This window comes from Mesoplodon mirus, assembly GCF_964341445.2.
Source record: "Mesoplodon mirus genome assembly, chromosome: 7".
Classification (NCBI taxonomy): domain Eukaryota; kingdom Metazoa; phylum Chordata; class Mammalia; order Artiodactyla; family Ziphiidae; genus Mesoplodon; species Mesoplodon mirus.
The window spans coordinates 70,807,733-70,946,880 of NC_138983.1; the positions used below are offsets into that span (position 1 = coordinate 70,807,733).

The 139,148-nt window shown below is 39.2% G+C and overlaps 4 protein-coding genes and 2 pseudogenes across 10 annotated transcripts in view; 2 read left to right on the plus strand and 4 right to left on the minus strand.

Moving 5' to 3' along the window:
* The first annotated feature begins 2,311 nt into the window (after positions 1 to 2,311).
* On the plus strand, positions 2,312 to 11,217 carry LDHA (lactate dehydrogenase A). The gene is made up of 7 exons (XM_082628941.1): positions 2,312 to 2,461; positions 4,183 to 4,300; positions 5,267 to 5,440; positions 6,472 to 6,645; positions 7,305 to 7,422; positions 9,659 to 9,782; positions 10,486 to 11,217. Exons 1-7 carry the CDS (start codon positions 2,336 to 2,338, stop codon positions 10,648 to 10,650), a joined length of 999 nt encoding a protein of 332 aa, XP_082485067.1. The 5' UTR covers positions 2,312 to 2,335; the 3' UTR covers positions 10,651 to 11,217.
* A 3,430-nt stretch (positions 11,218 to 14,647) lies between these two features.
* On the plus strand, positions 14,648 to 62,834 carry LOC309808555 (L-lactate dehydrogenase C chain; the record flags this gene model as incomplete). The annotated part of the gene is made up of 7 exons (XM_082628934.1): positions 14,648 to 14,773; positions 19,172 to 19,289; positions 25,945 to 26,118; positions 42,165 to 42,338; positions 44,184 to 44,301; positions 56,765 to 56,888; positions 62,676 to 62,834. 7 exons carry the CDS (start codon positions 14,648 to 14,650, stop codon positions 62,832 to 62,834), a joined length of 993 nt encoding a protein of 330 aa, XP_082485060.1.
* LOC309808554 (heterogeneous nuclear ribonucleoprotein A/B-like) lies at positions 48,619 to 49,808 on the minus strand (annotated as a pseudogene). Its single transcript has 2 exons — positions 49,506 to 49,808; positions 48,619 to 49,285 (listed from the first exon to the last, which is right to left on the minus strand). The product of its transcript is annotated as a heterogeneous nuclear ribonucleoprotein A/B-like (transcript).
* Positions 61,172 to 62,584, minus strand: LOC309807967 (WW domain-binding protein 2-like; annotated as a pseudogene). The gene is made up of 2 exons: positions 61,869 to 62,584; positions 61,172 to 61,273 (listed from the first exon to the last, which is right to left on the minus strand). The product of its transcript is annotated as a WW domain-binding protein 2-like (transcript).
* Positions 62,835 to 81,201: 18,367 nt separating the features above from the next.
* Positions 81,202 to 131,545, minus strand: TSG101 (tumor susceptibility 101). The gene is made up of 10 exons (XM_082626568.1): positions 131,386 to 131,545; positions 125,369 to 125,453; positions 123,037 to 123,102; positions 119,226 to 119,389; positions 109,805 to 109,931; positions 105,789 to 105,855; positions 100,186 to 100,277; positions 84,342 to 84,544; positions 82,827 to 83,066; positions 81,202 to 81,534 (listed from the first exon to the last, which is right to left on the minus strand). The coding sequence occupies exons 1-10, from the start codon at positions 131,425 to 131,427 to the stop codon at positions 81,445 to 81,447; spliced, it is 1,176 nt and encodes a 391-aa protein (XP_082482694.1). The 5' UTR covers positions 131,428 to 131,545; the 3' UTR covers positions 81,202 to 81,444.
* A 1,581-nt stretch (positions 131,546 to 133,126) lies between these two features.
* The window catches only part of UEVLD (UEV and lactate/malate dehyrogenase domains), a 49,166-nt gene continuing 43,144 nt past the window's right edge, over positions 133,127 to 139,148 (minus strand). For 2 of the 5 annotated variants that reach the window (XM_082628926.1, XM_082628925.1), the window contains 3 exons: positions 138,784 to 138,847; positions 136,547 to 136,670; positions 133,127 to 135,721 (listed from right to left, as the gene is read on the minus strand). In XM_082628926.1, the coding sequence (XP_082485052.1) occupies positions 135,554 to 135,721; positions 136,547 to 136,670; positions 138,784 to 138,847 (356 nt within the window). In that variant the 3' untranslated portion in view covers positions 133,127 to 135,553. Of the gene's footprint in view, positions 135,722 to 136,546; positions 136,671 to 137,268; positions 137,603 to 138,782; positions 138,848 to 139,148 lie in introns of those variants that run through there. The other 3 variants (XM_082628927.1, XM_082628928.1, XM_082628930.1) reach the window with 3 other exon arrangements.

Sequence of the window (139,148 nt, forward strand, 5' to 3'; positions counted from 1 at the left end):
TTCCCGCACGTCCGCCCGGCTCCCCCCCTGACGTCAGCCTCGCGGTACTATTTAAGGCCCCTCCCGCTCTCCAATCGGAGTACCCGAGCAGCTGCCGCCAACTCCGGGTCCAGCGCCGCTTGCCGCCAACGCCCGCCCGCCCGCCCGACGTGTACTCCCGGTATGATCGGGCCCGGCGCGCACTGCGCCCGAGGGGGAGAGCGACTGCTTCGGGCTAAGCTGGCCCTGCGCTGCCTGCTCACGGGAGGGGTGGGCGCTGCTTCCCAGAGGCAAAGTCCTGAGACTTGGGCGGTGGCTCATGCCACAAATGGGCCCGGCCGCACCCTGCTTTGGCTCTAAGTGGGCACAGTGGCTTCTGGCCGGGCTGGGGAACCAAGGAGGTGGCCGCACCTAACCTGAAGTCGAAGGCCTGGGTGGATGCAGAAGGGCCCGGAGACTACAGGTCTGAAGGGTGGGGTTGAGGGCATACTTTCGGGCTCGAAACGAGCAAACTGCACAGAACTCGAAGTCGGGTTCCGGGAGTCCATGGAACTGAAAAAGCCTCAGCAGTCTGGGGAGGCTTCCTGGAAGCCGGAAAGGCGCTGGGTGCCGCTCGGGTTGCATTTTAACCCTCGGACTCTCGAGAGGTGGGCTCCTTGGGGGCAGCCGCTGCTTGCAGATTAAAGGGCGCTTTTTGCGCAGGTTACATGTGTTAAGCAGCTAACGATGTTATAGGGCGCTATGCTAGACATGATGCATGCAAATTTGCAGCCGAAAGGGTACCAGCTCTCCCGCCTCTCAGACGATGTAATGAGAGGAGGATCATCCGGTACCTTCTCCTCCTTTTGACAAATGGGGGAACGTAAGACTGGTTGGGGCATCTCTAAGGTCACAGTGAGTGGGTGGCAGAGTTGGGGCGTAGACCCTCTTTCTTCAGGGCTTCACCCGCACCCGTATCCCCACATTGAAGGGAGCGCTGCAGCCCAGAGCTTAGGTTTTGGTGAAACCAGACGTCCGCTGAAAGAACTCCCTTCCCCCGTCGGGCTGCCAGAAACCTTACAAGGCCGTCTAGAAATAGCAGTGATTTGTAAGGAGAGACTCGATTCCAGCTTGGTGACTCTGGGCTGCCTGCCTGGAATTCCTCTCGGATATTTTTGCCCTTTGGGGCAGTGTCAAGATTAGACGTGGTGCTTTGGGGATGCAATCTACGACAATCTCTCCAGTGAATGCAGTGCAGGTTTGGATTAGCAGAGTCGAAGCCCCCGTCCCCGGCTCTGGAAATCGAGGGTTCCACCAAGTATCTATTAACTTTAGGGCTCCAGGCTTCAGGCCTCTGCAGCTTCCTGTAGTAACAAAATTTCCTCATACCGGGCCTAACGCCCTTGCAACGAGGATCACGGCAGAAGCCACACGAGGTGCCTCCCTGTGGGTTGGTTAACAGTCCCGGGTTCCTAATATCACGATTTAAAATCTGGCTCTGGCAGCGCGCCAGGCCGGGGAGGCTGCCAGCCGGGCTTCACGTTGTTCGTGTGTGCTTAGGAGAGCTAGTTTAGTCTAAAGTCTGATTCTGAGTTCACTCTGACCCAGAGAGCAGGCTAGTTTCTGGTCACGTCAGCTCACGGGCGGGGCCTCGCAAGCATCCGCTGTGCTGTCTGGTTTAGGGCCCACGTCTCAGTAGCCGGCGGCCACTAGCACTCTGAAATGCGCTTGCGCTCAGGGTTACTGAATGGGTAGGTGGGTGGGGGAGGGGTAGCTGCTAATCTTCCGGGTCTGGGCGGGGCGTAAAATCCGCGGGCTCCGCCGCTTCTTCGGGGGCGGGGGTTGGGGTGAGGAAGAAGAAAACGAGGGATTGCGCATGAGCAGAGCTCACCTTGGCGCTGGGCAACGCGGTGAGGCCGTCAAAGGCCCTTTACTCACGTACCTGTGGTCCCGAAGGGGCTTGGCAGGAGTTCTGGTGACGGGAGTAGAGTTGGGCGGGCGGCTCACAGTGATCTTGTTTGAGGAAAGGCCAGCTCCACTTGGAGTTAACAAGTCAAGATGAGTGAGCCCTCAGGAGGCTATACGTACACCCAAACGTCACTATTTTTTTTCCACGCCAAGGTGAGGACGTTTACACCAAGATCCTAGTCAGACCAGATCCTGGCATTAGGCCTTTCAATTCTCCTTTGTCTGTCTTTAAGTTTTTTTCCCTCCCCCTTTTTAGTCATCTCTTGTGATTTTTAGTGGCAGCTACCCCAAAAGGAAGCAAAAGAAGCTTTTTCAGAACACCTTTTGGTTAATAAGCGTTAGTTTAAAGAGGATGCAGTGACAGTGCATGTTTTTCCCCTTATAGATTCCTTTCGGTTCGAAGTCCAATATGGCAACTCTCAAGGATCAGCTGATTCAGAATCTTCTTAAGGAAGAACATGTCCCCCACAATAAGATTACAGTGGTTGGTGTTGGTGCTGTGGGCATGGCCTGTGCCATCAGTATCTTAATGAAGGTAAGTGAGAGCCTATCACTCTGGAAGCCAAGGATACCTTGACTCCATCCATCCTCCACTCACTCTCCAAGAATTGCATTATCACATTGTATATACAGATATTTAGGTTCATGCACTCATTCAAAGAACTTTATGTGAAACAAACTTGTAAAACATGATGCTATACCAAAAGAGTATCTAAACTACAAAAATTAAAGGTTTTTAGGCTGGAGACCCAGTTTCTTAAATTCACTGTGCTTTATTAACCTGCATTAGTTGCCTACAAATGAAAAAGTAGAGTCCATGCCTTTAAACAAGCTAAAATTATTTAAAAGTAATTTTGGAATTGAAATTGATATATATATACGTGGTAAAAATTAAACTGAATGTGGGAAGTCTTCCACCCATGTTAATCCCCTCTGCCCCCCTCCTTGGATAGCAGTTTTGGTACCAATTATGGAGCTAAAATTTAATTAGAAAAAGAGAACTTGTGAATGAATAAAAAGTACTTTGGGGGACTTCCCTGGTGGCACAGTGGTTAAGAATCCACCTGCCAATGCAGGGGACACGGGTTTGAGCCCTGGTCCGGGAAGTTCCCACATGCCACGGAGCAACTAAGCCCGTGCGCCACAAGTGTTGAGCCTGCTCTCTAGAGCCCGTGCTCCACAACAAGGGAAGACACCACAGTGAGAAGCACGCACACCACAATGAAGAGTAGCCCCCCTTCGCTGCAACTAAAGGAAGTGCGTACACAGCAACGAAAACCCAACACAGCCAAAAATACATAAATTAATTCATTTTAAGTTCAGGTTTGGAGTTCCTAATAAGAGAGTGAAATGATGAATTCTGGATTCTGAACAGAAAAGGATTGAAATGAGAAGGGACTGAAGGCAGAAATGAGCTATGCAAAGGTCTTGTAACTACACAGGTTGCTCTATATGTTCTTAGACCACATAGTATACCAACTCTTTTTCTTTCCCCATTGGTTCAGAAATTGATGTCATTTATTTTTCCCAAGCCTATGAAACACCTGTGATGCCCCCAACTCAGATGTGGCTAAGAGTAACTGCCAGACCACTCATTATACTGTAGATGATTAAGGGTAGATCTGCAGCTCAGCTAGTATACCTCTGTGGTTATAGTCCTCATTCCATTTGTATTAAAGCTGTTGCTGGTGCTCCTTGTCTGAGATGCACCTATGAACTTTTAAAGGTTCATCTGGAAGGCTATTTTTCACCAACATTTTGTAATGCACTAATCTGTCTTTATGTAATAAAACTGTTGGTGTTGGTTAATATATGGAAAACATGTAACCAGAGAATGATCCAGAATATCACTTTTTAAAGTCTTAATCCTAATCAGTATCATCTATTTAATGGCTAACAACCTAAAATCAATGTGTAAAACTGAATTTGAGAGACTAAATAGAGCAGTTTTACATAATTGGTTGTTAGTCACTGCCAATCCAGTGTTCTGCTTCTGTACAGTAGTGGTGGACCTCCTGCAGAGGTTGCTCCAATGAGGAGAGACGATTGGAGAGAGGGTCAGTGCTTTTTCCTATGTATGGGTCATCTGGGAGTCAGCTCTTAAATGGAGGCCTGCCTCTACTTTGAGGTATGTCCTGATAATACTTAATAAAGTAGCTGAACTCTCCTATTCCAGAAATATAGAAATTTTGCATGCCCTTCTAAAAGTTTGGAAATAGGAATTTTCCATTGAACTGAAAATTTTTTGTCTTTTAGGACTTGGCAGATGAACTTGCTCTTGTTGATGTCATAGAAGACAAACTGAAGGGAGAGATGATGGATCTCCAACATGGCAGCCTTTTCCTTAGAACACCAAAAATCGTCTCTGGCAAAGGTTGATTTCAACATGTTTGTATTACACTCTATGCTAGACTTAATTCTTTATCAGGCTTGAGAATCCTAGCTCTTCAAAGATTTCTTTTTTATACAGGATAAGAGAGCCTTTGAACAATTTTGCATTGGTACCTATGGATATCAATGTTTGAATTTCCAGCAAATGGTTTTAAATGGAAATCCAGTTCGTCCATGATGTGGAAAGCATCTGAATTAGAATGTAATTAGCAAAGCTTTGTAGGTCCATATTTTACCACATTGCTGCAAATATTTAAATATACTTACTTCCACTGCTTCCTTTCATACAGTAACACAAGGTTGAGACTAGGGTAAATGAGTCTGTTCAGCAGATATTCTTGGCTTAACCCTATCACACTTTAAAATTACCAGCCAGGAAACAGACATAGGCCCTAATAGAGTCTGTTTTGACACATGAAAATCATTGACCATCTATCTGATAGGTGACTCCCTTCATTATCTTCAACCCAGGGTTAACCATCCTGTGCCATAGGGTATCTAGAAGCAAGACATGCTTGATAAGTGTACAGTTGCCCCTGCTTAAAAAAAAAAAAAAAAGCCTATCCCTGAGCTGGTATGACCACAATTAAGTAGTTAAGTAGAAATAGGAGTGTGGAAGAGTGTGAGCATTGACCTCAGGTGACACATTGGGGGATGTGTCTCATTTGATATGACTATGAAATAAATTTTATTTCTTTCAGCTCCCCCCAGTCATAGTTATATAAAGCCAACCACATAACTAAAACCAGAATACAAGGAAGGTGTTGATGTATTCTTCCTCCATGTAAGTGGCCACAGTGATAGAACTCCAAAAAGGAGGAGTCTGGGCATTTATATGCCATATATGCAAAACACTGATAAAACTGTCCGTTAAAAAAGTTAATGGAACAAACTTTTGCTGGAGTTTTCTTGAAGGCCTTAATCTGGTTATTGTTTCTCTTTTGTCTAGACTATAGTGTGACAGCAAACTCCAGGCTGGTTATTATCACAGCTGGGGCACGTCAGCAGGAGGGAGAAAGCCGTCTTAATTTGGTCCAGCGTAATGTGAACATCTTTAAATTCATCATTCCTAATGTTGTAAAATACAGCCCAAACTGCAAGTTGCTTGTTGTTTCCAATCCAGGTGAGACTTTTAATGGCATAAAAATAGATGAGCTAGGGCTTCCCTGGTGGCGCAGTGGTTGGGAGTCCGCCTGCCAATGCAGGGGACGCGGGTTCGTGCCCCGGTCCGGGAGGATCCCACATGCCGCGGAGCGGCTAGGCCCATGAGCCGTGGCTGCTAAGCTTGCGCGTCCGGAGCCTGTGCTCCGCAACGGGAGAGGCCACCACAGTGAGAGGCCCGCATACTGCAAAAAAAAAAAAAAAAAGATAGAGTAAAACTGATAGTATCAATATATATCATAATCTGTATATATATTTATTTCTCATATTTTTCATTTTCCTCCTGAGAGTGAGTTTGTGTTTTTGTAAAATAGTTAAGTTTAAAACATTAAAAGGGATACAATGCCATTAATGTAGTCTGCACTTTAAAATTTGTTACTTGCCTAAGAAGATCTTGGATAAGGGATAAGTTTATGAATAATGTGTTGTTTATTTTTTAAAATTATTTTTGGCTGCATTGGGTCTTCGTTGCTGTGCACGGGCTTTCTCTAGTTGAGGCGAGCGGGGGCGACTCTTCGTTGCGGTGCACAGGCTTCTCATTGCGGTGGCTTCTTTTGTTGCGGAGCATGGGCTCTAGGTGCACGGGCTTCAGTAGTTGTGGCTTGCAGGCTCAGTAGTTGTGGCTCGTGGGCTCTAGAGCGCTGGCTTAGTAGTTGTGGCACACGGGCTTCGTTGTTCTGCCACCTGTGGGATCTTCCGGGACCAGGGCTTGAACCCGTTTCCCCTGCACTGGCAGGGAGATTCTCAACCACTGCGCCACCAGGGAAGTCCCAATAATGTGTTATTGATGCACAACTTATTTTCATTAAACTACACTTCTTGAATACTTAATGTATTTGCTATATTATACACAGTATAGAGGCTTAAAAATATTAACAAAAATATTGATTGGTCATGATCAATATCAAGATCTATACAGAGCCATGTATCCTGAGTACTCAGTCCTTATCTAATGATTTACGTAGTATCTGTGCCTAAATATTTTCTTCACAGTGGATATCTTGACCTATGTGGCTTGGAAGATAAGCGGCTTTCCCAAAAACCGTGTTATTGGAAGCGGTTGCAATTTGGATTCAGCCCGGTTCCGTTACCTCATGGGGGAAAGGCTGGGAGTTCACTCATTAAGCTGTCATGGATGGATCCTTGGGGAGCATGGAGACTCTAGTGGTAAGCATAACTTATTTTCTCTTATTGTTTTCAAGAAATTGTGTAAAAAAAATTGACAGGAGTATCGTTACTAAATCAGAGCCTAAATCAAATATCCATTCATTAGGGTAGATGGTTTCCAGAAATCTTACCTTTTGGTATAATTGTATGCTAAGAATTGCTAAGATTTTAGCCATTTTGTATGACATTTTTTGGTATAAGGGATGGGGAATGAAATTTATTTATTATAATGGACATATTAAATAAGATGATAGTGTTTAGGACACTTCATTTAATATCACAGCTATTTGGACTCAAATTGCTTGTCCCTGAAAAGGTAAGCCAATCCAAGTGGAGTGTATGAGAAAGAAATCTATTACCACAGTTGAGAGATGTTATAATTTGTGCAGAGTTCTCAGTTCCTTATGCCAAGAAAATTCCTCTTATGATCTCATAATATCTCAAGTTAGGAAAACAGATTCGAATATAGTGAAAATCCTTAGCTTTACATAATCTAATCAATGAAAATCTAAAAGTTAGAGTATTGGTAGTCTTGACCACCTACCAAAAGGAGATAATCCTCCTTAGATAAGAAAAGACAATTTTAGAAGAATGGGTCAGAATTACTAGTCTGCTGGCTGGTGCATGGGAATAAATAAATTCTGTACTATTTCTTTTAGTGCCTGTATGGAGTGGAATGAATGTTGCTGGTGTCTCCCTGAAGAATCTGCACCCCGAATTAGGCACTGATGCAGATAAGGAACACTGGAAAGCAGTTCACAAACAGGTGGTTGACAGGTAATAGATCTCATAATTTGTAACACAGAAGGTTGAAACTTATTATTTTTATTTAAACGATTAAAAGTTTGGGGAATTCCCTGGAGGTCCAGTGGTTAGGACTCTGCACTTTCACTGTTGCATACGTGGGTTCAATCCCTGGTCGGGGAACTAAGATCCTACAAGCCATATGGTGTGGCCAAAAAAAAAAAAAAGATTAAAAGTTTAATAGCATTTGCATTTGGTTGTCAGAAAACTTGTTTTCTAAAGCTTTGTTAAAGCTTATAATATAAAACAGGTAAAGGGATTAAAAATCGCAGACATTATAACGTGGTCAAATATTAAAATGGCAATTAAGGCCACGAAGAGATATTCAAGGCAGTAGTGCATGCTGACTTGCCAATCAACAGTTAGAGGAGAGAAAGACCACGTACAGCTGGGACAGTCAAGGAAGCCTTGGTGTAAATGCAGAGATTGACGCAACTATTGAAGGGCTGTGAAGACAGATGCTGAATCTCTGTATGGCTTTATACATCTATGAATCTTTCCCTCATCTTTACAGTTGTTCATTTCTAGTTGTTAATGAGCGTTCGTAAAAATAAATAGAAAAGTAACAAAAATCGCAGACATTAGTGCTACAGTCTATCTTTATTTGCCATAATTATCAATTTATAGTATGATAAATCTTTTCTGTATTTGTAATGTAAACTAAGATAAATCAAGTTAGATTAAGTCTACCCTATTTGAGATTCAGTCTTTACTTCAAACGCATATGATTCACTTAGTTAGGAATAAGAATTTAAAAATCTTACATAGGGACTTCCCTGGTGGTACAGTGGTTAAGAATCCACCTGCCAACGCAGGGGACACAGGGTTTGAGCCCTGGTACGGGAAGATCCCACATTCTGCAGAGCAACTAAGCCTGTGCACCAGAACTACTGAGCCTGCGCTCTAGAGCCCGTGAGGGACCCTGCATGCCACAACTACTGAAGCCTGCGGGCCTAGAGCCCACGCTCCGTAACAAGAGAAGCCACTGCAATGAGAAGCCCGAGCACTGCAATGAAGGGTAGCCCCTGCTCGCCTCAACTAGAGAAAGCCCGTGCGCAGCAACGAAGACCCAACGCAGCAATAAATAAATTAATTAATTAATTTAAAAAAACTTATAATAGTCTCTGAATAGAAACACAGCTAGCTTCTTATTTATTCAGATGATTAGAAAGTTTTAAGCAAGATATATATATTCATAATGGTACAGAAAATGAAAATAATCGTTAACTGTCAGAAATGGTTCAAATAGGGAAACTTTCAACTTAGTGGCATTATCTACTTTAAGTAAGGTAGCCATGTATGGATCTCAAGTTTATGGAATTGGAGAATGAATCATGATGGGTGTAGGCAAGGCCCTCTTATTTGTATTTGTTTAGTTAAAACCTGTTAACCCATCATCCAACCCAAGAAGCATTGACAGTCGCTGTCAACTAACTAGCGTTTGTTGAGTTGGAGTTAGTAGTCTGCTGTTGCTTGGAAACGAGTGAATTCTGTGCTCCTCCCACTGATCCCTGTGTACGCCTCCCCCAACATACACACTCTTGAGATAATCCCAAGTCAAGCATGCTATATGTAATCTTCTCGGATTTGCATTTTTAAATTCAGTATTGCATTTATAAGAATCATCCAGGGCCTCCCTGGTGGCGCAGTGGTTGAGAGTCCGCCTGCCGATGCAGGGGATACGGGTTCGTGCCCCGGTCTGGGAGGATCCCATATGCCGCGGAGCGGCTGGGCCCGTGGGCCATGGCCGCTGGGCCTGCGCATCCGGAGCCTGTGCTCCGCAGCGGGAGAGGCCACAACAGTGAGAGGCCCGCGTACCGCAAAAAGAAAAAAAAAAAAAAAAAAAAAAAAAAGAATCATCCATTTTGTTGCATGTGGCTGTAGTTATTTGTTTTCACAGCTATGTGATATTCCATTGTATGAGTATACCACAGTTTATCCATTCTCCTTTTGGAGAGCATTGGGCATGTTGCCAGGTTTTTGCTATTACCATAATACTGTTGTGAACATACCCATACATAATATCCTGGCATACATGTGCAAAGGTTACACTTAGGTATATAATGCAACTTTACTATTTATATAGTATTATTTACTATAAAAATGGTTTATTATAAAGCATATGTTCAGTGAAAGCTTTTTCTTTGTTCCTCCCACCCTACTTTTCCCTACCCTTCCCTGTCCTTCCCTACACTTCCCTACCCTACAGTGCTTATGAGGTGATCAAACTGAAAGGCTACACATCCTGGGCCATTGGACTATCTGTGGCAGATTTGGCAGAAAGTATAATGAAGAATCTTAGGCGGGTGCATCCGATTTCCACCATGATTAAGGTAGGTCTATGTAGTAATAGGTTTTACTTGAATGCCATTATTTCCTGTTCTTTAAAGGAAAAAAAAACTTCTGAGAAAGCAATTAGATTAATGTTAAGTCCTCAATCATTGATTTAAGTGAAATAAATTAATGCACCTGCAACTTTCTTTTCTGAAAAGACATGGTTGAGCTTTAGGATTAATGTCCACCAATACTGTGTTCAGCACATAGATACTTGATAACTTGTTGACTGAAAAACTACTGCATTTTGTTGAGATGGGTGGAAGACTATAAAACAAATTTTTTCCTTTGGGAAAAACAGAAATCACAGTCAAGTTAGAGTTACCAAAGTGTTATACAATAAAAACAGGGAATTCCCTGGCAGTCCAGTGGTTGGGACCCTGTGCTCTCACTGCTGAGGGCCCAGGTTTGATCCCTGGTTGGGGAACTAACATCCCACGAGTCTCGCAGGGCAGCCAAAAATAAATTGCAAAGTACGATGGATAATGGCAATCAGTTAGATTTTCTTTTAGAATGGAAATCTTGCTGCTATGTTAATGACTTTCTTTTACACTGTTCATTACATCCTAACTGAAAATCCGGAAAGCAATTTCTACTTATCAAGTTGTATTAAGTAAGCTTCATAATTGTAAAGAATGAAATTCTTGGGAGATCCCAGAATGCATAGAAAAAACGTAAAATATTTTTCATTTTTGTCCTCAGGGTTTGTATGGAATAAAAGAGGATGTCTTCCTTAGTGTTCCTTGCATCTTGGGACAGAATGGAATCTCAGATGTTGTGAAAGTGACTCTGACTCCTGAGGAACAGGCCTGTTTGAAGAAGAGTGCAGATACACTTTGGGGGATCCAGAAGGAGCTGCAGTTTTAAAGTCTAATATCATACCACTTCACTGTCTAGGCTACAACAGGATTTTAGTTGGAGGTTGTGCATATTGTCCTTTATATCTGATCTGTGACTAAAGCAGTAATGTTAAGACAGCCTAGGAAAAACATCAGTTTCCTACCATTAGCAATAGGAATGGTTCATAAAACCCTGCAGCTGTATCCTGATGCTGCATGGCACTTATCTTGTGTGGTCCTAAACTGGTTCGTGTAAAATAGTTCTATTTCGTCAAGAGGTACCACTGACAATGTTGCAGATGCTGCAGTTGCCCTTCAAACCAGATGCGTATTTAACTCTGTTATATAACTTCTGGTTCCTTTAGCCAAGATGCCTAGTCCAACTGTTTTTTCTCCAATTAATCACATTCTGGGATTGATTATAAATCCAGTATTGCATGTCTTGTGCATAACTGTTCTAAAGAATCTTATTTTATGTACTATATGTATCAGAATAGTATACATTGCCATGTAATGTAAAAAAGAAAAATCAACATAAATGATGCAGCCAACTCTGTTATACCAACTAAAACAATAAATAAACCTTGAACAGTGACTACTCTGCTAATTTATTAAGATACAAAGTGATAAAGATGTTATTTGTTAATTACATTAATGGGAGCCATTAGGTTATTCTTGGGCAACACTATGATGATTTTTTAAGGGGTACTGTTTCTAATGACCAGACTTTAATAAGAACTAATGTATTAAGGGTGTGACTAGATTGACTAGCTGCTTTGTTACCATTTCCATTGTAATCGTTTTAATATACTAAGGCCCAAAGTATTATGAGATAACTTGATTGTAGTGCTAATCATAACTTGTACCCTACAGTTCACACAGGTAACATTCTGTACATGAATGTAAAAAACATTATTTGCCAACTGAACATAAGCAGTGGTACTTTGCCACTACAGGGGGGCAGAAATTTTTAAGAACCTTTACTCTCTGGAGGCAGTAACATAATGGTACTTAACAATTTTAAACCAAATAGTCCTGGTGGTTGTCTACTCAAAAATTTTCTTTAGATTTCCCTTAAAATATTTCTATAACTGTGACCTTCTCCAGGCCTAAAAACCATACTTATAGAGGTTAACTAGAACAACTTTATGGTCATCACTCCTCCAGGATTTTTTTTCCGAAGTTTCCTTCTTGAGAGCTAGATAAGGGAAAGAATTATGTTTTGTTTTGTTTTTTAATGTGTCTCAAATGTAGAAGGACAGGACTAACCTACATAGGCTTGACAATTAGCTGTTATAATAGGATTTGCTTTCCTGTAGGCTTTGAAAAAAATAACAGCCTTAAGATATAATTTACATCGCACAAAAATTCACCCTTTTAAAGTGTACAATTCTGTGGATTCACATAGTTGTGCAGCTATTACCACTAAGAACTTTTTAATTACCCCCCAAAGAAATGTGTAATTATTCCTATAGCCTTCTGTAGACTTTGACGCATCTTCAGTCTTTAAAAAAAAAAAAGTATTTACCCTTACTTCTTATTATTTCATACAATAAATTAGCCAGTATCAACGTGACAAAAAATGCTTAACAGATTTATTAAACTAATCTTTCATGAATTTTCAGATTTAATCTTACAAAGCTTCCTTACTTTCTGGTACATTATGTGTTCCATGTTCACCTTGCACCTTCCTGCGCCAGGCAAGGGTAGGCCAACTCTGCTAGGAGCCCTGATTTTACTGTTATATGATCTAATTTTAGTCTTAATAACCTTGGGAAGTGGATTAGGCAGGACTTAGACTTATTTCACACAAGTTGCCAGTTAGTGGAGGAAGCAAAGGGGACGTTCAGAACATGTGCCTTGGGCAGGTATGAATGAAGAGCCTCTTCACCTAGAGCTGGAGTTTGGTCACTACTAAAATGACCCCTCTTTTGGCCTGAGGCAGGTGTAGAGCTTGAATCTGGAGGTCATCCAGAGCAGCTGTCTCTCGCTCACAGCCCTGTGGTAAATGAGGTACAAGGGCCAGGAGCTGCTGTGGAAGGAAGCACACAAGCAAGTGGTAGTACAGGACCAACAGTCACTGCCACTCCTGTGAACCCCTTGCTTGGGGCTGGTAGTAGGTTGTGAAAAGCGCCATAAGAGAAACAGGAGAGATGCAGGGAGCTGATGGTAGTTGAGACATTAGTCAAGGAAAGCTAGAGGAAGTGCCATTTATGTTCGAAACTGAAAATGAGGAATCAACTTTGAGAGGGGCTGGGGAAGAACTTTCCAGATATATGGAACAGGAAAAAACTGTCCAAAAGCTGGAGGGAAGTGTGGTGAGTGTCTTGAGATGAAGTTGGAGGGACAGAAGGTGGCCAAGTCTCGAATGTCTCTTAAGTTGTGGTAAAAACTGGTTAAGTGTAATGGAAAGCCATTGAAGGGTTTTAAGCAGCCTCACTGCATGATCTAATCCACATTAAAAACAAACTACTGGGCTTCCCTGGTGGCGCAGTGGTTGAGAGTCCGCCTGCCGATGCAGGGGACACAGGTTCGTGCCCCGGTCTGGGAAAATCCCACATGCCGCCGAGCGGCTGGGCCCATGAGCCATGGCCGCTGAGCCTGCGCGTCCGGAGCCTGTGCTCCGCAACGGGAGAGGCCACAACAGTGAGAGGCCCGCATACCACAAAAAAAAAAAAAAAAAAAAAAAAACCACAAACTACTGGCTTTGATACAGAAAATAGATTATCCTTTAGATTCTGAAAAGGATTCAAATGCAAGTGATGACAAAAGTTGACAAAGGAGGTTGTGTCCCCTTCTGTGAGTTATAAATCCTTGGCATAAATTAAAATCACCCTTAGAAAACTAGACATGGCCTTTCCTTTTCATTACTACCCTCTGTTCTCAAGAGAAATTCAAACTTTATTTCACCACTCAGTCCTGAAGTTACAGAACTTAATCATAATTTTTTAAATTCCTGCAAATAAATGCTCGGACAAGGGCATGTAAGTGCATTGAAAAGTTTGTTTCTGAAACTCAGGCTGATCATTTCCAAGTCTGCTCTTTCCTTAAATTCCTTTTCGTCCTCGGGGCCCAGGTCCCTTCAGCATGCCCTCTCATAGAGAGGTAAGTTAGGTCCGTTCAGGCCTTGAGCTCTGCCATATATGTCCCAAGATAGCTGCCCATCTTCAATCTCGCCTCCACTAGCTACTATCAATTCAGATTTGGAAGGACTGGCCTCAGGATGCTGGTTTTAGCTGGTCCACTGGAGATTATGGGGCGCTCCCAGGAGAGTTCTTTCCCACGACGACTTCGAGCCTGGCCCCTTGCCCACCACGTGGTAGTCTGGCCTCCAAAAAGCTTCACCCTAAAATCAGACCGAAGCCTAGGCCCGCTGAAGGAAATGAAACAACACGCCAATATCCCTCTCTTGCACACTCTTCAAGACCGTCTAGGATTCCACCTACCGATATTAAGAGGACATAACCACAGGTGGCGCGGAACCCCCTCGGGCCAGAGGACAAGCCTGAGCCAATGCGCCTGCGCCCGGGCTGGCCGGGGGCGGAGCTTGCGTGCTGACGGAGGAGAGTCATGCGTGGGAGCGTGCTTGCGTAACGGTTCAGGGAGTAACTGTCGCTGGGCTTCACGCCTCAACGGACTTTGCCGTCTTTTTTTCCTGGTGTAACTTTAAAAAGCAGCCTAACGGCCGTGAGTTGCGCATTCGGGCTGTCTGTACTGTTGCGCCACGCTAAGCGTTTGTGAGTGAGTGGGACTGGAGCGAAAATGGTGGCTGGGGGCAGGGAGAACCTTTAAAAACCTGTTGGTTCCCCAGTCCCTAATACGGATAGATAGACTGGTCCGTGTTGCACTCCTCGACCAGGAATTTTTTTCTTTGGCTTCCCCCTGCTCCTGGCTCCAAAATTCTGCAAACTCAAGAGGTAGTTCCTTAGATGTTCAGTGTGGTTAGTACATCGGTAGGTATGAGTGTGATTAATTCAGGGACTTTGATTTCACTGAAATTGCATTATCTCTATCAGGTTCTCAAAATGTCAACTGTCAAGGAGCAGCTTATTGAGAATCTAATTGAAGAAGATAAAGTCTCCCAGAGTAAGATCACCATTGTTGGAACTGGTGCTGTAGGCATGGCTTGTGCTATTTGTATCTTATTGAAGGTAAGTGATAAGCCTATACTGTGGCTGAAAGTAAGCACTTTTAGGTCTTGTAGATGATCATGAGTGCAGGGTTGCAGGGTTAATCCCTTGGAGCAAATAAGTATCATCTGATTTTTACACAATTTAAGAAACATTTATTTGGAGTTTACCATCTGTTAGGCATTGCCAGACTATTTAAATTTATTCCTAGGAGACACACTGATTATATTATTTTGTTAATAGTATAACATTTTCTGTTAAAGTGATTCAGCACTTTGTCTTCCTTGAAGAGTAATGGGTGAAAATCATATTTCCCAATGGCTTACACTTAAAATTTTTTTTAAAAAATTATATAAGTATTACATTCTCATTATAAAATAAAAAGTACCAAATTTGATAAAATAACAATGGAAGTCCTTGAATTTTCCTTCCTATTTTCAGAATATCTTTTCATGTGCTTGTTGGCCATTTGTATAGCTTTGGAGAAATGTCTGTTTCAAATCTTTTGTGCCCGTTTTTATTTTTCTTTTTTATTATTTATTTATTTATTTATTTATTGGCTGCACTGGGTCTTCGTTGCTGCGTGCGGGCTTTCTCTAGTTGTGGCGAGTGGGGGCTGCTCTTCATTGTTGTGTGTGGGCTTCTTATTGCGGTGCATGGGCTTCCCATTGCGGTGGCTTCTCTTGTTGCAGAGCACGTGCCCTAGGCGTGTGGGCTTCAATAATTGCAGCACACGGGCTCAGTAGTTGTGGCTTGCAGGCTCTAGAGCACTGGCTCAGTAGTTATGGCACACGGGCTTGGTTGCTCCGCAGCATGTGGGATCTTCTCGGACCAGGGATCGAACCCGTGTCCCCTGCATTGGCAGGCAGATTCTGAACCACTGCACCACCAGGGAAGTCCTTTTGCCCATTTTTAAATTGTTTTTTTTTTTCGTTTTTGAGTTGTAGGAGTACTTTTTATATTCTAAATAATAACTGCTTATCAGGTAAATGATTTTCAAATATTTTCACCCATTCCTTGGGTTTTCTTTTCCCTCTGTTGGTTGTGTCCTTTGATGCACAGAAGTTTTAAATTTTAATGTAGTTCAATTTATCTGTTTTTACTTTTGTTGCCTGTGCTTTTGGTGTCATATCCAAAAATCATTGCCAAATCCAATGTCATGTAGCTTTCCCTCTATCTTTTCTTGTAAGAGTTTTATAGTTTTGGGTCTTACATTTAGGTCTTTGATCCATTTTTAGTTAATTTTGTCTATGGTATAATGTAAATAGTCCAACCTTATTCTTTTGCATGTAAATATCCAGTTATCCCATTTGTTGAAAATGTTGTCCTTTCCCTATTGAATGATCTTGGCACTCTTGTCAAAAAATATCTGACCATATATGTGAGAGGTTTTTTTCCCCATGGGCTCTCTGTTCTATTCCATTGGTCTGCATGTCTCTTTATATTAGTACCACACTGTTTTGATTACTGTAGCTTTGTAATAAGTATTGAAATCAGGAAGCTTGAGACCTCCAGCTTTGTTCCTTTTCAAGATTGTTTTAGCTATGCAGAGTCTCTTGAGATTCCATATGAATTTTAGAATGGATTTTTCTATTTCTTTTTTTTTTCTTTGCGGTACGCGGGCCTCTCACTGTTGTGGCCTCTCCCGTTGCGGAGCACAGGCTCCGGACGCGCAGGCCCAGCGGCCATGGCTCACGGGCCCAGCCGCTCCGTGGCATGTGGGATCCTCCCGGACCGGGGCACGAACCCGTGTCCCGTGCATCGGCAGGCGGACTCGCAACCACTGTGCCACCAGGGAAGCCCGCAGTAGTGATATCTTAATACTAAATCTTCCAGTCCATGAACATGGGATATCTATTTATTTGTGTCTTCTTTAATTTGTTTCAGCAGTTTTGTAGTTTCCAATGTTAAGCTTTTCACCTCACTAAATCTTTTAAAGGTATTATTTAATCTTTATAACAACCTTAGGAGGTAGATACTGTTATCATCTCCATTTATAAATGAAAATACTGAAGCACAGATGTTGAATAGCTTTCTCATGGTCAAATGGCTAGTAGGTGAAAAGGCCAGAATTCAAAACTTGGCAATCTGGACACATATCCTGTACTCTTAAAAGCTTTACTACATTATTTAGACAATTTTTAGAAACCTGCATAGGGAGATGATGAGAAGAAGCAAAGCCAGTTAAGTTCCAGAACCCCAGAAAGGCTCAGGAGTTGGAAGTATCAGTTACCTCACAAGACGGAGCTAAAGGATGGGACTAAAAACAGGAGGATTGGGCTTCCTTGGTGGCACAGTGGTTCAGAATCCGCCTGCCAATGTTCAAGCCCTGGTCAGGGAAGATCCCACATGCTGCGGAGCAACTAATCCCGTGAGCCACAACTACTGAGCCTGTGCTCTAGGTCCCGTGAGCCACAACTACTGAGCCAGTGAGCCACAACTACTGAAGCCTGCGCCTAGAGCCTGTGCTCTGCAACAAGAGAGCCACCACAGTAAGAAGCCCGGGCACCACAACGAAGAGTAGCCCCTGCTGTCTGCAACTAGAGAAAGCCCGCGCCCAGCAACAAAGACACAATGCAGCCAAAAATAAATAAATTTATTAAAAATAAAAAAAAGAGGGGGCTTCCCTGGTGGAGCAGTGGTTGAGAGTCCACCTGCCGATGCAGGGGACACGGGTTCGTGCCCCAGTCCGGGAGGATCCCACATGCCGCGGAGCGGCTGGGCCTGTGAGCCATGGCCGCTGAGCCTGTGCATCTGGAGCCTGTGCTCCGCAACGGGAGAGGCCGCGACAGTGAGAGGCCTGCGCACCACGATGAAGAGTAGCCCCCACTTGCCACAACTAGAGAAAGCCCTCGCACAGAAACGAAGACGCAACACAGCAAAAATAAATAAATTAATTAATAAAAACTCCTACCCCCAACATCTTCTTAAAAAAAAAAATTCCTTCTGTTGAAATGCTTAGAGTGGTTTCTGTTTTTCTGTCCAGACCAGACAGATACACAGTTGTAAAAATGGATCTGTAAGCATGATCTGGTTTTTTAATCAGTTAGCTGAAAAGTGATATATGATTCTTTTGGATGAAACTCCTTATCCTTATCCTATTCCTGATGTATGACACGTAATTTAGTAAATTTTAGAATTTACAGTTTTACAGAAAGGTCAGATGGTGCCCGATGTGGAGGGTGGGGTGGAGAACAGTAGTAAATAGGGACTTTGATTCCTTTCCCTTACTGTTCACCTTTGGAATCTGGCCACTGGAATCTGAGGGAATACATTCCTTCTTCTTCTTCTTCTTTTTTTTGGCCACATGGCATCTTAGTTAAACCCATGCCCCCTGCAGTGAAAGCACAGAGTCTTAACCACTGGACTGCCAGGGAAGTCCCCTACATTCCTTCTATATATATATTCTGTTGCATGTGATGAAAGCCCAATAAATTAGAGTATAGTATAATATATAGAGACTGTATATTGTTCATGTAACTGGAAAAATCTCAGTAGAGCTAGCTTCAGATATTTCTAAATTCTGGAATTCAGACATTTCAAGACACAGTCTCTGCATATCTTAGTCTATACTTCCTCTGTTGGCTTAATTCTTGGGCAGGGTCTTTGTATATGGTGGTGAAGATGGCTATACAGTTTGTTCTTAGAGTCTTATATCATTAGAGCTTATGATTGCAAAGAAAAACGGGACTTCATTTCTCATCCTCCATTTTCTAACCTCATAGACATTGTGCTCATTTGTTATGCCTGGGCCATATACCCATTTGTGAACTAATTGCTGCATCCAGAAGGAAGGATGGAACAATTGGTTGGGTCTGGTATCTGCATATCTATCCCTAGGTTGGAGGGTGGATGTTAATTGTAATATACTGAGCCACATGAAATGGTTTCCCACATATAAAGGTGGCTACCTTTATATTTTGGCCATAAGCATTCATACTAAAAACAACTTCAGCCAATTCAGAAATTAAGCATAAGGGTTAAATATAATAAAAACCTTTGAAAGGATTTCATAACTTTTCATTCATTTTATACTGTTACCTGAAGTGGAAGAAAACCAATCCTAAAAAGCTTAACAATTACAGGAAGGCAAAGCAATTAATAATTTTTGCCACATTCTTTTGTTTACCTTAACTTCTGGTCTCTCTAGACACATTAAAAGACTTTTCTTGGCCATGCCTTGCAGCTTGCAGTTCCCCGACCAGCGACTGAGGAATTGAACTGGAGCCACAGCAGTGAAAGCTCAGAATCCTGACCACTAGGGCACCAGGAAACTCCCATAAAGACCATTATTTTTATACCACTTTTTCTATTAAAAATGTAACACTCCTTTGATTATAAAATAACCACACAAAATTTTTTCTCTTTCTCCTAAAATTGAAATGGGAACATTTTATTCAGGACTTTCATGTGTTTTAGGATTTGGCTGATGAGCTTGCCCTTGTTGATGTTGCAGTGGACAAACTGAAGGGAGAAACAATGGATCTTCAGCATGGCAGTCTTTTCTTTAATACTTCAAAGATTGTCTCTGGAAAAGGTTAGTTTTATAAAGTTATTTTCAGAGCTTTAAAAACAAGTAATGAAGTTTATCAAACTGTTGTCAATAAATATAAAATTAAAAAATAGCACTATTGTAATTAACACATATAGTTTAGAAGCTTAATTTTTTGAAAAAAAGAGAACATTCCAGGGGCTTCCCTGGTGGCGCAGTGATTGAGAGTCCGCCTGCCGATTCAGGGGACATGGGTTCGTGCCCCGGTCTGGGAAGATCCCACATGCCACAGAGCGGCTAGGTCCGTGAGCCATAGCTGCTGAGCCTGTGTGTCCGGAGCCTGCGCTCCACAACGGGAGAGGCCACAACAGTGAGAGGCCCGCATACCAAAAAAAAAAAAAAATTCCACTCTAATTGGAGAAAATTTGGTAAATACAAAAAAAGTATAAAGAAAATTTTAAATCTCGTCTGTTAATGGTTTTGTTTCTTTCCTTTTTTCATTTGTTTTTTATACAACTGACATATAAATGCTTTTTAAACTTGTCATTCAGTCTTATATATTTTCTCAAGGATATGCAGTCTTGAATAGTTTTGTAATATTACTGATACATTTATCTATATTTAACCTGCTTTATTTATTTATTTATTTATTTATTTTTGGCTCTGTGGGGTTTGTTGCAGTACACGGGCTTCTCATTGCAGTGGCTTCTTTTGTTGTGGAGCACGGGCTCTAGGCTCGCGGGCTTCAGTAGTTATGGCACGCGGGCTCTAGAGTGCAGGCTCAGTAGTTGTGGTGCGTGGGCTTAGTTGCTCCGTGGCATATCTTCCCGGACCAGGGCTCGAACCTGTGTCCCCTGCATTGGCAGGCTGATTCTTAACCACTGCGCCACCAGGGAAGTCCCTAACCTGATTTTTGGTTTTTTTTTTTTTGCGGTACGCGGGCCTCTCACTGTTGGGGCCCCTCCCGTTGCGGAGCACAGGCCCCGGACACGCAGGCTCAGCAACCATGGCTCACGGGCCCAGCCGCTCCATGGCATATGGGATCTTCCTGGGCCAGGGTACGAACCCGCGTCCCCTGCATCAGCAGGCGGACTCTCAACCACTGCACCACCAGGGAAGCCCCTTAACCTGTTTTTTTGATGTGTGTTTTTAGAGGATCAGGTTTCAGGGTATAGTTTGAGGCTATAGAAAAGGAAATGGAGAGCTTAGCCCCATTAGCATTAGCGTCATGTGTTGGCCAACTAAGATGCCTTAGAGTATTAGGAAAAATAACTTTTATCATACACTGATGTATGTAGTGTGCTTTTTGGTAATGTGATTCAACAGATGTACTTTCTACTAGAATCCCTCTTATCTAACATGATTGGAACTGAAAGTGGTTACTTAATTTTAAAATGCCTGTTAGAAAGAACCATCATAAAATTTTATATTGACCTAAACATGTTAATGTACTTAGAACTTCATTTGCTGATTTTCTGATTGTAGGTCAAGGACTTTGATTATGGCTCAGCTGACTGGAGTTTTGCAGTGTGTTTTTTATAGCACACCAGTAGTAATCATTTCTATTTCTTTAAAATACTGTAATTAATTTAAAGATACTCATGAAGCAGTCTAATCACAAAATTCTATTAAATTTTTATGGTTTTTCTCCATTTTTATTTCTCTCATACCTAAAAGGAAGATTTTTAAACAACTTTCTTTTAATATGTCTTTCTAAGGCATTCAACTTAATTTTCATAGTAACAATCATTAAAAAAATTAATTATGAAATACTTCAGATATAAAAAGTTTTGAGTATAACAAACATCAGTGTATCCAACACCCAGCAAAAGAAATAAAACATTACCAATTCACTTGATACATTCTGTGTGTTACATCTATTCATATCTCAGTCCTGAATGTAGTGTTTACCTTTACCATGTATTTCTTTCACCCTCATATTTTAGTGATTTACATCGTATTATATAATTAATAGATATATCTGGCATAAATATATTTGGGTATAAGCGTGACAGATTCTTGATATGCAGCAACTCATGAGCAGAAGTATACAGATGTACTAGACAGAAGTCTGCTAGTTGAGAGTGTTCAGTGTGCCTTGGGTATCAGTATGTTTTACATCAGTTTATCTGTTGAGTTTATTGAGTGGAGTCAAGTTAAAAGAGCTACTCCTGTATTAAAATACTTTAAAAAATCATTCAGCCTTTAATTTCTAGTCATATGGCAGGATAAGTACCTGAATCAATCCTTTTAGTAAAGGGGAAGAAGTAAAATTATAAAAATGTACTTTTTGATTTTACAAAAAAATCAAAAAGAAGATAAATATAAGAAGAGGGACAACATATGGAACTAAATAAGAGTTTAGCAAGGATGCCAGACACAAAATTATTAACTATTAATAATTATTAACTATTAATAATATTAACTTAATACTATTAACTATTATTAATTATTAAAAATCTATTCAAAAAGAAGCAAAACATTTTAAAGGTATTATTTATGTTATCAAATATAGGAAGTACCTAGGAATAAATCTAACAAGACATGTATAATAGCGTTTATGCAGAAAATAATACAGCCTCATTGAAAGATGTTAAATATCTAAATAAATGAAGAGATCTGCCTTGTTCATAAAAGTCTCAATATTGTAAGATGTCTGTTCTTCCTATATTGATTATAGATTATATGCAATCACAGTCAAAACCCAACAAGTTTTATTGTTGTTGTTATTGTCGTACATAATAAACTAATTCTAAACTTCATTCAGAAATTCAAAGGTCCAAGAATAGACAAGACACTTTTTTAAAACATTGTTAAAAACACTTATTTTGATATAGTCTATCATAAGTAAGTCAGTAGAGGTTCCACTCTGCCACAGATGCAGCTGTGCAGTGAGAACCCTGTGCCATCCAACTGGTAAATGTCTGAAAGATGTTCCATCTCACCTCCCAGGCAGAGTGCACACCTTCCATGTTCTTCCTGTCCATTGATCGCTTCCAAATCCAGATGACCAAATAGTCCTTTATCCCCAAAGCAGGTTCAAAACAGTAGGTTCAAGCATTCTTCTCAAATCCCAGGTAAATCTTAAAAGGAACAGAGCTCCAGTGGATGGCAAAGTGCCCACCCTTGAAGAGCTGCTGCAGCCTCTTTGCTCAGCTCTTCACCATGGCAACAGCCTGGGCTGCGCAGTCAAGAATACTCTTGAAAAAGAACAAGGTGGTGAGAACTTGCTTTACCAGATATCAAGACTTATTACAAAGCTACACTAATTAAGTGCAGAGACAAACAAAAAAGATTGTTATATAACACTGATCATATTGTAGATCAATGGGAAACTTGCAGACTTATAAATTCTTTTTCTTATGGCAATAGTTGTTTTTATGGAAATAAATAAAATTGAGCCCTTTCCTTTTTTTAAAAAAAAATATTTATTTATTTATTTGGCTGCAACGGATCTTCGTTGCGGCATGCAGGATCTATAGTTGCGGCATGTGGGATCTAGTGCCCTGACCAGAGCTCGAACCTGGGCCCCCTGCATTGGGAGCACAGAGTCTTAGCCACTGGACCACCAGGGAAGTCCCCTGAACCGTTTCTTGATAACACACACAATTCCAAATTGGTTAAAGACCAAAAATATGAAAGGCAAAACTTCAAAGCTTCTGTTTAGAAGATAACATAGAATATCTTTATGACCTCAGGATAGGGAAAAATTTATTAAACACAAGGACACAAAAAGCATGAACAGTAAAGGAAAGAGTATAAAGTTTAATGTTTATGTTCTTAAAAAGTCACTGTAAAAGAGTGAAGAGACAAATCGTAAAGTGAGAGAAAATATTTGCAACATAAACAACTGGCAAAGGAATAGTGTTCAGACTAAAAGTACTTGTGTAATAAATAAGATAAATATAGGTAGCCCAATAGAAAAATAGGAAAAGACTTGAACATTTCACAAAAGAAGAAACTCGAATTGCCTATAAATATAGGAAATGACAATCTTAATCATTAGTAACCAAGAAAATAAAAAGTATATCAATATACCATTACACACCTATTAGATTGGCAAAAGTGTGATAATATTAAGTGTTTGTCAGGATGTGGAACAATAGGTTTTCTCATGCATGACGTGTAGAATTGTATTATAGTAAAACTACTTTTTTTTTTAAGTTTGTCATTACCTGGTGAAGTTGAACATGAACATATCCCAAACCTAGAAATTGCACTCCTAGGTATATTCCCAAGAGAAATTTGTGTACATGTGCACTAAGATACATGTACAAGGATGTATAGTATTGTCATTTGTAATAGCCCCAAACTGGAAATAATTCATTGTATAACAATACTAAGTTGATCAATTACACACTGTAATATTACACAGCAATGAAAGTGAATGAACTACAGGGACACACATTAACATGGATAAATGTCAGATAATATTTATCTAAAGTAATACATACCTTATGATTCAAAACAGATAAAACTTAATATGTTATTTAAATATGAATAGGTTGTAAACCTTTTTTAAGGTTTTAAGGTAATATGAGACCAGAATCTGTTATTATGGATCTAATGATCAAGTTAGGGGTATAAATACAACATAACCACAGGAAGGTAACATAAGGCACTATAAATAAGAACTATTTGAGAATTATAGGCAGTAAGTGCTATAAAAATTCAGTGAAGTCAGAGTAGTATTTATGAATGATATAATTAAGGGATGCCTGGCAGAGGAATTGGTATTTGAAAAAGCCTTTGTTCCAGACCACTATGGTTTGCGGTCTCTGGGAGGACTGAGTTATATTTAGAAAGGAAAATAAATAACAGGTAAGGAGATGATGGCATTAACAGAATCAGGGTACCTGGAAAATCTGAAATAAAAATAAGACACAAAGCTAGTAAGTTAACTTGCTGGCAGATTGTGAAAAGACTTGATATTTTACTCTGGTATACACTTTAACTGAATTTGTTGGACATAATATTTCAAATAGTTGATCTGAGCTATGGCGAGATGATTCTGGAGAAGTTGCAAGGTTTTTTGCCAGTTTATTCTCTAAAAGTCGAGGGGGGAGGAGGGAGAAAACGAGGGGCTGGGATAGAGAGTTACAGAGAGAGACAGAGGTTGAGAGATTACTTTGGATTTCTGTGGTTAGATAAGACTTTATGGAAGATGATGTCAAGCAAGGTCTTTGAGCAAGAGTGAGTAGACTATGTACGCAGAGAGAAGAGAACTTCCTCCTGTAGATCTTTTTTTTTTTTGCGGTACGCGGGCCTCTCACTGTTATGGCCTCTCCCGTTGCGGAGCACAGGCTCCAGACGCGCAGGCTCAGCAGCCATGGCTCATGGGCCCAGCTGCTCTGCGGCATGTGGGATCTTCCCGGACCAGGGCACGAACCCGTGTCCCCTGCATCGGCAGGCGGACTCTCAACCACTGGGCCACCAGGGAAGCCCTGTGTAGATCTTTTATTTGATACAAGGGAAAGATAATCTCTCAGATTAATGTGAAACTTGCCAGCCTAATAAATGAAATTCTCTGTTTGTCTTTCTAATTAAAATCTTTACTGGGGCAGGAAAACCTTTCAAATGTTTATGGTTTATAAATTGGATTAGAAAGATATAAGAATGACCATAGAGATGCAATAGTATGTTTAAAATCAAGCAAATTTCCTTTCAAAAGAGCATAAAAATAAATTTTTTTAAAATGGAGATGGCATATAGAGATTTTAGCTAATTTAGTTTTTGACATCCAAATAGAAAATAACTTCTAAGTATATGATAGTTTTTAAAAAGTCCAGTATGGGATAGTGAGCACTGTAACATATTGTCGTTGTTGTTTTTTTTTTTTAATTTAATTTATTTTAAAAAATTTTTGGCTGCGTTGGGTCTTCGTTGCTGTGCACGGGCTTTCTCTAGTTGCAGTGAGTGGGGGCTACTCTTCGTTGTGGTGTGTGGGCTTCTCATTGCCGTGGCTTCTCTTGTTGCAGAGCACGGGCTCTAGGTGCACAGGCCTCAGTAGTTGTGGCTCGCGGGTTCTAGAGCGCAGGCTCAGTAGTTGTGGCGCACAAGCTTAGTTGTTCCGCGGCATGTGGGAACTTCCCGGACCAGGGCTCGAACTCGTGTCCCCTGCATTGGCAGGCAGATTCTCAACCACTGCACCACCAGGAAAGCCCCTGTCATTGGGTTTAATAGGTGAAACATTTTACAACTGGTCATCAGATTTAGAAGGTAATTAATTTTCTTGTGTGAATCAAGAACTTGTTTATGATCTCAAATACATAAACACGTTACAATAATAATTTTAAGTAAATAATGTAAGTAAATACATTCTCACTCTTTGAATCATGAAACACACATAAATTCTCAGAGTTCTAAGCTTCTGATTCATATGGTATTTCTGAAAATCCAGAAAGCTGACTTGCAGTGCCTCAGGCCTTAATAACAAATGAGAATGTGGGCTAAAAGCCATGGTAGGTTCTGTTATTATTTTTTTTTTAAAAAGCCATGTGAACATTGGTAAATCATAGTGACAAAATTTCCTTCAGATTATACAAGATAACATTACTATGTGGAAAATCTGTTCATCTGCAAATGCCAGACCTGAAGGTAGTACTTTAATACCATCATCATACAATAGACTTTTAAAGAATTAAAGCACAGTGATTATGGCAGTCTTGATCCAAATAGTTTCTTTCGTTTCCTTCTTTAGATTACAGTGTATCTGCAAACTCCAAATTAGTTATTGTCACAGCAGGTGCACGTCAGCAGGAAGGAGAAAGTCGCCTTGACCTGGTCCAACGTAATGTGAATATCATGAAATCAATCATTCCTGCCATAGTCCAAAATAGTCCTGACTGTAAGATGCTTATTGTTTCAAATCCAGGTGAGTCTCTTCTACTCCGTTTAACTGCATAAGGATGATATTTCCATACCATTCCTCTTTTTTTCTGTTTAAAACAATGTCATTTAGGTAAATTTATGACAATAAACCACACCCATCCAAATACACAATACTTTGTTTTTTTCCAGCTTTACTGATATATAATTGACATATAACATGTAAGTTTTTTTATATAAATTTATTTATTTATTCATTCATTTAATTTTTGGCTGCATTGGACCTTTGCTGCTGCACACGGGCTTTCTCTAGTTGCAGTGAGCGGGGGCTACTCTTTGTTGCGGGACGCAGGCTTCTCATTGTGGTGGCTTCTCTTGTTGCAGAGCACAGGCTCTAGGCACGCGGGCTTCAGTAGTTGTGGCACACGGGCTTCAGTAGTTGTGGCTCGTGGGCTCTAGAGCACAGGCTCAGTAGTTGTGGCGCACAGCTTAGTTGCTCCGCAGCATGTGGGATCTTCCCAGACCAGGGCTCGAACCCATGTCCCCTGCATTGGCAGGCGGATTCTTAACCACTGCGCCACCAGGGAAGCCCAACATGTAAGTTTAATGCATATAATGTGGTTATTTGTGGTGGGAACACCACAAAAGAAAGGAGGGAGAAGATTCACTAAGAGAAGATTTACTCTCTTAGCAACTTTCAAATATATATATAAAATATAGTAGTGTTAACTATAGCCAACATTAGATCCTCAGAACTTATTCATCTTACATCTGGAAGTTTATATCCTTTGACCAACATCTCCCCATTTTTCCTTTCCTCTAGCCTCTGGCAACCACCATGCTATTCTCTCTTTCTATGAGTCTGGCTTTTTTAGTTTCCATATATGTGACATCATACAGTATTTTTTTTCTCTGTCAGACCTATTTCACTTAGCATAAGGCCTTCAAGGTCCATCTATGTCACAAATGGCAAAATTTCCTTCTTTTTTGTAGCTGAATATTCCACTGTATATCTATATACCACATCTTCTTTAGACATTCATCTGTGGATGGACATTGAGGTTGTTTTCCTATCTTGGCTATTGTGAATAATGCTGAAGTGAATATGGGAGAGCTGGTATCTCTTGGAGATACTGATTTCATTTCCTGTGGATATAGGCCCAAAAATGGGATTGCTAGGTCATATGGTAGTTCTCTTTTTAATTTTTTTGAGGAACCTCCATACTGTTTTCCATAGTGGCTGTACCAATTTACATTCCCATAGGCAGTGCACGAGCGTTCCCTTTTCGTCACATCCTCGCCAACATGTATCCTCTTGGTGATAGCCATTCTAACAGGTGTCAGGTGATATCTCACTGTGGTTTTCATTTGTATTTCCCAGATGATGAGTGAAGTTGAGCATCTTTTCATGCACCTGTTAACCATTTGTATGTTTTCTTTGGAAAAATGTCTGTTTGGTTCCTCTGCCCATTTTTATTTATTTATTTATTTATTTTGCGGTACGCAGGCCTCTCACTGTTGTGGCCTCTCCCATTGTGGAGCACAGGCTCTGGACGCGCAGGCTCAGCGGCCATGGCTCATGGGCCCAGCTGCTCCGCGGCATGTGGGATCTTCCCAGACCGGGGCACGAACCCGTGTCCCCTGCATCAGTAGGCGGACTCTCAACCACTGCGCCACCAGGGAAGCCCATCTCTGCCCATTTTTAAATCGGAATTTTTGGTATTGAGTTGTATGAGTTCCTTAGATGTTTTGAATATCAACCCCTTATAAGATACATGGTTTGCAAATATTTCCTCCCATCCTATAGGTTGCCTTTTCATTTTCTTGACCGTTTCTTTTTCTGTGCAGAAGCTTTTTTGTTTGATGTAGTCCCAGTTATTCATTTTGCTTTTGTTGCTTGTGCTTTTGGTGTCATATCCAAAAAAATCATTGCCAAGACCAATGTCAAGGAGTTTTTCCCCTACATTTTCTTCTAGGAGTTTTACACGTTCAGGCTTCTGTTTAAAGCTTTAATCCATTTTGAGTTAATTTTTGTGAGCAGCATAAGATATGGGTCCAATTTCATTCCTCTGCATGTGATTATTCAGTTTCCCAACACCATTCATTGTAAAGACTGTATTTTTCCACTGAGTATTCTTGGCTCCCTTGTCAAATATCCCTTGACAGTATCTGCAAGGGCTTATTTCTAGGCTCTCGATTCTGTTGCATTGGTCTATATGTCTGTTTTTATGCCAGTACTATACTGCTTTGATTACTATAGCTTTGTAATATAGTTTGAAATCAGGCAGTGTGATGACTCTACCTTTTTTCTTCTTTCTCAGGATTGCTTTGGCTATTTGGGGTCTTTTGTGGTCCCATATGAATTTTAGGATTGTTTTTTCTATTTCTGTGAAAAATGCCATTGGTATTTTAGATTGCATTGAATCTATGGAATGCTTTGGATATTTGGACACTTTAACAGTATTGCTACTTCTAATCCATGAACATGGGTTGTTTTTCCATTTATTTGTGTCTGCTTCATTTTTTTGCATCAAAGTCTTATAGTTTTGAGTGTGCAGATGTTTAATCTCTTTGATTAAATTTATTCCTAAGTATCTATTGTTTTTGATATTATTGTGAATGGGATTGTTTTCTTAATTTATTTTTCAGGTAATTTGTTGTTAGTGTATAGAAACACAACTGATTTCTGTATTTTGCATCCTGAAACTTCATTAAATGTACTGATTAGTTCTATTAGTTTTTGGTGGGGTCTTTAGGATTTTCTATAAATAAGGTCATATCATCTGTTATCAGAGACAGTTTTACTTCTTTTATTCTAATTTGGATTCCTTTTCATTTTGGTTCCTGCCTTATTGCTCTGGCTAGGACTTTTCAGTACTGTGTTGAATAGGAGTGGTGGGAGTGGGAACACTTGTCTTGTTGCTGATCTCAGATGAACAGCTTTCAGGTTTTCACCTTTGAGTATGATGTTAGTTGTGGGCTTGTTATATATGGCTTTTATTATGTTTAGGTGCATTCCTTCTCTACCCACTTTGTTGATATGATATTGACATGAACAGATATTGAATTTTGGTAATTGCTTTTTCTGCATCTATTGCGGTGGTAATATAATTTTTATTTTTATTCTGTTAATGTGGTATATCACATTTATTGATTTGCATATGTTAAACCATCCTTACATCCCAGGGATAAATCCCACTTGATCATGATTTATGATCCTTTCAATATATTGTTGAATTTGGTTTGCTAATATTTTGTTGAGAATTTTTGCATCTGTATTCATCAGGGAAATTGGCCTGTAGTTTTCCTGTAGCAGCCTTATCTGGTTTTGGTATTAGAGTAATGCTGGTCTCATAAAATGAGTGTGGGAGTTTTCCCTACTCTTCAATTTTGGGGAAGAGTTTGAGAAGGATTGGCATTAATTCTTTAAATGTTTGGTAGATTCACCAGGGAAGCCATCTGGTCCTGAACTTCTCTTTGTTGGGAGATTTTTGATTACTGATTCAATCTCTTTACTCATTATTGGTCTGTTCATTTATTCTATTTCTTCATTATGTAGTGTTGGTAGGTTTATGTTTCTAGGGATTTATCCATTTCCTCTAGGGTATCCAATTTGTTGGCATATAGTCGTTCATAGTAGTGTCATGATCCTTTGTATTTGTGTGGTATCAGTCGTAAGGTCTCTTTTTTCATTTCTGATTTTATTTGTTTGAGTCTTCTCTCTTTTTTCCTTAGTCTAGTTGTCAATTTTAACTTTTCAAAAAACCAGGTGTTCGTTTCATTGATCTTTTCTATTGTCCTTTTAGTCTCTGTTTAATTTATCTCCACTCTGATCTTTGTTATTTCCTTCCTTCTGCTAACTTTGGACTTGGTTTGTTCTTCTATTACTGGCTCCTTGAGGTTGTTTATTTGAGGTCTTTCTTTTTTCTTAATGTAGGCATTTAATGCTGTATAGACTTCCCTCTCTAAGAACTGCTCTTGCTTCATCCCATAAGTTTTCGTATGTTGTGTTTCCATTTTCATTTGTTTCAAGATATTTTTAAATTTCCCTTTTGATTTCTTCTTTGACTCTTTGGTTGTTCAGGCGTGTGTTGTTTAATTTCCATATATTTTTGAATTTTCCAGTTTCCCTCCTGTTAATTTCTAGTTTTATAACATTGTGTTTGGAAAAGATACTTGGTATGATTTTAATCTTTTAAAATTTGCTAAATTATTTTGGACCTGTCATATTATCTATCCTGGAGAATGTTCCACATGCATTTGAGAAGAATGTATATTCTGCTGCTGTTGGACAGAATGTTCTGTACGTCTGTTAGGTCCATTTGGGCTAAAGTATAGTTCAAGTCCAACATTTCCTTATTGGTTTTCTGTCTGGATGATCTATCCGCTGTTGAAAGTGGTGGTATTGAAGTCCCCTGCTATTATTTTATTGTCTATTTCTCCCTGCAGGTCCATTAGTATTTGCTTAATATATTTAACTGCTCTGACGTTGGGTGCATGTCCTGATAATGATACAAAGATCTTATTTGTTTCTTTAACAGTTGTTGGCTTAAAGTCTATTTTGTCTGATACAAGTATAGCTACCCCTGCTCTCTTTTGGTTTCCACCTGCAGGGGATATCCTTATTTTCATCCCTTCACTTTGAGCCTATGTATGTCATTAAAGCTAAAGTGGGTCTCTTGTAAGCAGCATATAGTTGGGTAGTGTTTTCTTCATCCATGCAGCCACTCTGCCTTTTGACTGGAGAATTCAATCCACTTACATTAAGAGTAATTATTGGTAGTTACTTACTATAGGTAAAGACTTACTAATGACATTTTATTAACTGTTTTATGGCTATTTTGTTGTTCCCTTGTTCTTTTCTTCCTCTCTTGCTGCCTTCCTGTGTGAATTGATGACTTTCTTTAGTGGTATGCTTTGATTACCTTCTTTTTATCTTTTGTGTATATGCTTTTCACTTTGTAGTTACCATAAGGCATACATAAAACATCTAATAGACATAACCATCTATTTTATGCTGATAACAACATCTTTGATTGCATAAAAAAACCTTTATCCTTTTACTCCCCCCTTTTATGTTTTTGATGTCACAGTTTACCTCCTTTTATATTGTATATTCATTAACAAATTATTTTATTACTTTTGTCCTTTGACTTTTTTATTACAGTTAAGTGGCTAATATACTACGATATTACAGTAGTAGAGTATTCTGAATTTGACTATACGTTTACCTTTACCCAGTGTGTTGTGTATTTTCTTGTTACTAATTAGCATCCTTCATTAACTATAATAATTTTATAATTATAATTTATAATTATAATAATTAGCTTGAGGAATTCCTTTCATTATTCTTTGTAAGGCAGATCTAGGGGTGATAAACCCCCTCAGTTTTTGTTTGTCTGGGAAAGATGTTATCTTTTCTAACCTTTCTGAACAACGATTTTGCTGAGTAGAGTTTTCTTGGTTGGCAGTTTTTTGTTTAAGCACTTTGAATATATCATCCCGCTCTCTCCTGGCCCGAAAGATTTCTCTGAGAAATCCACTGAAGTTTTATGGGGGTTCTCTTGTAAGTTATAAGCTTCTTTTCTCTTGCTGATTTTAAGATTCTCTCTTTGTCTTTGATTTTCAACAGTTTTATTGTAATGTCTCTTTTTAAAAATTAATTAAATTAATTTTTTTTGGCTGTGTTGGGTCTTCGTTGCTGCACACGGGGTTTCTCTAGTTGCGGCGAGCAGGGGCTACTCTTTGTTGTGGTGCATGGGCTTCTCATTGTGGTGGCTTCTCTAGTTGCAGAGCATGGGCTGTAGGTGGGCGGGCTTCAGTAGTTGTGGCACGCAGGCTCAGTAGTTGTGGCTCATGGTCTTTAGAGCGCAGGCTCAGTAGTTGTGGCACACGGGCTTAGTTGCTCCATGGCATGTGGGATCTTCCTGGACCAGGGCTCGAACCCATGTCCCCTGCATTGGCAGGCGGATTCTTAGCCACTGTGCCACCAGGGAAGTCCTGTAATGTCTCTTGAAGATGTCTTTCAGTTGAATTTGTTTGCTGACCTATGAGCTTCATGAACTTGGATACCCACATTTCTCCCCAGATTTCAGAAGTTCTCAACCATTATTTATTTAAATAAACTTTCTATTCCTTCTTCCTCTCTTCTCCTGGGTCTCCAATAATTTGCAGATTTTTTTCTTTTGGTGGAATTTCATAAATCACATAAGCTGTCCTCACTCTTTTGTTTTCCTCTGACTAGATAATTTCAAATGCCCTGTCTTCTAAGTCACAGATTCTTTCTTCCAGTGATCCATTCTGCTGTTGATGCTCTCTATTGCAGTTTTCATTTCTTCAGCTCTAGAATTTAATTCTTTTTTATGATTTCTCTTTGTTAAGTTTCTCATTTTGTTCATGAATTGTGTTCCTGATTTCATTGTATTGTCTTTCTCGGTTTTCCTGTAGCTCATTCAGCTCCCTTAAAACAGCTATTTTGAATTCTTGAATATATTGTAGATCTCCATGTCTTTGGGGTTGATTACTAGAAGATTATTTTGATTTTTTGGTAGTGTTATGTTTCCTTGATTTCTCACATTCCTTGAAGTTTTGTGTTGCCGTCTTTGCATTTGAAATAGCTGTCATCTCTATTTTTTACCCACTGATTTCAGGAGAGAATTCCTTCTGTCAGCTCTACTAGGGATTCTGAGGCTTTCTCAGACCTTTTATGTTTATGCCTACTCCATGCTTCTTACTCCCTGTGTGGCAGAATTCTTAAGCCTGTATGCCTTCTCTTGACCCTCAGTTCAGTAGGCCAGATGCTGACAGCCTCCCAAGGAGGCTTTCCCAAGGACACTGCTTTCCCAAGGACATAGATAAAGGTGAAGTTTGTGGTCTGTTCCTGACCCACAGATTTGGGCTGTGCTCACTAGCCATGTGCCAAAGCTTGCTCTTGCTACCATTGGGAGCACACACAGGAAGCCAGCCACAGGTTGGGGATATGTGTGGGTGAGGTGCGTGGAGAGCTAGGAGTGCCTGTGGGTTACCTGGGGAGAATCCATAGACAAGGCATCCCCAGTGGTTTATGAGCGGGTCTTCTTGATGGAGTCCACAATGCAGTTAGTAAGATCCATGTCACATTAACGGTCTGTGAGGGTCCTACTTGCCACTGTCCCAGCCTCTTCCAGTCTTCCAGTCATGCAACTCAAGATGCAGTACTCAAGATGGGGTGAGAGAGAAATGGGTCTCTTTGCCAGTGATCCACACATCTAGGGAAGCTGGATGCTCACTAACATGCTCTCACTTCCCCCTGTGGAAGAAATCATGGGCTAAGAAGATCTCTCTTGGCCCTGAGCTTTGCCATCTGGGGGAAGGAGTGTTGCAGGTTAAGGTAAACTGTTCCTTTTACTATGCATCCAAATTCATATATTTTTTTTTGCTCCAGTGGTGTCCTAGAACTACTCTGTTGGGAACCTGGGCTTCCACAAAGGCTATCTTGTCTGTGGTTGATTATCTAAGACATTGTTCTCCAGGGGCTACTGGAGTGCAGCTGAAAGGGGCTGGGGACATATGGGCCATTTGTAGGATCCACAGCGAGGACTGAGGTCTGCATACCTATTACATGACTCACGGTTAGGCCAGTCTCCTCTGGGGTCCCTTGGTGTATGGTGCTAGATTCCACAGCTTCCATAAAGGTACTTTTGTTCATAGGTGAATATGCCAAATTGTTGTTGTTGAGGAGGGTTATGATTGAGGTAGGTCTTATTGGGCCATTTTGCTGCCATCACTCCACAATGAGTTTTGATAGATGTAATCACCCATGAAACCACTACCATAATCAAGATAAGAACATCTCCATTATCTCTTAAAGTTTTCTTGTGCTCCTTTGCACTCCATCCCTTGTTCCACCTCTGGCCCCCTTTTCTGGAATTTCAAATGAATGGAATCATACTGAATCTTTTCTGTCTGGCTTCTCTTACACAGCATGATTTTTTCAGAATTCATCCATATTGTTGGGAGTATCAATGATTTGTTCCTTTTTATGGATGAAGAGTGATTGATTATTCTTTTGTTTATGCATTTTAAATACTTTTTTGCTTATCCATTCACCAATTGCAGATATTTAGGTTATTTCTAGCTTTTGAGTATTATGAATAAAGCTGCTGTAAACATTTGTGAACAAGTGTTTTCATGGATATATATCATTATTTCTTTGAGTAAATACCTGAGAGCAAAATAGATGGGTTATATGGTAGATATATATTTAACTCTATTAGAAGCTGCCAAACAGATTTTCAAAGTGGTTGTTCCATTTTACATTCCTATTAGCACTGCAAGAGAGTTCTAGTTGCTCCACATTCTTGTCAACATTTGGTATTGTTAGTCTTTTCAATTTTAGCCATTCCAATATCATTATGGTTTTAATTTGTATTGCCTTGATAATTAAAGATGTTGAGAATCTTTTCATGTGTTCATTGAATATTAGTATGTTTTCTTTTGTGAAGGGTCTCTTCAAATATTTTGCCCATGTTTAAAATTAGATCTTTTTTTTTTTTTTTTTTTTTTTTGCGGTACGCAGGCCTCTCACTGCTGTGGCCTCTCCCGTTGCGGAACACAGGCTTCGGACGCGCAGGCTCAGTGGCCATGGCTCATGGGCCCAGCTGCTCCGCGGCATGTGGGATCTTCCTGGACCGGGGCATGAACCCGTGTCCCCTGCATCAGCAGGCGGACTCTCAACCACTGCGCCACCAGGGAAGCCCCTAAAACTTAGATCTTTTGTCTTTTAATTATTAAATTATAGGAGTTCTTTATATATACTGAATACAGGTCTCTGCCAGATATTAAGTATCGCATATAGGTTCTCTCCATCTGTGGCTTGCCTTTTTGTGTTCTTAATGTTAATGATATCTTTCAATGAGTAAAGTTTTTAATTTTGGTGAAGTCTAGTTTATCAATTTCTTATTTGCGTTTTATGCTCTTTTGACTCCTAGTTAAGAAACCTTTGCCTACCCTAAGTCTGAAGATTTTCTCCTATATAAGTTTGATAGTTTTATCTTTTATATTTAGGATGGTGATTCATTTTCATATAAATTTTAGTGTTTAATGTAAAGTAATGTTGATATTCATTTTTTTCAATGGTGATATCCAGGTTTTACAACATTTGTTGAAAATACTTTTTTTGCATCTGAATTGCTGTGACAACTTTGTTGAAAATTATCATATATGTGGGTCTACTTCTGGATTCCTTATTTTCTACATTGATTTCCATATATATTCTTTTGTTATTACACATCATCTTGATTACACTAACTCTTTAAATTAGTATAAATTCTCTTTGTTCTTCTTTTCTAAACTTACTTTGGATATTATGTGTTGTTTGCATTTTAACATAAATTTTAGAATTAGCATATCAATTTCTATACAAACACATGCTGGCTGTATATAAATTTGAAGAGATTGGTATCTTAACACTACTGAGTCTTCCAATCCATGAATGTGGCATATCTCTTCATTTATTTAAGTCTTCTTTATTTTCTTTTAGCAATGTTTTGTAGTGTTCAGGTTTAGGTCTTACACAATTTTTTTTTTTTTTTTTTTTTTTTGTGGTACGCGGGCCTCTCACTATTGTGGCCTCTCCCGTTGCGGAGCACAGGCTCAGCGGCCATGGCTCACGGGCCCAGCTGCTCCACGGCATGTGGGATCTTCCTGGACCGGGGCACGAACCCGTGTCTCTTGCATCAGCAGGCGGACTCTCAGCCACTGCACCACCAGGGAAGCCCGGTCTTACACAAATTTTGTTGAATTATCCTTAAATATTTCACATTTTCGATGCTATTATAAAAGGAGTTGTCTTAACATTTCATTCTCTAATTGTTTAATTGCTAGCACATAGAAATACTATTGTTTTTTTATATATTGACCTTGTATCTTGAAACATTGCTAAATTCACTTATTAATTCTAGTAATTCTCTTTATATTCTTAGGATATCCTCTGTACGTTATCATGTCATCTTCAAACCATTTACTGGTTTTAATTCTTTTAATTCTTCCTTTCCAATTTGAAGATCTTTTTATTTTCTTGCCTCATTTCACTGGTTAGGACTTCCAGTAGAGTGATGAATATTGGTAACGAGGAGAGGCAAATCTGTATGACCCTGGAAACTCATTTCCTCCTTCCTTTTGGTAGCTTAACAGCTGAATCAGCTGAACTGAGCCAGCCTGTGGAGGGACAGCAAGGCCTTAAGCTGTTGTCAGCATTCCTGGCATGCATGGTTCTTTTTTTTTTTAAAGATTAAAAAAAAATTATTTATTGGGCTTCCCTGGTGGTGCAGTGGTTGAGAGTCCGCCTGCTGATGCAGGGGACGCGGGTTCGTGCCCCGGTCCGGGAAGATCCCACATGCCACGGCGGGGCCCATGAGCCATGGCCACTGAGGCTGTGAGTCTGGAGCCTGTGCTCTGCAATGGGAGAGGCTACAACAGTGAGAGGCCCGCATACCGCAAAAAAAAAAAAAAAAAAAATGTATTTATTTTGGCTGCATTGGGTCTTCGTTGCTGCGCGTTGGCTCTCTCTAGTTGCGGTGAGTGGGGACTACTCTTCGTTGCAGTGCACGGGCTTCTGACTGCAGTGGCTTCTCTTGTTGCGGAGCACAGGCTCTAGGCTGCGTGGGCTTCAGTAGTTGTGGCTTGCGGGCTCTAGAATGCAGGGTCAGTAGTTGTGGCCCACGGGCTTAGGTGCTCCGCGGCCTGTGGGATCTTCCCGGACCAGGGCTCGAACCCATGTCCCCTGCATTGGCAGGCGAATTCTTAACCACTGTGCCACCAGGGAAGTCCCGGCATGCATGGTTCTTTTCAGGGACTTTGGTATGTAGACCTTGGCCCTGGAAATGCATACTTCTTACCGTTGTTCCTGAATCCAACTATCCCTTGATAAATTTTTTGTTACTTAAGGAAACTAGGGGTTTCCATTCCCTCCAAAGCTAACGTATAAATGTGTAACATAGTGAGGTGGTGGGGCTCACTCTTGCTCTTGTAGGAGTTTCAAGAGAACGTCCTGCTTGCCAGCCAAAGGAGGCTTCTCTTCCCTTGGCAATTTTGTATAGAGAAGATCTGTGCCTAACCTATACTGTGGAATAAAGAGAATTCAGTGTACAGATTGTGGTTCCCTACTTCTCTCCTTCTAAGATTTTCTTCAGTAAACATTGCTTATATCTATAGCCTCTGGTGTTAGTGGTATTTGTGCATGTCACCTTTGCACAACAAGTGTTGACAGTGGACATGCTTGCCTAGTTCCTTATCTTATAGGGACTCTATTCAGTCTTTTATCATTGAGTTTGATGTTTAACGTGGGGTTTTCATTAAATTTTCTTCTCTTCATAGTTTCAGAAAGTTCTTGTAAAATCATGAATGGGTGTTGAATTTTGTCAAATGCTTTTTTCCCCAGCATCTATTGACCTTTTTACCATTATATAATGTCTTTCTTTGCCTCTAGTAAAAATTTTTGAGTGAAAGTCTATTTTTTTATTGTGGGAAAATATACATAAGTTTACCATTTTAACCATTTTAAAGTATATTATTTAGTGGCATTAAGTACATTTTATTTTGTGCAACTGCTACAACTGTCTAGTGCCCAGATTTTACATCACTTAAAATGGAAACCCTGTACCCATTAAGCAGTCACTTCCCATTTCCCCTCTCTCCATACCCAGGAAACCACTAATTTGCTTTCTGTGTCTATGGATTTGCCTAGTCTGGATATTTAATATAGATGGGATCATACAACATGTGTCCTTTTGTCTTTGTCTTCTTTCACTTAGTAATGTTTTTAGAGTTCATCCATGTTTCAGCATGCATCAGTACTTCATTCCTTTTTATGACTGAATAATATTCTACTGTATAGCTATACCACAATGTATTTATCTATTCATCACTTGATGGACATTTGAGTTGTTTCTACCTTCTAGCTATTGTGAATAGTGCTACTATTCATGTACAAACTTTTATTTGAACACTTGTTTTCGGCTCTTTTGGGTATATACCTACGAGTAGAAATATTGGGTCATACGGTAATTCTATGTTTACTTAGTGAGTAACTGCCAAACTGTTTTCCATAGTGGCTGTACTTACATTCCCACCAGCAATTTATAAATGTTCCAGTTCTCCATATCCCCATCAACACTTGTAAACTTTCTCTATTTTTTAATTTTAGCTCTCCTAGTGGATGTGAAGTGGTATCTCATTGTGGTTTTGATTTACATTTCCCTAGTGCCTAATGACATCGAGCATCTTTTCAATGCTTGTTAGCCATTTGTACATCTTCTTTGGGGAAATATCTATTTTAGTTCTTTGCTCATTTTAAAATTGCATTGTTTGTCTTTTGGTTGTTGAGTAATAAGAATTCTTTATATAATTTGGATACAAGACTCTTAGCAGATATATGATTTACAAATATATTCCCCTATTCTGTGGGCTGCCTTTTCAACCTCTTGATAGTATACTTTGATGCACAAAAATGTTTAATTTTGATGAAGTCCAGTTTAATTATTTTTCCTTTTAGTGTCATACCCAAGAAATCATTACCAAATCCAAAGTTATGAAGATTTACTCTATATTTCCAGCTCTTATTTAGGTCTTTGATCATTTTGAATTAACTTTGTATGTGGTGTGAGGTAAGGACCAAGCTTCATTCTTTTGTGTGTGGATCCAGTTGTCCCAAAATTTGTTGGAGAGATTATTTTTTTCCCCATGGAATTGTCTTAGCACCCTTGCTAAAATCAGTTGACCATAGGTAAATGGGTTAATTTCTGGACTCTGAGTTCTGTTCCATTGATTGATATGTCCATCCTTATGCCAGTAGCATACTGTTTTGATTACTGTAGCTCTGTAGTAAGTTTTGAAATCAGGAAGTGTGAGTCCTTTAGCTTTGCTTTTCCTTTTCAAGATTGTTTTCACTCTTTAGGGACCTTTGTGAATTCATATGCATTTTAGGATTGGCTTTTTCATTTCTTCATAAAAGGCCATTGGAATTTTAATAGGGATTGAGCTGAAACTGTAAATTGATTTGGGGAGTATTGCTACCTTAACAGTAGTAATTTTTCCAATCCATGAACATGGGATGTTTTTCCATTGATTTATTTCCTCTTTAATTTTTTTCAGCAATGTTTTGTAGTTTTCAGTGTACAAGTCTTATACTTCCTTCATTAAATTTATTCCTAAGTACTTTATCATTTTTGAGTCTATACTGAAAATTGTTTTCTTATTTTCCTTCTTTGATCGTTCATTGCTGCTGTATAGAAATACAACTGATTTTTGAGTGTTGATCTTGTATCCTGCAACTTTACTGAATTTATTTATTAACTCTAATAGGTTGTTTTGGTGTATGTGTGTTTGTGGATTCTTTAGGATTTCCATATATAGGATTATGTCACCTGCAGATAAAGATAGTTTTACTTCTTCATTTCCAATATGATGCCTTTTATTTCTTTTTTTTTTCTTTTTCTTGCCTAATTATAAGTGGCTCACTTTAGATTTAAAGACACAAAATCTACAGACAATAAATGCTGGAGAGGGTGTGGAGAAAAGGGAACCTCCTACACTGTTGGTGGGAATGTAAATTGGTACAGCTACTATGGAGAACAGTAGGGAGGTTCCTTAAAATACTAAAAATAGAAATACCATATGACCTAGCAATCCACTCTTGTGCATATACCCAGAGAAAACCATAATTCGAAAAGATACATGCACCCCAGTGTTCACTGCAGCACTATTTACAATAGCCAGGACATGGAAGCAACCTAAATGTCCACCAACAGAGGAATGGATAAAGAAGATGTGGTACGTATACACAATGGAATATTACTCAGCCATAAAAAGAACAAAATAATGCCATTTGCAGAACATGGGTGGACCTAGAGATTGTCATACTGAATGAAGTAAGTCAGACACAGAAAAACAAATATCATATGATATCGCTTATATGTGGAATCTAAAAAAAAAGAGTACAAATGAACTTATTTACAAAACAGAAGTAAAGTCATGGATGTAGAAAACAAACATGGTTACCAGGTTATAAGGAGAGGGGAGGGATAAATTGGGAGACTGGGATTAACATATACACACTGCTATATATTAGATAGATAACTAATAAGAACCTGCTGTATAGCACAAGGAACTCTACTCAGTACTCTGTAATGGACTATATGGGAAAAGAATCTAAAAAAAAAAAAAGAGTGTATATATGTATATGTATAACTGATTCACTTTGCTGTATGCCTGAAACTAACACAACATTGTAAATCAACTGTACTCGAATAAAAATTGAAAAAAAAAGAGAAAAAAAATACACAAATAAGCTGAAAGTAAAAGGATAGAAAAAGATATTTCATACAAACAGGAACTAAAAGAGAGCTGGAGTGGCTATACTGATATCACAGAAATTAGACTTTAACACAAAAATTATTGCTGGAGACAAAGAAGAATATTATACAATGATAAAAGGGCTAATAATGCAGAAAAAAATTAAAGAAAATTCTATACTGTATTATGATTTTGAAAAATAATCTCAGTAAACTTATGAATAAAAGGAAATTTCTTCAACCTCATAAAAGATATTTATGAAAAACCCACAGCTTGGCTTATACTCAGTGTTGTGAAAGACTAAATGATTTTCCTCCTAAGACCAGGAACGAGGCAGTGAGGCTTCCTTTCACCACTTCTGTTCATCATCATGCTAGAAATTCTAGCCAGAGTAATTGAATAAAGATTTATCAAATACTTTACATCAGCTGTTTTAACTATGTTTAAAGAACTAAAGCAAACAATGTCTAAAGAACAAAAGGAAATATAAGACTGATGTCTCACCAAATAGTGAATATTAATAGATAAAAATTATTTTTTAAAAACTGAATAGAAATTCTGAGGTTAAAAACTTAACTGAAGTGAAAATTAACTGGAGGGGCAAAACAGCAGATTGAGAAGGCAGAAGAAAGAATCAGTGGACTTGAATGTAGGATAGTTGTTCAATATCTGGGCTTACTCAGGGACAGTTTCTATTGATTGCTTTTTTTCCTTTGTATGAGCCATATTTCCTTATTTTGTTTAATGCCTCATAATTATTTTGTTGAAAACTGGACATTAAAAATGTATAGCAAGAAAACTCTGTAAGTCAAATTCTTCCCTCTCAGGGTTTGCTTTGCTGATGCTTGTAGTTTGTTTGTTTCATGACTTTTATGAATTAATTCTGTCGTCTGTATTCTTTTTTTTTTTTTTTTCTTTTTTGGCGGTACGCGGGCCTCTCACTGTTGTGGCCTCTCCCATTGTGGAGCACAAGCTCCGGACATGCAGGCTCAGCAGCCATGGCTTACGGGCCCAGCCGCTCTGTGGCATGTGGGATCTTCCTGGACCGGGGCACGAACCCGTGTCCCCTGCATCGGCAGGCGGACTCTCAACCACTGCACCACCAGGGAAGCCCTCCTGTATTCTTTATTATACATGAACACAGAAGCCTTTGTTCTATTTGTTTAGTTGTCAGCCAGTGATTGGACAGAACTTTCCTTAAATATTTGGAACCAAGAGATATCTCCGTCTTTGCTGGAAGGCTCTGTGTGCAAGTTGGGGCATGCCTTCAACACTTAGCCAGGCAGTTTATAACCGTGCCTTAGCCTTCGCTTCCTGCTTTCACAGAGCCTCATGGTTAGACAGAGCTAAAGTTTAGGATCTTCTCATGTTTTTCCTGAGCATGCACTCACCTGCATATAGCCCTGAGCCTGCATGTGGCCTTATTCTAGGTGGGAGATTCTGATAGTTTAGATGAGGCTGTGGTGATGGAGAGGAAAAATCTAGGTGATCTTAAAGAGGTATAATTCACCGATTATTAAGTATACAGATAGGCACATAAGTTATTTCAAAAAAGAATCTTTTGTTTTAAAATTCTGATGGTGAATAATTTAATCTTTTAAAAACCCATCTGAGAGATTATCTTTTTTTCTTTGTTGATTTGCTTCATTTTGAACGCTGTAATCTGTATTTGATTCTAAGACAATTGGTCTATCTATTCAAAAAATCAAGTTGTAAAAGGAAGTTACTATGAATCTTTTTCTAACAAATTTTTCTTGCTAGTGGATATTTTGACATACGTTGTCTGGAAGATAAGTGGCTTACCTGCAACTCGTGTAATTGGAAGTGGTTGTAATCTAGACTCTGCCCGTTTTCGTTACCTAATTGGAGAGAAGTTGGGTGTACATCCCACAAGCTGCCATGGTTGGATTATTGGAGAACATGGCGATTCAAGTGGTAAGTGTAAACTCATTATCATTATATAATCACACTTCTTATCTTTAATAATGCATTTTTTCCTTGAATATAGCTGTACAGCACTTATTTTTTTGGCATATTACTAACTTTTTCTATTCCTTTACTTTCAGTCTTTTGTGTCATTGATTTAGCTACCTCTCATAAAATAGTGCATAGAACATATAGCTATTTTAAAAGTCAATGAGTGTTTATTTTGTCTGGAGCAGTTTCATTGTCATTTTAAAAACAGTTACTAAGATATAAAACAATCCCATAAACTTTACCCATTTAAAGTTTATAATTCACAGGCTTTTTATTCAGAGTTGTGCAACTATCACCACAATCTAATTGTAGAAAATTTTCATCACCCCAAAAAACTCCCACTTCTGCGCTCACCCCCACTCTAGCCCCAGGCAACCATTAATCTACTTTCTGACTCCATAGATTTGTTTTTCCCTGACTTTTCATAGAAATAAAATTGCTTAATATGTGATTTAAGCTGTTACTTAGGTCACACGAACCATTTTCTTTTCTTAACTTAAACATTTAATCTCTTCTACACAATTAGAACTTTATACTTACAGTGTTCTCTAATTATGTCATATGTGTAAGTCTTCTTTCCATAATGCCAATAGACCTGTTGAGAATAGGCACCATTTGTTCATTTATTCAATCATCCATTTGTTTATTCAAAACATTTAATGAGGGCCTCCCTGGTGGCGCAGTGGTTGAGAGTCCGCCTGCCGATGCAGGGGATACGGGTTCGTGCCCCGGTCTGGGAGGATCCCATATGCCGCGGAGCGGCTGGGCCCGTGAGCCATGGCCGCTGGGCCTGCGCATCCGGAGCCTGTGCTCCGCAACGGGAGAGGCCACAATAGTGAGAGGCCCGCATACCGCAAAAAGAAAGAAAAAAAAAAAAAAAAAACATTTAATGAGCCCTTCTCTTTTCTTTATACTTCAAGGGTCATAGTATAATAAATACTTTTGATTTGACTTAAACAAATATTTCTTTGACTAGTGACTTAATTTGACCCTGTTGGCATGTGTTATTGTCTTAGCTCTTCCTCCTGAAAATTATTAAAAGTAACTTTGCAGGCTTCCTTGGTGGCGCAGTGGTTAAGAATCCGCCTGCCAATGCAGGGGACACGGGTTCGAGCCCTGGTCCGGGAAGATCCCACATGCTGCGGAGCAACTAAGCCCTTGCGCCACAACTGGTGAGCCTGTGCTCTAGAGCTCGTGAGCCACAACTACTGAGCCCACGTGCCACAACTACTGAAGCCTGTGCGCCTAGAGCCCGTGCTTCACAGCAAGAGAAGCCACCACAGTGAGAAGCCTGCACACTGCAAAGAAGAGTAGCCCCTGCTCACTGCAACTAGAGAAAGCCCGTGTGCAGCAACGAAGACCCAACACGGCCAAAAATAAATAAATAAATAAATTTATATTAAAAAAAAGTTATTTTGCCAGATATGCTTTAATTTCTCCCATTTAGTATTCCATGATTTTATTTTTAAAAAACCATGTATGGTTTAATAGTATGGTATTAATTTATTGCTTTTTTTCCCTCTTATAATATTTTATCATTTCTTATAGATTATTTTCTTTGTGGATTCTATATTTGTATCTTGCTTAAAATACCTCCTTGTTACACAATTACAAGTAAATTCTACATATTTTATAATACTTTATAATTTTATTTTTTACATTTACCTCTTTTGTCTATTTGAAACTTATTTTTATGTATGGCGTAAGGTAGTAACCTAACTTTATTCTTAAAAAACCCACTGAACTTAAACAACTGATGCAGTACTGGGAAGAAGAGCTCCTTCTGAGATTTATTTCTTTCAGTGCCCTTATGGAGTGGAGTAAACGTTGCTGGTGTTGCTCTGAAGACTCTAGACCCTAAGTTAGGAACTGATTCAGACAAGGACCAGTGGAAAAATATCCATAAACAAGTTGTTGGAAGGTAACATTAGTCATTCTCTTTCTTAGTGCCTTAATAATCAATTGTAAGAACAAATTTTGTAGACGAAAAGTATAAAAGTTGATCTTTGCTTTTTGTGAGATAAATAACATTCTGAAAATCCCCAAATTCAGATTTACATAATGCATAGCTTTCTTCTGGGGGGCCTTTTTCAAATAGAAAAATATACTTCTCACTTCATAAGAACTCATATGTGTTTGAGAACAATATAGCATAGTGATTAGGAGCATGGACTTTGGAACCATGTTGCCCAGGTTTTTTCAAACCTGGCTTCACCGTTTATTAGTGGTGTGATATTGGGAGGTTATTTAAAATATTGAAAGCTCAGTTTCCTCATGTTTAAAATGAGGATAGTAATAGAGCCAACCTTAGAGGGCTATTATGAAGAGTAAATGACTTAGTACATGTAGAATGCTTAGAATGGTACCTAGAACTGATTAATTAACTGATTAAGTTCAAAAGACTTGATGAAAAGAAACATGAAACTAATGCAGATGATCAGAAGTTAACTAACTAGGTTTACTTATAAATGAAGTGTCTGACTTCTGTACACATCCCCTGAATAGCATACGTGATTCTCTTTCATGCTCTAACCAAGATACATATTAGTAAAATTATAGAACTTAGAAATCACTTTTGGATGTTCAAAACTGGAATATTAAATCTATAAAAGCCACATGTCTATTGAATGTATATTTATGATAGCAACCCTACAAAAATGTATAAGAATTAGGGCAGAGACTAAAAAAGGCACATAGTATAACAAAAAAGTGATTATGGGTTAGTTTTATTCTCTACATGACTTTTAGTTAAAAAAAATAAATTATATTATTTTCTGATCTTAAAGCACATGACCACTTTAGTGGGTATAGCGTTTCAGTTTGGGAAGATGAAAAAGTTCTGGAGAGGATGGTGGTAATGGTGGTAAAACATTGTTTAAGTACTTAATGCCATTGAACTGTATGCTTAAAATGGTTTAAATGGCAAATTTTACTACAATTATAAAAAATAAAATGAGTATTGTACATGGCTACCAATAGTGGTCTAGAGTTCAGACTGTCAAAGTAACAGTACATAATAGACTTTAATCTAGCATTAAGTTTGTCTAGCTTCGTGAAAGGATACTGGACAGAAGACACAGTATGGAATATTAGCATTTACTTCAGGAGGTGTTGCAAACGCTCAGGTGTAGCTTCCAGGCCCCATCACTACTGGGGGCACACTCAGTTGCAAAGGATGAGAGCAGACTACCCCAGCACAGGAAAGCCACTGCCTTTGTTTCCCAGCAGTTTTTAATACAGTTCTTGTCACATAGCCCTCAGGATTTGCATGCTTGTTCCCAGTCTTCTAGTCCTGGTGCAATGCACACATCAAGAGTTACATAATATGCAATGCTGATAACCTTGTTCCATTATGATTACTATTCCACATTTATCTTAAATAATTTATACATAAATAATTTATGTATTTACTTTCTTTTTTCCTATTTCTTTAATTGTGATAAAATACACATAACATAAAATTTACCATCTTAATCATTTTAAGTTTATAGTTCAATGGTATAAAAACCATTCATAATCCTCTGTAACCATACCACCATCCATCTCATAACTCTTCATAATTTAAGACTGAAACTCTGTATCCATGAAACAATCCCTCCCCATTAATCCCTCACCCCAGGCACTGGCTACCACCTTTCTGCTTACTGTTTCTATGATTTTGACTACTCTAAGTATATCATGTAAGTGGAATCATACAGTATCTGTCTTTTCGTGGCTAGTTTATTTCACTTAGCATAATGTCCTTAAGGTTCATCCGTGTTGTAGCATATGTCAGAGTTTCCTTTTTAAGCTGAATAATATTCTGTTGTATGTAAATATACCACATATTGCTTATCCATTCGTCTCTTGATGGACTCTTGGGTTGCTTCCATGCTTTAGCTATTGTGAATAATGCTGCTATGAATGTGGGTGTACAGATATCTCTTCAAGATCCTGCTTTCAGTTATTTTGGGTATATACCCATAAATGGAATTGCTGTATCATGTGGTAATTCTATTTTTAGTTTTTTTGAGGCATCACCATACTGTTTTCCACAGTGGCTATATACCATTTTACATTCCTACCAGTAGTGTACAGGAATTCCATTTTCTCCAAATCCTCACCAACACTTGTTATTTTCTGTTTGATAGTAGTCATCCTAATGGATGTGAGGTGGTATCTCATTGTAGTTTTGATTTGCATTTCCCTAATTAGTGATGCTGAGCATTTTGTCATGTGCTAATAGGCCATATGTATATCTTCTTTGGAGAAATGTCTGTTCAAGTCTTTTGCCCACTTTTGAATTGGGTTGTTTGTTTTGTTGTTATTGTTGTTGAGTTTTAAGAGTCCTGTCTATATTCTGGATATTAATCTCTCATCAGATAATTTACAAATATTTTCTTCCATTCCACAGGTTCTTTTTTTACTCTTTTTATAGTGTCTTTGATGTGCAAAACTTAAAAATTTTCATGAAGTCCATTTGTCTGTTTTTTCTCTTGTTACCTTTTGTGTTCTATCCAAGAAATCATTGCCAAATGCAATGTCGTGAAGCTTTTGCCCTATGTTTTCATGTAAGAGTATCATAGTTTTAGGTCTTACATTCAGATCTTTGATTCATTTTGAATTCATTTTTGTAAATGGTTTTAGGTCAGGGTTCAGTTTTAATTTTTTGCACATGCATATCCAGTTTCCCCAGCACCATTTGTTGAAAAGACTGCCCTTTTCCCATTCAATGGTCTTGGCACACTTTTTGAAAATCAGTTGAATGTCAGATATGTAGGTTTATTTCTGGGCTTTCTGTTCTATCCCACTGGGTCTGTATGTTTGTCTTGATACCAGTACTATACAGTTTTGATTGCTGTAGCTTTGTAGTAAGTTTGGAAATCAGGAAGTGTGAGTCCTTCAGCTTTCAAGACTGTTTTAGCTCTTTAGAGTCTCTTAAGATTCCATATGAATTTTAGAGTGGGTTTTTCTACTTCTGCAAAAAAATATCTTTGGGAATTTTATGGGAATTTCACTGAATCTATAGATGGTTTGGGGTAGTATTAACCTCTTAATAATATTAAGTCTCCAATCCAAGAACATAAGATGTTTCCATTTATTTATGTCTTCTTTAATTTCTTTCAGCAAAGTTTTGTGGTTTTCATTGTACAAGTCTTTCACCTCCTTGGTTAAGTTAATTCCTAAGTATTTTATTCTTTTTGATGCTATTGTAAATGGAATTGCTTTCTTAATTTTCTTTTCAGATTGTTCATTGTCATTATATAGAAATGCAATTTTTTAATGTTGACTTTGTATCCTGCTACTTTACCGAATTCATTTATTAGTTCAGCAGTTTTTTTATGTGTGTGTATAGAATCTTTATGATTTTCTGCATGTAAGATCATGTTATCTATAAGTAGAGATACTTTTATTTCTTCCTTTCCAATTTGAATGCCTTTTATTTCTCTTTCTTACCTAATTGCTCTGGATGGAACTTCCAGTACTGTGTTGAATGGAAGTGGCAAAAGTGAGCATCCTTGCCTTATTCCTGACCTTAAAGGAAAAGCTTTTAGTTTTCACCATTGAGTATGACCTTCACTGTGAGTTTTTCATATATGGCTTTTATTATGTTGAGGTAGTTTCCTTCTATTCCTAGTTTCGTGAGTGTTTTTATCATGAAAAGGTGTTGAATTTTGTCAACTGATTTTATGCATCAGTTGAGACAATAATGTGGTTTCCCTCCTTTATTCTCTTAATGTGGTGTATTACATCGGTGGATTTTGGTATGTTGAACCATCCTTGCATTCCAGGAATAAATCATGGTGTATAATCCACTACATACTGTTGAATTTGGTTTGCTAGTGTTTTGTTGAGGATTTTTGCCTCATTGTTCATAAGGGATAATGGTCTCTAGTTTTTTTCTTTTCTTTTCTTTTCTTTTTTCCTAAGATACAATTTACTCTTTACAACCAGGGTCCACACGTCCAGGCTGCAGAGTGGCAGCAGGAAGCAGACACTCCAGTCTGGTTCTGGGTAACCTGGTAATAAAAATGAGCCTATAATGCCCCTCTGGTCTCTTGAGACACCACAGGCTCTTTGCCTAAAATAACTAGAGCTCTGGAAATACTAAATAGAAGAGTGATTTCCAGGGGGGAATTTTTAAATAAGATGCACATGGGAAAGGCCATAGAAAGTTTGCCAAGTTAAATTTGGTACATAACTGTGTTCATTTGATATCCAAAGTATGTGTGGTCAGTTGGGCACTTCTGCCAAAGCCTTAGTATGGCTTGTAGTTATTCTGATGGCCACCGCATCGCTGGGTCTTCCCATAATTTGTACCACCCTGACTATAGTCGTAGCTGGGGCCTAATAGCCATAAGGTGAGTAGTCATAGCCGCCATAGCTAGGTCTGTAGCCCTGGTTCCAGTAACTGCCATAGCCCTGATTCCAACTCTGACTCTGACCTCCTCCACTTCCACCACCACCACCGCTGCCTCGGTTCCCTTGGTTGTCACCCCCATGGCCCCCAGAGCCATACTGCTGCTGTTGATAAACCTCTTTGGGCTGAGCCACCTTGATTTCACACTTACTTCCACTGATGGTGTGGAACTTTTTCTCCAGAACTTTCTTCACAGGTTTCTCTTCTTTAAAGGTGATGAAAACAAGCCCTGTTTTTTGTTCGACTTTGGATCCATTGGAAGCTCAGTGGCTTCAGTCTCCTCAAACGTGCCAATGTACTCCCTGATCTTCTCCTCAGTGGCTTCAAGATTCAGACCCCCCACAAAAATTTTCTTTACTGGGTCTTTCTTCATGGCCATGGCTTTTTTGGGGTCAATGACACAGCCATCCAGCTTGTGCTCCTTCTGGTCTAGAACCTTCTCCACACTGGCTGCATCTTTGAAGAGGATAAACCCAAACCCTCTTAACCAGCCAGTGTTGGGATCCTTTTTTTTTTTTTTTTTTTTGCGGTACGCGGGCCTCTCACTGTTGTGGCCTCTCCCGTTGCGGAGCACAGGCTCTGGACGCGCAGGCTCAGCGGCCATGGCTCATGGGCCTAGCCGCTCCACAGCATGTGGGATCTTCCCGGACCAGGGCACAAACCCATGTCCCTTGCATCGGCAGGTGGACTCTCAACAACTGTGCCACCAGGGAAGCCCTGGGATCCATTTTTATTGTACAGTCAACGACCTCTCCAAATTTGGTAAAATAGTCCTTTAGGTCCTTTTTGCTGGTATCCCAGCTCAGGCCACCAATGAACAGTTTTTCTGCATCCTCCTCATTCTTGCTGACGTTTATCTAGTAGCCCTCCATGCCATTCTGGTTGCCAGCCTGGGGCGCCGCACTCCCGCCTTCAGCACCTGCCGTGACCCCGGTGCCAGCTGGCAACTTGCCTTCAGTGGTGGCCTCGTGTCCATTGTCGGAGGCGCCCATTGTCTCCATGGGCTGCTCCTCACCCGCTTCCGACATGCTAGGCCGTGGCGTATGGCTCCAACCCAGAAGTTGCCTGGGACCATGTGGTGCCTCTGCCTCTAGTTTTTTTCTTATAGTGACTTTGTCTGGCCTTGGTAAATGGGTAATGCTTAGAATCAGTAATAATGGCTCCACTTTCACTTCTGATTTTAGTAATTTGAGTCTTCTCTCTTTTTTCTTAATTCATCTAGCTAAAAGTTGTCAGTCTTTTCAAAGAACCATTGATTTTTTTCTATTGTTTTTCCATTCTCTATTTTGTTATTTCTTTTTTTTTTTTTTTTTTTTTTTTTTGCGGTATGCGGGCCTCTCACTGTTGTGGCCTCCCCCATTGCGGAGCACAGGCTCCGGATGCTCAGGCCCAGCGGCCATGGCTCACGGGCCCAGCCGCTCCGCGGCATATGGGATCCTCCCAGACCGGGGCACGAACCCGTATCCCCTGCATCGGCAGGCGGACTCTCAACCACTGCGCCACCAGGGAGGCCCCTATTTTGTTATTTCTGATTTACATTATTTACTTCCATTTGCTAGATTTGGGTTTAATTTGTTCTTTTTTTTCTAGTTCCTTAAGTTGTAATGTTAGATTGATATCTTTCTTGTTTTATTATTATTTTTTTTTGGCGGTATGCGGGCCTCTCACTGTTGTGGCCTCTCCCGCTGCAGAGCACAGGCTCTGGACGCGCAGGCTCAGCGGCCATGGCTCATGGGCCCAGCCATTCCGCGGCATGTGGGATCCTCCCAGACCAGGGCACGAACTCGTGTCCCCTGCATCGGCAGGTGGACTCTCAACCACTGCACCACCAAGGAAGCCCCTCTTGTTTTTAAATGTAAGCATATATGGCTATAAGTTTGCCCTTTAGCACTGCTTTCTCTCTGACCAATAAGTTTTATGTTATGTTTTCATTTTCATTCATCTCTAAGTATTTCCTAATTTCCATTGTGCTTTCTTCTTTGATCCATTAGGTTGTTATAGAGTGTGCTTTTTAATTTCCACAGACTTGTGAATTTTCCAGTGTTACTTCTGCTATTGATTTCTAAATTCACCTCATTGTGTCAGAGAATATACTTTGTATGATGCCTGTCTTTTTAAATCTATTGAGACTTAATTTGTGGCATAACGTATGGTCTATTCTCGAAAATATCCCATGTGCACTTGAGGAGAATGTAGATGCTTTTATTGTCGGGTAAAGTGTTCTGTTTGTCTGTTAGATCTAGTTGGTCTGTGGTGTTGAATTCTCTATTTCCTTACTTACCTTCTGTTTGATTGATCTATCCATTATTGAAAGTTGGGTATTGAAGTCTTCAATTATTATTATAGAACTGTCTATTTCTCCCTTCAGTTTTGTCAGTTTTTGCTTCATGTATTTTGATGGTCTGCTATTAGATGCATACACGTTTATAATTATTGTTTTATTTTCTTTCATTTTCTTTATTGAACCTCTAATTAGTATGTAATGTCCTTCTTTGCCTACTGTAAACTTTTTTGATTTGAAGTCTATTTTATCTGACGTTAGTATAGCCACCCCTGCTCCCTTTTGGTTACTATTTGCATAAAATATCTTTTTTCATTCTGTCACTTTTAATCTATTTGTGTCTTTGGCTTTAAAGTAAGTTTCATGTTGACAGCATGTACTCATGTTGACAGCATGTACTTGGCTTATGTGTTTTGATCCATTCTGTCAGTCTCTTTTTTTTTTTTTTTTTTTTTTTTTTTGCGGTACGCAGGTCTCTCACTGTTGTGGTCTTTCCCGTTGCGGAGCACAGGCTCTGGATGTGCAGGTTCAGCAGCCATGGCTCACGGGCCCAGCGCTCCGTGGCATGTGGGATCTTCCCAGACTGGGGCACGATCCCGTGTCCCCTGCATCGGCAGGCAGACTCTCAACCACTGCGCCACCAGGAAAGCCCTGTCAGTCTCTTTTGATTGGAGAGTGTAATTTGTTTACATTTAAAGTAATTACTGATAATGGGGACTTCTGTCATTGTGCTATTTGTTTTCTCTATGCCTTAGAGCTTCTTGTTTCTCATTTCCTGCATTACTGTCTTCTTTTGTGTTTATTTTTTGTGATGAAATATTTAAATTCCTGTCTCATTTTCTTTTGTATATATCCTATAGCTATTATAGCTATTTTCATTTTGGTTACCATGGGGGATTACCTTTAGCACCCTAAAGTTATAATACTCTTATTTGAATTTCTACCAGCTTAACTTCAATAACATTCAAAACCTCTGCTTCTTCATAGTTCCATCCTTGCCCCTTTTGATTGTTGATGTCACAAAATTGCATCTTTGCACACTGTTTGCCCCAAAATATAAACTAATAATTCTTTTAAATGCAATTGTTTCTTAAATTTGAAAATGGGAGTTACATACCAAAGTCACAGTAATACTAGCTTTTAGACTAATTTTTTTAATGTATTAGTCTCTTAAGTTATGCAGAAAATAAAAAGTGTAAGTATAACCATATTATTACAATATTACTAGCTTTTATAACTGCCCATGAATTTACCTTTATTGAGATCTTTATTTTTTCACATGGCTTCAAGTTATTGTTTATTTCACCCTGCAGAACTGCCTTGAGTATTTCTTGCAGGACTGGTCTAGTGGTGATGAACTCCCTCAGCTTTAGTTTCTTTGGCAAAGTCTTAATTTTTCCCTCACTTTTGAAGAACAGTTTTGCCGGATATAAGATATGATTCTTGGTTGACAGTTGTTTTCTTTTTATCACTTTAAATGTATCTGCCCTTCTGGCCTCCAAAGTTTCTGGTGAGAAATCTGCTGATGATCTTATTTTTCACTTTTCTTCAGTCTTTTTTCTTTCTGTTCCTCAGAGTCAGTAATTTCCATTGTCCTATCTTCAAGTTTGCTGATTCTGTCTTCTGCCTGCTCAAATCTGCTTCTTAGTCCATCTAGTGATTTTTTTCATTTCAGTTATTGTGCTTTTCAGCTCTAGAATTTTGGGGGTGGGGGTTCTTTTTAGGTTTTATATTTCTTTATTGGTATTTCCATTTTGTTCACTCATCATTTTCTTGACTTTCTCTACATCTTCCTTTAGTTCTTTGAGTATCTTTAAGACAGTTGTTTTAAAGTCTTTGTCTAGTATATCTGCCATCAGTTTTTTTTTTCCCCAGGGACAGTTTCTGTTGATTCATTTTTTCCTTTGAATGGGCCATACTTTTGTATTTCTTCATATGCCTTGTGATTTTTTGTTGTTGTTGCTGTTGCTGAAAACTGGATGTTTGAATCTAGTAATATATGACAACTGTATCAGATTCTATCCCTTCCCCAGGGTTTGCTGGGTTTTTGTTGTTATTGCTTTTGTTTTTTTGATTGTTGAAGTCTGTTTCTGTGCCAAGGACCAACCTGAGGTGTACTCTTAAGGTCTTTGAGGTTGTTTCTAGGCCTGTGCTTTTCCCTGGGCATACGTGGTTACTTTCTAATTTCCCCCAAATATGCAACTGCTTTTGTATGTTCTGGTCTTTAATGTCTGGCTCCCATGAGGGGAAAAAGAAATATTAAGGGAAGGGGGAAAGGGTGCCTGCCCTTTACATTCCTTGGAGGTTACTTTAGCCAGAGGGGGAGAGGCTTGCAGCAGTTGTGGGGAGGTGCAACAACAATGGCTTTGCCCTCTTTGTCTACACCTCTGTCATCAGAAGCAGTAATCAGTCATTAGAGAACAGATCTCTGATATTTGGAGGAAGGGTGCTTTTCACAGGCTGTGCACAAACTGCTTTGGGCACATGTAAACAGCCCTGCTACTCTGCTGAGGGCTGAAATTGGCTGAAACTAACCACAGTTTAACATACAAACCTTCCCCTGGAAATTTCAAGCTTTCAGAAGACTCCAGAGTTCCCCCAAAAGTTATATCAGACAGATTCTGGCAGTGCAGTTATTGTCTAGTTGGGGAGATAGATTCCTGGTGCTTCCTACTTCTCCATCTTCCTAGAATCCTCCAGTATTTAACTAGATTTTTAAACCTAGAAAACTGTTTTGTGAAAAAGCAAACTCAAAGTCATCTTCCCAGATACTCCTGCCTTTTTGGAAAGGGTCCATACCTGCTGTTAACCATTTACCCATGACCTGGGTGATTATCTTTGTATCATATATCCTTCATAGTTCCTGTGACAAACATGTCCTAATATTTTACACATAGAAAAACAACAAGCTTGTATACACCTATAATCACCAGGATCTATAAGATCCAATAGGTAACCAAAATCCCTCACCAGATGTTTTGGTAATTCTTAACTAATTGGACTATCTTATTTTGCCCTTTTATTCACTATCACTTGTACCTTATTAAAGTTATTGATAGATGCATTTGTGTGTTCAGTTTCTCTAAAGCAAATTTATTTCTTCTTCTAGTCAAACTATTTCCACATCAATTGGAAGTTTCAGGTCAATATCCCAAAATATCTTTTCACTGTGATAATTTTTATTGGTATGTTTCATTTTCTTAAATTTCCTTAAGGGGACCTACAAACCTTTGTTATGCCACATAGCTTTGGATAAGAGATTAAATTAATGCCTAGCAAATGAAACATATATTAATATTACAGTATCATTTCATATCTTAACAAAAATGTCCTTTACCCATATATTGTACTATATATTTCCAGTTTCAGGGACCACTGGAGACCATTTCCCAGTAAATGCAGGAATCTAACTGATCTGGAGGCTCAGTTATAACCCAGCCGCAAAGGAACATGTTTTAGCCAATACTGGTTTCCAGATGTCACGGAGTAGCCCATCTTTATAGGGAGGTCACAGTGGTAGGCTTTTGTCTGCCCAATCCCAGATAATTGTACTACAGGGACTGCTAGTTTCTTTTTCATTTGAAACACTATTGCTATAGGGAATAGTGATTAAGATCACATTTTCCACTGTAGTCCTGTATGATTTGAATACCAAACACTGCAACACATTACAGATCAGTACTCATTCCAGTTAGTCCTCTCAACAATGCAGTGTCCAGCATTAAATTATTTGCCCCTTGTTCATTTAGTAGAGGATCTATAGTTACAAAGAATCCTCAGGATCCTGCTAGTACTTATCTAAAACTGACTCAACTCTTTTATATTATAGCCTCTGATTTTCCAGTGCCTAACTAACAATTGCAGGGGAGTGACATCATGATTTAATAGGATGTCTTTCCAGGTTCTGAATAGAGCATTTAGTTTATATTATAACATGGGTCAGTTTTTGTCTTAAAATACTAGCCTTGAAACTGCTTGTTCTCTATCCTCCCTTTTACCCCAGCGGTTTTAATTTCATTAGGATGGTTAATAGCAACTAAAGGATTATGTTTTTAGCCATTTTCTTTTCAACCCTCTTCTTTCTCAAGAGATTTTGTTAATTCCTGAGAGGGTAACCTGTCATCCAGATTCTACTGGTAAGATTTGTCCCCACTTATCTACTGCAAAGCTTTCTTCAACTCATACACCACTAGTCAATCAATCTCTAGGCAAAACTTTCCTTCCTTTCTTTTTACTTACCCCACAGAGTCTTGGCTATATTGAGGATCTGAAAGTTACTTTTAATTTTGACATCAATCCTCATGGCCTCTAGTAGTGCCCCTGGTTTGGGATTGATAGTCAAATCACAGGACACCACAATAAGTGTAGTCCAGGCCCAACTTTCCTGTGTTGAGCTTGTCCATTTACACATCAGTGTAATTTGCTACTGAGTGTGTTGTGTGCAGTCCTGGGGCCTTGAAACTGTGCCTAGGTAGTTGCAAGACCATCTGATACAAATAATGATACTGTACATTCTGTGTTTCTTGTCCTGGATCCTTTTCTCAAAACTATATAAACTAAGAGCTAGGTTAAAACTTGTTTGTCCTTTGAGTTTTACTGTCAATCCAAACCCGAGATCGCTGTTGGTGGCAATGCAAAAATAAAATACATATTTATTGTAGAAAATAAGAAAATTCATAAGCATAAAGAAGATAATGTGACCCCAGGGCTTCCCTGGTGGTGCAGTGGTTAAGAATCCGCCTGCCAAGGCAGGGGACACGGGTTCGAGCCCTAGTCCAGGAAGATCCCACATGGCGCCGAGCAACTAAGCCCGTGCGCCACAACTACTGAGCCTGCGCTCTAGAGCCCGTGAGCCACAACTGCTGAGCCTGCATGCCACAACTACTGAAGCCCGTGCGCCTAGAGCCTATGCTCTGCAATGAGAAGCCACTGCAATAAGAAGCCCACGCACCACAATGAAGAGCATCCCCCGCTCGCCACAACTAGAGAAAGCCCGCATGCAGCAACGAAGACTCAACGCAGCCAAAATATTAATTAATTAATTAATTAATTAATTTAAAAAAGCAGATAATCTCACCTGTAAGCCTGCCACTCAAAAATAATCACAATAATTTGGTGGATTGATATGATTCTAAAGTTCCTATAAAAATGCATTGTGTTTTTTACAAGGCTGAGATAAGAAATTACATAATGTTTAGGATTATGCTATTTTCCTTTGAAAATGTATTATGAACATTTCCCCACACTTCAGTATGTTGTTGATTTAATAATATATTCTTGGGAAAAATGTGTAACTTGGCTTATAATTATATAAAGTTTAAATTTACACTGGCACCTTAGTAACAATATTATGTGGTCAACAAGATGTATATGCCAACTTTCAAGGTGATCAGACTCTATGTTTGGATATTTAAGAAAAAATTTAAAACTAGAAGTTTCATTTTGAGTGGTACAATGACCTAATATTCCACCTTTATGATAAATGAAGGCTGAATTATTATTTGAAGTGAATAATGAAGTTTATGAGACTAATATAGAAATTTTTATTGCCTATTCATAAATAATTTCAAGAAGACATCTCTGAGAAAATTTTAAGAGTGGTATTGACATGTAGGTTGCTTCAGAACAGATACTTGAAAAATATTATGTTCTCTCTGAATCAGCTTCTCATGAATTTGATTCTCTTACTTTCCACAACTGTAGTGCCTATGAGATTATCAAGCTGAAGGGGTATACCTCTTGGGCTGTTGGACTGTCTGTGACAGATCTGGTAAGATCAATTTTGAAAAATCTCAGGAGAGTGCATCCAGTTTCCACTATGGTTAAGGTAGGCTTAAATAGAATCTTCACTTATCATCTTTGTTTAAATATTGCTGAGTCTTTACTATGTGCCAGGCATTATACAAAATTTTGAGAATATGTTGGTGAACAAAATAGAGGCCCAGACCTCATAGAGTTAATGAAAGATAGGAACTTAATAAAACAATTACAAAAGCAAATATATAATAACACATTGTGTTAAGTGCTATGATGACAAACTATGAAGTTCTTAGAGTATACAAGAAGGGAATTTACTCTGCGGAGGGGGCGTTTGTGGTGGTTAGGGGAGATTTCCTAAGGAAGTAAAATGACCTAATCTGAATAATGAGTACAACTTAATTTGCAAGACTGGACTAATATTCCAAGCAGAGGGAACACATGTGTAGGGGACCTGAGGTAGATATAAGTAGAGAGCACTTGAGGATCTGAAAAAAGTAAAAAAGGTCAGTGGTTGAAATGCACAGAGCAAAGGGAGCAAAGGGAAGTACATGATAAGGCTGGAGGAAGTAAGCAGGGTCAGGCCACTGAAAGTCTTATAAAGGGGTTTGGGTCCTTACCATAAGAGCTATGGAAAGCCACCAAAGGAACTTAAGAAAGGGACTGGTTTTACAATCTTTTTTTGTTAAAAAGATTCCTGGGGCTCTGATGGATGGAACAGATTTGAAGGGGACAAGAGTAGAGGTGGGTAAACTTGGGAAGAGGACGTGCATTAGCTCAGAACAGAGAGGATGGTAGTAGTAGGGATGAAGAGAAGGTGGCAAATTTGAGTTATACTGTATTTAAGAGGTAAAATTCATAGGTCTTGATAATGGAATGAAGTGGGAAATAAGGGAGATAAAGGTCATTCTTAGGCTTCTGTTTTGCACAGTTAGATAAATGGTTATATAATCCACTGAGGAAAGGCATATTCAAAGAGAATCAGGTTTGAAGATCATGTTTGTAGTTATGGAGAAATTGAATTTGAGGTGCCTTTGCAATATCTGAGAGGAAATAGGCAGTTGGGTACAAGCTTCTGGAATTCATAAAAGAGTTTTGGGTTGGAGTTATAAATATGAGCATCATCAGCATAAAAAGTGTATATTAGGACTCTTAGTTAAAAGCCACAGAAGCCAACCCAAACTAGCTTAAGCAAAAAGAAGATATATTGGCTCATGTAACTGAAATGCCAAGGAGGCCTGAACCACATGCTCAGACTATATCATTAGAGCTACCTTTTCTCTCCACAGTCTTGGCTCATCTTTTCACTCTTATTGGCTTCAAGCTCATGTGGACTTTTTCCATGGGGCAACAAAGATGGCCCCCAGCATCTGCAGGCTTAGAACCTATAGTATCAGGACCCTGCCTCTCCCTTTATCCATATTAATTTCTTGATAATTGGCCTTTCTGGGATCACTTGTCCATTCCTGTGATACTTGTCAGTTTGGAGAGAGGCAGTTCCTGAAAGGAAAAGAGAGGTTCTGTCAACATTAAAAAAAAAAAGAGAGAGAGAAAGAGATACTAGACAAGCAAAGACAGTAGATATCCCTTACACATGGTAACTGAAACCATGAATTTCAACGAGCTTGCCTAAGGAGAGAGTATAAAGTGAGAAGACAGATTGAGATTGAGTCTTGAGGAGTTTCAGTATTAACAGCAGAGTTTATAGTGTGAGTCCACGAAGGTGACTAAGTGGTGGCCAGAGTTAAAAGAAGAACCAAGAGAACATGGAATCATGGTAACCAAGTGAAAGGAGGATGCCTTAAAGATGAAAGGATTGGTTTTTTCTGTTCTTGATTTATGTGAAGTCATATAAAATGAGGGTTAAAAATGCCAGGAAGATAAAGTAACAGAGGTCATTGATAACCTTAGCAGATGTTTAATAAAGTAATAGAAATGAAAAATTCTGATTGGAGTACACCAGGGTTTTCTTAACTTCGGCACTATTGATTTTGGGCTGGATAATTCTTCATTATTGGGGCTGTCCTGTGCATTGTGGGATGTTAGCAGCATCCCGGGCCTCTACTCATTAGATGCCAGTAGCATACCTGTTTTGACAATCAAAAATGTCTCCAGAATTATACTCCAATAAAGATGTTAAAAAAAATGTCTCCAGACATTACCAAATGTCCCTTGGGAGGCAAAATCACCTCCATCTGAGAACCTTTTAAGTGGACTGGAGAAATTAAAGCCAGTATAAACAGCTCTTTTGAGGTAAGTGGCTGTGAAATTAAGGAGAGAGAGCAGTAACTGGAGAGGAAAATCAGGGCAAGGCAAGTTTTTTTTTTGTTGTTGTTGTTGTTTAAAAGATAAGATGTAAAGAAGATATTGAAGATAGAAGTAATAAGCAGAGAGGGTGGGATCCAGAGCATTGGTGAAGGTATTAGTCCTAGAAAGGAGGAGGGACAACTATCTTTTTTTAATAGGGGATAACAAAGAGAAGATAGGTAGTGAATCATATAGGTTTGTAGGTTTGGCATTGCAAGCATCTGATGACTTCTATCTTTTTAGTGAAAGGAGACAAAATCATCTACTGAAAGTCAAGGGAGGTATAGAAAAGTCAGATGTTTGAGAAGATTTGAAAGCATCTTTGTAGATAGTGAGAAATAGAATTTGACAAAAAATAAAGGCAGAATTACTGTCAGGTGGATGCTTATTTGAGGTAGATAAGCATTAATTTTGACAAAAGTTAAAGATCAGCTTGGTTGTGTGGTTTTCTCTAGGGACCTGAGTGCAGGTGTGGAGAAAGTAGATAACTGAATTCATCTGGGTTTGGGTTTTACTTGTGGAGTTTTGTTAAAGGGGGAGAGAGAAGAGAGGAAGATAGAGATAGATAGAGGTGTAGGTAGTTTTGGTTTCTATACTTGTTAAAAATGAGTTTGACCTTCTGCTAAAGGGTCACAGTCAAATTCAACACCATTGCCCTTAAATGTTATCTACATACAAATGAATAAATTACAAAAAGAAAATGAGTAATAAAGAATTTAAGAAATATTTATAAAAATTAAAATAGGCAAAGGGTCTTAGGGTGTAGCAAAAGAGTTACAAGAAAGGAATATAAGTTGGATATGGAGGAACCTCATAACAAGGTTCAGAGTAAGATACTTGGGGTGGGAGAAGGTCCCATGAGCTAAAGAAGACAAGAAACTGGAAAGAAAGGGAATTGGTTCATTTATCCACATGGACAGTTAAGTCACCAAGGATAATGGCACAAACTGGGACAGAGAGAGAAGATAGCTGGTGTCAAAATCTGTTATGAATGAGATGGAAAACTCAAGAGGTTTGTAGACGGTCATTAGAAAGGGAAGAAGAGCTGAATAAGATGGGCCTCAAAAAATAGGGGGAATTTTTTTTGTTTTTTTTTTTTGTTTTGTTTTTTTTTTTTTTTTGCTGTACGCGGGCCTCTCACTGCTGTGGCCTCTCCCGTTGCGGAGCACAGGCTCCGGACACACAGGCTCCGCGGCCATGGCTCGCGGGCCCAGCCGCTCCGCGGCATGTGGGATCTTCCGGGATCGGGGCACGAACCCGTGTCCCCTGCATCGGCAGGCGGACTCTCAACCACTGCGCCACCAGGGAAGCCCCATGGAATTTTTTTTGTTTTTAAGAGAGCAAGGGATTAATAATTTAGAAGAGACAGTGAGGAGTATACAGTGGATTCCACATTCTTCCTCTTTTGAGGATACAAAGGGCTGTGGGAGAATAAGCAATTACCCCAGAGGGCTCCTGAAGAAGAGTCAGGGAGGTGTCAAATGAATGCTCCTGAAAAGAGATTGAGTAATATGGGAATTTCATAGTCTTTACTGAACAAATCAGTGGATGAGTTATAGTTTATAGGAAATACTTAAACATTTGACATAAAGAGCAAAATCATTTGCATGCTCTTAATCTTTTTTCCCAGTTACTTCTTTTTTATTACTTCACATTTTCAACAAATAAAGTTGCCAATAGAGTTTATTTAACATTAATATATTAGCTTGATTTTTTGTCAGATAAATAGGGAATTCTCTTTAAATAACCATTTCCTCACTTCATGGCCAGTCTATGAGGAAAGGAAGCAAATTTCAGTGCATCCAGGGGTCATACTGCCAACCAGGCGGTTAAAGGGAAGAGGATAGGCTGAGGGTGGGCAGCAGGTCATGGCAGTACACAGGGCTAGGCCAGGGCAGCCTTGGAGGTCAGGGCCCTTGTTTCCAGTCTACCCAGCAGCCCCCAAATGGCATAATGGCATGGACATACATTTCCAGTTCTAATCCAAGAGGCCCTTTCCAGTAGGAAGAGATACAGTGAAAGGAGAGAGAGCAAATTCCTGAACAACTAGCACGGAAGACAGGAGGGCTTTTGCCGCAGCCACGCTGCCTTGTTCCTGATGCCACCCAGCCCCTGGCAGCTCATGTTAAAGCTCTGAAAGGTATTGTGCTACACAGAGGGAGCAACAGAATGACCAAGGACAGGAAAGGGAAGCGGGGGCAGGCAAGTGTGACTGCAGCTGGAATGTGGCTGGGAAGGGAGTGTGGGCTGAAGTCTGGTGGGACAGTGGCCTTCCATGGCGAGGCACGGACCAGAGTGGAGTGAATGTGAGGAGAGCCTGGCAGGGGACCCTGAGGAGAAGACATGTGGCTGTTCTGATGCAGATCATGAGGTTGAGTATAAAGTGGCTACGAAAATGAGGGAGTTGGACTGCAGTGGAAAAGGTGGATAGGGAGTCCCTCTGTGGGCCACTAGAGTAAAACAGGAACGCTGAGCTCCTGAGGAGAGCCCCAGAGACGGTGAGAGGGAAGCTTGGCTGAGTAGTGCCTGTGGGCTCTGAACTATTATGGGAAGCTGGGAGGCACCACTCCAGGGTCAAGGAGCCTCCCCCTTTCTCAACGCTGGTTCCTGGTAACTTTACAGGCACACCTGGAGGAACAACAAGACCTTCCCATTGCCTCCTCCAACCCTACATTCTGGGGTAAGAAAAGGCAATGGGTGGTAGGGGGCAGAGAGGTGTGAGAGGTCTACTGGGTCTTCTTACCTTCCAGGGAGGAGGTGGAGGCTGGTTTGTGGGCATGTAGGCATTGTGTGGGTTACCCAGGTTGTAATAGGCTCTAGCAGCTGCCTCTACAGCCTTGGCTTCAGCTGCAGGAGTGGAGGGAACATCAGGGCTGCTGACGGGAGGTTCCATGGCCCTAGGATAGGGTGGTGGCCATGGCTGCACCTATTCCATGGCCCTGTCCATCATGGAAGGTCCTGGATAGAAGCCAGGTGGTAGCCAGGAAGGCAGCAGTACATTCCATTGGTGACTGGCAGGGGAATTACATAAACCCTGCTGAGCATGTGAGTACCTGGAACCTTAGGCTCCACCGGAGGCTTCACCTCTGGAAGCTTGAGAAGCCACCTGTTAGCATCTGTTGTCCAAACCCAGTGGCATCCCCTGATGTAAAGATTATACAAAGCAGAGCCTGCACAGCCACTTCCTGCTTCTGCCTTCACTGTTCTCTTGATTATTTTACACCAAACACAGCCTGCTTCATCTCACAGTCCTTCATCAGACTGCATGGCATTCCGCTTAGAAAGAAATATGACAAGGGTAAGGAGTAAAATAGACAGTGCCCTTTTTGGCCCCTTTGAAGGCATCTGGCACATTCTTCATGTCATTAAACACAAGCTCTTACGGTCATAGGACATTAGGATGCTCTTCGTATTGTTGACGATCACTCCACTGCCCTCCGAATGATTCTTGAGCTCCATAGTCTCTCTGTATATTCTTATTCTGAAGCTCTCTTGCATAGCTGCTTTTCCATATCAGGTTACTGAATAATAACCTAATTTTGCCTTTTAGGGCTTATATGGAATAAAAGAAGAAATCTTTCTCAGTATCCCTTGTGTCATGGGCCAAAATGGTGTCTCAGATGTTGTGAAAGTTAACTTGAATTCTGAGGAGGAGGCCCTTTTAAAGAAGAGTGCAAACACACACTTTGGGATGTCCAAAAAGACCTGATATTTTAAAACCTTTTAATGTTCCATGTTTTATAGAACAGAAGATAGTAGACTGTATATTTTACATTCTGAAAGTATTTTCACCTGATCTTTAAAAAATAAAAGAACATTGGACCTATGACATAACTCCAGCCTCTCAAGGCTAGAAAAAGGAAATGGTAAAGGAATTTCTCTATTACTCTATTCTAATGATACTCAACCTGTACAGATGTAAGTTATACTTCCTAAGTATGTCATATATGTAAAAGTTGTCTTCAGGTTTAGTAGAATATGTATAATAATCCATTGAATATAGAACTTATGATTCTTCTCATAAAACAACAACATTTCTAGTACTGAAATTTCATTCTGTGCTTTCTTCCATTAGGGCACCAGCGTATTCACTTTATATTGCTTCATTAACTTTATGTGTTTATATATAATCTTTTCTAAGTACTTATTTTTAAGACAATGTATATCAGAAGGAAAATAGAAATATAACTTCATGGCATAAAAAATTAAATGAAATATCTTCAACCCTGCAAGTATTATACCAATTAATATAAACTCAAATAGTTGATTTGGTCCCTCTGTTGAAATACCACACAGGGAGTTTAGACCATCCTCTGGGTTATTCTTTTAGCAAACTACTGCTATGCTTGCTGTGTTATGGTTATGAGTTCAGTATGACATGATTTCTGCCCTCAAGTATTTCGCAGTGAGTGTTTAGGGAACCTCATCTAACTGGTTATTGATGGATGCTTGGTAACAGTCAATTGGTAGCTCCCTCTTGGTGTCCAAGGTAGGAGTGCATGTGCTTCATACAAAAATATATATTTCCTTGATTCCACAAAGAATTTAAGGCAGCTATAGGAAATACACAGTGAAACAAAAACTAAAAAATCAGGACCAAGGTAATTTACAAATTAGACTAGGACAGGACCAGTGGGAAAAATTAGAAGGCATATATGCGGACCCTGAGGGCCTACATGGCTCTAGTGGAGGCAAACCCATTTGGTCAGAGATTTACAGTTCACTCTCTGTTACTCTTGCTATTTAATAGCTTTCATTTCAGTCATCTATTACTGAACATAATTAGTTTCCCATTATTTTGTTGTCTTTACTTTTTTTTCAACTTTTCCCTTGAATGTACAAAATATGGTCGTGAGAGTTTAGTTAGGATGGGGGGGAGGGGAGTCTTCTGTGGATTTTACCTTGTTTTAAGCTCCTCTCTTACACCAAATTAAAGCTTCATTTTAGGAGATCCTTGCAGAGATCAAAAAGCTGCAAAATATACTTTCTACAGGGAATATTCTAGGAAATAAAACTGCTGTACATCATGTGTTCTCAGCTGGAGCAATATTGCCCCAAGGGGGTGAAAATTGGTTCTTGAGTGGGGGCAGGGTTGGTGAAAAAAATCTTTGATATTACAAGGGTTTGGCTCTCCAAAGCTCAACCCTACCAGACAAAAGTCTCACTCCATAATATTTAATCTCATGCTTTGGGGGCAGGTGAGGGAGCTGAACGATTAGGGTTAATGTCTGAAGAAGCTCTTGAGGGAAAGATAATAAAAAAAAGTTGAGAAACACCGCTCTACATTTTGTAAAAGAATTTGTCAGATGTGTATTATGTTTTATGATTCACAAATGAGTAAGAAAACAGTTAATTGGGTAGAATGTGGTGGGAGAATTGGAAACCTTGGTTCATCCCAAATTAACGGATGAGAGGGGGATTTTATTAGATTCTACATTTAACGACTTCATAAATAATGAGTTGTAGAAATGGTTATCAATTGTATATATGGTTATCAATTAGCACTGCCCTGATCAAATTCTTAGGGTTTTGTATCTTATTTAAAAATCTCCTTTGCATAGAGGGTTTAAATTAAATGTTTTTTCTACTTCAGCTCATATTTGGGTGGTAAACAGTAGCCCTGAGATCCCTTTCTCCCAAAGCCCTGGTGAAAAATTTCCAATCAAGAGTCAAAAAGCCCTTATCCGATACATCTGGACAAGATTTCGTTAGAAATAAATTTACGTGGGCTCCCTGGTGGATTCTGGGCAAGGAACACTCCGTTTGAGAGCTGAGTCCCTCTAGTTCAGTGTGCCTGCTGCACCTCGTGCACTTGGAGCCCAAGGAGCCTCTCTGAAACCCGCCAGCCACAGGAACCTCAACCTGCAACAGACAGCAGGCGCAGGCGCAGGCGCAGTGCCTCAGAGCTCGCCTCCTGGCCTCGCGCCTGCACCTGGTCCGCACGGGCTGGGCGCCGCCTTACGCAGCCTCAGTAGCTAAAGGTTTTCCTCCTCTGAGCTTCAACCAGCTTTCCCTCCGCTTTCCTCCATTTTCTTCCTCTTCCTCGGGTGGCCATGAGCTGGGCCGCGGGAGTGCTGCGGGCTAGCGGGAGAGTGGGCGCCGCCGGAGTGTATGCTTTTTGCCTGGCGTTGACTCTGTGTCCCCTGCAGGCGGCACGCATCCCGCTGAGGGGCGGCTGGCCCTTCACCCGTGTGAGGGTGGCCAGAAGTACCGTGCGCCTGGACGTCCTAGGCCCAGAGCCTGGGGACTGTGGGCTCTTGGACCCTGGGCTCGGTCCTGGAGCTAAGAGCTGGGGGAGGAGAAGAATGGGGGCGCGGGGGGCGGAGGGAAGGAAGAGCAGAGGCTTCAGGGCAAAGGCTGAAATAACTTTACCGGTGGTAGGTCTCATTTTTGGTGGAGCAGACCCTTTTCCTTCCTTCACGCCCTCTCAACCCCTCTTCACTGTACCCACCTTCCTCCTCCTCCCCTTGGTTTGCCTCCTGGATGCTGGGCTGCTGGCCAGAAATTATCCAGCTGCTTTGCTGGTCATTGTCGTTCCCTGTGTGTCTGCAGCGCCTCCTTACCCACCGGGGCCCAGGAGTTCTCTATATGCCCCCTTTCACTACAGACCAATTCCAGATCAATCGGAAGAGGCTTTGTGGCTTTGCAGTTTTTCCTCAAGATGGCGACCGTCAAGCATGACTTTTAAGATTTTCGTTTCAGAAGAGGCCATTCATCCCAGTAAGGAAGTGGATCAGTTGCTATGGCCTGTGCATCTTATTAAAAGTAAGTTATACACCATTCTCAACAATTTAATCCAAATCAGCCCCTTAAGAAGAAAAAAATTCAGGTTAGGGGATCATGTATAAGCGAATATGGGATAGTAGAAATTAGCTATGCCAGAGAGCCATTTGGGCATTTTGCCTTTAAATAAAAAGTTTTTTTCCATCTGCCTGTGCTGCCTTGCTCCAGCTGCTTCCCAGCACAGTCAGCTGTAGCCCCAGGGAAGCACCTGTTGTTCAAGAGCAGTCAGTAGCTTGCCGCTTCAGCTCTGGACAAGTCTGTCAAGTGCTTTGACACATGTAAGAAGCAGGTATATAGCATTTTCAGAAGGTAGCATGGTCCTCAAGTGAGTTACTGGTATTTTACATCAGCAAAATAGCTCAATTTTTGACAGGTTACAAACAAACTTTCTCTTTATGCATTTTATTCTTTTAGAATAAAATAAATACATGCTGCTGTAATAAAATTGCCTTTAATCACTTAACAAGCCTAACCTTGACTCAAGCAGTGAATGCCTGTAAATATAATAAATGAAAAAAGCTAGTATTTTTATAACATAAAACAGTATCATTTATAGCTTATCAATCGCCTTTTGTCATCCAGCAAAAATAAAAAGCCTGGTAGAGAATTTCATACCTGCAAATGATGGAGGCTATTTTGTTAAGACTGTCAGAATTTACTAACCACAATTATGACATACAACCCAAAGAATGCAGTCATCTCCTTATCATGTTAATTGTTCTCTTTTGAAGATGTGTTGTGTTGACTAATTGAACAATAATTCAAGTAGAGTGTCTCAGGAGAAACCACTTGAGCTGTCTTTGGAGTCTGGCTGGCGGCTCTGAGCATTACCAAAGGCTCTGACTCGCCCTGACTTTGTGTCGTCTTTTACAGGCCTCATCTTCTGCGCATGGCTTCATTCCCAGTGGGCTGGAAACAGCCTAGGGTTGTGTTTTGTTTGGGAGTTGTTTGGTCAGGACCTTTTGAACAGCAGTGTCCCAATGAAGTACTAGATATTATTTATGTAAGAATGAGTTTTTAAAATAATAATATCCTTTCAGAAATTTCTAACTACTTTGTAACTGCATGACTTAACTGGTGATAAAAGCAGTTATTAAAAATCTACCTTTTCCCCCACCCCCCAGAAAAAGTAAGTTATGTGCTCTGTGCCATTGGGTTAACCAAGTTTTCCTTAGTTGGAGGCAAGGCCACCACATACCATTGTGCAGGTTGTGTCTAGTTCAAGAGGTGAATGGGGGCCTATCCAGCCCCTGCTGGCTTAACCCAGAGGAACAGGTGCTCTTTTCTAATTGTTCCACCCAGAGGGGGCTGCTTTTTCTAGTTCTTAGGATGGTATCCTATGTGTTAGAAGCGTCTCTATGTGAAAGCATAGACATTTCACTTTCACTCATGTGGTGATACTATGAGGTCCCCCTTTGCTTGACTAGGAAGCTCTGCTCACAAGTAAAACAACTGGAGAAATAGGTGGCAGAAGAAGAGTGTGCAACTTGTCAGTTGTGGTAGGTGTCCTACTAGTAACAAATACAATAATTGTTTTCCTTTAAAAATCTCTCTCCCATTTCCTGGTCTCTATTTTTATTTCCCTTCCTTCTTCATTCATGTTAGGTTAGTTTTAGTGTTGAGTTTTCTTAGTATTGATGTAGCTAATAAAGTTAGCTTCCACTTTTAATGGAGAGACACAGGACTAAAAAGATCTGACCCCTTTCTAAGAATATTACCCTGATCTGAACCCATAACGTTTTGGTAAATCATAATAAACTCTTTTAGCTATGATTTGCTTTTATTAATGGAATATAAGATTTCTTCAAGCTACCTTTCTGTAGCCTTTAATCCTGGCATGATTTATTGGATTTAAAGGATTAGGCCTGGATTTCACGTCTAAATGACATAAGGCACCGAGAGCATCAGGTACTGTCACCTGCTGCTTCCAGCAATCATATGAATTCCTCATGACGCATTTTGTCCTACCAGCTATAATGTCTTTGTCAGCAGTGTCCTCATTGCTAAGAAGAATACACATACATGAAAACCAACACATTTGTTTACAACATTGATTGTAATAACAATATGCTTTGTATACATTATCTAACAGCCCTGAAAAGTAATTATTAGATCTATTTTATAGAGGAGAAAAAAGCCACAGACTGTTTCAAGTTGCCTGAATAGATAAGTGTATATAGATAATATATACATGATACACTGTCATTGACTAAAGTCCATACTTTAGTTTCTACCTAATGTTCTTTTTCTGTTTTAGTATCCCTTCCAGGATACCACATTACATTTAGTCATTCATGTCTCCTTAGACTCCTCTAGACCATGACAATTTCTATTTTAGGCTTTCCTTGTGTATTTTTGTTTCCCCAGCCACGCCACGCAGCTTGCAGGATCATAGTTCCCCAACCAGGGGTTGAACCCAGGCCCTGGCAGTGAAAGCACTGAATGCTAACCACTGGGCCACCAGGGAATTCCTGAGGCTTTCCTTGTTTTTGATGACTTTGGCAGTTTTGAGTACTGGTCAGATATTTTGTAGAATGCTCCTCTATTGGAATTTGGGGTTTTCTCATGGTGAGACTGAAATAATGGATTTTGGGGAGGAAGACACAGAAGTTAGGTAGCATTTTCATCACATCATTTCCAGAATACATACTATCAACATGATTTATTAGTTGATGTTGACCTCAGTCACTTGCTGAGGTAGTGTTAGGTTTCGCTACTGTAAAATTACTCTTTTTTCCGTCTTTCCATGCTGTGCTCTTTGGAAGGAAGTCTCTGTACAGCCCACACTTAGGGCGTGGGGAGTTATGTTCCCTCTCCTTGGGAGTAGAGTGTCTTCATAAATTATTTGGGATTCTTCTGCGTGGGAGATTTGTCTTTTCCCTCCTTTTTATTCATTCATTCAGTCATTGACTAATATCAGTATGGGCTCATGAATTTTATTTTATATTTGGGGTTATAATTAAGCGCATCTTTATTTTGTTTCTCAAGTCGTTCCATCTTTGGCCATTGGGAGCTCATTCAGTTGACTACTGTGTCCCTTTGACATACCCCATCAACATAGGGTTTTTGTTTAGTTTGAGCACTTCTGTAGTTTCTGGCATATAAGATCTTTCCGCTTCTTCATGTCATATATTTTCTGCTCCAGTCGTAAATCAGCCTTTTTTTTTCCCCAAGGAGCCCTGATTCCTTTTATTGGAGCATGATGTTATAACCCAAGATCTGAGTGCTAGGCGTGCTCATTTCTACACAGAACATTTTAAAAACTATCTTTCAAAGGTAATTTTGTCAATAGTGTAATTCTGCTCCATGCTACTATGATCTCTGTAAATAACTTAGAGTATCCAGAAAGCATTGGCATCTCATTAGGCAACAACCTTTTCCTTGTGATACAGTTTAGACTTCTAGGCTAATAAATTATAATCAAGTTTAAAGTGCTTGGCTTTGAATTTCCATTAATTAGAATAAAGTAAGAAGATCCAACAATATAAGTTGGACATTACTTAAGTTATGGATACTTGATCATTTATTTCTAAGTACTAGCTCAAAGCCATTGGTTTTTTCAGTGAAGATTTTAATAATATATAATAAAGATAATATGTAGTTATTTACAACATTATTTTTCAAAAGGTAATACATTTACAAGGTTAAAGAATAAAAGTAATATAAAAAGATATACATAGTATGTATAGCTGATTCACTTTGTTATAAAGCAGAAACTAACACACCATTGTAAAGCAATTATACTCCAATAAAGATGTTTAAAAAAAAAAGAGATGTACATAGAGAAGTCACACTTTCATCCTGTTTCCATCCAACCTTTCCCCTAAATTCCACTTTAGGAAACCATTTGTCAGTTTCTTTTGTATCCTCTAGAGCTTCTTTTGCAAATACAATATATAATTTTCCTCCTTTATTACATATGAAGTAGCATGCTAGAAATATATAGTACTGATTCCTTTTTGCATGTAACATTGCTTGATAAAAGAACTATAAAATTTTAGAGTTGGAAAGGGCCCTATATTTTAACCTATTTATTCAAAAAACTTTTATTGAGCTTCTATGTGCCAGGTTAATGCTAAGCACCAGATGAGTGAAAATGAATGACTTCCTCTTCTCTAGGAGCTCATAGTCCGGTGAGAAATTCCTTCTACAGAATCCCTTCTTTATCATTGTGCAGCCTCAGCTTAAATTGAAGAGGTGTTCACTACCTCCAGAGACTGTTCTGTTTATTAAATGGCTTCTCTGTTTGTTTTCCTAATTGTGAGCTGAAGCTTTCCTCCTTGTAGCTTGTATCTCTTCTAGTTTGGACTTCTATATCATGATGAAATGTTGAACAGATTCAGTACGTCTTCCCTGAGTCTGATAATTCATAAGGTAGATACAGATTGCCAGTATAAGAAATTTCTTTCATTCTCCAGTTAATCCAGATGCCCCCTCTCCCACTTGACTGATGTCTTTTTAGGGCTTGAGTGATGAACTTGCCTTTGTGGGTGCTGATGAAGGCAAATTGATGGGTGAGACAGTGGATCTGCAACATGGCAGCCCTTTCATGAAAATCCTAAATATTATTTCCAGCAAAGGTTACTGTCGTAGCTAAATACTATAAATATTCTAATAGTACATTAATAAATATCTAAGAAAATCATATCTTTATATCATGACTTCCCCAATTGTTATAAAGTTGCTTGCTCCCTACCCTGTAGTCTCATAACATGTTCAGATTTCATTAGGTTGTACTTAATTTGTTTACAGGGCTTCCTACAGCACCAGACTGAGTTCCTGTGAGCAGCAGTAATAGTAATTATCGTGGCAGTAATCATTAATTGATTGCCCATTTTGTGCCAGCCACTGAGCTAAAGCACTTTATTTTATTTAATAACCTCAGCACAATTCTATGATGTTTCATAGATGATGCACCTGCACATCAAGGTTAAATAAAAGTGATGGAGTAAAGATTTGATCCCTTTGTTTTGACTCAGAAGCCTAAGTTCTTAACTACTGTACTTTATGTGTACTTAAATTTTAGATGTTTTCTCCCATAATGTTTTCTATTCAAATCTTTCCCCAGATTACTTTGTCACTGCAAACTCAACATAGTGATTATCACAGCAGGTGCAGGCCAGATAAAGAGAAACATACCTTGATTTAATCCAGAGAAATGTGTCCATGTTTAAATTAATGATTTCCAGTATTATCTAACACAGTGTCCACTGCAAAGTGATTATTGTTTCCAATCCAGGTCACCTTTATTTTGGCTGTTCAGTGAATAATAATTTTTTGTGTGTGTGAGGGTGGGTTTAGTAACTTGGTAGAGAAAAATAATGGGTATTAAACTCTAAACTACTGATATAGCCAGAATCGCTTTCTGTTTTGTTAATTTAACATGTATTTTGCATAATCAGTGTGTGTACCATAATGAAGATTTATTTAAATACTAGCATATATGAAAAGATAATTTGCTGAATCATAGTGTGTAAATCCAAGTTTTAAAGACTTTCATATCTGCGCTGTTTTCCAGATTGCTGAGGGTGCTGAAGTGAAAGCACAATACTTTATTGACTAACCCTCCAAGATTGTACTAGACTCCTCACTGGTGCATGCACAAAGTGGACAAATTTAAGATATACTTTGGAAATAAAACATGCAGGACCACTGACAGATTTTGTATAGTGAGGGACAGAGAAGAGTAAAAAATGACTTCTGGATTTTTACCTTGAGCGATTGATTGGATGGTAGTTCCATTTACCTGGATTGTGATGCTCTCAAGGAGGCGGGAGTCAGTGAAGGAAGTAGGAGGGAGTGTTGAGTTTAGGGGAGAAAAACCAAGATTTCCAATTGGGACATGTTAAATTTGAGATATCTGAAAAGATACTCAGGAGATATCAAACAGGTAGCTGGTAGCTGATTATGAATCTGGAGCTCAGAAATCTAGGTTGTGATATTCAGCCAAATTACTGTATTTTTTAAAAATTAATCAATCAATTAATTTATTTATTTATGACTGCATTGGGTCTTTGTTGCTGCACGCGGGCTTTCTCTACTTGCGGCGAGTGGGTGCTACTCTTCATTGTGGTGCGTGGGCTTCTCATTGCAGTGGCTTCTCTTGTTGCAGAGCACGGGCTCTAGGCGCACAGGCTTCAGTAGTTGTTGTACATGGGCTCAGTAGTTGTGGCTCATGGGCTCAGTAGCTGTGGCTCACGGGCTTAGTTGCTCTGCAGCATGTGGGATCTTCCCAGGCCAGGGCTCAAACCCATGTCCCCTGCATTGGCAGGTGGATTCTTCACCACTGAGCCACCAGGGAAACCCGCTCTCAGTGCTTCTATTCAATGTAGTATTGAAGTCCCAGCCACAGCAATCAGACAAGAAAAAGAAATAAAAGGTATGCAGATTGGAAGGGAACAGGTAAAACTGTCACTATTTGCGGATGACATGATACTCTATGTAGAGAATAATAAAGACCACACAGAAACTATTAGAACTAACAAATGAATTCAGCAAGGTAGCAGGATACAAGTTAATATACAGAAATCAGTTACATTTCTCTACACTAACAATCAAATATCAGAGAAAGTTAAAAAAATCCTGTTTAAAATTACATTAAAAAAAAACACCTAGGAATAAACCAAGGAAGTGAAAGACCTATGTGCTGAAAACCATAAAACATTGATAGAGGAAATCAAAAATGATTCAAAGAAATGGAAAGCTATCCCATGCTTCTGGATTGGAAGAATTAATATTGTTAAAATAGCCATACTACCCAAAGCAAGCTACAGATATAATGTGATCCCTGTCAAATTACCCATGACTATTTTCATAGAACTAGAACAAATAATCCTAAAATTTATATGGCACATGAAAAGATGCTCAACATCATGAATCATCAGAGAAATGCAAATCAAAATGACAATGAGATATCACCTCACACCGGCCAGAATGGCTGCTATTAAAAAGTCTGCAGATAACATACTGAAAGGGTGTGGAGAAAAGGGAACCCTCCTACACTGTTGATGGGGATGTCAGTTGGTGCAGCCATTATGGAAAACAGAATGGAGGTTCCTCAAAAAACTAAAAATAGAGTTGCCATATGATCCAGCAATTCCAATCCTGGGCATATATCCAGAGAAAACTATAATTTGAAAAGATGCATGCACCCCTATGTTCATAGCAGCACTATTTACAATAGCCAAGACATGGAAACAACCTAAATGTCCACTGCAGATGAATGGATAAAGAAGATGGTGTGTGTGTGTGTGTGTGTGTGTGTGTGTGTGTGTGTGTGTGTGTGAAGTAAAGAGTGAAATAATGCCAACATGGATGGACCTAGAGATTCTCATACTGAGTGAATGGTTTAAGAAGATATGGCACATATATACAATGGAATATTACTCAGCCCTAAAAAGGAATGAAATATTGCCATTTGCAGCAACATGGATGGACCTAGAGAATATCATACTACATGAAGTCAGACAGAGAAAGACAAATATTATTGTCTTAAAATAGGATAATGACCCCAAAATACAGATAGTACTAAAAAAAAAAAAAGGTGTGTCTCTTCTAGAGAGCAATATAGTTAGAGCTCATTTTATGCAGTGTGAAAATCTCTGCCTTTTGAATAGACTGTTTATTCACATTAACTGTTACTGTGATATGTTTGGATTTATGCCTGTCATTTTGCTGTTTCTATGTCTCGCGTCTTCTTTTGTTCCTTGATCTCTCCTTTACTGACTTTTTTTGCATTTTCTAAAGTAACATTTTAATTATTTAATTAATTTTAAATTATGTTTTTTGAGGGTTTTTTTTTTTAGTGGTTGCTCTTGGGGTTACAGTATCAGCTTAAGGTACCTGGATGTACTTCACATTTTTGCACACTTAATTCCAATAAAATATAGAAACGTTGCTCCATTGTGGCATCAATCCCTCACCCACTTCTGTGCTATTATTGTTGTATATGTCTATATGTATTAAAAATTCAACAATACGGTGTTATAATTATTACTTTATATAATCTTAAGTCTTTTGTAGAAGCTAAGACAGAAATACATGAACTTTTTAATATTAACCTTATTTTTCATTTTTGGTATTCATTTGTCTAGATTTGAGTTACTGTCTGGTGTCACTTCCTTGCTCTACTCTAGTATCTTTCCCTTCCTCTTCTGGTTGTTATTGTCAAATACCTTCTATCTATATATCTTGTAGGCCCAACAATAAATTTTATATAGTCTTATGCAGTTGTGTTTTAAATAAGAGGTAGGTGTATGTGTGTGTGTGTATGTATACACACACCACACAAACATTTATATAAATAAATTATATTTCACTATTACCAGTGCTCCTTTCTTCATGTTGGTATGAATTGCTGCCTGGTATCACTTCCTTTCAGCCTGAAGAAATTTCTTCAGTATCTGTTGTAAGGCAGGTCGGCTGCTAGTAGTGAATTCTCTCAATCTTTATTTGGGAATGTCTTTAGTCTGCCTTCATTTTTTTTTTTTTTTTTTTGCTGTACGCGGGCCTCTCACTGTTGTGGCCTCTCCCATTGCGGAGCACAGGCTCTGAACGTGCAGGCCCAGTGGCCATGGCTCACGGGCCCAGCCGCTCCGTGGCATGTGGGATCCTCCCGGACCGGGGCACGAACCCGTGTCCCCTGCATCGGCAGGCGGACTCTCAACCACTGTGCCACCAGGGAAGCCCTCTGCCTTCATTTTTGAAATATAGATTTGCTACATATAGTATTCTTGGTTGAGTTTCTCTTCCAGCACTTTGAAAGTCATTCAACTGTCTTCTGGCCTCCATTGCTTCAGATTAGAAGTTAGCTGTTAACTTATTTTGGTTCTCTGGTATGCAGTGAGTCTGTTTTCTCCTATTTCCAATATTTTCTCTGTGGCTTTTGACAGTTCAACTATGGTGTGTCTAAGTAAGAATCCCTTTCAGTATATCCTACCTGGAGTTCCTTAAACTTCTTGAATGTGCAGATTAATGTTTTTCATATTTGGGAAGTTTCACCCACTATTTCTTTGAATGTGTTTGCTCCTTTCTCTCCTCTCCTTCTGGGACTACTATAACGCATGTTGGTGTATTTAATGGTCTCCCACAAGTCTCTGTTATTTCTTGTTTTCTTTCTGATCTTTAGTTTCTATAGTTTACAAATTACCAGACATTTTCTATTAGACAGACCTACAATCTCCAAATAAGGCCTTTTTTCTATACTTAAGACCTTTATCTTTTTCCTGTCCTATTGCATTGGCTAGGAGGATCTCGTTAGATGTTAAATAGAAACAGTGACAGTGGGTGTATCCTTGTCTTGTTCCTGACTGTAATGAAAATACTTCCAATTTTTCTTCATTATTTGTGGTTTGTTTTGGATTTTTGATAGATACCTTTTTAGGTTAAGTTTCCTTTTCTTCTTAGATTGTTGAGTTTTACTTTTATTAAACCCTAATGGATTTGGAATTTCATCAGGTTTTTGTACAATTCAAATGATCTTTTTCTTTAAATCTCACATAGTGTAATATATTAATAGATTTTCTGATATTGAACCATCTTTGCATTTCTGGGGTAAAACTTACTTGGTCATGAAGTATTTTTCAAAAACCCCACTTAAGTATATTTGCTAATATTTTATTTAGTACTTGTGTATCTGTGTAAATAAATAATATGAGCTTACTATTTTCTATCTGGTCTTTGCTCAGTTTCGGTATCAAGGTTTTACTATATCCGCACCAAAAAACTTTCTCTGTTATCTAATAAAATAGGTTGCATAAGAACAAACTGTTCCTTGAAATTTTGATATAACTTGTTTGTAAAACAGTTGAAAGGGTGAGGGGCTAGATTTTTGTTAAAAGTTCATTAATGTAATTTGTTTATTCAGATTTTCCATTTATTCTTGAGTCATTTTAGGAATTTTTCTAGCTGTCCATTTCATCCAAGTTTTATACTGGCATGTGTTTCATATTTTATGACTTTTTAAACCTTTACTGTATTTGTGCTTACCTCTCCTGTTTCCTAATATTATTTGTTGGGGACATTGTGCCCTCATTTTGCTAGATGTTCTTCTAACTTATTAGTCCTCCTCTCCCCAAGAATTACTTTCTATTTTATTGATACTGATGTTTTTAATCTTACTACTTTCTGCTTATTATTTAAAACTTCCTTTTACTTTATGGTTAGTAACTTTTATCCTTGATCTTTCTTGTTTTTAAAAAATGCATTTAAGAATATAAACTTAACAGTAAGTACCACTTTTTCTTTTGTTTTGTGGCACTTTTATTGTCATTCAGGTATAAATATTTTGTAATTCCTAGTTTTATTTTCTCTTTAACTCAGCAAGTTAAGAGTACGCTTTTAGCTTTGAAACATTTTAAAATTTGTTATATTGCGGTTGATTCTAACGTAGCTGAATTGAGATCAGAGAAATGCAGGTTAACATCCACTCTTTGAAATCTGTTAAGGCTTCCTTTGTGACCTAGTTAATACAGTTTTTGTAAATGTTCCTTTATGTATTTGGGGGGGGGGAATGGACTTAATTGGATGATCTTTCTATATCCATTCACACTTATTGATTTGGTTTAGTTTTACTAAATTACAAATTTTTAATTATTACTGATCTGTCAGTTTCTGTTAAAGGTAGTTACTCAAATCCACCTAGCGTTTCCCGATTTTTTTCCAATGTACTTTGAGGCCATTTCAATGAGTTGCATCTAAGTTCAGGATTATTATGTACTGTTGGATTGTTTCATATATTATGTAGTATCTCTGTGTATCCTTAGTAATGCTTTTTTATTTTTGAAATTCTCTTTTGTTTGCCATTTCTGTATCTGCACTAACTTTCTGGCTAATAGTTACCACTTTTTAAATTCAATGAGAAAAAATTCTGATAAAATAATGTTTAAAATAGTTCACATACCCAAAACATCAGACTATGCCAAATTTTTTTGCCTTGCCTAGTGGGACTAAGGCCTGATTATGTTTTGCCTGACAGTTATATTCCATGTATACTTGTTTCTCTGTTTCCCTCTTAACTAAGCTTTTTGCTCTAAATGGATTATTCTCTGAGAAAAATTATTTCAAAGACTTGATAAGGGATATTGATTTGTGTTTAAATTTTTTTAATGGCATGAATGAATGTGTGTTTCTGCACAAAAGTCTATACAAAGTAGCAACAAAAGGTTTTCATAATTTATTTCTATTGGGTAGATATTGTTGAAACTATGGTGTAACTGGAGTTGGATAGAGAACTGTTTTTGTTCCCCCACAATGAAACATCAGACTTAGTTTTAATTTAGATAAATGTAAAAAAGTTTATCAGTTAAAGTGAGAACTTTTTCTGACTTGAATTTTTTCTTCTCAGTGGGTATCTTAACTTTGTAGCATGGAAGTTAAGAGCATTTCCCCAAAACTATAGTTATCGGGAGTGGCTGTAATCTGGCCACTGCCCCTTTCCATTTCTTGACTGGGCAGAGGCTTGGTGTCCACTCTGAAAGCTGTCATGGTTTGTCCTTTGAGAGCACAGAGACTCAAGTGGTAAGCCTAAAAGTACCACTGAGCTGTGCACACTCTCTGAAATATAGACTGTATTGATCATATATTTAATCATAAAGTAAAATACCTCCTGGGTGAAAGGACTTTTATTCTACTTTAGGTCCTTTGAGTAGTGTTTTAATTTTTAGCACATTATTTTTATAATAAAGTAACTTACCAGAAATACAAGTTTGAAAAAAATGAGAATGTTACTACAATCCTACATATATGTACAATTAAGATTATAAGGCTTTCTTAACACAGCAGTAAGTAACAAGATGTAGTTTACATTTAAGTTGGGATACTCTAGTTCAGAAAGGTCAGTATTGTAATTCAAGTAGCATGAATTCTTCCTATTAACTGGAGAAAATAAAGGGAAGAGGAGGAGGGGTGCTAATATGATAGCAGTCCTTTTTATCTTACTTTCTTCTAAGAACCCTTGAAATCAATCTAATACAAACCCCTGGCTAAGGAAAAGGACTTGAAGTGATAAGAGTTAAAACTTAAAATTTATAGTTGAAAATTTCAAAACTGTCACTTTCTTGTTTGGAGAATCTCTGCCAAGACGATAGAATTGTGGGCTCCATCCCTTAAGATTTTGATTTAGCTGATTTGGGGTAGGGCTTAGACATCTGAATTTTTGATAGTTCTGTTGAGTGTTCCTAGTTGTAAACCACTCAGGGCAATTGTAACAGTTTTGCTAAGGTTAAAAAAAAAAACAACCACCACCTGTTATATAATACTGTGTAATGAATGGATTTGGGGGTATCTTTTTCTTAGTTCCTGTGTGGAGTGGAGTGAACACTGCTGTGGTCTCTCCGAAGGTTCTGAACTCAGATAAAGGAACTGATAAAAGACCTGAGCAGTAGGAAAATGTCCACAAAGTAGTGGTTGCCAGGTAGTATGTTTTGTATTTTCAGTTCCTTGGAAGTTAGCTGTAAGCTTCAATTGTGCCAGAGGGATGAGACTTGGGTCCTTTAAGTATATGTTGTTGTATCTGCCGGACTTTTCTTTCCTTAGCACTTCTACTTTTATTTTGGTGTGAACATATTCACATCATAAACTCTTAAGCAGTTAGGGACTAAGTCTGTCTCACTCACTGCTGAGCCTAACCCAGTATCTACCATATAGTAGGCACTCACTTGTTAACTGACAATATATTTTTTCTAATTGTTGCCATATATTCTTTACAGTTAACGGTAAAATTGATTTCACATTAACTTCTGGATCTCTGTACTTACCGTCATAACTCTGTTTTCCTACCTTACATAACCAACTCCTGTAAGAAATTCCTAGGAGAAATTATTGATGGAAACATTGCAGATTTGTGGCATTGTCAGGCTGCCACAATATGGATGTTCAAAGACAAGTATGTCTTCTAAAATTAGCTTATGTTCATGATTTCTTCCAACCCCACAGTGGCTGTGAGGTGATTAAAAAGAAATGGGGTGTTGCCCTACCTGTGCTGATTTAACAAAGTATCTGGAGAATCTTAGGAGTGCATCCGCTTTCCACCATAAGTGAGGTAGGATGTTATGTTTGAAAAAATATTTAATATCAACATAAGATAGAGGTAAAAGAGCATTGAGAAAAATGTTTGAAGTTGATCTTGTGGAAGCACCTCTCTTCCTAAAATCTGCTCTTTGCTGCTGCTGCTGAAGAGACAGAGACAAAGGGATGGTGGTAGAGGAGGAAGAGGCCTACCTTTGTAGACCTTTGTCCTGGCCTAGTATGGTATTTCTTATACATTCTATTAGATAAAAGTCTTACTGCATCTTTATTATTTAACTGAGTGAACTAGCTCTACAAATATCTAGTAACATTGGGAACCACTGTGGTAGGTCTTGCCACATTTTGAGTTGTTCTCTAGCAGTTTCAGTGAGGTCCAGTGAAGAGACCTAAGAAAGAAGCACTGACCACAGAAGTATTACCAGTTGGTCTCCCGGGGAGGGGGAAGTTGGGGCCTGGGTAAGATCCCTCTGCTAGTTTGAATGGGAGAAGGTAAAGTACAATGGAATTAAATCACTGGGAATAAAGTAATAGGAATTTTGAAGTGGTTCCCTGATAGGAAGTGGTTTGGAGGCAAGGAGATAGGAACAGGAGGGTTGGTCCCAGCAAACATGGCAAGAGGTTGGGGCCTATGTGGGAAGATGGCAGATGAATGCGAACAATAAATATGTCTAGTCATCTGTTTTAAATTGTTCTTTCCTTGTATCTTTTTCTGCCACAGTTCATACTACAAATCTGTTAAATACTCAATTCACCCAGCAACTGTTGTTTTTTATATTGCAGACCTTTGTTAGAAGAAAAGAGAAAGGAATAATTTTTAAGTCTTTACTTTCAGGGCCACTATTGACTAAATGAAGAATATACCTTAGTGTTCCATGTATCCTGGGACAGAATGTTATTACAGACCTCATAAAGGTAAAGCTGACCTCTGCAGAAGAGGCCCATCTGAAAAAGGGTGCAGAAACTCTCTGGGAAATTCAGAAGGAGCGCAAGTTTTAAAGTTGCTTAAAACTACCATTCTGAAGTTACCGAAAGAGAGATAGTAGTTAGTTACAGGATTAAATACGTCAAACTTTTGAATAAACTCAAATTCCTAAAAGTCGGAACAAAGGAGGGAAGAGTGACTTCTCTGTTTAGCCCCTCAGCTCTTTTATTTAGCATCCAAATGTTGGATGATACTTATTTTTTATAATTAATTCCTAAGTCACTGCATCAAATAAGGTATTTTGGTACCTCTGATGTACCAGTACTTGCCTTGTATATTATATATGTAGTTGCCATTTGGTCCAAAACAGTGTATGATGTGTGTTTATTGTGTTTAGAAACCGTGATTCTTTTCATCAAGTGTATGCTAATTATTTCATTCTGGCTGGCTAATACACCTATGTTCATTTGTATACTATAAAAAAGCTGTAACTTCCTTTACCATGTAAAAGTAAATGTATACACAAAAATAACTCATTTAAATGTTAGCTTCAAACCTAACACTAGATTAAACCTTGCTAGTTTCTATTCTGATCATTTTTACAAGTAGATTTTCATTTTTTAAGGAAAGATCTAAACTATATAAACTCTTCAGTGATGAGTGAGACCAAATTGGTCTTTCTTCTCTTGGGAGACATATAGAGTAGGCTGTGTGGCTCCCTGAATACCTTAAAACATCTTATCTTAGAATGTTCATTTCTTCATAACCTCATGAACCTTCTAGCTCTCTCATTTTGACAGAGAAAATTCTGTTCTGCTAGATAAGCTTTATAGGACATGTAGGTCATTGGATGGGTGGCCACCATCTTGACTACAGAATCACCCACCAGAAAGACTGACTTCAGATGATAGTGAGTGCAGAGAGGCAGTGTACACTGTCCCCTCCTCCTGAGTTGTGGCCAGGCCACCTTGCCTAGTTGACACAGGTTCTCAGGTGTGCAGCTCGGTGCTGGCCACTCTGCTCCTTTCTTGATGAAAACAGTTACGGTTCTGTCAGGCCTGGAAAGGAAACACATCTAGGCAGGAACTGGGAGGAGGGTACCACCCAGGACCTTTCACAAAAAAAGTCACTCAAATCCCTCAATTTCAAATATTCGAAAATTTAGATTTGTGTGGTATTATATCCCATATTGAACAGAATTCACTTTATATGCTAGAGGATAAATAATGCTAAATTTCAACTCACGATGGACATTATACTTTGCTAAATTAGAAGCCGAGCTTCTTATTTAGGTTTCATATATTTTTTCTAAAGATGTTCAGTAAAAGAGAAGAATTATGCAACAAATTTTATTTAGCATAGTCAGTCCCAACATTCAGCACAAAAAGAGTTTACAGAGGATAGAAAGTGCATTAATAAAAGCCAGTCTTTACCAAAAGAAAACAGAAAATATATTATTGATTCAAAATATTTTACACTTGAATGATAAACTGCAATAACTTATTCTGGGCACCTACTGATATAAGAGAAAGGAAGAGAAGAAAAGAATGCTTTAGAAGAGCTCAGTCTCCAGCTGGTATCAGAGGAGTCAGTAGAGGTCACTGAGACCGGCAGTCTTTCTTGCTTTCTGCATTAGTGCCCTCAGCTGGAACTGTTTACGGGACAGAAGACGTACATGCTGTGAAGGGGGAAAAGGTTTCAACAGTTTAGACTGGCTCTGATCCAGGCCCAGGCATGAACTATCAGACAGTTTGTAACCTAGGTGGGAGCTAAGAACCTAAACTCATATCAACTCTCCTTTGGAGCCAATACTTTATTACATGTGGCTTTTTAAACTCACTGGATTGATGCTGGCAGGTTGTGTTAAGGAAAGTAGTCTTCTGAGACCCTATACAAAGGCCTTCTTCACAGGGAAAGCACCACATTGCAGGATCTGGCTCAGGAGTTCAAGCTGCACTTGAGACAACCAAGATGGCAGGGAAACTTGTACTGTGATCCTAACAAAAGTTACAAAAAACTTTTGTACAAACTGTGACTGTTTGTCCCCACTTGGCTAAAAAAGGGGAAGGGCAAGGATGAGTGAGTATAGCACAAGGCCAGCTTTTGTCCAGTGCCTAGCAAACAGTGTACCTCTCTTGCCTCTCCATGTGTATCTTTCCCTAGGCTATGCCACCCAAGCAGGGGACAGTGTACAGAAAGGAAGTCCTCTCTAGGGTCCCAGCTATTCATGTGCTTGCACCAGGTCCAAGAGTGGTTTGGCCACACGCTCATAGTAAGATAGGCAAGATCAGCAAGCAACCTGACCAGCCTCGCATGTGCACTGAAGCATCAGCAGCAGCTGTATTGAATATCCAAAGGATGGCTGCTATTACTCCTAAAGCCATGCTCTTCGTGACCCAACAGAGAGAAGCAGCCAAACTTGGCTTACAGATCTTCATGTCTGTACAATAGCATTAAGCCTGGAATAACCTTTATTCAGAAGGGCTCGATTACCAGCAGGGCAAACCCAATACTTCGCAAGGCTGTTTGATCTGGGAAAACAGGTATAAAACTGTGCAAGTCTAAAAAAATTAACAGAGGAAAAAAACAAAAACAACAAGGGTGGGGCAGTCAATGATCTCAGTTTAAATGATGTGACCTGAAAGAATCAATGGAAATCTGACTGTACCTCATGATCCACCCAGGCACAGTAGTAAGAGAGAAGGATTACATTCAGCTTGATGCTATCTTGTGGGGTGGGGAACTGCAGCCACTAGCCCACTTTTCTTCCCCTGCTCAGATGATCCTCAGCCCCCTGTGTAGGTGGGAAGACACTGCTCACAGCCATTTATCTCACTTGCTCTCTTTTGGAAAGACAAAGAATTTTAACCCATCTCCTACAGAGAAACCCTCTTGATCTGTGGTTTTCAAGGTCAGTGTCTCTAAAACACATGTTCCAAAACCCTGGAAAGCAGAGCGAGGAAGACATACCTTCAGGAAGACGTCCAGGTCTATTACTCCCCGCCTCAAGGCTTCTCCCAGGTAAAAGATAGTGTCTTCAATAGCATTTTCCTCTGCATACAGATTTAGGATCTGTTTGTATAGTGGGGCTGTGGGAATGATAACTTCATCAATATCATTGTTTTCAGATTGATTTTCCATTTTCTCCAGAGCAGAACTGAGTTCTTCATCCTTCTTTCTCAAAAGTTCTATGTTTTTATCAACCTCAGCCTGAAAACAGAATAGTCCAAGCATGATGATTTTATACTAATTGTAATGATCTGCTTGTCAGACATCTACAATTCAACTTCACAGAAACAGACGTGCTAATAAAACAATGCTTAAACAACTCATGGATGAGATTCATGTATCACATTAGTCAAAGTTAGAGGAAAAGGTGTGCTCTAACATGCTGAGTGAAAACAGGAGATGCTGAGCTGAGCACTTTTGATGGCAGTGATAAGCTTGTCACTTACCAGTGACAAATGATACTGCAAACTAAGCCATCAGACAAGACACTTTCCGGCAGGAGGTTCCTTACATGAAAATCATAAAGGAGGTCCTTCTTTCAAAACAAGTGGCCACCTGCCTCAGAGGAATAACTTCCCCCAGTCGGTACAGACGATTCAACACATAGGACTCCAAACAGTTGAACTTTATTCACAAGATACGGCAGGTGGTGGTTGCAGGCTCTGAACTGTACTGGTGTCACTTTCCTGAACTTTTGAAAATAGCTGGCTATTGAGAAGCTCACTTTACACACTAGAACCATTTTATTAGAGTAATGTGTACATACAAATCACTTTCTCCAAAGCCCTCAAACACTTAATAACTCTTTACCCTTTCATCAAAAATGCACACTTGCTGGAACAAGTTCTCCATCACAGGCATGAAAGTGAAGGGTGAAGCTGGCACTCCAATTATGCTAATGCCTCTACATCCCTAACAAAAGAAGTCGCAGGGCTGACTTACACCGACTCTTCAGGGCACAGCAGTCTGATAAAGATGTGAGAAAGCTTAAGAGCTAAAGGTTGCATACACGATGGGTTATTAAGTTAGAAGGGCTCACCAAAGATACCTTAAATATAGTTCAAACAACATTTGGAAACAAACAAGAACTGACCCTTAGGTTTGTACCCAGGGTCTGCAGATCTTTATCACGACTTAGAGCTCTCTCAAATTCTTATTTCCTAGTAACTGTCTGGTAACATCAAGCACTCAAACAGTCCTCCTCTGGGTCAAAACATTATCCCCCGGGGTGAAGGTGCAAGCAAAAATCCTCTAAATACATCCACTTCCCAATCAAAGACTACATTCCAACCACAGGCTGCATTTTTTTTTTAAACAAAGCTGTAGTGGAGCTATGTGAAAATGCTTAAAGGCGTGTATAATTTTCTGAACTCTTAACTATACCCACAATGTTCAGGGTAACCACAGTACATACAGAACACTTAGCCATGGCTACGATTCAATCTAAATAGTGCAACTATTCAATGAGTTACTTACTACTTCTTGATCTAAACGGGTAACCATCTCTTCCAGTTTCTGGTGACCTTTTTTCAGGTCTTCCTCTGTTCGTTTCAAGGCATTGAGCTCTGCCTGGGCACGATCCATTTCCTCCTTCATCCTCCATCTCAGTTTGTCACTGACTGCTGAGATGAGAGAGGCTCGGATAGTGTCCTCGCTGATTGTGCCATCCCTACTGGGACCTGCAGGAGAAAAAGGCAGAACACTTGCTTACTTCGCAGTCTCTTTCTATTCCTTTCACAAGAGCCATCACAAAACAGGACAAAATATGAGTCAACACTTTCCAAGTGCGAGGAAAGAAAAATTTTATGTCACAACTTCATAAAACATAACATTTAGAATCTGAGTTGATTCAGAAATACTTTCCCTGCAAGAGATTACTATTAATCCATACTTACCCACTTTCTTGCATTAACAGCCCAAACAATTAGCTATTTTCTCAATGAGGCAGAGGCTATATCCCTACAGATTACAGTTATTCCTAAATCTCCAACAAATGGGACAACAAATTTATACCAAGGTAGAACATCTGATTCAGGTCAAGTCTGTTCTCAGGCTTTACTGCTAAGCTGGAGGAGGAAGGAACCCACTCTAGAGGCCAGTAAGACTGAGAATGGGCAGAGTTTCCTTAAACTGATATACAGGTTACCATGGCTTCCCTTCTGTAAGACGTTTACTCCTTTACCCTTTACGAAAAGAATAGGAAAGAGCAGACGTGCAAAAGAGAATGCCATCCAAAAAATTCAACAGCTGATAAAATTCTGCTTATTCTCAGATTCTTTACTCTTCTCTCCCAAATGTACCTTCCTAATCAGTGTCTCATATAAAACTTACTCCTCGGATATTTTCTTCAAAAGGTCCTCCCTTTTAACATAAGTATGGATACTCTTTATGACTGTCAATGTTCTTTAGTTAGGGTCCTAAATCAGCAAATGATAAATGGTATTTTCAATTATGTTTGATGATGAATACACGTGGGGAATTATACTTACCTTTATTGCTTACAATGAATAAAGAATGATTACAGATTAACAGAAAGTATCACTTCCACTTTGAGCTGAAAACTGTTATCACCTTGACGCTGAGTTCTGCTTACTAGGGGAAAAAACCCTTCAAGTCAGTTTGTAAACATGTACCCCGAGTCTCACCACTCATGTTCCCATCCATTGTAGGCTCCTTCCTGGTACCATGCAAAGCTGACTGTTTCTACAAGGAAACTGCACTGTCCAAACTACACTGCAACCAGCGCCACCTGTGCTCTTCAGCGTCCCATCTGATCACAACTCTCGCTATTCCATACACTGGTCTGGTCACTCTACTTTTTGTGGCTTTTGATTCGTAAAGTTGTTTTCTCCCAGAAGCTGGTCCATACCCAGGATACCCTGAGTGCTTTTCTGGGCTTTTGTAAATGACACTGGGAGACCTTGGAGTTCTCAGGTGTTACAGGTTTCAAAAAAAAGTCTAAATCTTGGGCTTCCCTGGTGGCGCAGTGGTTGAGAGTCCGCCTGCCGAAGCAGGGGACACGGGTTCATGTCCCGGTCCGGGAGGATCCCACATGCCGCGGAGCGGCTGGGCCCGTGAGCCATGGCTGCTGAGCCTGCGCTCCACAATGGGAGAGGCCACAACAGTGAGAGGCCCGCGTACCGCAAAACAAAAACAGAACAAAAGAGTCTAAATCTAGAGTTGTTGTGTTTTTTTCCCCTCTTTTTCTTGTTTCCACCACAGAAGAACTATGTTTTTTTTTTGACTTGGGTTCTACTAAAATGAGTAAAGACAGTGTCTCCCATGGCCAGGTTTTCCTGAGGAGTGTCCTTCGTCCATCTGTCCTAAGGACACTGCTTGTACATGGTGAAAGGAAAAGCCCAATATCAGACTCTCCCACTAAGAGTCTCCCTCTTTCCTGTTAGAAACCTCCTGCTGAGGAGAGCCCAAACAGTATCCATCCTCCAGTGTTTACAAGGAGGCAATTAATACTTCTGATTGATTGTTAAAATACAAATCCATATATGCTTTTCAGAGTTCACTTCTGATTTTACAAAAATATGTCAGCGTATTATTTCGTATTTCTGAGAAGCGAAACTATTAACTTTCAGACAATGTGTGCTCTGGAATTCAGAGTTGTAAAGCGAGAGGGCAACCTGAGGTCTTGTTTTTCACATCCCTGGCCTCTCAACACCTGACTTGTCCAAAGTGTTCTCATCAATTTACCAGCTACTGCATCACCTCTGGGCTCATTCCACTCACACTTTCCTGTCATTTTCCTCTCTGACCACCTCTTTATTCACAACCTCCTGTACAGACACCGGGATGACTCTAGCAACCTCCACAAATTCATCAATTCTTATCTCCACTCATTCCTTTTCGTACCTTCGACCTCCCTTTCTTCCACTCCTGGTCCCAGTATGTCCACTCAGTCCCAACTCCTTGCCCATCTCTCTTAGTCCTGTATACAGGCTGCCTGCCATGGCAGCCTCGCTCTCATTCTATCAGATCACCAGGACTTCTAATTCCAAAGGCCTCGCCTGCCATAACCTAACCCAAATCCTCAATCCTTTGGATTCTTTCTTAAAGCCTTAAGCCCTCCTTTTACCATTTTCCCACAAAGGCAAAAAAAATCCTCACAACATCTTCAAGGATTGAAACAACCAGATGGGAGTCTTCCACTCTCTTCTCCCATTCTGCTTTGGAACAAGAATCCTAACCCTTTAATTATGTGCTTCACTCCTCACCATTCAAAAGCACTCGCCTCCCTTTCTCAGCAAGACAACTTGCTTTTCCTCTCAGTATGATTTAAAGACTTTGCTGTTTTAGGCAAAACAGCTGTTTTATTCTCTGATATAAATCGCACCAATGTTTCCTTAGGTCCGTCTCCTATTTTAGAAATAAAAATGAAAATAAACAAATGGGACCTAATCAAACTTACAAGCTTTTGCACAGCAAAGGAAACCATAAGCAAACTGAAAAGACAACCTACAGAATGGGAGAAAATATTTGCAAAAGATGTGACCAACAAGGGCTTAAAATTTCCAAAATGTACAAACAACTCATATAACTCAACAAAAAAACAACCCAATCAAAAATTGGGCAGAAGACCTAAATAGACATGTCTCCAAAGAAGACATACAGGTGGCCAACAGGCACATGAAAAGATGCTCAACATCACTAATTATTAGAGAAATGCAAATCAAAACTACAATGAGGTATTACCTCACACCAGTAAGAATAGCCATCATTAAAAAGTCTACAAATAACAAATGCTAGAGAGGGTGTGGAGGAAAGGGAACCCTCCCACACTGTTGGTGGGAATGTAAGTTGGTGCAGCCACTGTGGAAAATTATGGAGGTTCCTCAGAAAACTAAAAATAGAATTACCATATGATCCAGCAATCCTACTCCTGGGCATATATCCAGACAAAACTATAATTCAGAAACATAACATGCACCCCTATGTTCATAGCAGCACTATTTACAATAGCCAAGACATGGAAACAACCTTAAATGTCCATCAACAGATGAATGGATAAAGAAGATGTGGTACAATATATACAATGGAATACTACTCAACCATAAAAAAAAACACTAAATAATGCCATTTACAGCAACATGGATGCAACTAGAGATTATTATACTAAGTGAACTAAGAGAAAGACAAATACCATATGATATCACTTATATGTGGAATCTAAAATATGATATAAATGAACCTATCTATGAAACAGAAACAGAGTTAGGGACATATAGAATAGACTGGTGGTTGCCAAGGGGGAGGGGAGTGGGAGAGGATAGGAGTGGGAGTTTGGGATTAGCAGATGCAAACTGGTATATATAGAATGGATAAACAAGGTCCTACTGTATAGCACAGGGAATTATATTCAATATCCTGTAATAAGCTGTAATGGAAAAGAATATGAAAAAGAATGTATATATAACTGAGTCACTTTGCTAATTAACATCATCAATCAACTATACTTCAATTTAAAAAAAAAGAAAAAAATGACTTAGCTGTTTATTTGTACAGAATTTATGCCAAATCAAAATCTCTAGTTTCTTATATCGCACTATTAAGTCCTAAGTGAGAGCAAAAAGGGGTAATTTCTACAAGTTTAGAATTTTGTGCCCAGAGGATGATTTACAAAATAATGACTAGTGGAGATGGTATCTCATTAAGTCCCCATTTTATGATAAAGATGCATTAACAATAGGAATTTAAAAACTTGTTTCTAAAAGAAGTTTCTTATTATATTCTATATGAAATGGCTCCTATGAGATACAACAAACATTCTCCCAGAGATTGGGGAACCCAAATTATATGAATATGGTTAGGTATTCAAATGTGTGGTCAATCATATGCATCAGTTAGTGTCCCATTTATCTGTGTAGAAGTTATCTGAACTAATACAAGCTTAAGGTCTTTTTATAACTAGTCTGGATTTTTCACACACAAACATATCAACAAACTTTGTTAAAATCACTACATTAAAATGAATCAAGGGACTTCCCTGGTGGTGCAGCGGTTAAGACTCCAAGCTCCCAATGCAGGGGGCCCGGGTTCAATCCCTGGTCAGGGAACTAGATCCCACATGCATGCTGCAACTAAGAGTTCGCATGCCACAACTAAGGAGCCTGCGAGCCACAACTAAGGAGCCTGCTGGCCACAAGTGAGGAGCACATGTGCCACAACTAAGACCCAGCACAACCAAATAAATAAATAAAATATTAAAAATAAATAAATAAAATGAATCAAGTTATAATGATGTTAAATTTTTAAAAACCAATTTTAAAAAACACACTTAAATCCTGGAATTTACATTCTGTTTCTCTTATGAAATACGTTAAGGCACATGCTACAATATAGGGCCAAATAAGTCCTTCCAAATAAGTCTCCAGCTAAAGCCATTAACATTCAAAATGGGAATCAAGCTGAGGCAGCAGTCACCTGGCTTTCTATAAAGGTCACAGTTCACCCGAGGAGGCTGGAAATGCCAAGTTAGACCTAGTCCTCTCCTCTATCACACACAGACCTTATTATACAGTATGTGTGAACACTTTAAATCCATCTACTTTCTAAAAAGAAGAAAACTGTAATTAAGATCTGCAATGTGAATGCCAAGAGAAAAACCCAGATTAAAGTTCAAAATTGAATGAACCATGACACTTTAAGAGATTGTTTATATAAACAAGTAAGAAAAACATCTGGTAGAAGATTCTTATTCTTGATCGCTCTTCAAACAAAAAAATCTTTTTTTTCTCCAAAGTCTTAAGAGAAATTTTAATATTCTTTATACCTGCTATAACAAGCCTTGTATTAATGAGTTTGTGGCAAACTGCCATACCTCAAGTCCCCACACATTGTTGACCTTTACTCATGCAGAGTTGGATTTCAGAAGTGCCCTTCTACAATTCCAGATTAGCAGCAATTGAAAAGGTAACACAGATTTTGAGAAACAATCCAGAACAAAAACTTCATTTAAATATCAGATAGGATCCAATCACTAAACTTAATCCTTAGGAAATAAGACGATTTTTCTACTATTAGCAAACCAATACTCAGTGGATCTGATAATTCAATTAATAATTTAGGCCAGTATCTTCAAAGTACACTGGTATATACACTACCTGATTTTTAAACCATCTTTAAACACTTAAAGATAATCAGTTTTATTTATCTCCTAACAGTACCTACTGATGATCATTACTTCCTACAACTCAAAAAGGAGCTCATTTATATTAGAGAAAGAATCCAGGGTAACCCCAAAGAAAAATACAAAATAACTATGAACAGTAACTTTTCTCATCTTACCTCTAACCAGCAAAGTGAATCACTTGCCCCCGCCCCCAGCATTTTTCCTTCCTGAAGTAATTTGCTCAAGACCCACATAATGATCTTTGGTCGGGCATTTGTGCTACAGAGCAAACTATGGAGCCTAAGCAATCTGAAACGGAAGATTATTGACCCATCTACTGAGAAACTGGGTCAAGCCCATGTGGATCACTGGATCAAGCCCGTATTATTTCCTTTCAGAATAAAAACAGAAAAACAGGTCAATCTCTGAAATAGGAGAAACATTTCAAACAACTATATGAGCAGAGTCATTCTGATTCGTGCTATTAAACACAAATCAGGCAAATTCATTAAGCTGCTTACAAAAGGCTTTTATTTATAGTCTATGAATATATAAGCTTCTAATACTACTGGCTAGGCTCTGGGCAGGCTATGGAACTTTCTTCCAAAGAAATCAGGGGACCTCAATTTATCTTTTAAACACTATTAGAGCAGTACTCTTCTTTTTTTTTTTTTTTAAATGGTTATGTTTCCAATGTTTGTTTTACATTTATTTTATTTTTAATTTATTTATTTTTGGCTGTGTTGGCTCTTCGTTTCTGTGCCAGGGCTCTCTCCAGTTGTGGCAAGCGGGGCCACTCCTCATCGCGGTGCGCGGGCCTCTCACCATCGCGGCCTCTCCTGCTGCGGAGCACAAGCTCCAGATGCGCAGACTCAGTAATTGTGGCTCACGGGCCCAGTCGCTCCGCGGCATGCGGGATCCTCCCAGACCAGGGCTCAAACCCGCATCCCCTGCATTGGCAGGCAGACTCCCAACCACCGCGCCACCAGGGAAGCCCCTAGAGCAGTACTCTTTATTTAAACTCTAGAAAGTTTCTATTACCACAATCAATGAGAAAAAGAAAAAGAGCAGGTTTACACTTCTTGAAAATAAACACACAGCACAAAGAAAGATTTAGATTAATTTACATAACAATTCAAGTTTCAAAAGTGGAGGTTAAGTATAGACCTTATTAAAATAGATGCCAAAGTAGTAACTACTTCAGAAAAGAAATGGTGCTACAAAATCATTCAACTATCATAATCATGAAAGATGCTACAAGCAGGCTTTAGTACAAAGGCCAATTAATCTGAAGGACAGATTCCATCCTTTAAAACAAAATGGGTCAGAATCAAAGTCACACCTTAAAATTATTTTGTGAACAAGAACAATTTAAGAATCTACCATGTTAAAGAACAAAACTGGAGGTATCATGCTCCCTGATTTCAAACTACACTACAAAGCTTTTTAGTAATCAAAACAGTATGTATGGTACTGGCATAAAAACAGACACATAGATCAACTAGACAGAACAGAGAGCCCAGAAATAAACCCACACTTATATGGTCAATTAATCTATGATAAAGGAGGCAAGAATACAGAACGGGGAAAAGACAGCCTCTTCAATAAATGGTTTTGGGAAAACTGGACAGCTGCATGCAAAAGAAACTGGACTTTCTCACACTATGTACAAAAATAAACTCAGAATGGGTTAAAATTAAATGTAAGACCTGAAACCGTAAGACTCCTAGAAGAAAACATAGGCAGTACTAGGGATGTAATGTAAAACATGATTAATACAATTAACACTGATATATTTTGTTTATTTTTGTTTGTTTATTTATTTATAGCTGCCTTGGGTTTTCACTGCTGCGCACGGGCTTAGTTGCGGCGAGCAGGGGCTACTCTTCATTGCGGTGCACGGGCTTATTGCAGTGGCTTCTCTTGTTGCGGAGCAAGGGCTCTAGGAGTGCAGGCTTCAGTAGTTGTGGCACGTGGCCTCAGTAGTTGTGCTTTGCGGGCTCTAAAGCGCAGGCTCAGTAGTTGTGGCGCACGGGTTTAACTGTTCCACAGCATGTGGGATCTTCCTGGACCAGGGATCGAACCCATGTCCCCTGCACTGGCAGGTGGATTCTTAACCACTGCACCACCAGGGAAGTCCTGCTATATGTTATATAGGAAAGTTGTTAAGAGTAAATCCTAAAGAGTTCTCATCACAAAGGAAAAAAAAATATATTTTTGTATCTATAGGAGATGACAGATGTTCACTAAACTTACTGTGGTAATCATTTCATGATGTATGTAAGTCAAATCATTATGCTGTACACCTTAAACTTATACAATGCTATAAGTCAATTATATCTCAATACAACTGTAAGAAAAAAAAGTTAAAAAAAAAAAAGAAAACATGGGGAGTACTCTGACATTGGTCTTAATATTTTTGGGGATATATCTCTTCAGGCAAGGGAAACAAAAGCAAAAAAAACCCCCCAAAACAAACAAAAAAACCAAATGGGAGACTACATCAAACTAAAAAAGCTTTTGACCAGCAAAGGAAACTATCAACAAAATGAAAACGCAGCCTACTGAATGGGAGAAGATAGCTGCAAAAAATATCCGATAGGGGGTTAATATCCAAAATATACAAAGAACTCATACAACTCAACATCAAAAAACCAAACGGCCTGATTAAAAAATGGGCAGAGAACCTGAATAGTTTTCCAAAGAAGGCATACAGATGGCCAACAGGCACGTGAAAAGATGCTCAACATCACTAATCATCAGGGAAATGCAATCAAGACCACAATGAGGTATCACCTCACACCTGTCAGAATGGCTTTTATCAAAAAGAAAACAAATAACAAGTGTTGGTGAGGATGTGGAGAAAAGGGAACCCGTGTACACTGCTAGTAGGGATGCAAATTGGTGCGGCCACTATGGAGAACAGTATGGAGGTTCCTCAAAAAATTAAAAATAAAACTACCATATGACCCAGCAATTCCACTTCTGGGTATTTTTCTGAAGAAAACAAAAACAGTCATTCGAAAAGATGTATGCACCCCTGTGTATTGCAGCATTATTTACAACAGCCAAGATATGGAAGGAAGCAACCTAAGTGTCCATCCACAGATGAATGGATACCCCTCCTCAGCGTATGTGACCACATCTTCTGTCCCCACACTGGTCCGAGCCACCATCTCAGACCCGGATTCCTGCCTGCAGTGGCCTCCTCGGGGTGGGGAGCTCTGCTGCCACCCTTCCCTCCCGGGGTCTGGCACAGAGGCATCTGTTATAATAGCAATCAGATCAGATCACTCCTCTGCTCAAAGCCTGCCCGTGGCTCCGCAGCTCACGTAGAGGAAAAGCCCCAGGCCTCCCCGTGACCCACAAGGGCTTACTTGAGCCAGGCCTGTTTCCCCTCTGACCCCATCTCTCTGTGCACCCCTCGCTCACACCACTGGCCTCTTTGCAGTTCCCTGAACCATAAACATACTCCCACCTCAAAGTATAAGGCACAGAAGCCTTTTTCCAGTCTTGCAGATCTCCAGGTCACAATCCAAGCGAGCAGAGCGCGGATGGGGCTGAAACAGCAAACCAGTGTGTTTGGGGCTCAAGGAGTTGCAGGAGGCCAGTGGTGTGAGCAAGGTGGATATAGAGGAGGTGAGAACAGAATGCAGTCCTCACCCTCCAGGTCTTCCTGTGCCCCTCTTTCGTCTGAATGTTCCTAGGTAGCATTTATCTCCATCTAGTGCACTGTATACTGTGCTGTAAGTTTGTTTTCTGTCTTCCCCCATTGAAATGTAAACTCCATGAAGGCAGGAAGTTACTTTGTGTTGTTCTTACTCCTGGCATGTAGCAAGCACTCAGTAAATATATGTTGAATGACTAAATGAATAAACAAATAACTGAGGAAAAAACCAGATGAATGGATAAAGAAAGTGTGGTATGGGCTTCCCTGGTGGCACAGTGGTTAAGAATCTGCCTGCCAATGAAGGGGACACAAGTTCGAGCCCTGGCCCAGGAAGAGCCCACATGTGGCGGAACAACTAAGCCCGTGCGCCACAACTACTGAGCCTGCACTCTAGAGCCCATGAGCCACAACTACTGAAGCCCACGTGCCTAGAGCCCGTGCTCCGCAACAAGAGAAGCCACCGCAATGAGAAGCCCATGCGCCGCAATGAAGAGTAGCCCCCGCTCGCCACAGCTAGAGAAAGCCCATGCACAGCAACAAAGACCCAATGCAGCCAAAAATAAATAAATAAATAAATTTAAAAAAGAAAAAAAAAGAAAATGTGGTATGTATTTGTGTGTATGTGTGTGTGTGATGTACTGATGGTAAATCCTCTGATGAACTTCATAAAGGAGCCAATTTGTCCACTGACTTTCTTCACACGTATATTCATAACATGTAGAGGTTTCGTTGAGTGGGACCACACTCTAGTAACATTCTTGAACATTTACTTGATAAATCTTTTTTTTTAAAGATTTATTTATTTATTTTTGGCTGTGCCGGGTGTTAGTTGTGGCATGCGGGATCTCTGCTGCAGCACAGGGGCTTCTCTCTAGTTGTGGCGCGCGGGTTTTCTCTTCTTTACTTGTGGCGCACAGGCTCTAGGGCGTGTGGGCTCTGTAGTTGTGGTGTGCAGGTTCCAGAGAGTGTGGACTCTGTAGTTTGCAGCACGTGGGCACTAGTTGAGGCGCGCAAGCTCAGTAGTTGTGGCATGCTGGCTTAGTTGCCCCGCACCATGTGGGATCTTAGTTCCCTGACCAGGGATTGATCCCACATCCCCTGCATTGCAAGGCAGATTCTTTATCACTGGACCACCAGGGAAGTCCCGATAAATCTTAAATCTGTCTTAATTTGGATTAAAATATCAAACAACTTCATCACTCCCAGATCACTGCCACCTGGGTGCACCGCCAGCAAGCACATCAGGGTCTGACAGAGAGTGCTATGCATGAATCAAGGTGGAGTGACTGGTCCCTCATGCCACTCTTCCCTATCCAATAGAGTTTGGAATTCTCCATGGGAATGCCCAGCTGGGGACCAAAGCTTTCTTTGAATGCCCGTTTTTCAGCCCTGAAAACATACAGATGACCAATATCCATACCTGCTTCTGCTGTATTCTGGCATGTGCTATTAAGAGAACAAACAAGTATTAATGTTGTCTCCTAAACTTATTCTTTGTAACTTGGTGGCGGTCAAGTAGTTTTAAACCTTTAAAATCAGAGTTCAAGTTCTCTTATAGTTTTGGCAATGCCAACTTGGTAAAAGTTATATGCCAGTCCTAACAAAAATGTTTTACTCTTAAGAAACATAATTGAACCTGAAGAAACAGAAACTTAAATTTTTAAGTTTTTTAGATATCAAGAAAAGTTTACATTCCTTCCGATGCTTTTGTTGATATATAATGCCTGCAATGGGCAGAAAATCTAAGGAAAACTGTCCAAATTCCACATCTTTTCCCACTGATCTTCCAGTCGTGCACCACAACTATTGACCCTGCGCTCTAGAGCCCGAGTGCCACAACTACTTGAGCCCACACACCGCAACTACTGAAGCCCACGCGCTCTAGGGCCTGTGTGCCACAACTACTGAGCCTGTGTGCTGCAACTACCGAAGCCTGTGCGCTTAGAGCCCATGCTCCGCAACAAGGGAAGCCACCACAATGAGAAGCCTGAGCACTGCAACGAAGAGTAGCCCCCACTCGCTGCAACTAGAGAAAGCCCACGTGAAGCAACAAAGACCCAACGCAGCCAAAAAAACAAAAAGAACACCTGGTCTTACAGTAACTTCAACGAAGAATTTAAGTTATAGATCACAACTTTTCCCTCATTAAATAATACAAATGAATTAAAATATCACTGCAATTGCCCAGACCTGATGGAAAAGCACCACCAACAGGTTTTTCACTATTCAACAGCTGCCTTCACTGCTTAGTCAATGCTCTCAGTGAGCACCAATCTCATGAAGGTGGTTTTAAAAGTCAGGTTAGGCAGGAAGCTGTCTGCCAGGTAACAAAAAAGCCATAAAAAAAGATGACAAAACAAATTCTCTGATTTTCTTTCTTTTTTTTTTTTTTTTTTGCTGTACGCGGGCCTCTCACTGTTGTGGCCTCTCCCGTTGCAGAGCACAGGCTCCGGACACGCAGGCTCAGCGGCCATGGCTCACGGGCCCAGCCACTCCGCGGCATGTGGGATCTTCCCAGACCGGGGCACGAACCCGTGTCCCCTGCATCGGCAGGCGGACTCCCAACCACTGCGCCACCAGGGAAGCCCTCTCTGATTTTCTTATAAAGGTGGTTGTTCAAAATCTACATGTAATGGAGTGAGAAAGAGCCGTTTTAAGTACAAAGATCTGCATCAATCCTCAGTCTTTTGCAATATTTCAGAAGAGACTGCTATTAAAAATATAATCTCTATTACTTCTTTTTTTGTTTTCCCAACCTCACTGCATAGCATGTGAAATCTTGGGATCTTAGTTCCCCGACCAGGGATCGAACCCTCGCCCCCTGCAGTGGAAGTGCGGAGTCTTAACCACTGGACCGCCAGGGAAGTTGCCTCTATTACTTCATTTTAAGTGGTTCTTTTACTTCAATACTGTTGGAGATGGTTAAAAATCAACGCTTGCACAGGCATCCACATCAATAATAAGACATGAGTAAATTAATGATGCTGTGAAACAGGTGTTTGTTTTACATCATAAAATCAAAATCTTTAAAGTGAAACTATCAAGTTCCACAAAGGATAAATAACCACTTTCATTCTTTCTCATGGCCTTAGTAGCACAGAGAATAATAGCACAAATCCTGATGGCCACTGACAGACTGAGAAAATGTTGGCTATTTGTGAACTCTAATATTCAGATGATACTTTTATGCTTCTGCTTTCCTTTATGACAATTTTGAGGTTCAACAGTGTTTTGCACAATGTACTACTAAAATATGATGAAAAAAATCAAGTAGGCAAGCAACAAAGGGTAGAAAAACAACATACATTAAAAGGATATCCTAGATTATCATAAAATGATAATTTGTTTCTAGCCTTTCTAAGAAAGTACTCTTAAAAGTACAATAAAGGCTTCCCTGGTGGCGCAGTGGTTGAGAGTCCGCCTGCCGATGTGGGGGACGCGGGTTCGTGCCCCGGTCCAGGAGGATCCCGCATGCCGCAGAGCGGCTGGGCCCGTGAGCCATGGCTGCTGGGCCTCTGCATCTGGAGCCTGTGCTCCGCAACAGGAGAGGCCACAACAGTGAGAGGCCCACATACCGCAAAAAAAAAAAAGTACAATCAAATATTAATTGCTTTGATTCTTGTTCTAAAAACAAACATTAGATTTGATTTAAAATGTACCATTTTCCCCATATTCCTATTTTTTTGATGTATGGATATCATCTATTCTAAGTTATAAAATGCTTCATACCTATTGTAGTGAAATGAGTTAACATAAAAAAGATCTTTAGGAACTGAGGTTCTCTACAAATCAAATGCTATCATCTCAGTGAGAAACAGGGTAACAAATAGCACTATTCCTATTTTACTGATGATGCCTGAGCCATAATGGAGAGCTTAACAAGATTTAGTGTGTTTTGCTTGTGAATTAATGATCTCCCATCATCAGGTTTCTAACTCGAGCATTTAAATTTCATTGTTAAAAAAAGAGCTATATTACAGAAGGATGAGAACATTTTTAAAAAACAAAACCACTGCCACTAGAATCTCAATAACTAGAACGTATCAATGACAAAAACAGCTGAAGAAAATGTTCTTTTTGGGGGAAGGGGAGATGTTTACGGCAGATCTCAGGATGCTTACAATTGATCAGAAAATGTAACAGAAAAGTAAACTTCACAAGATTCTACATTCAGACACTCAGTAAAATATTTAGATGAACTTCTGTATATCAGGCACTGTTCTAGATGTTGGGCATGTGTGTATATGTGTGCGGGGCTGGTGATAGGAGTAGATTGGTCAGGGTAGGCCTGACTGCTCCACACAAAGAAACAGGTAGTGGACGAATCCTAAAACAGAAGAGTAGTAGGAGATGAGTTCAGAGAGGTAACAGGGGGAGGAAAGCAGGATCACAAAGGGCCTTCTAAGCCTCAGAAATTTGGATTGAATGCTGAGTGAAATGGGAAGACATTGGAAGGTTCTGAGTAGAGGAGTGATATAATTTATTTATGTTTTAATAGGATCATTCTGGCTGTTGTGTTAAAAGCAGATGTAGAGACTAAGGAAAGAAGAAGGCTTTTTAGGAGGCTTTTGAAGTAAATTAGATGAAAGATAACGGTGACTTGGATCAGCACTGGACGTGATCAGATTCTAGATGTATTTTGAAGATAATTGGTTCTTGATGAAGAATCAAGGATGACACCAAAGTTAGAGTACTGAGTAGGTATCACTGGAGGTGGGAAAGCATCATAGAAAGATTGAGAGTTTAATTTTGGTCACAGAGTTTGAAATGTCTATTAAATATCCAAATGGAGATATTGAGAAAGGAGCTGGATATAAGAATCTGGAATTCTGGAGAGTGGTGTAAGTTGGAAAGAAATTTGGGAAGTGTGGACACAGAAATGGTATTTAAAGCTATGAGATTGGTAGAGATCACCAGGAGAGTGAGTATAGAGAATGCCAAGGACTGAGCCAGGGGGCATTCCAGTATTAAGAAAAGGAGGGAATAGGGCTTCCCTGGTGGCGCAGTGGTTGAGAGTCCACCTGCCAATGCAGGGGACGCGGGTTCGTGCCCCGGTCCAGGAAGATCCCACATGCCGTGGAGCGGCTGGGCCCGTGAGCCATGGCCGCTGAGCCTGCGCGTCCGGAGCCTGTGCTCCGCAACGGGAGAGGCCACAACAGTGAGAGGCCCACGTACCGAAAAAAAAAAAAAAAGAAGAAAAGGAGGGACTTATAAAGGAGACTGAGCATGAGTACCAGTGAGATGGGAGGAAAAACAAGTGAGTCTGGGGGTCTTAGAAAGCAAGAGAGGAAAGTGTATCAAGGAGATACAACTGTGTCAAATACTGCTGACAGGCCAAGTAAGTGGAGACTATTTAATTGGCCATTGGATTTAACATCATAAAGGTCAATGGTGACCTTGAGGGAAGCAGCTTTAGTGGAAGGACATGAGGGAAATCCCACATGGAGTGGTTCAAGAGTGAAAGGAAGAAGAGGAATTGAAGGTAATGAGTACGGATACTTGTTTCAAGGAGTTTTGCTGTAAAGGGGAATGAAGAAATGGAATACTGGTGGCAGGGAAAGGGAAATTAAGAGGAGGATTTTTAAAGGTTTTTAGGGTATATTTTTGAGTGCCGATGAGAGCAACCCAGTAGAGAACAAAAACTGATGATGAGAGGGGAAACTGCTGAAATGATGTCCCTGAGTAAATCAGAGAGGATAAAACCTAGTGGGTAGAAATAATGATCTGTGGTAACAGGGAGAAGGCAGATATGGTAGGGGCAGATAGTCATGTAGAGGGGTGGGGGTCTGCAGAAGTTCATGTATTGCTTTCATTTTCTCAACTGAAGAAAATTATATTTCAGGTAACTCTACTAATAAGCAACATAAAAAACCAAGAACTACTGGTCTGCAATAATTTGTCTTACTTGATCTACTCATATTTCCCAATGGTGCTTTCTTCTAAAGATGCTCATCTGTTTTTACATATAACCAGGCTAGGAAAACCTAAGTATCTGTTAATAGTTCAACACACATTAATGTTCACCAATAAATATGTGAAACACAGGAAAGAGTGATAAGAGTCAATCAAATTTACATTTATGCCCTGGTAGAAGGCTCATTTATATGATGATAAATCATTTCAAGTTTTAGAGTACAGGACACTGATCATTAACAGTTTTTGCTCTAAAAAGAAAACAGTATTCTAACATTTCACATGTAAAAGTGAAATGGGGGGAGTTGTGATAAAATTGATGATATTTAAGGGTACAAATTTATAACGAGTAGTAAGCAAGCCATAGAGATCTAATGCACAGTATAATGGATATAGACAATAATACTGTATGATAATTATGTAATGTAATAAATACCGCTATAATGCAATCATATTACAATATATAAATCTATCAAAGTAACACACTGTACTCCTTAAACTTACACAATGTTACATATCAAACTTATTCAATAAAAAACAAAAGTGAAATGCACTTTTCACAACAGGAGACTCTGACTTTCCTTATGTGGAGAAATACAGTTTTGAACGGTACTTACCAACAGTGGTCACAGGAGGCTGGGAAGGGTACTGGGAACTTGTTGTGGAAGGATACTGACTGCCAGGTGGGTAAGGACAGCCTGGGTAACCACTAAAGAAAAGAACATAAAATATTAAATGTTAAGATGACCCAACCCTACAGTATCTTGAAGAACCCCATTCAGGAAGACTCTGTGCTTCCACTGTAGAGGGCACGGGTTCGATCCCTGGTCAGGGAACTAAGATCACACATGCCGCAGCCAAAAAAAAAAAAAAACCAGGGCCAAGCAAGAGTATTTTAATCATTTACTTTAAGGGTAAATCCAGTGTCATTAATGGAATTTTTGTAGAGCTTTGCTTGAATAGACACCTGTAGCTCTAAAACTGTAAAGTCATTAACTGGGAAGACAATGAAGTATCAAGCTTAGCTTTCTGAATGGGGTGGATTTTTTTGTTTGTTTCTTTGTTTGCTTTAAGTCTTTATTGAATTTGTTACAGTATTGCTTCTGGGTTTTTTTAAATGTTTTTTGGTTTTTTGGCCACGAGGCATGTGGAATCTTAGCTCTCTGACCAGGGATTGAACCCACATCCCCTGCATTGGAAGGTGAAGTCTTAACCACTGGACCACCAGGGAAGTCCCTTGGCCCTGGTTATTTGAGGGACACCTTCACAGTAGCAGAAAGCAACTCGAGTTTTTCTAAGGGCAGTCCAACAGTATAAGAACCGAGAGCAACGAATATTTTGTGAGAACTTTTCCATTCTGATTTCCTAGCATACAGGAAAATAATATTATTTAATTTTTACCTGTGGTTCACTGATAAACTTTTAGAATGTCTGATCTGAAAATACTCCTCTTGAGATGAAGTTTTAAAAGCTTCCTCTTCACTCTAAGGAAGGTTTGTGTCATTCCTGTATTCACATCAGAGTTGGAAGAAACTTTCCTCAGAAGTATTGTCCTCCAATCTCCTATCCAACATTGTTTCATAAATATCATTTACAATATCCCTGACAAATGGTCATCTTTCTCTACTGAACACTAACTGCATTTTGACACAGTAACCTCTAATTAATGGTCCTAAATTTGCACTCTGTAAGATCACTTGCATATTTGAAAACTTCTAACATTTTCCCCTCAGTCTTCTCTTCTTCAGGTGAAATATTTTTAATTCCTTCAACCATTCTTCACAGCTCTGATTTTCAGATCTAATCACTTTCCTCTGAATGATCACTAATTTGGCAGTGTTTCCCTTATAATGGAGAAGAAAAGGAACAGGATGATAACTATAGCTACCTGTTAGTTGAACAATCAATTTTGATGAATCCTATTTTATCTACAATTGTCAGATCTATGACATTTGCAATTCTGATTAACATGCCTTCTATGAGTCCATTAAAATTACTGACTAAAAAGACCCAGCCCCGAGTCCCGGAGCAAGAGCTCTGAGTTCATAACCAGTAATCCTTTTATAGGGCAGCGGCTCAAAGATTCTCTCCTATGTGTACCACTAGTTCACACTTTACAACCTGTCACCAACAAAAACATTTTGTGTATAACTTGTTGAGGATTCAACGTAATCATGATACTCTCTTATCAATTAGTATAAAAGTAAAATCAAAAAAGAAAAAGGTTAAGCATTTCTGTTCCCAGTGGACACATGCTGAATGCTATTGCACAGTACTTTTGTTCTAGTCTCTCTAGTAATCCATGCTGCAAGGAAACAATGTCAATCTTATTCAAATTTCTGAATCTACCTTTTTGAACACTGGAATAAATTTGCTTTTTCTGGAGTTCCTCCCATTTTGCATACTTTTTCAAGGACAATCTGTGATTTTATTGCTGAATTTTTCAGTAAGTGGTATAAAACTCTTCTAGGCCTACAGATATTAACTTCAGAGAACTCCCTGTCTCTTTATTTAGTTTGCTTAATTTCTCCTTCGTAGTTATTCTCTATGTTCACGGTTAACAACTTTTCTTGAGTAAAAAAATAATTTAGTAGTACTATTTTCTATCTTTGTACATTATTAAACAATTTGCCCTATGTAGGAAACCTTTTTCAGATTTTTAAGAGCCTTTTTGGACTAAGTGTATTTAAAAAGAATTTTCCAACACTCTTATGTTCCTTTTTCTTTATATGCCCCTTCAAAATTTACTATTTATTCTATTTAAAGCACTGTTTTCAAGTGCTTGAGGCAGGAGGTAAAGTATGAATCCATCTCTTCCTCAAGATACTAATAATCAAAATAGGGCAAGATCCCTGTAAACAATCCTGATAGGATAAAGAAAACAATAAATGCTAAATAAAAGTTCAGGAAATGTATACAGTTGATCCTTGAACAATATGGGTTTGAACTGTGCTGGTTCACTTATATGCAGATTTTTTTCACTAAATACATACTAGACTACTACACAAGCCACAGTGGGTTGAATCCGAGGATGCGAAACCTCAGATATGACAGAGAGGCCCGACTATAAAGTTATACTTGGATTTTCAATTGCAGGGAGGGTCGACACCCCTATAGCCCCCCGACCTCCCCCTGATGTTCAAGAGTCAACTGTAGTGGAAAATCAATACCAGCTAGAGGAGATCAGAGAAGGTTTGGGGAGATCTGTAATACCTATGAAAGTTGCACCTTTATTAAAACTCTTCAGGGGCTTCCCTGGTGGTGCAGTGGTTAGGAATCCACCTGCCAATGCAAGGGACACGGGTTTGAGCCCTGCTCCGGGAGGATCCCACATGCCGCGGAGCAGCTAAGCCCTTGTGCCACAGCTGCTGGGCCTGCGCTCTGGAGCCCGTAAGCCACAACCACTGAAGCCCACGCGCCTAGAGCCCACGCTCCACAACAAGAGAGGCCGCTGCAATGAGAAGCCTGCGCACCGCAAAGAGGAGACCCCGCTTTCCGCAACTAGAGAAAGCCCACGCACAGCAACGAAGACCCAACACGGCCAAAAAAAAAAAAACAAAAAAACTCTTCAGTCCTCCTACTCATAACCCTATATTCTCCAGCCATATTAGAGTGTTTCCTTATTCTTTCCTGGGATTTTTTTTTGGCTTTCACACCTTTGATTACATAAAATTGAGTGGGCTGAACTTAATAACCAGTAAGTTTCCTCTGATATAAAATGTTATTACTGTTTGCTGCTCCCTCCACCTCTAAATGCTTTTCTTTTAAACCAGTTCCTACATTTATGAAGCTATCTCTAAGCTCCCACCTCCAAATCAGATGTGACCTCTCCTTTAAAGCTGTTTATCACAGCACTTAACATTTTCTGTCTTTTCTGATATCAGAAACTGTTTTCTAATAATACATGCTTGCTAGTACATATACCAAAACCGGAACAACTATCCCTGACATACTTTTTAGTTTCCTTGTATACATGCTGCAAGGTGCTAAATAAAACTTTCAAAAGACCTTAAAATTTTAAAGAGACCTTAGAGATCATCTAGTCCAACTTTCCACAGCAAGAATAAATATTCTCATATTCACTGTTGTAAAATAAAGATTCTTGAATCACTGATTTACTAATTCTCCTTTAGGATAAAGCGAGAAAGAGGTTCTGAGGCTCTTCTGCCAAGACCTTGCATATGCAGAAGGATACAGACAGTAATGTGAGTACAGTTACCCTTAACAACTCATTAGCCTGTCATGAGATTAAACGTTACATTTCAAAAAAACCCCAAAAAACAAAACACATCAAATCTTTGAAAAGTAGCTACCTCAAAAAGGAACTTCTGGGCTTCCCTGGTGGCACAGTGGTTAAGAATCCGCCTACCAATGCAGGGGACATGGGTTCGAGCCCTGGTCCGGGAAGATCCCACATGCCGTGGAGCAACTAAGCCCGTGCGCCACAACTACTGACCCTGCGCTCTACAGCCTGCGTGCCACAACTACTGAAGCCCACGCACCTAGAGCCCGAGCTCCGCAACAAGAGAAGCCACCGCAGTGAGAAGCCAGCGCACCACAATGAAGAGCAGCCCCTGCTCGCCTCAACTGGAGAAAGCCCACACGCAGCAACAAAGACCCAACGCAGCCAAAAAAAAAAAAAAGAATAAAATAAATTTTTTTAAAAAAGGTACTTCTTACAAATAAGCTCACAAAAGACACTTTTTTTTTTTCTTTTTTTGGTGGTACGCGGGCCTCTCACTGTTGTGGCCTCTCCCGTTGCGGAGCACAGGCTCTGGACGCGAAGCCTCAGCGGCCCTGGCTCACGGGCCCAGCTGCTCCGTGGCATCTGGGATCTTCCCGGACTGGGGCACGAACCCGTGCCCCCTGCATCGGCAGGCGGACTCTCAACCACTGCGCCACCAGGGAAGCCCACAAAAGACACTTTTGAGGTTATGTAAGATGAGTAAGATTTACATTTCTGTCAATATTTTCAGCCTTCATTTTTATCTACAAGTTTCTCTGAAGTGGCTTCATTGTCCAGGAGTCCATTTCCTTATTGTGCTTCTAATAACCATTCCCTACATGCCCAAAGTTCCCTCTTACTAGCAACTGTTCATTATAAAGGCTTGTAATTTCAAGGCTTCAAACAAAAATCCATTTCTAGAACTTAATCAGAAAATTAAAGGCCTCAAGAAATCTAAAACTTACAACTTGTTTATATATAACAATCATAGGAATCTTTCTCTCTTGTCTCTGACAGATGTTCATCTAGTCTGCTTACCCAGATAAATGTGACAGAATACTTACTACCTTATAAAGCTAGTTCTTGAAATTAAGAAAGGCCCCCAAATAAATGTTTGCTAAATTTAACTTATAAGATCCTGCATATTATATATGTATATACATATATTTATTTATGGCAGGTGTTCCGGAATTCTAGCTGCATTTATCTGTGAGGTTCTATGGAGCTAAGAAGAGTTAGCAGGGCTAAAATTTTTTTGTTAATTCTTGTTAATTTTGAGTAGCTGGAAAATTTTCATCTAGGCACCAAGTATATGCCAGTCTTGCATTCTAAGTTAGCCCCAAGACCACCTTTGGAAAGTACTCCTAGATTACCCCTGGAACAGGTGCACATTTAAAACATGGATTAATAATGATTTCTTATTGATTTTTCTAGTATATATTATTCATAGACTGATTTCACTATTAATTTAATTTACCTGTTATGTGATTAACATATGGATAATAAAGGTTGGTAGTACGTGTAGTCTATGAACTGAATAAACAAATATGGGGACAAGACTGACCCCACCATATGCACCATTAATTCATTCCCTGTAGTTTACAGAAAAGGTCAGTTTTTTAAAAAGGATATTAAAATATTTTTCTCCGTGGCTGAAGTCATCATAATTAGTATTCCATTAATCTTTCAGCCATTTACACTGGATATACAGAGTTCTTGAAAGAAAGAAGGATTTCAAGGTACAAAACTAATCAAGATTATTGTCATTTCCCCACCCCTTTCCTCTCTCTAAATAGAATGGAGCTGCATTTCTCTAAATGGAAAAAACTCCTCTTGAACTATGTATATACCATAAAATTTCAGCAATAAACTGAGTTTTACCTTCCAATAAATTGCAACTAATTTCACTTGAATGCCCTGGTTAGCACCCATTATTTTTATTCTAGATCTAATAGAATTTCTAATACAATTATTCAAAAGATAATTTTTCATTACCTGGGATTGGGAGGGTATCCGGATGGGTATGCAGAAATTCCACTTGGCATGCCTGGCATGTAGGAAGCTAAAAATAATTTTTAATATTTTAAAATAGTATGCATAGTTCTGGATATATAGGGTATCAAATAAGACACACATCACCATCAAACCACAGCAAAACTTCATACAGTTGAAGAATTCAAATCTCAGCACCAAAACAAAACACTCCAGCCATATTAGTTCTTCACTGCAACTAATAAATATCTTCAAATCACATAACTCTAAAAACATTAAACGTGACAATTCCAACAAGGATTAACTGGCGAACAGGTCAACCTGGTCAGCTTTTCAAGCTCTCAATGAGTCTATAACCTGAGACAGGGGCCAATTCAGTTTGGAATTTAGAGGAAGGTAATTGTGCCCTCCTCTGGTCCAAGGTCAGCTTCTTAGAAAGTGACCTCTTTATTATATCTAAGATATCTTCTGATATTTCTTGCAAGATCATGTTGACCAATTAGCACAGCTGGTTTTGTTGGCTTGACTGAGGACTTTAAATGACTTCAAATTACTACAAGAAGTCCTAAACAAAACTTATATTCAGCCAGACTGGTTAAAACAAACAAAAGCTTGGAAATACTAGGTGGAAAAAGGTTCAGATCTAGCAAGCATAAAGAATGCTTTATATATATATTTTAAAGAGAACACTAATGACAAAGAACTAGTCAGTGATGCCAAGAGGCTAACCAACATCGAGGAAGAAAAAGAGAAGAAGTTAATTTTGGCCTTAACTGGAAACAACTTGTCTGAGAATCAAATTAACCTCAGTGAAATTTTTCTCACTGAATATAATGATGAATTAGCCCTTAATCCAATCAATAAATATTTTAGTGCCTTTCTGTGAAAGGCACTGGATTAAAAAAAAAAAAAGAAAGAAAGAATTCCGGGACTCAAGTTGCTTATAGTCTAGTGAAGGAGATAAACAAGAAAAGAATAAAAATACAGAGTGATAAGTGTCATGACAGGAGAAGTACAGAGTGATATATATGGGATCATACAGGAGGTAGCTAATTAAATGTAGGAGGTGGGGGTAAACAAGAGTGATCTAGTAGATGAATGGTATACAAAGGCTTGAAGAGAAAAGTGGAACACTCAAGAAATAAACTTTCAGAGCACATAATGCAAGTGGATGGGAGAAGTATGCTGGGCTCTGACTAAGGGCCTTAAATGTCTTTATCAGAGTTGCTGAGCTTACATCCCCAAATATCAGTGTTCATAGTCTTCTTGTTAGGATGAATCTATAGATGTCATAAGTAAATTTTTTCTTAAGTATAATGAAGCTAAGGATGATGTTCAATGCTATTTCATAGCGGGAAAAAAAACCTCCCAAAATGTCATAATTGCTAGATCTCATAAAACATTTCTTCTTCCTGGGCCAAAACACAGTTGATCTTTATGAACATCAAAAGATGAGGCCACTATTAGGTGTCAGCAACATATACAGTCAATTACTAGTTTCTCTCCCCATTCTAGTTTCTCTTAAACACATATAAACTACCACTTCACAGTTATAAGCAATTTCCTCATAATTATAGGCAATTTTCCTTTCTAAGGTTCTGAAAAGCTAGTAATTTGACCAAAATCTTCAAATTTTGATTTTGGGAAACAACAAAAGTTGAGTCCAAGACTGGTAAAGAAGCAGATAATCAGGTGAAGTAATTTCAGAGCCAGAATAAAATGGAATACAAAGAAGCATAATATATGGGGTTATTATAAGGATTAAATAAGAACTAATATGAAGTGCTTAGCTGTGTCTCATGGTTACCACTGAATAAACGTTGACTATTACTGTTAGTTGTCAAAAAATGAGGTTTGGGCACAACAATTTTTTAGTGTGACTTACAGATAGCTCAAAAGTTTTCCTAAAACCAGAGATCAAAAATGTTTACAGGGGCTTCCCTGGTGGCGCAGTGGTTGAGAGTCCGCCTGCCGATGCAGGGGACACGAGTTCGTGCCTCGGTCCGGGAGGATCCCACATGCCGCGGAGCGGCTGGGCCCGTGAGCCATGGCCGCTGAGCCTGTGCGTCCGGAGCCTGTGCTCCGCAAGGGGAGAGGCCACAGCAGTGAGAGGCCCGCGTAACAAAACAAACAAACAAAAAAAAATGTTTACAGTAGGGCTTCCCTGGTAGCGCAGTGGTTGAGAATCTGCCTGCTAATGCAGGGGACACAGGTTCGAGCCCTGGTCTGGGAGGATCCTACATGCCGCGGAGCAACTAGGCCCATGAGCCACAACTACTGAGCCTGCGCGTCTGGAGCCTGTGTTCCGCAACCAGAGACGCCGCCATAGTGACAGGCCCATGCACCGCGATGAAGAGTGGCCCCCACTTGCCACAACTAGAGAAAGCCCTCGCAAAGAAATGAAGATCCAACACAGCAAAATAAATTAATAAATTAATAAACTCCTACCCCCAACATCTTCTTTAAAACAATGTTTACAGTAATGATGATGATGATGATGATAATAATAATAATAATAGAAGTATATAATTTCTTAACTAGAAGATCGTATTTGTTTAAGTATGGATCCAAATTTCTGGGCTGTTCCTTGATGCGTGGGTGTAGGACGGAATTCAGACTTTCATTTCTTTGCAGTCATACATAACAATAATGAATATCATTTAAATGTATAAAAAGTATTAAAACTGTAATGGACAGACAATAAGTTGGTCTCTTTTAGTAATTTACTTCTATTAGCTCTATATTGTTTGATGTGATTTATAGTGAGTGAGTGCAAAATGGAAGTGTAATAGTGACCTCTTTAGTGAGGTCTCTTTCTTGAATGCTGCACTTCCAGTGTTAACATAAAACTAGAAGAAATTTAGGAAAAATATGTTGCTTAGGGGACTAACGTTCTGAAAAGGTTACCTTTATCTTAAGTGGTCACTGGTTATGTTATTTGAGCAAATAAATGTGAACGATGATCTAGGAAATATTTTGCATTTCAACATTAGATGGGCAAGATAATCTAACCTTGGATATTAAAGTCAACAGAATTTATTCAGATGAAAACAAATTTATGATCCAAAAGAATCCCTAGAATCCTTATTAAAAGAGCAACAAAATGCTACAGCCAAACTTATTCTGGGAAAGCAGAGAAGGAAAAGGAAATGGATTCAGAAAGTTCTGTTAGATTCCCATTCAGCTTGTTAGTCAAGATGCTCCTCAAGGCAGAATGGATTAAAAAGGAGGAGGATAATTTTCAGCGGGAGGAAAATGAAAGCTCACATAATCTAACTTATAAGATAAATTAAGTCTGGTTAATTATCTTAAACAAAAATTTGTTTAAAAAAATCACAGCTCAAAACACAATGAACAGGTTTAGTAAAGTCAAAACAAGTAAGTACAACCAACTCTCAATTATCCAGAGTGATTTTAAAGTATCAGTAAGAATTATTTTTGAAAAACCCAGAAATAATAGAGATAACGTACACCAGTTAGGGGAGAACTGATATTGACTCCATGCCCCCACCCTCTCCACTCAAAGTAAAATCATGAATTGGTTGTACTCAAGAGAAGAAAGCTGAGAGCTAGATGTCCATTGTGTACACCCAGAATAGCTGAATGTGAATGATATAGTTTACTTTATAATTGATTCTTATCTACAGCACTGATCCTGGAGTTGCAAACAAAAGGTCAGATTGCCTTTCAAGTTGTATCTGCTTCCAAACGGATCAAATAAAGCTATTCCATGGCATGCATAATTTAAAAAAAAATTCCAGCTCTATTCCAGCATTCTTTCTCCTCCATTTTGGAATCCAGCACACCCATAGTTAGATTTCTACCCACAAACGAAAGCCCAAATGCCAGTCTTTGTTGGGAATCTGTACATGCAGATGTGGGGCCTCAGAATACCTCCAAAAAATCCACTAACTTGATAAGCTAAAAAGCAAAGTGAAGTCATCAAAAAAAAATTTTTTACAAGATTTTGTTTTCTTTTGTTTATATGAGTTTAAAAATCAAATCTCAGTTCTACTTACTGTTTGGTGGCCCTGTTGCCTGGTATGGTGGATAGGATGCTGAAATAGTAGCACGAGAAAAGACTGGAGGTTCTTCTCCAAACACCACAATCATAACTTGAATAAGCCCCAACAAGTCTGACTGTGGCTAAAAACGGAAAACAAATTTAAGTCATTTACAGATTTACTTTTTGGCAATAAGGAAAAGTCTGGCCATTTCTTATCTGTTTTCAACTTAGCTCGACAATTTCCTTTGTAGGACCCCAAACGTGAAAATTCCATTTAATTAATTTAATACAGCTAGGTGATTTCTATTTACTATTTATGTGTAGCAAGGCTGCTACTTCATGTATATAAAAACAGCACTAGCCAAAGCAGTATACTGCAAAATTCAGATGGTATTGTTCTTCATTTGACTCCATACAGCTAACCAAAATTTATTATATTTCCAGTGGACAAATTAAGGATGCTGGTACGAACTCAGGGATGGATGTAAGCAGTAGTCACAAATATTATTTAAGGCCTTTAAAAGATAACATTGTTACCTTGGAAACACATGTTCCTAGATTAATTTTTATTAAAGATAGTATTATGAACTCTGAAATTACAGGTAGACTCCACTTTAGAAATCACTAGATTGCTGTACAAAAGATATAAATTATTAAAGGATCTTTCCTTCCAATACCATAGTTACAAAGAGAGTGCCTGTATCCCATAAAGGCTGCTAAACTTTTTTCTCAAGTATCTATTGATCACTAATTTAAGACAAACTATGCTAGGCAAAGTTGTTCAAACTGACTTATCTGATGGTTCTGTTTTCACCCATTATACTCTGTGTATATCTCACCTCACATACTTCATTCATTAGTTCATCAGGTTCTGAAGGATTACTCAATTATCTTGACCAGCTAATCATCTTCATAACTTCCCTTCTCCTGACAGAAGAGTTTACTAGCAGCTCTCAACTTTCCAAAGCACCAATTTTGTTCCATTCTGTCCCAATGTATGGACAGTGACAATAGATAACATTTCAGAAAGCTTCTTACAAAAACTTGCTAATTCGCACCATTCCAATACCCTTCTTATGTCTGTCTGTAACACGCTGAGACAGGGAGTAAACATGTACAGTATCTGTGTAGCACCAAGGAGTGTTGGCTGGAGATTATGGCTGGTGTGTGAGGGGGGGTGCTATTGAGAATCACACAACTTAATCTCTTGTTAATTATTTAGTCCAACAAAACTCCCTAACTAAATCATAAAATGATTTTAAAATCATGCACTTTAAAAATTGAGATAATTCACATACCATAAAATTTACCGTCTAAAGGTGTATAGTTCAGGACTTCCCTGGTGGTGCAGTGGTTAAGAATCCGCCTGCCAATGTAGGGAACATGGGTTCCATCCCTGGTCCGGGAAGATCCCACATGCGACGGAGCAACTAAGTCCGTGCGCCACAACTACTGAGCCTGCGCGCTAGAGCCTGAGAGCCACAACTGCTGAGCCCATGCACAACTGCTGAGCCCACGCACCACAACTGTGGAAGCCCACGCACCCTAGAGCCCATGTGCTACAACAAGAGAAGCCACCACGATGAGAAGCCCGTGCACCACTAAGAGTAGCCCCCACTCGCCACAGCTAGAGAAAGCCCGCGTGCAGCAACAAAGACCCAATGCAGCCAAGAATAAATAAATTTTAAAAAGTGTATAGTTCAGTGGTTTTTCTCCATCACCACTGTCTAATTCCAGAATATTGTTATCATCCTCAAAAGAAACCTATCCCTGTTAGTGATCACTTCCAATTTCCCCCTCCCTTCAGCTCCTGGCAACCACAAATCTATTTTGTCATTGGATCTGCCTATTCTGGACATTTCATGTAAATGGAATCATACAATTCGTGTCTGGCTTTTTTCACCTAGCATAATATTTTCAAAGGTTAACCCATGTTTGTAGTATGAATCAGTACTCCATTTATACAGTCTTATAACCATAGTTTTGTCAAGACAAATTTTATTTTAATTCTTTACCATACCATTCCTTTCACATTAAAGTCTTTGAAGAAAGGAAAATTAATCGTTAATACCTACTTCCAGGCCTATTATAAAGCAACAGGTCATGAATATTTCAGAATGACAAATGACTAATTCAGAATGATACAGGATACAAAAAACATAGCAAGAATATTAGTTTATTTTAGCTCAAACACCTAAGGGTCAACTGAAACATATAATATCTTTATAAAACTGTTTTCCTATTGAAAACCCTGAAAACTTGAAGAGCAAAATTGCTTTCTTCTCTATCCCTTTTTGTTTGCTTTTCCAGCAAGCAATGAAAAGGTCAGATTTTCATTCTAAGCATATATGACACATGTTCAGGATTAGGATTAATAAGCAATTGAATTAGTAAAAGCTCAAGATAAATGAGAGCAGCCCTAGTTCACATCCTGTGCCATGCTAGATTACTGCAATAGCCTTCTGTGCAGCTTCTAGTTTTACTTACTGATTATGATTGAGAGAATTTTCTATAAAAGTTCATGCTCCCCTCCCATTATACAGAGTTGTTGCTGAGAATCAGTTGCTTAGGCGGAAACATTTTCCAGTCCTTCTTGCAACTAGTTTTTACCAATGGACCATAAGCAGAAGAGATTTAACTTTTAAGCCAAGGTGCACAAGAAGGAGGGCCACCAATCTCTTTGCTTGTCTTCCTTGATGTGGAGGACTCTGAAGCCCCGGGAGATGGTGGCACAACAAACTGGAAAGCGCCTGGTCCCTGAAGCTCAAGTGGGGGAAAGCTGCCTGCCAGTGAGGAAGACTCCCAGTGGACTATTATGTGCGCAAGAAATTTCCAGTGTTATGTCTCTAGTGTTTGGGGTTTTATGTTTTAAAGCAGCTAGTGATTTTCAGTCAGAAAGCTAATTAATGTATTTATCTAGTACACTTCAGACATTATACCTAATAATCATTGCATTTAATGCCTTACTTTTGTTCAGAAATCTAAAATGACTCCCAACTGCCTATTAAAGGACGAAGTCCTTAGCTAAAAATCAGGATCTTCCATGATATAACCTTGAATACCATACCAAAGTTAGCTACCATTATGTCTTTTTTGTTAGATTTGTGGAATATATCATACACACAGAAATGTATAAAACGTATGTAACTTTAAAGAGTAACAATAAAGAAAATATTTGTGTAGCTATCATTCAAGTTAAGAAGTAGAAGATTGCCAGCAACTTACAAGTTCCTGACTGCATCCCCCTCTATCTATTCTATAGAGTTACCCACTTCTCTGACTTAGCAGCTAATCATTCTTTTCTTTAAACTACTACCTTATAAACAATTTTCTAAACAGTATGTTTAATTTTTTCTGTTTCTGAACTTCATATGAATTAAATCAAACTGTGGATTCTATTGAGACTTATTTCAACAATGTTTGTAAGATACATTCCTGTTAAAGAGTATAGTTATAAATTCATTTTAATTGCTGTATGGTGTTCCAGTGAATGAATACACAACTTCTTTATTCACTCTCCTCTTGTTAACAGTCATATGGGTTGTATCCAGCCTTTGGTTATTTATGCTGCCATGAACATTCTTGCTCTGTTTCCTAGTATGTATGTGCAAGGGTTACTCTTTTTTTTTGGCTGCATTGGGTCTTCACTGCTGCGCGCGGCCTTTCTCTAGTTGCAGCAAGAGGGGGCTACTCTTCGTTGCAGTGCACAGGCTTCTTATTGCGGTGGCTTCTCTTGCTGCAGTGCACAGGCTCTAGGCGTGCGGGCTTCAGTAGTTGTGGCTCACGGGCTCCCGAACACAGGCTCAGCAGCTGTGGCACATGGGCTTAGTTGCTCCATGGCATGTGGGATCTTCCTGGACCAGGGCTCAAACCCGTGTCCCCTGCATTGGCAGGTGGATTCCCAACCACTGCACCACCAGGGAAGCCCACAAGGGTTACTCTTGTGCAGTAGTTATCAACTGGGGGTGCTATTTTTGTCTCCCAATGGATATTTAGAAATGTCTAGAGACATTTTCAGTTGTCACAACTGTCATGCTACTGGCATCTTGAGGATAAAGGCCAGGGATCCTACATCCTATAATGAACAGAACAGCTCTCCCACAATAAAGAATTATCCGACGCACAATGCCAGTAGCACTGAGGTTGAGAAACCCTGCCCTAGTGTACATACCAAGGAGTGGGACTGCTAGGACACAGGGCATGGGCCCTTACGACTTTACTAGGTAATGCCAAACTAATTTCCAGAGCAGTTGTGTCAATTTTGCTCGCATCAGCAGTGTCTAAGAGTTCCCCTTGCTCCACACCCTCTCTAACCCTTAGCACTGTCAACTGGTAGTGCAAATTTAATGTGCATGTAATGGTATCTCGTTATGGTCTTAATTTATATTTCCCTCACTACAAGCAGGATTAAACATCTTTCCATATGTTTACTGGCCATTAGGATTTCTCTTTTGTGAAGTAGTTGTTCAAGAGTTTCATCTATTTTTCTATTGGGCTTCTTTCTTTTAATGATTCCCAGAAGTTATTTTTATGTTCTGGACATTACCCTGTGGGTGTTGAGTACTACAAGTATATTCTTTCAGTTTGTGGTTAGTCTTTTCAGTTTTTAATGTGTCTTTCATGAACAGAAGTTCTTAATCTGCATAAGCTCAAGGTAAAATTTAGTTGTCTTTTCCTTTATAGTAGAAGTTTTCCATCTTGTTTAAAAAAAACCCTAACCTATTACAAGATCATGAAAGGCAGTCTCCTATATTATGTTTTAAAAGTCTTACTTTTTTGCCTTTCACAATCTACCTGAAATGGATTTTTGTATATTATACAAATAGGAATCTCACTGTCCCAACTCCATTACTGAAGTTAATCTTATCCCCACTTACCTACTATAACACCACTGTTATACATCAAGTGTTTATGTATAGGCATACCTTTTCTTACTGTGCTTAGCTTTATTGTCCTTTGCAGATACTGCAGTTTTTACAAATTGAAGGTTTGTGGCAACCCTGTGTTGTCACATGATGGTTAACATTTTTTAACAATAAAGTATTTTTTTTAAATTTATTTTCTTGAAGTATAGTTGATTTACAATGTTAATTTCTGCAGTACAGCAAAGTGATTCAGTTATACATATATATATTCTTTTTCATATTCTATTATGCTTTATTATAGGATACAATAAAGTAGTTTTAATTAAGGTATGAATACTTTTTTAGACATAACACTATTGCACATTTAACAGACTACAGTATAGTGTAAACATAACTTTTACATGCATTGGGAAACCATGCAATTTGTGTGACTCATTTTATTGCAACATTTTGCTTTACTGCAGTAGTCTGGAATTGAGTCCACGATATCTCCAAGGTATGTCTGTATAGTGTATCTTTTTTCTGGGTTATTTATTATGTTCTATCTATCCATTTGAATATTTCTCTGACAATTCCATACCATCTTAATTACTAGTTTTCTAAAATGCATTTTGATACCTCTAGGGCAAGTCCCTTCCACCTTATTCTTCTTGGCTATTCTTAATATTTGCATTTCCATATAAACTTTGGATTCAGCTTACCAAGTTCACAAAATTAACAAATATGCAAAGAAACAAACACTTCTGTTAAGAAATAGATCAGGGCTTCCCTGGTGGCGCAGTGGTTGAGAATCTGCCTGCTAATACAGGGGACACGGATTCGAGCCCTGGTCTGCGAGGATCCCACATGCCGCGGAGCAACTAGGCCCGTGAGCCACAACTACTGAGCCTGCGCGTCTGGAGCCTGTGCTCCGCAACAAGAGAGGCCGCAATAGTGAGAGGCCCGCGCACTGCGATGAAGAGTGGCCCCCGCTTGCCACAACTAGAGAAAGCCCTCGCACAGAAATGAAGACCCAACACAGCAAAAATAAATAAATTAATAAACTCCTACCCCCAACATCTTCTTTAAAAAGAAAAAGAATAGACCAATTTGTAGAGAACCAACATATTTATAATACTGAGTCTTCCAATCCATGAACAAGGTTCTCTATTTTTGACTTAAGTCTCCTCTAATATCTTTCAATAAAATTTGGAATTTTCTCCATAATGGATTTGTACATCTTTTGTAAGGTTTATTCCTATGTCAACAGCATTAAAAATATAAAGTATTCATAAACCAGTTCATTAATTCTCTATTCTGCTGAGTCTAATCTGCTATTAAACCTATCTACTGAGTTTTTTTGTTTTTTAAATTTTATTTATTTATTTATTTTGGCTGCGTTGGGTCTTCGTTGCTGTGCACGGGCTTTCTCTAGCTGCAGAGAGTGGGGGCTACTCTTCGTTGCAGTGCGCGGGCTTTTCATTGCAGTGGCTTCTCTTGTTGCGGAGCACGGGTTCTAGGTCCATGGGCTTCAGTAGTTGCAGCACGTGGGCTCAGTAGTTATGGATCGCAGGCTCTAGAGTGCAGGCTCAGTAGTTGTGGCACACGGGCTTAGCTGCTCCATGGCATGTTGGATCTTCCCAGACCAGGGCTCGAACCCGTGTCCCCTGCACTGGCAGGCAGATTCTTAACCACTGCGCCACCAGGGAAGTCCCTCTATTGGGTTTTTAATTTCTGTTATTCTATTTTTCAGTTCTAAGATTTCTATTTGGTTCATTTTAAATATAATTATAATTAATTCTCCATATTGAACATACTAATCACAATCATTTTCAAGTCTGTGTCTGATAACTGGGTTACCTGGGGGGTGGTATCCTGTTTCTACTGTCTTTTTTCCCCCTTTGTCCTATCTCTCGATGTATTTGATAATTTTAAATTGTACACCGGACACTTCGTGAAAAATTAGCTCTCTATATTATCTCCTTCCAGCAACAGTTCACTCTATCCTATGGCCGGCAGATACCGTGAGAATTATAATCAGGCACTGAACTGATTCAAGGGTGGAGTTTTATAGGGCTCATTCTGCCTGAGTTCCCACTCATGGGGTGTATTCCTCCAGTGGTGCCAACTGAGAGCCTAGGATGTTTACTCATACCCCTCCTCCTTGTGAGTGGTTCCAAACTCATACTGCCTCCTCAACCTAAGACTGCTGAGAACTTGGCTATGAATTTCAGAGGCTTTCTGCCTAGCTTTTTAGCATCTTGTCTTTGAAATTTAGGAATTCAGCATATTCCTTGAGGGGGAAACTCAAATTATCTGGCTCACTTCTTTGTAGCTTCCTTTTCTCCCCAATCTTGGCTCCTGAGATACTGGCTGCCTGGCAGACAGAACAGCAACTGTTGTCTTTTCAGCCCTGTGAGACTGTTAGAAACTGTGCAGTCTTCTTTGCCTCTAGCTAATGCCCTCTGCCCAGATTCTCAGCCTCTCACTCTGTACCAAGAATCAGTAAATACTCTTAGGGAAAACTGGCAGAATGTTGACTCATCTCTTTGCAGCAAGGATCTTGGCCCTTCAAGTCCTAATTGCCTCAACAGTTCTCCAAAGCCTTCCGCAGATGTTGTTTGTACTTTGGCTTTTCTAGCATTTGTTTGGATAGAAACTGCCAGAGCTATACCATCAGAGGCAGAAACAGAAGTTTCTTACTAGTATTACTTCTTGATAGGAACACTTTGAGTAATGAGATTTGAACAGTTTCACAAATATATGCCACCAGTATACTATTGGGTTGGCCAAAAAGTGTCTTCTGTTTTTAAGTAAAAATAAAAGACACATTTTTCATTTTCACCAAGAATTTTGTTGAACAAAGTATTCACCGTTTTGTTCCACTACCTTCTGCCATTTTTCAGGCAACTTCATTATTCTGTTTTCCCAAAACTTTTTATCTTTTTGAGCAAAGAACTGTTCCCGGTGCCTTTTACAGTCTTCCAGGGATTTTTTTTCCATTAAGAGAATTTTGGAAAGACCAAAATAAATGGAAACCTGAAGGTGCAATGTCTGGTAAATATGGCAGATGAATCAGAACTTCCCAGCCAAGCTATAACAGTTTTTGCCTGGTCTTCAAAAAACACGCCATCTTGCGTTATCCTGATGGAAGATTATGCGTTTCCTGTTGACTAATTCTGGACGCTTTTTGTTGAGTGCTACTTTCAGTTGGTCTAACTAGGAGCAGTACTTGTTGGAATGAATCGTTTGGTTTTCCAGAAGGAACTCATAATAGAGGATTCCCTTCCAATCCTACCATATACACAACATCACCTTCTTTGGATGAAGACCGGCCTTTGGTGTGGTTGGTGGTGGTTCATTTCGCTTGCCTACGATCTCTTCCGTTCCACATTACTGTACAGTATCCGCTTTTCACCTCCCATCACAATTTATTTAAAAAACGGAACATTTTCATTACGTTTAAGTAGAGAATCGCATGCGGAAATATGGTCAGGAAGTTTTTTTTTGCTTAACTTACGTGGAACCCAAACATCAAAGCGATTCACATAACCAAGCTGGTGCAAATGATTTTCAATGCTTGATTTGGATATTTTGAGTATGTTAGCTATCTCCCACGTCGTATAATGTTGACTGCTCTCAATTAACGTCTTGATTTGATTGCTATCAACTTCAACTGGTCTACCCGACATGCAGCATCATCCAGCAAGAAATCTACAGCATGAAACTTCGCAAACCACTTTTGACACGTCCGATCATCACAGCACCTTCTCCATACACTGCACAAATCTTTTTGTGCATTTCAGTTGCATTTTTACCTTTCAGGAAATAATAAAGCATAATATGCCAAAAATATTGTTTTTCTTCTATCTTCAATATTAAAATGAATGGCTACACAAAAATTCACCAATTTTGATGTCTTTTTTTAAATGCACGTTGATAGGACAGCTATCACATACGATCTAACAAAACTGTTTTGAATGAAGTTAACGACAACTAAGTGCTACTAAAGCCATCTTACGGAAAAAAAACAACTGAACCTTTTGGCCAACCCAATATATATATTTTTCAAATAAGTAAATAAATTTATCTATCTATCTATCTATCTATCTATTTATGGCTGCATTGGTTCTTCGCTGTGGCACGGGGGCTTTCACTAGTTGTGGCAAGCAGGGGCTACTCTTCGTTGCGGTGCATGGGCTTCTCATTGCAGTGGCTTCTCGTTGCAGAGCACGGGCTCTACAAGCACAGGCTTCAGTAGTTGTGGCATGTGGGCTCAGTAATTGTGGCTCACGGGCTCTAGAATGCAGGCTCAGTAGTTGTGGCGTGTGGGCTTCGTTGGTCCGCGGCATGTGGGATCTTCCCTGACCAGGGCTTGAACCATTGGCAGGATTCTTAACCACTGCACCACCAGGGAAGTCCAGATATATTTCTTTTAAAGAGCCTTTTTGAATTACCCAGCTCAGTGATTAGTGATCTTATGTGAATTTATTCTCCTTTAATCCTCCTTGAGAGTTAACAGAAAGTAAGTGCTAGTGAACAAAATATATAAAATACAACGAATTCGCAGAACACTCTGTTAATACTTACGTGTTTCCATTCATGTAGATAAGGAAGATATATCTTCCCGTTAGCATCCACATGCTTTCCTGTTTTAATAGTCATTGAACTAGTAGGCTTAACAAAACAGATAGGGGGATTATATGGGTATGTGTCCAGCAGCCACAGGCATATTGGAATATTATATGTAGTACCTGAGAGAGAAAGAGAAACTTCAGTTACTCTACTTTTATTATTTTTCAATAATGGCTTAGTAGGTAAGCAACAAAGAGCTACAACTAAGCAACACTTTTTAAAAAAATCACAACAAATATTTTATGTTTCAAAGTTCTGTTTAACATCAGTTTCTCAAATTTTCAGTTTGTAAAATACATCAGCAGGATTAAGGAGCTAATTAATCACTACTCTGCCAGTGTAGTAAGTGTACTTACTGCCGTAACAACGTTATTCACAAATTATCTTTTGGTTCAAACCATTCTTTGTTATTTGACTCTTGTCATTTCAGTTAATAAAGTTCACTGGTAAAGGATATAGAAGGAAGACCATAGATAATGGTGTCCTTTCGGAAAGTGATATGCTAAACTTGAAATTCCCTTGCCAAAAGTCACACTGTAAGACCTAATCCAAGTGTCAAACAGATGCTGACTGGTGGCCACAGCTTGACCAATGAATATGGCATTTTCAGTGGTAGTTTCACAATCAATGATGTCATCCCCTTTATTTTGCTTTAGGTAATAGAATCTCTCTCAGTTGAGAAATTTGACTATATATAGTCAAAATGAACAGTGTTTCAAAGGATCTGATAGTTAATATACTGAACATAAGTCAAAGACTTTTCTTCCTAAGGTTAAAGCCCAGTGTCCCCAGCAACCATTTGAATCACCTAACATAATTCAGATACATTTCCCCCACTCAGAAACAGTTTTACTTCATAAAAGTATATACACATAAAATTCACTTAAAGAAATCAGACAGTTATGGGACTTCGGATTTATTTTTTACCCAAAGTACTTCTAGAGTGAAAAAAAAAGACTCCAATAAAATATATCCTAATACATAAAACATAACTTTATTTCCACCATCTAGAATTCTTTGCTTTGTGAAAATGACAGATTCTCTAGAATTACTTAGGCTTAGGAACTGTGCCGTACAAAAATATGGTGAAGGAACAAAGGTTTAGTTTAAATAAAATTTACATATATGTATGCGTGTGTGTGTGTGTGTGTTTGTGTGTGTATGAAAAAGAGAACTCTTGTGCACTGCTGGTGGGAATATAAATTGGTGCAGCCACTATGGAAAACAGTATGGAGATTACTTAAAAATTAAAAATAGAACTACCATATGATCCAGCAATTCTACTTCTGGTTATTTGCCTGAAGAAAATGAAAACACTAATTTGAAAAGATATATGCACTCCTGTGTTCACTGAAACATTATTTACAATAGCCAAGATATGGAAGCAACCTAAGTACCCACTGATAGATGAATGGATAAAGAAGATGTGGTATACATATACATAATGGAATATTACTGAGCCATAGAAAAGAATAAAATCTTGCCATTTGTGACAACATGGATAGACCTAGAGGGTATTATGCTAAGTGAAATAAGTCAGACAGAGAAAGACGAATACTGTATGATTTCACTTATATGTGGAATCTAAAAAACAAAACAATTGAACAAACAAAACTAAACAGAAACAGGCTCATAGATACAAAGAAGAGGTGGTTGCCAGAGGGGAAGAAGGTGGGAGGAGAGAAACAGGTGAGGAAGATTAAGAGGTACAAACTTCCAGCTGTAAAATAAATGAATCACAGTATGATAATGTACAGTGTGGGGGAATACTGTCAATAATTATGTAATGTTTTGTATGGTGACAGATGGTAACTAGACTTATCATGTTGATCATTTTGAAAGGTACAGAAATATCAAATCACTATGTTGTGTAACAGAAACTAACACAGTGTTATAGGTCAATTATACTTCAAACACATACAGATAAACAAACAAACAGAAAAAGAGATCAAATTTGTGGTTATCAGAGGTGAGGGCTGGGGGGAAGGGAGAATCGTAGGATGGTAGACATAAAGTACAAACTTCCAGTTATAAAAAAGCAAGGGGACTTCCCTGGTGGTGCAGTGATTAAGAACCCGCCTGCCAATGCAGGGGACACAGGTTCGTACCCTGGTCCGGGAAGATCCCACATGCCACAACTACTGAGCCCAGGTGCCACAACTACTGAAGTCTGTGCGCCTAGAGCCCGTGCTCCGCTACAAGAGAAACCACTGCAATGAGAAGCCCACGCACCGCAACGAAGAGTAGCCCCTGCTCGCCACAACTAGAGAAAGCCCGCGAGCAGCAATGAAGACCCAACGCAGCCAAAAAAAAAAATAAGTACTGGGAATGTAATGTACAGCATGATAAATGTCATGAACACTGCTGTATGTTATATATGAAAGTTGTTAAGAGAGTAAACATCGCAACTTGATGAAAACTTAAGAATTTCATCACAAGGGAAAAATATTTTTTTCTGTTTCTCTAATTTTGTACGTATATGACAGATGTTCACTAAACTTACTGAGGTAATCATTTCTTGATGTATGAAGTCAATCATTACGCTGTATATCTTAAACTTATATAGTGCTATATGTCAATTACATCTCAATAAAACCGGAAGAAAAAAATAATAAATGTCCTTAATTATGTCTATGATAGTCTTCTGCCTCCTTCTCTCCCCCACATACGTTTTTCCCTCACCAGAGCTTACTTCCTGGGGTAAAGGCAAAGTCAGTAATCCTGAAGTTCACTCGTATTTGCTCTATAAAATGCTGATGCTGAAGTGTTTTTTCCCTCTGCCTGGGATGTCCATTCTGTTATGAATGGTTCACTCAACCTTTAACACCAAACTGAACGTCATCTCTTTGATGACCTTCCCACGTGTTCTTGTTCTCCTCTATAATCTCACAGCACTTTTATATTTCATTATTCTATAACAGGTATAGAATAGTGTAAATATCTATTTATTCCCTGTTTCCCCTATTTGTGTATGTTCTTCCAGAGAAGGTACATCCTTTATTCACCTTTGTATCCCTAGCCCTTTTCCCCCACGTATACCAGGTACTATATAAAATCAATGGGTAGGTTACTGAGACACAGGTCTTAGCTAGTCACAAGGAATAACTAACAAACAGAGCTGTCCACAGCTGCTCATGAAGCTGAATGCTCCATTATCATTGTAAGTATTCCAGCAGAGGGTGGCTGACTAACAGAGATGTAATTATCCACCATCAGCATTGCAACCATAAATAATAGCTACTTTTGATATACCAGCCTCTGTGCTAAGTCCTTTACATACATTATTACAAATGAATTCTTCTTTGAGTTAGGTACTATTATCCAAATGTTACAGATGCCCATTGTCACAAAACTAATAGATTACAGAGGGAGAACTAAAACCCTACTCTGCCCTGACTGTAAAGCCTCTATCTTAGTCACTATACTATACAGCTTCCCATTGTCAGATAAGTTTGAGTAGGGTGGGAGCTGAATTAGGAGGCAGCTAAGATCCCTTTCTAGTTCTAAGATTCTCTGATTCTATGAAACAAAATCTTCCAGTGCACTGAGGCACTTATTTGTTGATATATCTTGGTAAGGAAGTAGGGGGAAAAAGCTGAAAATGAGGTGCTGCTGCCAAATGAAGTTCAATTAGAATAGGAGGTGAAGCTTCTGTATTATCATGAAAGTCACAAAAAAGCAAGCTTAATTACCTACAATTCTTTGGCAACTAAATGTGAATTAAAATGCATCTATGTTGGAAACATGAATCACATAAGACATTTACCTCTGTAAGGCACAGGAATCGTTCCAGTGAGGTTCATTAGTTCCCTGGAACTGCCATCATTAAAAACTGAAAGGTAAGAATAATGAGTTAATCAACAAGCATTCTCACAGATACTCCCAAATAAATTATTCTTATGTTTCAGAAACAACAGTTAAAACACATTATTCCCCTTGAAAGGGACTAACTTGTTAATGTTCATACATTTTGTCTAATAATAAAGTATCCTTTGTTGATCCACTTAATGGGATCAGCTTTTGAATGAGTAAAGATGCTATGAATTACTTGGAAAAATAAACGTTAATGCTACAGTCCCAATAAATATGAGCTCTGGATCCCCAACCAACATTATAAAATTACTTAAAAATCACTACTAACTGACACCATATTAAATATTAACCTAATATTTTCAGATGTTTATTCCCACTCACTGTCATTCTCAATCCCAATGTAGTATCCCACAGTATGAAAAAGGAAAAAAGTTTTCACAGTCAAATACGGACATCTTCTTTTAATACAAATATTTCTCACATCGCACAAGTTTTCCTACCTGTAATTGACTGAATAACTAGGGCACATACTTTGTGTTACATGGACTGCTATTATCTGTAATAATGATTTGGAATTAACACTGTATTACATAGAGGAAAGGCTGTAATGTGAAGTACAAGAACACAGAACTGTACTGTTGACCTCAGTTCTTTTACCTACTATCGACAATTATAAACTGTGCTGTAATTTATTCTGATTTTGTATTTTAAAAAGACCACTGTATTTAATTTTAGGGTTATATTTACTCTAAAAGCATGTTGATGACAATGGTTTAGACTTGGTCCAGCCTGTGTGGCTGTATATATAATATTTGTTCAATGATGTTGGAGTCTTTGTCAGTTTGTTTTTGTTTTGTTTTGTTTTGTTTTTGCGGTACGCGGGCCTCTCACTGCTGTGGCCTCTCCCGTTGTGGAGCACAGGCTCCGGACGCGCAGGCTCAGTGGCCATGGCTCACAGGCCCAGCTGCTCTGCAGCATGTGGGATCCTCCCGGACCAGGGCACGAACCCGTGTCCCCTGCAACAGCAGGCGGACTCTCAACCACTGCGCCACCAGGGAAGCCCCCTCTTTGTCAGTTTTGATCAACGTTTATTCTTTTAGCATTCAGTAAAAACTGTACACTTACCATAAAGTTCTAGTCTTTGTCACTTTATTCCCCCACTGAAGCCATTTTAAAATTAACTCTAATTTTGGTAATATGAGTTTTTTTGCAGATGTAAATACCATAGTACAGTATGTGGACAGGAAGGAGAATTATGCCCTAGTTTGGGAGAGGACTTCCGGTTCATGACTTTGTTGTTCAGGAAATTCAGGATTGATTCCCCCTCTGCTGCCTCTCACCAGGCTCCTGTTTACAAAGCCCTGGAGACTAGTGGGGTTTAGAGTGAGAGCCTCAGCTACAAAATTCAGCTCTTTGCCCTCATTGCCAAGGGCCTCACAATGGGCAGGAGGCAGCATGGGTTTCCCTTGGCCCTGGCACATTTGGTGTTTACCAGGAGACGGGGTTGGAGAGATTATGTTAGGATTAGTAGGGCCAAAAAGACTGTTTAAAAACAAACAAACAAACAAAAACCCTCTAAATATTGTCATTTCTTACTTAAATCACAACTTTATTTCATCTCAATAGAAGGTGGACACAAATTGTCACCTACGTACTCTACAGAATTAAGGACAATAGTTTTTAAGTGTTTTCTTCATCTATAAAATGAAAAGGATAGTCCAGAATATAGTTTTACAAAATGTGTTCTCAAGAATATAAAGAGATGCTCTAGAGAGAAAAAAGGTTCACTAGTTAATTAACTTTAGAATATACTGGACGATGTATTATCTTCTCTCCCCCCTTGGTGAGGCATAATGACACATTAGCATATTAAAGGCTCTGAGAAATCTTGTTGCAAAGAAACCCATTTAACTTTGTTTAATCTATAAGTGCTCAAACGTAACCTCAGAATCCCCTCTACCCACGCCCCCAAAGCAACATTCTTCACAACTATGTATCCTATTTTGGGAAATGATGGGCTGAACTATTTTTAACATCACCTCTAGTTCTAAATTTGCATTAGTTCTATGTTAGAGTAGTATATTAAAACTTAAAATAACGAAACAAATGTAAGATGTTATTATTAGATCTTGTAATTTCCTATCTCTCACAGCTTTTTTTAGGTGAAGGTTAGTCCTACAATGAAAAAACCAACAAACTTAAAGGGAAAATGGGAAACCTACAATTATTAACAAAAAGAGTAAACTCAAAGTATAGTACTTGATATTTTTATTATATAAACTCACCATATGAATCCAATACAGGTTTGAGATCTTTGTATAAAGTAATAACACTGACAGTTTCACGTACAGTTAGGTCTCTGTATTTGTACTGAAAAGGAAAATTACAAATGAATTTAGTTTAAAACCAATGCACATATTTTACTGCTAGGTTAATTTTCTTAAAATCTTATTAATAGCACTCTTCTTAAAAGTATAATGGTTCTGAGTGATCATTAACATTAATTAAATAAAGACTGAAAGAACCTCAGTAGCTTTTTCTCCTGCCACCTATTCAAACTTTTACCTCCATTTTAGCTCTTTTTCCAACTTAAAAGGCCCTCCGTCAAGTCAAATCTTAATCATTCTCAAAGACCTAGTTTGCATCACTTTCCTTCTCAATGAATCCTTTTCCAGACTTCCCTTTAGCCCAAAACGATCTCTCCCTCTCCAGCATTCATCGTCAATGCTATTTTGCAATTTACCATGTGCTGTATTGTATTCTCATACCCCTGCCTTGTACCACTCCAGTCCAGGAAAACTAGGAACCTTGTTTACACACTCTTAGCCGATTAGGAAATCAGGAGATGGGGATCCCCATCTGTTCACAACACACTGAAGCTCACCAGCTGACAAGCTCCATTCATGCACAAAGCTTTCAATCAGTTTTTAGTGCTTCTCTCTTAAAAAGGAACAGTCAGCTATTCCAAAAAGAAAGACTCCAAGAAACATGTCACAGACAGAAACGGAAAGAAGGAACTAAGAATAAAAATAATGCAAGGAGCAGAAGAAAACTTCAAAAAGAATTAGCACTAAAAATTTCAAAGAAAGAAGAAATGATATTGTATCCATAAAACAAGAACACTCAGAAAAGAAAGGACTCTTGGACGTAAAGAAAAGTGAGAGTAGAAAAAAAACATCCAATAGAAGGATTAGAATATAAAGTCAAAGAAATCTCAGAGACCAGCACAAAAGACAGTGATAGACAATAAGGGAGAAAATACAAGAAAAATTAGGAAATAAATCCAGGTCTACTCAAAGGCATCTCTTCAGCAGTTCTTGACCTCTTTTGTCCTGAAGCACCAATTTTTCCATGCTATGGGATCAGTACTATTACCACACACATATTCTTCTTTCTCCTGTCTTATTCACACAAAAACATTCCTTACCTCCCTTCCCCCTCTACCTACAACCAAACTTCTCTCAGTTCCCCTTTACAGGAAAAACTCCTGCAAGGAGCTTCCTACTTTTGCTGTCCGTAATTGCTCTCTTCCTACTCTCTCCTCTTAAAGCTTTTTATTATGGAACATTTCAAAGGTATCCAAAAGTAGAACAGTATAATAAATCCCCTGCTTCAGCACTACACCCAGCTTCAACAATCAACTCATAGCCAATCTTATTTAATCTATAATCTCATTCACCTTTCCCTCCTCCTGTATTATTCTGAAGCAAATGGTAACATTATATCCTATTACCCATAAATATTTTAGTACGTATCTTTAAAAGATAAGAACTTAAAAAAAAGCCCACAATACTATTATCATACTAAAATAATCACTATTTCCTTATATGATAAAATATGCAGTCTCATGTCTTTTTTTGGGGGGAGGGTTTGTTTGAATGGAGATCCAAATAAAGACCACATATTTCAATCTGTTAAAATGTTCTTTAGGCCTCTTTTAATCTACAGATTCTCTCCCACCCCTCTTTTTTGATAATAGCTTTACTGAGATATAATTCACATACCATATAATTCACATATTTAAAGTGACTTATGTAAGGCTCAGTGGCTGTTAGTACATTCAGAGTTGTACAACCGCCACCACAATCAATTTTAGAACATCTTCATCACCCCCAAAAGAAATGCATACCCTGTAGCAATCACCCACTCACTCCACCAGCAACATCCCCTTTCACCCTAGACAACTGCTAATCTACTTTGTTTCTATCAATTTGCCTATTCTGGACATTTCATATAAATGGAATTATATAGTCTGTGGTCATTTATGACTACCTTCTTTCACTTAGCACGTTTTCAAGGTACATTCATGTTGCTGAATAATATTCCATTATATGGATATAACACATTTTATTTAACTACTCATCAGTGGGCCCATTTCTATTTTAACCCCTTGAAACTTACTTGTTGAAGAAATCGGTTCATTTGTCCTATAGAAGCTCCCACAGTTTGGATTTTGCTAACTGCGTGCCCTTGGTGTAGTTTAATATATATGTTCCTATTCCCTTTGTATTTCTTGTGAATTAGTAGTTGGATCTGGAAGTTATGATCTTTTTCATGATTTTTTTCTAAATTTTACTTTTTTTTCCCTCCACTATCTTGCCCTCTCTCTGGCAAGATCATTTCACAGATGACGGTGTTTTTCCATCAAGTAGCATAAGACATCTAGGTATCTCTCCGTGATGTTAACCACTGATGCTCAAAGACTAGACCCATTCTCTTCAAACCCACTCCAATCAGGGTTTTCCACTTTCACTGAAATTGCTCATTAACGTCACCAGTAACTGCCACACACGGCCATATGCAATGGCCAATCCTCAGTCTTCATCTTACTTAACCTATCACAGCAGCATTTGACCAAGTCAATTCCTTCCTCTTAACACATGTTCTTCACTTGATTTGCAGGACACGACTGCTTCTTTTTCTCCTCTCTGTGGCTACCCCTTCTCAGTGTCTTTGCTGGTTCTTTCTCTTCTCCTAACCTCTTATCTTAATAATATTGAGCCCCAGGGCTCAGTCCTTGGTCCTCTTCTTTATCTCAACTCACTCCTTTGGTGATCTCCATGCATGGCTTAAAATAACATTTATACACTGATAACTCCCAAATTTAAAAATTCCAGTCTGAACCTCTTTCCTGAACTCCAGACATGTATATCCAATTACCAATTTGATATCTCCACTTGGATACCTAATGAATGTCAAATTTAACATGATCAAAATTGAACTCCTTATCTTCCCCCCAAAATCTATGCCTCTTACAGTCTTCCATGTCTGTATCCTTCTAGTTGCTCAGGACAAAAGCTTTGACATTATCCTGGATGCTTCTCTTTCCTACACATCCACAGTGAATCTGTCAGAAAACCCTGTTAGCTCTACCTTCAAAAATATCCAGAACCTGATCACTCCTCACTACCTTCATAGCTACACTTAGGTTACTACAACTGCCTCCTTAGAGTTGTCTCTGCTTCCACTCGACTGAACCTCCTACAGTCTAGTCTCAGCACAGCAGCTAGAGCTATACTGTTAACAGATCAGGGGTTTCCCACCATACTCCAAGTACAAGCCAAAGTGCTTACAGTGGCCTGCAAGACCCTCCAAAATCTACCACCCCTTTATTCAGCACTGTTTCCCCTTGCTCACTCCAGTCCAGCCCCCTTAGCTCCCTTTGCTGTTCCTCTATCATGCATGACAAGCTTCTGTCTCAGGGCCCTTGTGCTTGTTTTTCCTTCTTCCTGGAATGTTCTTACTCCAGATTGTTCCAGTTTGCTTCCTCACCTCTTTCAGGTCTTGCTCAAATAGACCTCAGGAAGGTCTTCCTTTACTATTCTATAAAATTGCAACCTATCCTATTCTCACGTTTGAGCACTCTATTACCCTTTCCTGCTTTACTTTTCCCCAAAGTACTTAACACCTTCTAACATGCTACTTAATGTACTTACTGAGCTGTTTGTTGCCTTCTAATAGAATTTAAATTCCACACTGTCTGTTCACTGTTGTATCCCTAGAATCTAAAACAGTGTGAAGTGCATTACAATCTTTAATGTGCCAGCTCTCTCCTACCTAGTTAGTAGTGACTCCACCTCTAGGAATGCTGTAGATATAGCATGTAAGAATACAGGTGGTTGTCTGTATGAAAAATGTAAAAGTTATTTGTGTAAAGCAAGATGGACCAATAGCATAAATATACCTCTCTTACTGCAAAAACAATGACAGAGAGGGTGTTAAACTAAAAGCTGTATTTAAGCTGGGAGCTAAAATAAATGCTCAAAGGAAAAATATACCTGTAGTAATATATCAAAAGATAATATACTGTTCTATGTCAATTATACCTCAAAAAAGACGTAAGTCAAAGCAGGTGGCCCAAAGTAACATGTTGGGTGATGAAGTCCCAGAATCAGATAAAGAGTAAAGGACCATCACCCTAGCAATGTGTCCAAGGTCCTGGCTACCAATGCCTACACTGGACCACATCCAACTGAAAGGATAACACCTGAAGCTAGCCCTCCACCAGGAGGAAGAAATTCCACAAATTGCTTCTATTATCCTACTTACTATTCCTACCTATCTATCTCTTCACAGGCTGGAGAGAAAACATGCCGATACTCAGAACTGACATCACCACTTGTAAGAGACTCGGTTTTTCAGAAACCGAGCCAAGAACCAAAAGAAAGACAGAATGCCCTCTCCCACCTCTTCCCTATGTCCTTTTTTGTTCTTAGGATATGAAGAGGGTGGAGGGAAAAGACAGGTGGAGGTATAAAATATCTTCTAAAGATGTCCTGCCTCTGTCTTTGAAGGCAGGTTCCTCTACAGAAAGTTTAGGAAAACTAATTATGGTTTTAAAAATTCAAAACCAATATTTGAATATTCCTGTCCTTGTATGTAAATACCTTCATACATATAAATTAAGGAATAAACTTTAAAGGCAATGTTATCAACTTTAAAGATAAAAAAATGGTACGGAACAGATACTCTTCAGTTACATAGTATATAAAACAATGTACTTAAAAAAAAAAAGCAATATATAAATGTTACAACATAGACCTCTGCCACAATCTTCCAGGGCTCCCTAAAACTTCCTCTACAATTAAGGATAATTACTTTATCGAAAGAAAATCAAATCAACTATACCTCAATTTTTTTTTAAAAGAAAGAAAATCAGAAGCCTAGAAGATATTAGAGCAATCAAGAGAAGCTTTATTTAAAAAACCATCACTCTCTATTTAGAGATTATTTGCTCTTCAATCAAAGACTATGGGGATGATTTTACTGGGGGAAAAAGTATATTTTTCAAAGGAATAAGTTCGTACATAATAGTGTACTTTAATACTATTGAAGACTGTTTAAACTTCTTTGCTTCCTACCATTCTTGTTTTGACAAAAGTATCTAAAGCTAATCGTTTAACTGGAGAAGATTCTACACTCAACCATTTCACATACATCTTATTCCAATTAGCTTTGGTAAACTGAAAAAAAACAAAAACAAAAAACCCACCCAGTTCACTCTGGTATCAGGTGCTACATTTTAAGTAGTTGTCAAAATAACCCACGGCTTTAAATACAAAATGCCTACCTACTTTTATAAAAATGAAAAAAATACACCGGTCTTGAACGCTGAAGATTAAAAATTTCAAAGCAAATAATTCCGCGTTATAAGTAGCATACAATTAAAGGTAGTCACTCTTAGCAAATCAAAGTCCCTGGAATGGTAATGGAATTCTATTTATTTCACCCGATGTAGTGAGGTACCGGTATTCTGGCTTCTCAGAACGTTTTTACCTATAACTGAGCCAATTCAACCAAAAGTTATGATCTCCCACGGGTCGGCTATTGAGCTGCGTGAAGAATACAAACTGAAAAGGACACAATCTCCGGGGGCCGGGAGGGAAGGGCGAAGACGCACGAACCCTACACTGGGACACAAGTGGAGGAGTGCCCACGACCGAGTTTTAAATACAACCCTCTCTTTGTGTTGATAAAAACTAAGACGAAAACTATACTGCCCCAAAGACTGCTCCAAACTCTCTCCCTGAAGAGAGGAGGGCGGGCGGCGGGCGGCAGGTGGCAGGCGGCAGACAGCCTCGGCTCCGCGCCTTTGTTGACCGTCGCCGCCCCCCGCCGGCCCCGGCCCAGGGTTCCGGCACCGGGCGACAGGCATCCCGGGGCTGGGGCGGCGGAGGCGGCCGGGCACTGCCCGGGGCTTCGGGCCCGCCCGGGGGTGCTCGCTGGGCTGGTCGGGAAGGCCCGGGCGGCGCGGAAGGGAGCGGTGGGTGCGCGCCGAGAGGCAAGCGCGCCGCGGCCTCACCTTGGACACCATTTTCTTGAGCTGGCTCTCCGACCCCGCCATGGCGGCCGCCTCGCGACTCCCGTCCCCACAGGCAGAGGGTCAGCCGCTCCAGGGCTGCCCCAGGCTGCCCCACACAGTCGCACAGAGCGGAGCCAGCCCCCCACCCCCCAGCCTCTACCAACAGGAAGTTGGCCATCACGCCAGCGCTTCCGGTTCCCTTACGTCACTTCCGAGGTCGGTGACCAAGGGTGGGCGTGGAAAGAGCTCGGCAGGCTGAGCAGTTTTGTGGAATCTTGTGCTCTTCTCTTCAAATGGCCAATGTTTTTACACTAGTTCATTATGGTGTGAATCTTTCCAAGAGTGCACTCTTGTTCCGAGGGTGGAAACTCTGAGCCGGGATAAGATTGGCAGGTCTTTGACAGTTGCCCTTAGACTGAGAGCGCAGGTGCAGGGAGGGGAAGAAGTACGAAGATCTTGCCAGTGAGCTTAAACGACTGATTCATCAAGTGGGAAGGCACTGGACTGGAATCAGAAAACTGTTCTGCCACTGACTTGCCCTTCTGATGATAGCAGGCAAATGCACTGCTAGTTCGGGCTTCAGTTTTTTCCAACTCTAGGATGAAAGGCTTGCAAAAGGCGATGCCCAGGGTCTCTGATTATCAGGTTTTCATTTTTAAGGTGAAAAGTTCATCATACTACATTCCCGAGGGCAAAGTGCAGAGACCTTGTTTCACAGGAAGCCAGGCAGTAATTTCTTCTACAGGAAATCATTCCCCTAATCCAAATGCTTGGATTAACCATTTTAATCCAAGCCCCCATTTCTCCTTGGTGCCCAGACATCCTACCTTCTACCTTGGACTCCGTGTGTGTACTAGCCTGTCCACTAACAAAGTCCAAGTCTTTGAGGGCAGACTCATCTTCAGATGCTCATTGTCTTATTATACAGTGCAAGAGTAGGTACTCTATCTTAATTGAATTTCTATACCCATAGAAGTTCCTCATGGTCATTTATATTAGTCATTATTATTGCACATCACCACCAGTTTTGTAAGTACAGTGCCGTTCGAGGTACTGTAAAGCTTGGGTCTGACGGTGTGAAGTATGATTATTTGGATGATATTAGCATAGTGCTACTGGGGAACAGGCTGTGGTATTAATTCTCTTCTAAATTGGCATCTAAATGAAGGTCACATACACAAAGAGGGCCTAATTGACAACATGTGGAAGCATCGTTACACATTGTTGCCAACACACACAAAATAAAGTCTATTTTAATAGGTATCTTTCTTTGGACACTATATATTAGTTAAGCACACAGTTCCAGTCAAACCAAACTATAGGGCAGTCTATCCTTCCCTACACCTCTTCTTTGTCACTTAAAAGTAATGTGCTTTTCAAACTATTCTTAAAGCCACAGCTTACCCAGGAGCACCTTCAGTTACAGCAGTTCTACTTTTATCAATTGGAAGAGTGTAGGTAATATATTATTCAGTCTTGTTAATTTTTTAAAGTTTGAAAACAATTAACAAAATCCATTCTCTTCATTTTGCACTTAAGCCACTTAAAATGAAGTAACTAAATATCCTGGGGACTGTATGAATTATAGGAAAGAATCTTTCTCCTCAATCTGAATATATTTCCTCCCACCCAATAAATTAGGAATCTCCCGGTAATTTTAAAGTCAAAGTTTATTTTATTCATTATTCTTGATATTTAAGAATAACTACAATGTAAATTGGAAAATAAACTATTTATCTGTTACAATATCAAAGAAGCATTTTAATCCAAGCCCCATTAAAAACCATAACAAGAGGCACTGCATGATTTTGGAAAGATGAAAAAAAGTGAAAGTTAATAGAAGCATCATGAATGTCAAATTATCACCAAATCACAGTGAGGTGGTGGTGGTACTGCTTCTTGACTTATATATGGAACTTACTATATGATTTATAATACTCAACACTCAAGGAAATATCTGATAGCATTACTTCTATATTGTGGGCTTCTGTAGGGCAAGCGCTATTATTACTCATCTTTTGACTTCTCAGATTCTAACACAGTACCCGGAATAACAGTAGACGCAATAAGTATTGCTGTAGTGACATGTTCCTTTTATAATTAATGTAGTGAATTCTTAGCAATTCATCTATTTATACAGTATCTTGTAATTAGGTTATTGTTCAAGAGCACAATTAGGTATCTGATATTAGAAAAGGCGACTTTAAAAACACAAGAAATGGTCCTTTTAGTTTTAATTTCTTATTTCATACAAAAGGACAGTGAGGATATGCTATTAGAGTTAACACCAAAATAACCTACCCATGCAGTGAAATTACACAGAACTAATGCTCTTCTCTTCAAATGGCCAATGTTTTTACACTAGTTCATTACGGTGTGAATCTTTCCAAGCATATTAAATACTTTTCTACTTAAACATGGAACACTGAATATAATTTCACCTTTTCTTTATGATTTAAGCTCATCCTTATAAGCATCCATTATTATTCTAAATCAGCATTAGTTTGACTGTTTCTACCTAAGGTATGTCTGCCCTTATAATCCATCAGGCTCCTATCTCATTGAACAGGTTTGGGTTACCTATAATATGCTTCCAAAGCACCTGGGACTTCTTCACAGCACTTATTAAACTTGCAATTGTACATTTATTTGTGATACTTGATTACTATGTTTCCATACTAGATTATAAGCACCATGAGGGCTTGTACCTAGTCCAGGTTTGCTCACCACTGTATCTGCAGTGCCCAGTATGGCACCTGGTATATAGCAGGCTCCCACTTATTTAACTGAATGACTAAATAACTAAACGCCTACTTCAGTGCATACCTCCCCCATTCGCCCCAGCTATTTGCTGAGGGCAAGTCTGGAAAGTCAGAGAATCAGTCTTTCTAAAAACTATATTGAAAAAAAAAGCCCCTACATGAGAATATAAGAGTATAGAACCCCAGCTTTAGGGCCTTGTGGTAACTATTTCCGCTTTTATGCTTTTTCCCTCTTCTTGTACTTAGAAAAAGTAGAGGTTGTATGTAAGTGTCCCTTAGTCACGAGATCTTGGGCACTAAACCTCAATTTCCTCCTCTATAAAATGATGATAATAGTCCCTACCTCAGTGGGTTACTGTGAGGATTAATAAATAATCCTGAGGAGTAAAACAATAAAAGTGCTCATCACATTGCCAGAAATACTAGAAGTGTTGATGTTAGTTGTTGCTCTTAGTTGTGTGTCACATTCGTAATAATATGCTATCTTTCACATATGAAGATATTGTCATTATTGACCCATAACCAAAGTAAATCATTTCTTCAGAAGTAGTTAAAGGATTTGCTCAGACAATCAGCCCACCCAACCTCTCCCCATTAAGACCAATGGCTTTTATGAAAGCCTCATATTTTAGCTTTAAAGTAAACTGCTTGGCTTTCATTCATAACCTACTTCCATTAAAAATACACATTCTCTATGGTTCTACTTATGTCACAGTGCATTCTTGAGATGTTGGAGATCTTATATAGCCTAGGAAGAGGTTATAGAAAATTCCAGAAAGGACAGTCCCACTGGAAATTAAAGTACACTTTTTCTTCATATATTAAAAAATTTCATTTTCCTTTTTACTATTTTAAAGTACGTGTAAAATTCTTTTCCATTTTTTTAGTAGCTAATTAATTTGAAGAGGGAAAACAAAATGCTTTATTATCATTACTATGCACTGTTTTTAAAGAAGAAACATTAATAGCTCAAATTGTGGATCCTTTGAGTGTACAGCTGGCACAGATTTTGTAAATCCATGCTGGGCTTTCGGCTTATCATGGTTATTTTAACAGTCAAAGAGTAATTTTCCTTTAAAAATGTATCATTTTCAAAGTATTCCCAAAGTGCTGAATGTGCTAATTGAGGATACATAATTTTAAAATGATGCATATTGCAGATGAATGTTTATCTCTGCTGTAGGTTTAAAGAACAGTATAGATATCTCAAGAACAACAAAGAAAATTAGATTTTTTCCTTCTTATCTAACTACCTAAGGATTCATATTACGAAGCCAACCAAGAAACCATCTACCTTAACCAAGCAGTTTGTAAGGATAAATAATAAGACACAGAAGTTCTCATCTCTATATATATGTTGGTAAAATTAAACGACCTTTCCTTTCAAGTAACTCTGAACTTCAGAATCAAAGTTTTAACTGTTGCTGGAGACTCTGTATTGATGATGCGCTGCTTTGGAGTTTCTGAGTCACTGTATCTTCTTTCACTGTGGTCTTGATGACTTCAGACACTCCACTGGTTCCAAGGATGCAAGGCAAACTTAAAAACACTTCACTATTTATATCATAATATCCCTGAAATGAAAAAAATTGGGATTATATTAGAGCTGAATCACTGCACAAAGATAATACCATAAATATGGATATTTTCTTGCTTTTCTAGTCCTAGAAGTACAAAGTGATACAAGTTGAACTTTAAAAAAATTTGTTCATTTATTTTCTAAATTCGAGTCACTGTTTCACAAAATTTTTGTGCAACGGGAGGAACTTGGTCAAAGACACCCACTTTATGGGGAGGTAAGCTAGCCCCTTGCAATATGAGTAACAGGCTGGGGGTTAAGAAAAATAATGTCAGAGTGAATTCCCAGGGGAGGGGCTTAGCATGGACTCTGAGTGCAGTCAAATTTGGTGATGTTTTCAGTCTTTCCTTCCATGTTTTATTTCCCTTCTGGTATTCCTAAGTTTTCATGAACACTTGGTTAAGCATTTGTGCCTCATCTTAGCTGTGCTTTAGGGACTCTATACTTGGAATAAAGCAGTAAAAGACAAACTGAACTGGAGAAGCAGACTGATGATTGGCTAAGACCAGTTTGCACGTCGGTCTGGGGTGACCTGGCTGGCTGAGGAGATAAATGACAACCAGAAGAAGTTTGTGGAATTTATAAATGCTTCTTGGGGATTCCAAAAATTAATGGGGGTGAAGGGCAACCTGGTAGAAGCCCAGACTTCCCATAGCCAAGCAGGACAGAGCTTAGACCAAACTGTCTTCTCCCATGTGTTACTCTAAAAGCTGGTGATACTGAAGATACCTGGGTTACAGTGTGAACAGCCCTTTTTCTGGCTTTATATTAATAATATAAATATTTTAAAATATGATGAGAGAATGAGAATAGCAATTACCTTTGCTAAAACTGATACAGAATGCACTTTCTTTTTATCATTCACAATACTGTCAACCAGGTCAGCTACTGACAGTCCAACAGACCAGGATCTTTGACCTTTTACCCTTAACAGTTCCATGGCTCTAGGTTATAAAAAACAAAAACAAAACACACAAATCATGATTTTAGAAAATGCACAAAATATGTACATTTAGTTTTAGCTTCTGTTTAAGGTATTAATTAGATATTATTATGACACAGAAGTGAGAGTTATACAGCAATTGTTAGGAAAACCTACAGTCTAGTAATGAAGCTTTTCTTAAAATGTCAGGCAGTTCACAGACAGTCAGTACAAATGGCCTAATAATATAAAAAGATGCTCAGCACCACTAATATTTAACTAAATATGAGTTAAAACAATAAATACATCAGTTTTGCCCATCAAAATTGGCAAAGATTAAAAAGACTGATAACTACTTTCCCAGAAGCTACAGAGAAACAGGCATTCCCATAACTGCTGTTGAGAGTGCAAAATTATTCAACTTTTAAGAGGAAGATCTGGCAACACTTGATCTAGAAATTCCTCTTCTAGGAGTTTGTCCTATAGCAATATGCTCAAGTGTGCAAAGATATACATATAAGTATGTTTGTCTTGTTTGAGACACAAAAAATTTTGGAAACAATTCATGAAAAGAGGACTTGTTAAATAAATCACTACCAAATGTAGTGCCATATAGCTTTTATTTTTTTAATTAATTAATTTATTTATTTTTGGCTGTGTTGGGTCTTCGTTGCCGCACGCGGGCTTTCTCTAGTTGTGTCGAGCGGGGGCTACTCTTCGTTGAGATGCACCAGCTTCTCATTGCAGTGGCTTCTCTTGTTGCGGAGCACAGGCTCTAGCCACGTGGGCTTCAGTAGTTGTGGCACACGGGCTCAGTAGTTGTGGCACACAGGCTTAGTTGCTCTGCAGCATGTGGGATCTTCCCAGACCAGGGATCGAACCCGTGCCCCCTGCATTGGCAGGCGGATTCTTAACCACTGTGCTACCAGGGAAGTCCCCTAGTGCCATATAGCTCTTGAGAAGAATATAAAGTAGATTTATATGTACAATAATGGAAAAATATCCAAGATTTATTATTAAGGAAACAAAGCAAGTTGCAAGATAATATAAATAGCATACATTTATTATTATAAAAATAATAATAAATAATAATGATAACATTTGCAGAAGCATGGGAAAAAATGTTTGGACACATGGACACTAAACTGTTAACAGTGGTTGTTTCTGGAGAATGGAATTACCCCTTCTTTTCACTTTCTCCTATATAGATATCTGCAGTATTTAAAGTTTTATCTTTGCTGTATACCAGAAACTAACACAACATTGTAAATCAACTATACTTCAATAAAAAAATAAATAAAAATAAAGTTTTATGAGAGCATACATTCATTTTGTAACTAATTAAAAGTGATACAAATTAAACAAACATGTTTGAATTCCTTCCTTTTAAAAGCTATAAATGCAGGATTACATAGAGAAGCAGATTAGAATGGATTATACAACATACTACTCTTCTCAATAAGAGAATATTCTTTCTAGTTGTTATATTCTAAAAACCATAAACTGCAGGTTTAAAAAGCTAAAAATCACCACTCGGAATTCAGGAAAGGATGTTATTATGTGACAGTAAAACAACAAATGGCATGAAAATATACAGTATGTAGAGTCCACCCTATTGGGTCCAGACCCCAGGAAGGCCTCTGAATAAACACAAAAGATAGGAGGATCTGTGCATTATACTTTGTTTTTGCCTGAATTTATACTGTGGGTTATCCATTCATATTAGACTAATTTCCAAATGTATTTATGTGTGATTAATAAATACATATTGATTTTTAAGTGGTATGGACAAATTCTCTTCTACATTTAAGAAAATATCCAATACCCTCAGATATAGGATCCTATATCCTAAATATAGGAGCAGTAAATCACTGCCTACAAATAAGGAAACTATTCTACCCTCTAAAGAGTCAACTGTATATCTAAATATTAAGCTTGCAAAGCACTCTTAGATCTACTTTGAGATAAGAAATCAAAGAATAGAAAACATTGTTCTCACGTACTTTGGTTTTGTCCATACTAGTAAGTTTTGTTTGCAGAAGCCCGGTAAGTACACGCTGTGCAAACAGCTGTTACATTAGCTATGAAGTATATGGTTTTTAGTTGGATAAATGCAAAACTACACTCAGTATTACCTGTTGGACAGCTGCACCTGAGAGTTATGCCTCGTTACGTCCTCTTGGCCACCCCATGTGGGCACTAAAAATTAAATGAAAAATTGATTATATTTCGTCAATAACTCTCGTAGGATTAAGATGTGATAAAAGATCATCTGCAGTTAAGGGTACCTGTATTAAACTTTTTTTTTTCTTTTTGCGGTACGCGGGCCTCTCACTGTTGTGGCCTCTCCCGTTGAGGAGCACAGGCTCCGGACGTGCAGGCTCAGCGGCCATGGCTCACGGGCCCAGCCGCTCCGCGGCATGTGGGATCTTCCCGGACCGGGGCACGAACCCGTGTCCCCTGCATCGGCAGGCGGACTCTCAACCACTGCGCCACCAGG

What these genes read in the sequence shown, in the direction of transcription:
- LDHA (XM_082628941.1), top strand. Translation starts at nt 2,336, where the DNA reads ATGGCAACTCTCAAGGATCAGCTGATTCAGAATCTTCTTAAGGAAGAA. An exon ending in CACAAACAGGTGGTTGACAG is followed by an intron (nt 7,423 to 9,658) that starts GTAATAGATCTC and finishes CCTACCCTACAG; the next exon opens with TGCTTATGAGGTGATCAAAC. An exon ending in CGATTTCCACCATGATTAAG is followed by an intron (nt 9,783 to 10,485) that starts GTAGGTCTATGT and finishes TTTTGTCCTCAG; the next exon opens with GGTTTGTATGGAATAAAAGA.
- TSG101 (XM_082626568.1), bottom strand. Translation starts at nt 131,427, where the DNA reads ATGGCGGGGTCGGAGAGCCAGCTCAAGAAAATGGTGTCCAAG. An exon ending in GATTCCTGTGCCTTACAGAG is followed by an intron (nt 119,390 to 123,036) that starts GTAAATGTCTTA and finishes TTTCTCTCTCAG; the next exon opens with GTACTACATATAATATTCCA. An exon ending in GGATACCCTCCCAATCCCAG is followed by an intron (nt 100,278 to 105,788) that starts GTAATGAAAAAT and finishes TCTTTTCTTTAG; the next exon opens with TGGTTACCCAGGCTGTCCTT.